The sequence below is a fragment of the Euleptes europaea genome, chromosome 13 (assembly GCF_029931775.1).
Source record: "Euleptes europaea isolate rEulEur1 chromosome 13, rEulEur1.hap1, whole genome shotgun sequence".
Taxonomy (NCBI): Eukaryota; Metazoa; Chordata; class Lepidosauria; order Squamata; family Sphaerodactylidae; genus Euleptes; species Euleptes europaea.
In genome coordinates this window covers 16,014,125-16,158,303 of record NC_079324.1, presented here as the reverse complement: position 1 = coordinate 16,158,303, position 144,179 = coordinate 16,014,125, and the positions used below count along the sequence as shown (strand labels likewise).

The 144,179-nt window shown below is 45.4% G+C and overlaps 3 protein-coding genes across 3 annotated transcripts; all 3 read right to left on the bottom strand.

Annotated features, from left to right (window-relative positions):
- Nucleotides 1-66,766: 66,766 nt before the first annotated feature.
- LOC130486397 (transmembrane protein 182-like) lies at nucleotides 66,767-82,560 on the bottom strand. The gene is made up of 6 exons (XM_056859663.1): nucleotides 82,363-82,560; nucleotides 81,692-81,697; nucleotides 78,207-78,321; nucleotides 75,891-75,989; nucleotides 73,227-73,364; nucleotides 66,767-67,015 (listed from the first exon to the last, which is right to left on the bottom strand). The coding sequence occupies exons 1-6, from the start codon at nucleotides 82,513-82,515 to the stop codon at nucleotides 66,786-66,788; spliced, it is 741 nt and encodes a 246-aa protein (XP_056715641.1). The 5' UTR covers nucleotides 82,516-82,560; the 3' UTR covers nucleotides 66,767-66,785.
- A 19,719-nt stretch (nucleotides 82,561-102,279) lies between these two features.
- LOC130485826 (sodium/hydrogen exchanger 2-like) lies at nucleotides 102,280-124,722 on the bottom strand. The gene is made up of 10 exons (XM_056858972.1): nucleotides 124,476-124,722; nucleotides 118,300-118,763; nucleotides 115,122-115,372; nucleotides 112,681-112,898; nucleotides 111,792-111,988; nucleotides 108,002-108,091; nucleotides 107,398-107,468; nucleotides 105,666-105,830; nucleotides 104,024-104,135; nucleotides 102,280-102,462 (listed from the first exon to the last, which is right to left on the bottom strand). The coding sequence occupies exons 1-10, from the start codon at nucleotides 124,720-124,722 to the stop codon at nucleotides 102,280-102,282; spliced, it is 1,998 nt and encodes a 665-aa protein (XP_056714950.1).
- Nucleotides 124,723-142,706: 17,984 nt separating this feature from the next.
- Nucleotides 142,707-143,594, bottom strand: LOC130485825 (TLR adapter interacting with SLC15A4 on the lysosome-like). Its single transcript, XM_056858970.1, has one exon. The coding sequence runs from the start codon at nucleotides 143,592-143,594 to the stop codon at nucleotides 142,707-142,709; it is 888 nt and encodes a 295-aa protein (XP_056714948.1).
- Nucleotides 143,595-144,179: the final 585 nt, after the last annotated feature.

Here is a 144,179-nt window from a genome sequence, read left to right as displayed (position 1 = left end):
ATGTCTTCCACCGCCATCTCCCTACAGAGGCAGAAAGGCTCCAAAAGGATATTTCTGTATTGGCCATCAAGAATAGTCAGTGGCATTACCTTTGGCCTTTCTAACACTCAATTGAAATCAGTCATCGTTTATTATAAACTCGGGGACCGGGTTCTGTACCACCTTTACAAGAATGGATTCCCAGGATCCAACCCCATGCTTGTTTGTTTGTTTGTTTGTTTGTTGTCATGTGTAAGCCATGGGACAATTTGGGTTAAGTCCCTCAATGGTATTAAACACACACAAATATTTTAAAAATAACTGGTAAATGGATATGAAACTTTATACAGTCCAGTCTTGAGCATCATGGCAGAGACTTCTCTAGGAGGATCAGACTTCTGTGCTAGTAAAGCAGAGTACAATATCGGCAAGCGCCCGCAATGGCATAGCTGGTGCCTATACCCACTAAAGGGCTCAGAAACAGTAGTGAGAGGTACAGAAGGACCAAGAACTTTCAAAAGGCAAGATATAGTGGATTTAAGACGGCTGGTTATTTATTTGAAGCATTGCTATACAGCCTCCTAAACTGTAGCTCTTGGTGCGATGTACATTAATACACAGGAATCATCATCATCATTTATTTATGTATTTACCTAATTTATATCCCAGCATGGTGTAGTGGTTAAGAGTGGTGGTTTGGAGCGGTGGACTTTAATCTGGAGAACCAGGTTTGATTCCCCACTCCTACACATGAGCGATGGAGCTAATCTCTTGCACCGGGTTGGTTTCCCCACTCCTACACATGAAGCCAGCTCGTTGATCTTGGGCTAGTCACAGTCTTAGAGCTCTCTCAGCCTCACCTACCTCACAGGGTGCCTGTTGTGGGGAGGGGAAAGGAAGGTGATTATAAGCCGGTTTGATTCTCCCTTAAGTGGTAGAAAAAAGTCATCATATAAAAACCAACTCTTCTTCTTTTCTCTCCAGTAGGAACCCACAGCAAGTCAGTGGTTCTGCTTTCCTCCATTTTATCCTCACAACAACCCTGTGAGGTAGGTTAGGGAGAGTTGGGTGACCTTGTGACTGGCCCAAGAGCACGCAGCAAGCTTCCATGATAGAGTGGGGATTCAAAGCTGGCTGTCCCAGATCCTAGCTCACCACTCTAATCACTACACCACTCCGGCTCTCAAAGCAGCCAACAACAATAAAAGTAAAGGACAATAATAACAAAAAGAATAAGACACCATCATCTTGCAGAGGGGGGAGAGTTAGCAAAGCAGTAGACACATCAACTTTCCCCTACACGTTGGTTTTACAATAGTGAGGAATTATTTTTAATGAGATTGCAAAGGTGATGACACCGCCAGTTAGATTTAGACCAGGGGTCTCAACTGCTATAAATCCAGCAGGGAAAAATGAAACAGTCTGAAATGAACCTGGGACAGCCCTCGAAACTCTCCCATGAATACATCACAGCTTCCCACTTCCTTTGTCCATCAGCTAGAAGTGAGTCACTCTAGACTATTTCAGAAATAATAGCCGAGGATTCTCTTTTGCTGCGGTCACCAATAAGAAAGGGGTGACACTCAGTAGGACATCCCATCTTTTCTATTCAACGATAAGTTGGCTCAGAAATATCAAGGAGCACAAGTCGTTCGCTGTATTGTGCTCTGTGCTGTTGAATCATTGCAATACTGACTTCATCAGAAGTTAGCAGAATAAAGCAGTTGACTGTCAAGCCGAGAACAGAAACATGAGGGTGGAATGAATGGCTGACCACAATGAGTGATGAATGCCTAATGATAAAACTATCAGCATGTCTGATTCAAAAAGCGCAGAAAACCTCTGGAAATATTGGCCATTAACACATGGATCGGTCCTAGTTGTTTTGTCCCTGTGATGTCACATGTTTGTTGATCCCACTTCCAAAAAATTTAATGCATGGCAAGCCGCCACGGCTCTGCGCTCCTCCACCATGCCGTCCCCCGGGTGGAGGCAAGGGGGGTCTGGCATCAGGTGGCTGGAGGAAGGAGGTAAGGGGAAGCCGGCGGCAGTTGGAGGCACAAAAGAGGGGAGAAAGAAAGAGGCTGCGGGGTCCAGGGACAGAAAGGGGCCACTGCTGCTGCTGCTGCCAAGATCAGGCAGTCTCCCAACGGGGAGTCGACCTGAGCACTAAAATGCACCAGCAAACTGTGAAATGCCACAAATCTTCCTTTTAGGGCTGTCAAAAACAAAAAAATTCGGTACAGTTCGGATTCAGCCGAATTTGACCCTTGTGGGTTCGGTACGTGCCGAAGTCCGAACTCCCCCGCTTCGGATCCCCGGTAATTCGGGGGGATCCGGAGTTCGGGGGGGAATTCGGCCCCAGCGCGCCTTCAGAGGGATTCCCTGAAGGCGCGCAGGGGCCCTTTAAACTGATCTGAGTCTCCCAGCTGGGAGGCACAGATCAGTTTAAAGGGCAGCCCGCCCCCCTTCAGCGGGCTCTGCTGGAGAGGCTCGGGCTGCCCTTTAAACTGATCTGAGCCTCCCAGCTGGGAGGCGCAGGTCAGTTTAAAGGGCAGCCCGCGCCTCTCCAGCGGAGCCCGCTGAAGGGGGGCGGGCTGCCCTTTAAACTCATCTGCGCCTCCCGGCCAGGAGGTGCAGATGAGTTTAAATGACAGCCCGCTCCCCTTCAGCGGGCTCCGCTGGAGAGGCGCGGGCTGCCCTTTAAACTCATCTGCGCCTCCCAGAGGCGCAGATGAGTTTAAAGGGCAGCCCGCCCCCCTTCAGCGGGCTCCGCTGGAGAGGCTCGGGCTGTCCTTTAAACTGATCTGAGCCTCCCAGATGGGAGGCCTCCCGGCCGGGAGGCACAGATGAGTTTAAAGGGCAGCCCGCGCCTCTCCAGCGGAGCCCGCTGAAGGGGGGCGGGCTGCCCTTTAAACTGACTTGCGCCTCCCAGCTGGGAGGCTCAGATCAGTTTAAAGGGCAGCCCGCGCCTTTCAGCGGGCTCCCCTGAAGGGGGGCCGAATTTATTCGCGAACTCCCGAACTCGCTGAATTCGGGGGCCCCGGTTGCCCGCCAGTTTTGAGTTCGGATCCGTCTGAACAGAAAATCACCGAATCAGGGGAAATTCGGTTGATTTTCAGTTCGTACCGAACCGAATTGACAGCCCTACTTCCTTTTATATCGCGGCAATGCAGGACTTGGAAGACCTGGAAAAGTTGCGAAATGAGGTGGGTTGATTACGCGCACGGGAGACTAACATGTGTGATGACTTTAGAGATTCACAACATTTGCTGGAGGATAGCCAGACAAAACAGCCATGTGTTTTCGACCATTGTCTAGGAAAGTCAGTTCTCCACATCCTCTGAAGTTTGGCTTCCAGAAAACCCAAGTGATGTAAGTCAGTGGCTTGTAAATCAGACCAAGCTTGTGTTGGATAGTGGTTAGAATGTCTGTCTCAGACTGAAAAGCCTTGGGAACAGCCATGAGACTCACTGGGCCAGTCACATATTCCCAATCTAGCCTACCCCACAGGGTTGTTGTGAGAATAAAATTAGAGGTGGGAGAACCATGGTTACATATGAGTTCCTTAAAGGAAAGGGGGGATGAAAATGTGGCAGGTCAATGGGGGGAAATGGGTAGGAATGGAATGCTATAGCAAACAAATTTCAGAATTCATCTTAGAAATTCTTCTAGCTAAACTGGAATGCAGAAGGAGTGAAAGGAGAACTTCCAGAATGATTTGGAAACAGAATGAGTGGGAAATCTACTCATCCCTATTTAATACCAAAACAAGGTGAAACTGTAGACCAAAAAAAGTTGGTAGCCAGGTTAGCCCATAGCAAAATGCAAACCACAAATCCATGTAATGCCTTTTGAATAAAAGGTATTACCTGGATTGTTGTTAACATTTAACCATTTGCTCATAAAAAGATGATGTCCATGATCATTTAATAGCTAACATGGTGCAGGGGTTAAGAGCAGTTGACTCTAATTTGGAGATAGATCACGATCTGGAGATAGATCACAATAGCTCTAATCTGGAGAATCAGGTTTGATTCCCCACTCCTCCACATGAGCGGCGGACTCTAATCTTGTGAAGTGGGTTGGTTTCCCCACTCCTACACATGCAGCCTGCTGGGTGACCTCGGGCTAGTCACAGCTCTCTTCAAGCTCTCTCAGCCCCACCTACATCACAATATGTCTGTTGTGGGGAGAGGAAGGAAAGGCAATCGTAAGCCAGTTTGAGACTCCTCAAAGGCAGAGAAAATCGGGGTATAAAATCAACTCCTCCTCCTTCTCCTTCTTCTCTGGCCCTGGCTGCATTGTAAGCTACACCATTGTGGCAACCAGAATTTCACATTAATATCATCCCACTTTTTCAAGCCTCTTTGTTTGACATGCTTCCGATTTATTGGATTTGTAAAGGGTGACCTTAAATATCTCCTTGCTACTAATTCCTTCAAGTGTTTGAATCAGCAAATATGGTATGTCCATATTTTGCATTATATACCGTAGGCTGTTTTAATCTGTGTAGGCCATTTCAACGATATTAACACTGTAGGCAAAACTGGTACGAAAAGTTTAAATGTCAGAGACAGAGTTTTTTTTCCATATGAGATCTAGTGCAAACAAAGCATTTCCATGTTCCCGGAGTACTGAGGCATAAAATGCCCGCCAACATCCAAGGAACCAAATGCCCATGAATCCGAAATAAACAAGAGCAGAATTTATGACAGTATTTCCAAACACACGCCCTATTGCAGGCTAGTTCAGCAGCAGAACACTATGAAATTTAAGCCGGGGGAGGGGCCTCATTGCACAATAAATGTGCTACAGCTGTGTCATCAAATTATATTTCTGCTAATTCAGTTGCATGTGTCATGGGCAGCCCTTTTGTATTTCCTCCACTATCTCCCTCAGCTTTTGACAACATGCCCACACTAAAGCTATGGAACCGAATCCGCAAGACAAATGTAAGTTTAACAAGTTTAAGTCAAAACTCTTATAACATACAGAACAAAACAGCTAAGATGTATATAGTTATCACAGAAACTTGCAATAGGTACAGCCTCTATGCATTTAAGGAAGCAGTTGGTTCTTACTTGAAACAACTCGTGAGCCAAATTATACACATCAAGCTATTTTATACTGAATCGGACCCTTTGTCCATCAAGATTAGTACTGTCTACTCAGACTGGTAGTGGCTCTCCGGTCTTCCACATCGCCTACTGCCTGGTCCTTTTAACTGGCGATGCCAGGGATGGAACCTGGGACCTTCTTTATACAAAGCAGAGGCTCTTCCACTAGGGTTGGCAACCTCCAGGTAGTAGCAGGAGATCTCCTGCTATTACAACTGATCTCTAGCCGATAGAGATTAGTTCACGAGGAGAAAATGGCCACTTTGCTATTTGGACTCTATGGCATTGAAGTCCCTCCCCAAACCCCATCGCCCTCAGGCTCTGCATCAAAAACCTCCCACCTAAGGCAAAGAGGGACCTGGCAACCCTATCTTCCACTGACTTGCAGTCCCTCCCCAAGCCAAGTCCAACTCCTCCAGTCCATGTGCCAGATTCTTCTAAGGGGCTCCTCTTGTGTAAAAAAGGAACAAACTGGACATCACAGAATCCAGGATAGGTCTTCAGTTTGATTATTATCGCCCTGAAATAACAATGTGATTACACATAAAATTCCAGCCATACTAAATTTACCCCTCCTTTTCCAATTAATTTTTCACATATATAATGCCAATTACATTATTCAAGGTGATAATAATCCAGAATTTTATATAGCATCGTAATTATGCCAATAGAGGTTTGTGTTTGTTTGTGTTTGTGTTATATAGCTCCCTAGCTTAAGATTTAAAGACTCTCCCTGTTGTACTAGCCAACATTCGCTTACTCCACCTTGACTGGGCCAAACTAATTTGTTCCTGAGGGTTATGTAGGGTTGCCAACCTCCAGGTACTGGCTGGAGATCTCCTGCTATTACAACTGATCTCCAGCTGATAGAGATCAGTTCACCTGGAGAAAATGGCCACTTTGGCCATTGGATTCTATGGCCTTGAAGTTCCTCCCCTCCCCAAAACCCGCCCTCCTTCACCCCAAAAACCTCCTGCCGGTTGTGAAGAGGGACCTGGCAACCCTAGGGTTACGTGCTCACTTGAAAAATATAACTCGGGACCAGTACCAGGGTACATTTGGGGTTTAAATCAGGCATTCAGATGTACATGAATATAAGCATTACAGGTCCCCCCTCCCCAAAAAATCATGTGTAGACTGTACGCAAATTGTACAAACATTCATTGTAATGTGAATACAGGCTAGTGGAGAGAGAAAACAGCTCTTTGCTTTGGTTACCCCCTCCTCCTCAATTTAGCCCCCCCCTCTCTCTCATATCTATTTGGCTCAATTATGCTTTTAGAATTTGAAGGCAGCATATTTCTTAGATTTAAGTTCATTATTGGTAATAGCTTTATTTCCTTTAATCATCTGGTCCCCACTATGATGGAGTTTTTAAGTCTTGCAAGCAGTGTAAAGGCTGAGTAGAAATGCTTTAAAATCAATCAATCCATGGTGGCTAAGGGCCAAATTACACATTACGTGGAAGATCTATGATCAGGTCTCCCAATACTTTCTTTAACATTAAAAGTAATCATGGCAGGGTGGGGAGGGGAACAGCAATTTGGGCCCCAGCCATAACACTAGGGGAAGATGTTATCCTTTCTTCCCTATGCCATTTCCATAATAACCATCCCCCCCCCTTCAGCTGCTACTAACTTCAGGGGTGGGGACAACACTACCTCCTTTCCAGCTGATTTTTCGAATCTGGCTAAAAAGGAGTGTGAGGAGGCAACTAAAATTAGGGTTGCTAGCTCTAGGGTGGGGAATTCCTAGAGATTTTGGGATGAAGCCTGCAGAGGGGAGGGTTGCCAGCTCTGGGATGGGAATAGAGTTGCCAACCTCCAGGTACTAGCTGGAGATCTCATGCTATTTCAACTGATCTCCAGCTGATAGAGATCAGTTCCCCTTGAGAAAATAGCCAAATTGGACTCTATGGCATTGAAGTCCCTCCCCTCCCCAAACCCCACCCTCCTCAGGCTCCTCACCCTCCTCAACCTTCCGTTGGTGGCAAAGAGGAACCTGGCAACCCTATTCACAACCAAGTGGCAATTTGAATTCAGTTGCCCCCCCAAGGACTCATCTAGCAATCAAGCCACTATTCCACATTGTCTCTCTCATTAAAGACCCCCTACTGTGGGAGTTGCAAGGTGGAACCTCACTCATAAAGCAAGCTCATAAAACTACCCTTTATTTATTCCAATGTGCTAAAACTTGAAAAGTCTGGGAGAAAACTCAAGAATGGCAAGAAGTTAGGGTTGCCAGGTCCCTCTTCGATACCAGTGGGACTTTTTGGGGCAGAGCCTGAGGTGGGCGGGGTTTGGGGAGGGACTTCAACGCCATTGAGTCCAATTGCCAAAGCAGCCATTTTCTCCAGGTGAACTGATCTCTATCGGCTGGAGATCAGTTGTAATAGCAGGAGATCTCCAGCTAGTACCAGGAGGTTGGCAACCCTACTAGAAGTTCAATAATAGGTGCTAACAGTGAGCTGCCACCTCACCCCCCACCCCCAGCTCAATTCAGAGTCACCATTTTACAATCCTTTGCATGGAGCATTCATGGAAAGTTCATCATTTTTCTGACAGGAGGGTCACATACCTGTGGATGGAGTTGCATGCAAATAGATAGCCAGGCAACCCCCACCCCCAGGGAATTGTGGTTTGGCTTGGTACCGCATGTATGATGCCGTTATGGTGAAACTGGAAATCTTCTTCTGCAGTTGATTTTTGCCAGCGGCTTTTCCACGTAAGGATGAGACACGGAACGCTGCTATTCCACATGAAGATAGGCTCCGATCAGCCGGCATGGAGTAGACAGAGATACTCAGGTCTATTTAGCTGGGGCTCAAGAGTTAACATTAGCAAACCATTGCCCTGTGCAGCCGCATTTCAGAACTCGGTCTCTTGAATACCAACCATCATGTGCAAACTCTCGTCCAATCTGGAGACTTGTGGAGGAAATGGCGTTTGATTCATAACACATCCCAGTGTTACAAGCTAGACAAAAATCATATCCCAAACAAGGGGATTCCAATCTTCTGTGCCGTTCCTCCCAGATACATAGGATTGTCAACCTCCAGGTGGTGGCTGGAGATCTCCTGGGATTACCACTGAGCTCCAGGCAATAGAGATCAGTTCATCTGGAGAAAACATAGGGTTTCCAAGTGCCCGGTGGTGGCGGGCAAACCCCCGCCAATCCACCCAGCTGCCCGCCAACCAGCTGAGGGTCAGAGGGCAAATGTGCACGCGTCCCTGCACACCGCGGCATGTCACTTCTGGTTTACACCTGGAAGCGCCACATTGCGAGGGGCCTTTTACCACTCAAACTCCCAGTTTGAATGGTAAAAGGCCCCTTGCAATGCATTTACACCCAGAAGTGCCGCATTGCAAGGGGCCCTTTACTGGGAGTTTGAGTGGTAAAAGGCCTCTCACGATGCAGCACTTCCAAATGTAAACCGGACGTAGCGCACGCGCGTCAGCACAGCCATGTACGCACGATACCCTCAGCTCTGCCCCAAAAGCCTCCCACCAGAGGAGAGGGGGGACCTGGCAACCCTAAGAAAACAGCAACTTTGGAAGGTGGACTCTATGGCAGGGGTGTTGAACTCAATTGTTATGAGGGTCAGATATGTCATAAATGTCATTTGGTTGGGCAGGGCCATGCCTTGCCAGCCCAGATCAACGGGGGGGGGGGCTGCCTTGGTTGGCTCGTGGGCTGGATAAGAGCTCTCAGGGGGCAGGATCTGGCCTGTGGGCCTAATGTTCAACACCTCTGCTCTATTATACCCCATTGTAGTCCGTCCCCTTCCCAAACCCCGCCCTCATCAGGCTCCACCACCAAAACCTCCATGCTGTATCCCAACCCAGAGCTGGCAACCCTACCGATATTGATGATTATATTTCATTGCTGTATAGGGCAAGGCGTACTAGGAGACCTCACCAAGAAATTTCTTAGGGACGTAGATTCCAGGACGACCATATCTTGTTTCCAGCCTGCATTTCGGTCCATTATTAACGATGACCCTACCCCCCACCCCAAAGTCCTATCTAAAACAAGACTTTCTGCTTCAGGTGTGAAAACGTCTACTGCCGGTTGGCACCGCTGCCAGAAGAACCCAGTCCAATCAATCCTTGTTTCCCCATACTGTGGCGGAATACAAACCTTTGCCCACAAACTTGCTAATGGCTGGCTAATGAAGTTTGGGCTGTTAGGATAAACGCCGGCTTCACAATCAGCCACTATTGTGTGGTTTTGCCTCTTCCTCCAGCACTTTGCCAATCACCATTACGCCACTCAAGGCAATTGTTCATCAGAGATTTTTTTTTAAGCCCCTAAAGGACACTTCAAAGCTTAAAGGCCATTTCAATCCAAAATATATGGGGAGAGCGGGGAACAAATGATAGGATTACGGACAAGCAGCCTAAGGACTCCAAAAAATGTTCAAATGGTTTCCGTAAATGGGGGGCGGGGCGAGCATCAAGGATGAACAGAAGGCAAGAGAGAAAACGCCATCAAGTGCTTTGTTTGTGGGTGATAATGGATGTGTGTGTTAACAATAAGGGGGAACAAGGCAGAAGCGGATACAGGAGTGTGTGTGTGTGTTTGTGTAAGTAATAAAGAAGCATTCAAACACATCCCCCCAGCCTGCAGACTCCACAATAAAAACCGAGTAAAAACAGTGCAATCCAATTTTTCAAGATGGTGGATGCATAGCGGTAGAATAGCTGGTCCTGTGCTCTATCGGTTACCTAGTTGGCATTGTGTCTGGTGTAGGGTTGCCAACCTCCAGGTAGTAGCTGGAGATCTCCTGCTATTACAACTTATCTCCAGGCGATAGAGATCCGTTTGCCTGGAGAAAATGGCCGCTTTGACAATTGGACTCTATGGCATTGAAGTCCCGCTCCCAAAGGGGAGGGGAGGGACTTCAATGCCATAGACTTCAATTGCCAAAGTGGCCATTTTCTCTAGGTGAGCTCATCTCTGTCGCCTGGAGATCAGTTGTAATAGCAGGAGAACTCCAGCTAGTACCTGGAGGCTGGCAACCCTAAAGATCCCCAAAGTCTCTTCTGTGTTAAACAAGCCTTCTTCACAGTTAGTTATCACCCCCTTCACAAAGGCTGTTCCTCAGGAATCCTCAAGGGAGAACGTAAGTTGGGGTAGGACGGAGTACTGGTAAGAAATAGGAACCTTCCATCTATTAGTTTGAGGTCCTGCTAGGAAATGTGCCTTCCTTTTACTGGGAGAGAATACCCATTTGCATGTCAGTTTGTGTAAGAGAGCCAGTGTGGTGTAGTGGTTAAGGTGTCAGACTAGGACCTGGAAAACCATGGTTCAAATCCACACTCATGCCATGGAGACCTTGGGCCAGTCACACATGCTCAGCCCTGACCCTGGCTAGTATTTGGATGGGTCCTTAGACCAAGCATAAAATGTTTGCAGTTGCATGGAGTACCCAAACCGGCAGTATAAAACAATACATTTGATTAAAAGACTATACAAAATATTACTCTCTTTAAAAACTGGTCAACAATATAAATTTAAACAATCAATCCCATCTACAACTTTTCATTTCTATTTAGATTTCCAAAAATTAAATACTATTCCATAAAATTTGGCCACCTACTTTGTTACCTGAGAAAATTCATCCTTAAGAAGGATGTTAACTTTAACGGATTCAGAATAACCAGGGCTCTTTCTTAAAAGAGGGCCAAGAAACTTCTCCCTGTCCTCCTTATAGTACCTACACCTGAGAAAGACATATTCCAGAGTTTCTGGTTAACCGGTATTGCAGGGACAGAGCTTTTGGGCATGAGCATTATTCACCACACGTATAAAGAAAAAATCAAGTGAACAGTGTCCACAGATTGTACATGTAACTTGTGAACAGGGCTAAACGGTAAAGTTGGCCATGTAAAGGCACTGTCATGCTCTATTAGCACCATGTGTGCATGTGTGCCTTCAAATCAGAGCTAATTTATGGCGACCCCATGGGGTTTTCAAGGCAAGAGACTTTTGGAGATGGTTTGCCACTGCCCGCCTCTGTGTGGGCTGAGAGAGTCCTGAGAGAACTTTGACTGGCCCAAGGTCACCTAGCAAGCTTCATGTGGAGGAGTGGACAATCGAACCCAGTTCTCCAGATTAGAATATTGTCAAAGGCTTTCACTGTCAGAGTTCATTGGGTCTTGTAGGTTATCTGGGCTGTGTGACCGTGGTCTTGGTATTTTCTTTCCTGACGTTTCGCCAGCAGCTGTGGCAGGCATAGCTGCTGGCGAAACGTCAGGAAAGAAAATACCAAGACCACGCTCACACAGCCCAGATAACCTACAAGAACCAATCTCCAGATTAGAGTCCACTAATCTTAACCACTGCACCATGCTGGCTCTCTATTATTGGTACTATGAGATGCATGAAAAAGGTGCAGTTTTTCCCATACAATGATCCTCCTATCATAGAATCATAGAGATGGAAGACACCACCAGGGTCATCTAGTCCAACCCCCTGCACAATGCAAGAAATTCACAATTACCTCCCCACCACACACACACACCCCAGTGACCCCTACTCCATGGCCAAAAGATAGCAAAGATGCCCTCCCTCGCATCATCTGCCTAAGGTCATAGAATCAGCATTGCTGACAGATGACCATCTAGTCTCTACTTTAAAAGTTCCAGGGAAAGAGAGCTCACCACCTCCCGAGGAAGCCTGTTCCACTGAGGAACCGCTCTAACTCTTAGTAAGTTCTTCCTAATGTTTAGACGGAAACTCTTTTGATCTAATTTCAACCCGCTGGTTCTGGTTCGACCTTCTGGGGCAACAGAAAACAACTCTGCACCATCCTCTATATGACAGCCCTTCAAATACTTGAAGATGTTCATCATATCACCTCTCAGTTGTCTCCTCTCCAGGCTAAACATACCCAACCTTTCTTCATAGGACTTGTCTCCAGACCCCTCACCATCTTTGTTGCCCTCCTCTGGACATGTTCCAGCTTGTCTACATTCTTCTTAAATTGCCCATCAGAATGGAGGATGTGGATAGGGTAAGAAAGACTGCTGTGATTGGCTGTGCCCATGTGGTTCCAGGTTTCCAAATGTCCCCATGACAATGTCTCAAGAGGTAAGGGGAAAGCCAACCCTTCTCCATGCAGGGGCCTCGTCCTCTCACACAAAGCCAAGAGGGAGTGGGGCATGTTATGCAGAAAGGCAGACTCCAAGGGAGCGAAGGATTATTTCCATTTCTGCTGAAGCTGCAAATCTCTCCATCCCTCTGGGGAAATGAAAAACCCTGGATGCTGCAAAACATTCACATCTGGTTCACTGTGGAAGAGTCCCTCCGACTCTGCACAGGCATCAGAGGACAAGGGAGCTGCGAGCGTTCCCTTTTTTAAAAAAAAAAATTCAATTGGACTGACACTCTGAAGATCCAATTTAAATTGCATCATGGCACAATCCCTTGCAGTCAAAACCAATGTACCAGCATTCCTGGCCAAGGATTACCTATGCTGTCAGACTCTGAGAAGGAATAAACAAAGCTCTATCTGCTGGGTTCGGCAAGAGGAACTGCAAATCGAATGCAGTTTGGGGGGATTGTTTCTTGATGGGAAAGTCGCCCAGTCTTGTTTAAAACATATACAAAATAATTTGCAATAATTGCCCTTGCCTAAATAGATGGCAAACCAATAAATGAAGATAACCGTGTATAAAATGATGGATTAAGATAGACTTTAGGGCAATATAAAATAATTGGAGTCTTTATTGCCAGCGCCGCTAACGTGTTTTAATGGGAAGGTACGTGGTACATCCTTGCAACAGTGACGGAAAGGTAAATTAATCTTTATGTATCATCATCAAGCAGTGTAAACATGACCAAGCTTAATTGCAAAATAATAGATTGTTAAGTGCCGGCCCCGAAAGAGGTGCGCTCTCTTTCATGCAAGTGATTACATTCCAGATTATCAACACGGGGAAGAATCCTCCAAAGGCTCTGGGGCTTGAGCAATCAAATGGGATTCTGGTGTTGTGTAGACGGAGAGAAGAGTAACTGTGGAGAGCCAGAGAGGGAGCGGCATTGTGCTCAAGGGGAAATCCAAGGTGCAACAGCATGTTAAATGCGGGGCTGATTAAATGCAAGGACGGGGAGGGAGGCCATTTAACCTCAGAGTTAGACGCTTGTTCACTGTTTGGCATTTGAGAAGTTTTGCAACTTGATTTTATGCTTTTCACTATCAGACTAAAATGTGATACACTTTCTTATCTTAGAGGTGCAAATTGAAGTAAAGAAGAGGTGCAATTTATTAAAACACTTTTTTTGATAACTGGTATAGATTCTGTCACTCTGGGTGCTTTTTTATTAAGAAGAAGGAGGAGGAGGAGGTTTTTATATGCCAGCTTTCTCTACCACTTAAGGAAGAATCACACCGGCTTACAATCACCTTCCCTTCCCCTCCCCACAACAGATACCCTGTGAGGTAGGTGAGGCTGAGAGAGCTCTAAGAGAACTGTGACTAGCCCAAGGTCACCCAGCTGGCTTCATGTGGAGGAGTGAGGAATCAAACCGAGTTCTCTAGATTAGAGTCCACCGTTCCTAACCACCACTCTTAACCACTACACCACGCTGGCTGTCCAGCATGCCCCAAATGCTGGAACTGGCCCAGACTGCTTTGGACCTCTGAGAAGGCTTGGTCAAGTGTCTTGAAGTCTTCAGTGGTGCATTTGGTGGCGGTTTGCTCAGGGAGAACTGAACACACTTCTCAGGAGTCTTTACTGGGATTATCCTATTCCTGTTTCCCCTATCGGGGCAGGCCAATTTGCATACCCTGCAAGTAGTTTGCCAGTCATGAAAATCGAGCACATTCACTGTGGAATTGCCTGCTGGTCACTTTGTATCTGCTCCTGGCAGCTACCCCACAAAGTTGGGGAAGGATGAGAAAATATCTCTTTATACTTGACCCTTTGCTCAGGCCAAGATTCGATCAAACTTTCTTATCAAGGCCAAACTAGATCAGACACTAGGAATTCTGGGTTTGGCATTCTCACTTGTTGGGAACTTTTTTGTAAATATGTGGTAAGCTGCAGTACTGCACTTCAAGCTTTGTTCACAACCTGAGTTCGATCCCGATGGAAGTCAGTTTCAGGTAGCCGGCTCAAGGTTGACTCAACCTTCCATCCTTCTGAGGCCGGTAAAATGAATACCCAGCTTGCTGGGGGTAAAGTGTAGACAACTGGGGAAGGCAATGGCAAACCACCCCATAAACAAAGTCTGCCTAGTAAACATTGTGATGTGACGTCACCCCATGGGTCAGTAATGACCTGGTGCTTGCAGAGGGTACTACCTTTACCTTTAAGGGCTTGACAGGGCATGATAGACCATTTTCTGTTTCTGAAACAGACCCTTGTGCTGCTATTTTCCCCACTGAGGGAAAAATGCAGGTAATGTACAGCGGGAGACAGGAACTCTCTGGGACCAGTTCAAGTCAGGAAAGCACCATAGGAAGGAAGGGTTAAATCCACTCTTTTTCAGTCCAGATTCAAATCAACCTGCACAATCTGGGGAGGAAAATGCTCGGGAGTTCTGAAATCAAAACTCCTAGAGTCTCGTTCGGTTTGATTTCTCAATATATAAAAAACCTTCCCCGTTTCCACCTTTTAATTATTTCTGATTCCTGCAAACAGCATAATGATCCCACAGCTAGAGAGGAAATGAGGTATGACAGAACAATCCCTATGTTAAGACAATATATTCTGAGCATTGCAACAAAGCACATCTCATTAGATTTCAACCAACCATTGTTCTCTTTGGCCACAGGCAGAGATATTGCTTTAATTTATTTTGAAGTCACTGTGCTTCCCCGGCCAGTTTGAATAAGCTGGCTTTGCAAATAACAAATGCTCAGCAAAGCAGTGAGATCTGAACATGCATGTACCCAGCATGTTCTAGCAGGCCCATTCAAGAGAAGGTCAGCAAGGAATAGGACACCCCTAGCTTTTGAAGCTCAGAGACATGGGCAGTTTTAGTCAATGGGCGACAAGGACAGCTGCCTTCGTCCCCACATTTGGGGAGCCCCAACCCCTCACAGCCCCACTCCCAAAGGAAGGGGAAAGAAGAGAGGATTCCCACTTCCCCTTCCATCTGCTCTTTCTGGGACTTGGGCAGTTGTAGGGTTGCCTGGTCCCTCTTGACCACTAGCAGGAGGTTTTTGGATAGGAGCCTGAGGAGGGTGGGATTTGGGGAGGGGAGGGACTTCAATGCCATAGAGTCCAATGGCCAAAGTGGCCATTTTCTCCAGGGGAACGGATCTCTGTCACCTGGAGACCAGTTGTAATAGCAGGAGGTCTCCAGCTAGTACCTGGCGGTTGGCAACCCTAGGCAGCTGGCTTCTGAAGACAGCAGTGACCCCTGCCCACCATGCACAGGGTGAGGGACCCCCACAGCTTGGCCCTGGAGGGGGGAGCCCTGGGCAAAAAGTCTAAGATGGGACCTCAGAATCACTAAGGCTGCCCCTGCTCCAAGCCGTAATAAAAATTTAAAATGACATATATGATGCACATCAAAACAAGTTGTGAAAGTTATTGTACATCAAAAAATTAACAAGTGTCTAAATTTGAGGTCCGCTTTGAACTTGGGTCTGAGGCCAAATGGTCCTTCTTGACCCTTTCTTATTGGCCCTCTGTTCTTATTGGCCCTCCTAGAAAGGGCAAGTACAGAACTCCCAGCTGGATCATGAGTAGGAACTGGAACCTGGGCAAATACAATTATAAAATCTGTAACTGCTAATGTTGTCAAAGAACAACAACAACATCAAGGTAAAAGATGCAAATGAGTCCTACGCAGAGCTACACCCTTCTAAATCCATTGAAGTTAATGGGCTTTTAAGGGTGTAACTCTGTTTAGGATTGCTCTATGGGAGAACTTACCTGAAAATCATACCTTCCAACACCCCCCCCCCAAAAAAAAAAAACCTCAGCTCTGTTGGTTCCCTTGAAATGAACAACTGTATTCCCAGCAAACTTTTACCAGGCCCAATGGCACCTGAAATAGTGTCAGGAAATGGAGGTAGGGAATTGGGGAGCAAGCCAGCATCATCTGGATTTTACTGGAAGTGACATCATGGATTCTCTTGGGTTTTCAAAAACCATAGAGTCTTACCATAGAGTTTTTTTTCTAAATCCTAGAGTGTCCTGTGATCTCATGCCCAATTTTTAACAGAGGTGATATCAGCGTTCCAGAACCTTGATGGGAAACCCTCTTCTGTTTGAAGATGAGCAGTGACTTCATGATACGTTCCCAATAATTATCAGTTTGATTAGGATCAAGTTAGGAAAGTATATATGAAGCTGGGGAGTGCTGATTGTATCATCTACGGAACCCAGTATGTTTCAAGCTATTTGATGCTCTTCCTTGATCTGTTTATTCTTGGAAACAACTCCATGTGGAACAATTAAACTGTGGATGGCCCTCACCCTACAGCAAATGCCCTTCATTCATTGGCTCCTCCTAATGCTAGCAACCCCCAGGAAGAAATAAGCTGTAGCTATCCATCACTTCCTGCTTCTCTATCCCTAGGAGTGGCAATCTCATGCACTTCTCAGGGAGCAGGTTTTGAGGAAGACTTTCCTTTGCCTGAGACCCAGAAGGGATGCTATCAGTCAGAGTAGGCAACACTGAACTAGATGGACCAATGGCTCAGTTGGTGAGAAACATCATTGGTTTTAAAGTTCTGAAACAAACGTTGTTAAGGATCAGGCTACAAAGCTAAAAGTTCCTGGTTTAACAGAAGGAGAACAGCCAGTTTTGACCAGCAGATGCCTTTTTCAAGAATGTGAAATGATACTACTTTGAATTTGTGAATTTACCACAAGTGAGGTTGCTAGCACTGTCTTGACAAATGCTGGGAGATTTTGAGGGTAGTGCCAGCAGAGGGTGAAATTTGGGGTGGACATAACATCACTTTTGGGTAACACTCTAGGAATTTCTCTTAATCTCTGAGGTAAAGACCACAGACACATGGGGATATTCCTAGAACGTCACTGTGGAGGCCATTTTGTGGCTATTTTTTCTCCACTCCTTAGCTTCTCAAGGGCAGGGGATTGGGGCTGAGGCTTTGCCTGCCACGGATGGGCAAATGGCAAAACTAGTTCCAGCTCAGTAGACCCTATCCTCAATTCTAATTGATTTGTCTGGCTACTCATTTCATCAGTGGCTGGACTTTAGAAAGTTCAGAAGAAGCTACAGAGAAAGACTAGAAAGGGTTTGATTTATCTGTGTTGGATACTTCATAGTATCATAAGCCAGACTTGGAAAGACTGAGAAAGAAGTATGAAATGTACCAAAGGACCAATTGTTTAAAATATATTTAAAAGCTCTTTTTTTCCTTTATCTTTGGATTCATTTGTGTGATATCGCCTTTTTACACGAGCCTTACTTTTTTTTTCATCTTCATTTCTTTGAAGAATAACACTTTTTCCCCCTGAGATAAAACTGTTGATTTTAATCAGGAACCAAAATGTCACCATCCACTTTGCAAAAAGATTCTAAAAGGCCAATTAAGGAGAAGCCACTCCATCCATCTCAATCAGCGCACTCATCGTGTATAGATCGGACTTTGATTATAAAGTTATCTCCAGTAATTTCACAACATTAACCTTCTTTACGCCCTATAAGATTGTTCCTGACATGTTATTTTTCATAGCGTGCGATCATTTGTTAGGTTAACTTCTATTGGTCAAGGCATCTGTTGGTTTGCCAAGCTTTTCCCCAGGAAGAATGAGAAATTTTAAAAGAAACATTAAAAAAATTAAAAGCAGGTAAAAATCAGTCTCCAGAGGTGGATCCATTAATTGTTGCAGATTAATCACCTGACCCTGCAAATGGCAGATTAAAGATTGGCTTCAGGGAGGGTGTAAACTCGAGGTGGTCCCATCTGCAATTGTTCAATTGTTTAAAAAACGACCAGGATTTGGCTTCCTAATTGCCTGGGCCTGGTGGGGAATTCCTTGCCCGAATCCTCTGCCCCAAGAAACTATAGAGCAGGTGAAAAAAATGGCCTCCATACCAACACTCTAGAAATTTCCCCTAGCCTCTATGGTATTCACCATAGAGATTAGGGGAAATTCCTACAGCAGCACAAATAAGTGTCATCGCATCCTCCCTAAACTGCAGCTTCCCCTGGCAGTGCCATCCATATCTCCCAGAATTTTCCTACGCATGTCCTGGATGCCAATGATGTTACATATTGATAGGCCAATTCCCTGAATGCTCAAAGAGGCTTAAAATAAACAACACTCAAATAAAACTATGACAAGTTTTGAAATAGCTGCATTGGATGCCCATTTCTTCCTGAGCCCAATTCAGCTTCCTTTTTAGTGGAGTGGGACCAGGTGAAAGTATTCTATTTTTATGGGAATGTGGTAAAATTGCCAGCTCTGGATTGGGAAATTCTTAAGATTTGGGAATGTCGCCTAGGGAGGGTGCAGGTTGGAGAGAGAAGGGACCTCAGCAGGGCATAATTAGGGTTGCCAACCTCCAGGTAGTAGCTAGAGATCTCCTGCTATTACCACTGATCTCAGCTGATAGAGATCAGTTCACCTTGAGAAAATGGCCTCTTTGGCAATTGGACTCTATGACATTGAAGTCCCTCCCCTCCCCAAACCCTGCCCTCCTCAGGCTCCACCCTAAAAATCTCCAGGTATTTCCCAACACAGAGCTGGCAACCCTAGGCATAATGCAATAGAATGTACCCTCAAAAGCAGCCATTTTCTCCAGGAGGACTGATCTTTACAGTCTGGAGATCAGTTACAATTCTGAGAGATCTCCAAGCCGCACCTGGAATCATGTAAATGAAGGGGGGAAGCATCCCTTTACTACTCCGATAGTTCATGGGGAAATATTTACCGACCCTTGCCCCCCCCAATTCTGTTCATAATATCAACAAAGTTTTGCTGCTATTATGTTCGTTGTAAGTTGCCAAGCAGGATAGGAATGAGAAGGAATTTAGACAAAGACTTGAAAATAAAGGGGGCGCACAGAAAATAAGAACGTGGAGAGAGAAAAGAAGGCAGATTGTGAAAGGAAGAGTGCAAAATGAAGGAGGAGAAAAGTGTGGGAAAGCAGAAGAGAAATGAAGGAGAAGAGAAGGAAAGGTGGTGTTGTTACATCGCACTAAGTGGACAACCCCTTTGCGAGATCTGGTTGAGCAGACAAAACGATGGAGCTGGGTGGAAGGAAAGGAAGAAGGAAACAGGCTGCTGGAAACCAACCTTGTTAGGAGGCTGCAGCCTGGCAATGACCATAGCATAGGGTTGCCAGGTCCTTCCGAGCCACTGGCAGGGGATAGGGGTAGGGTTGCCAACCTCCAGGTACTAGCTGGAGATCTCCTGCTAATACAAGTGATCTCCAGCTGATAAAGGTCAGTTCACCTGGAGAAAATGGCTGCTTTGGCAATTGGACTCTATGACATGGAAGTCCCTCTACTTTCCAAGACCTGCCCTCCTCAGACTCTGCCCCCAAAACCTCCTGCCGATGGCAAAGAGGTACCTGGTAACCATAGATGGGGGGGGGGGTAGGGTTACCAGCGCCAGGTTGGAAAACTCTTGGAGATTTGGGGATGGAACCTGGAGAGGACAGGGACCTCAGTGGGGTACAATTAGGGTTGCCAGGTCCCTCTTCACCATTGGAGGGAAGTTTTTTGGGCGGAGCGTGAGGAGGGTGGGGTTTGGGGAGGGACTTCACTGCCATAGAGTCCAATTTGCAAAGGGGCCATTTTCTCCAGGGGAACTGATCTCTATTGGCTGGAGATCAGTTGTAATAGCAGGAGATCTCCAGCTAGTGCCTGGAGGTTGGCAACCCTAGGTACAATACCATACAGCCCCCCCCCCTCCAAAGCCATTTCCTCCAGGTGAACTGATCTCTGTAGGCATCAGATGAGGTGTAATTCCTGGAGATCCCCAGGTCCTAACTGGAGGCTGGCATCCCTATTGTAGCAGCCACCAGCTGCGCTTGATGGTCTTGGCTTGCTCCAATACTAGCTTGGTTGATGGGCTTAGCAGCATCTTGTGAAAGGCGAGAGTTTGCCTCAGCCTCCTTGTGGCAAAGTTTGCAGAAAGGAGTGGTGAGCAAATAGTCAGAGCTGCTGCCGCCTCTCCTGCATCTCTTTCGACTGCAGCGCAGAACTGCATTAAAAGTAAAAGTAAACTGACATGCATTTGCTGAACGCAGCATGATTCTGGCTTCACAGGCCCGTGATCTGACTTGGGGACCCTGAATTTTTTACCCCCTGTCCCCTCCTCTGAGCAGCCCCAGATCTGGCCACAGTGAGCCATGCTCTGATCACATCCGTGCCAGTTTACTGTAATGCGCTCTCGGTGGACCTGGTTGCCTTTGAAAATGGCCCACAAACTTGAATTGGTCCAAAATATGGTGGCTTGGCTATTGTTAGGGATTGTTTACAGGTAGAGTTGACAGCTCCGGGTTGGGAAATACCTACAGATTTTCGGAGTGGATCCTGAGGTGAGTGAGGTTTAGGGAGGGGAGGGACTTCAATGCCATAGAGTCCAATTGCCAAAGTGGCCATTTTCTCCATTTTCAGCTGGAGATCAGTTGTAATAGCAGGAGATCTCCAGCTAGTGCCTGGAGGTTGGCAACTTTAAGCAAATGGTTCGAAAATGGCTGGTTCAGCCAGAGCTCATTGTTTCCAACCAATTTCATTTCACGCCCTCTCTTTGTGCAAGGCCTAGGCTGGTTAGTCTGCAGTGTTCTTTTTTCAGCCCCTCTGTGGCTCAGTGGGAGAGCACCTCCATGGCATACAGAAGGTCTCTGGTTCAGTCCCCAGCATCTCCAGTTAAAAGGATCAGGTTATAAGTAAGGTGAATACGATGTGAAATGGCAAGCTGCGATGCTTCATCAGGTAAGGAACGCAGAGCTGATTCACAAAGAGATACAGGAAAGAGAGAGGAGGGCCAGATCACTTGTGTGGGGGGGGAGGACCAAACCACAGGGCTGTCACTGGGGAGAAAGTCCAAGCGGCTCAGACCCAAAGGGTTGGCAAAAATATGATTGGCAGGAATGCCATAACAAATGGATATCAATCAGCATGAGAGGTAAGAGGATACCAACAGGTCACCTGCTCTCCAAAAGAGCTTTTCTGTTTTTCTCTGGCTGTTTATGCTTGGTCATTAGCAGCGGTTTTCAGGATGAAGTGCCCCGCATATTTTTTTTTATTTCTTCACATTGAACCATCATTCCAGCCGTCACTGCGAAGCCGGCGCATACCCGCTTTGCATTTCTTAAGAGTCCCTTTAGCATGACTTTTTGTATTTGCTCCGCCCCCGCATTGAAGCATTTACTGAAGGAACCATGAAAAATCACAACTGCGGCTTAGCTATGCAAACGACCATTGCTAATGGCTATGCAAACGAAGGAGCAGGCGAGTGGGGGGGTGGAATTTGTTTGACTTTCTCCTTTTGCAACGGGACCAGGAATAGTCATTTTAAAGGGCGGGTTTAAAAAAGCAGCTTTGAGCGAGCATCAAAATTGACCCTGCGTGAATGGCCCAAGTGTTTGAAGAGACACCTGCTCCCTTGGTTCTCCTGGGTTTGGGCAACATTTAGTGCCCCCAATTATGCCTAGCTGCCAAGTTAATGTCTGGTGAGAGTCTGCGTTACACATTGCATTATTAAGTTGCAGTTACCTCTCTCCCCGTTCAGAGATCTGGGGCTGGGGCTTGAACAGTGACAAATGACAACTTGATTAATTATATCCCCCCCCTTCACAAACGTTCCCCCGTTCAGTCCCTGATATCTTTTGTTAAGGAATCTCCAGTAGCAGGCTGTTGGCCAAGACCTGCACTTGAAACCTTGGACAGCGGCTCCTTAGAGGATGTGTGCCATTCCCTCCTCCTTTTGACTGAAGCGGGAATTGACTCCATGGATTTCAGCCCTGAGCACTCCTATGTGCAACAACATGCTGAATCATGGCAAACACGTGGAGAACCCGAGTCAGCAGATGGTCTCAGGGCCAAATATCGCCCTCCCCCCCCAGCCAAACCCACCCCCCGCATCTGACATCTGTTGAAAGATTTCCGTCTTCCCCAGGAAGAGGAAAAGGCCACATTCCCATAATGACGGGTCCAGAAATGCCTGACTGCTTGACACAAAATTGGGCCGAGGCTTCTTCCTCGCGGCTCCTTCCCACAGCTTCATACAATGCTCACCACGGAGGAGAAGCGCAAGCAAACAACTGACGCGTTAGTTAAGAGACCTTCCATTTTTGCGTTGACAGTTCACGATAATGGAATTTAATTGTGGGGGGGGGGGAACCTGAATAATTTGCGCTGAATGTCATTCAGTTCATTCAAACTGGGAATCAGGGACATTTCTAACAAAGGTTTTCAAACTTCTTTTGAAATCAGGAAGCTGTGGTGCGCAGATAAGAGGAGAGGTTTGAGGATTCTCTATCAGAAATTTCAAGGTTTTTTCCCCCTCCATCTGCTTTTTCACATTAACTGGTAATTATCCAGAAAGGCACATAATAGTAGCAAAATGACAGAAGCTGACAAAGGGTTCCCTAAGATATGTAAATTGTCAGTGATAGGCAAGGTGCTACGGAAAGGCTTTCTACGGCACAATCGTTTATGCCAGTTTCATTTGCTTTTAGGTAGCAACGATGGCACGCAGCTCGCCGGCCTCTCTTATCGCATGCGCTGCACATTAGCTACACAGCCATGCGCTAAGGAAAGATGGCAGAAACTTCGCTTTAAGGTTGGTGGTCTCTCCCCCTCCCCAACAATTACACGCATTCAATGCAATATGGGGTGTGTGTGTTGAAGAATCATCTCTGTAATTTCTCCTCTTATTTTTCTCAAAAGGAGCCCAGGATTATTATGAACTCTTGCCCGTATTTATTGCACTGGGCATGTGACCCTGAATGCCTGAAATCTAGATTATTGTGTGAGGGTTGATTCCGTGATGAATTTCCGAGAGGCAAGAGCCTTCTCTTCTTCAGATGTTAAATCCCCAGGGTTTGTCAAAGGTGCTAAACTACCAAACCGTGTCTGCTGTTTGAAGAGCAAAGCTATTAGCCCATAGCTTTAATTTCTGCTTGGTTACTTAAAAAAAATATATCAGCCATTAAAATCATCAAAGCTGGTGTGTTGGGTTTTACTCTCTATTTCTCTGTTACTGCACTGCAAGTTTTACTTGAGGCCGAGGAATGTTTATATCAGATCTTTGTTGTCGAGTGCTCAGAGTTTCTCAGACTTGCAGTTGGTGGTGTATCTTTTATCAGACAGAAATTATTTTATTACTCAACAAGTAGCCAGGTACCTGCTAGCTGTATCAAGGATACGCAAACTGCTTGCACACGCTTCCTAGATCAAGGCCATTTACGCACGGGAGGTTTTGCCTCGGATTTGCCCCTGTCTAGATGCACATTTTCCCCATTCGAATTCTTAAAACTCAACAATAAGCCCCCATGCAGAGGTCTGAGAATTCGGATAGGGAAAATGTGCATCTAGACAGGGGCAAATCCGAGGCAAAACCTTCCGAGCGAAAATGGCCAATGTTACTAACTATGTTATTTTAATGCTTCTATGGCAAACCACCCCGCAAACAAAGTCTGCCTTGGAAACGTCAGGATGTGACGTCACCCCATGGGTCAGGAATGACCCGGTGCTTGCACAGGGGACCTTTACGTTTTTATAGACTATTTGGTTACTCTCTATTTCCATCTATTTCTTTTTGCAGGAATCCCTCGGTGTGGTCCATGTGCAATCACAGTACGGGTTAGGAAGGAGGCAGTGGTACAACACACACCTGGCCTGCAACAGGGGTGAACCGGGAGTCAATAATGGCCATTGTACCCAATTCATATGGGGCTGCCCTGGAGTAGGGGCAGCCCCTGAGGCCAGCAGCTCCTCAGGACTTTCCCTGATGGTCTTGATAACCAATATGCTCATGTTCACCTCGCTTCTTCCAGATACCTTTCAACAGAACTTTCTCCTTGTCAGGCTATTTCCATTGGTTAGAAATTCATACGTTCAGACAAGCTTTCTTGTTGGCGAGATGTAATGCCCTAGACTCAGCCGAGAGACAAGGGCGATACAATAAAATTGTTGCAGAAGAACGAAAATGCCCATTTTGTCTGGATCAAATAGACTCCCTAGCCCACATTGTTTTAGCATGTTCACAAAATAATATTGCACGAAATAAGTATATCACTCCCTGGATAAAACAGCTAAAGACACTTTCTAAGAAGCCTGGGTTCCCACCTAAAGAGGAGCCATTTTGCTGCCCCAGGCTGAGAAGGAAGGCCAGGAGCGGAGGTGGGAGGGAGATCGGGCTGGCCGGCTGACATATGCGTGCACGTCAGGCTCGGGCCTGGCCCGATCTGCCCAGTACAGCCTCCTCATTGGTTGATGCCAGGAGGCTCTGAACCAATGAGGGTGGAGGGCGGGAGCTGGGTTGGGGGCGTGGCTAGCCCCTCCCCAAAATTATATAAAGGGATGTGGGGCCTGCCCACAGCTCATTCCGTTTTTTCTTCCGAACCCACCCACCCACCCTAATTTGGTTTGCGTTATTAATGTCACAACTTGGGGCGGTTTGGCATGGAGATGTGTCACGTTGGGGGAAGCGCATGGATATGGGGTCGCTTCCCAGGTTCGGGAATCCCAGTTTGGGGGTTTGGGAGAGGCTTCCAGGACATGCCCTTGCGGCAGGGCAGGTTGTCCGCCTCTTCCCATGTGGTGGGGGATAACACATAGTGGCGTTCGTCCTAGTGTTTTCCTGGACTGCCATCCCGGTTGCTCACAGCGGGCGTGCTGTGGGCAGTGTCGTGGTGCAGGCGAGGAGCGAGGGCTGTAAGTTGTAAGCGTAGTCTGGGGAACAGTCCAAGGTCATTCACAGTGAAGGCAGAGTCCGAGATATCAATACAGGCAAGGGAAGTCCAAGGTGTTAGTCAGAGCCAGTCCAAGAAGTCAGGGTACCAGGAATCCAAAGGATAGCAGGTAAACAAGGCAGGTACTCAAGGAGGTTGGTGACAAGTTGCTTGCACAACAGCCAAGCCTAACTGATGGCTTAAATCCCTTCCCCTGCTGCTGTAGCAGAGCCAGCTGATGCTGATGAGGCTGAGTTCACAGGTGGTGCTTCAGCCCTGCTCTTCCTCATCACTGCTACTGGGGAGGTTCCTGTGTAAAGCCTTCAGTCTAGCACTCTGCCGTCTCTGCTGCATTGCCAGACGAACCTGTTTCCTTTTCTGCTCCAGTGGCCTTGGCGAGGCCTCTGGAGACACTGCATGTTGCAAGGTGTCAGGTCCAACTGGAGTCCTTGAGCTGGCAGGCTGCAGGCATGGCGAGTCATCTCCTGACTTTGGCTGATCCTCTATTCTGGCCTCTTATTTCCTCTTCGTCAGAGGAGGTCTCTGCAGGCTGACTCTCTGCAGGCTGACTCATGACAGGCAGGTGCTAAGTCAGGGCCTTGGGGTAAAAGGCCTTGGCAACTGACACATCACACATGCTGCGCCACAAGGGGTCGCAGCTGTTTGCCAATTCCAAGTTGTGGCCCAATTTATTCCAATTCATTCCAATTCATTCCAATTATTACAGTTAAATATTAATAATGTTGTTGTTTAATAAAGTTGTGTTTTAATAAAATGTTAACTAAGAAAGTGTCTTCAACTTTGTAAGAGCGCCGGCATTCCTTATCCAATTGGCCCTTGGTCAGCAAGCGGATACTACATTATCTGTTGTCAAATAGATCGGTCAATTGCGTGAGAGTTGTGGCAACTTTTCTCTTTATAGTGTCAAGGAAAAATTAAATTTCATTTCCTCCTTTTTAAGTGTGAAGTGGCTGATTGAACAGCCAGTAGCTGTTCAATCTAGGGAAAAGAATAACCATTCTGCCCCTGGCATGCAGAAAGATGCAGGTTTCATGGCCAGCACCTCCAGCTGAAGAGCCTTAGGCACCAAGGCAGGGAAAGAAAGCCTTCTGAAATGAAAGCCGCCAAACAGGATTCACAACACTAGACCAGGCAGAGAGGAGAGATCTATGTCAAAACACTGAAAGTTCAATGGGGATCATGATGGGTAGCCGTGTTAGTCTGTCACTAGCAGTAGAAAAGAGCAAGAATCTAGTAGCACCTTAAAGACTAACAAAATTTCTGGCAGGGAATGAGCTTTTGTGAGCAACAGCTCACTTCTTCAGATACAGCTAGAATATGAGCCCATCTATCCTTAAGTAGAGAAGAATTAATTAGACACACAATGGCAATGTAAATGTCAAAAGCAAGTAAATGACATCAGCAGGCGCGATTGGATTAGGTGTGATATGCAGAGGGGTTGTAGACGTGGAGAAATTAGCATTGGTAATGAGACAGGAATCCCAGATCTCTATTCAATCCAGGAGAATGCATTATCTTCAGCTTCAGGTTCAATGGTAGAGCACATAATCTGCATGCAGAGGGTGTGCAGCTCAGACTCCAGTTAGAGGATTTTCAGTAATGAGACTGGGCAAAACTGTAGAGAGTGACAGCCACCCAAGTAGATAATGTTGGGCAGGATGGGCTAAGGTTCTTCCTCTGAATGAGGAGCTCAGTGTAAGGCAATCACTTACATCATGCATATTATATATAGTTTAATGAGGATATATATTGTGATATTCAATAAACAAGAAGTCTGCATTAATGAGACTTTTGCAGTAGATGTTTACATTGCATTTTTATTGGTAAAGGCAAAATTAGGTAGTCAGTAGTTTGCAACTCAGTCTTCCATGGCTTATTCACATGCTTCCAACTGGGGATATGCATGGGGAAGCAAGCAGAAACTGTTCTTTCACAGCATGTATGAGGGACCATATGATGTGCTAACATGCACTATGCATAGGCTCAACCTTTGCAGTCCCTTTGAGGAAACACAAATCAGGCCTCTGAGCTTGTGGTACACATGTACAGTTCCAAATGATATGGGGTTATTTCCAAAACAGAATAAATGGATTAAGAATCCCCTATTTTATTTTTTGAACACACATGGAGCTGCCTTATATATTGAGTCAGACCACTGATCTATCAAGGTCAGCATTCTTCACTCTGACTGGCACCAGCTCTCCAGAGGTCAGCAAGGTGTAGTGGTTAGGAGAAGTTAAGAGCAGTGGACTCTAGTCTGGAGAACTGGGTTTGATTCTCCACTCCTCTACATGAGTGGCAGGCTCTAATCTGGTGAACCAGGTTGGTTTCTCCACTCCTACACATGAAGCCTGCTGGGTGACCCTTGGGTAGTCACAGTTCTCTCAGAATTCTCTCAGCCCCACCTACCTCACAAGGTGTTTGTTATGGGGAGAGGAAGTGAAAGAGCCGGTTTGATTCTCCTTAAAAGGTAGAGAAGTCGGCAAATAAAAACCAACTCTTTTTCTTCTGATTCTGGGATTTCACATCAGTTATTACCTCTTCCTTTTAACTGGAGAAGCTGGGGAATTGAACCTGGGACCTTCTGCACGTGAAGCAGAGGCTCTACCACTGAGCTATAACCCCTCCCCAAACTGTTGAAATATATTGCTTCAAACAGTTTTACTGAGCACCTCCACAACTTTCGGCTTGCTCTTTTCTCTGTTCTACCAATGCCAACAAACGCTTGGTTAAAAAAACTGCAAAGGGGTTATCTCAGGGATGAGCGAATCCTCTCCATTTTCTATGCTTTTATATTCATTTATAGCTTTCATTCTCCACAGGGTTTTTTGAAATGGTTGGTTTTATTGGTTTTTCAGATTTGTTTGTGTTGTGTACACATGTTGTGCAGTTTTTATATGCAATTTAGATGATATTTATATATACAGGGTATGCCATTTACATGTGTAACAGAACTTTAAAGCATTACAGATTTGATGCACACATAATATTGTAAAATGAATATAAATAGCAGACGAAAAAGAAATCATGGATAAGATTCACACAAGAAAAAGTTAAATTGAAATGAGGTCAAAAAAAGAAGAAGAAGAAGAGTTGGTTTTTATATGCCAACTTTCTCTCCCACTTAAGGGAGACTCAAACCGGCTTACAAGCACCTTCCCTTCCCCTCGTCACAACAGACACCCTGTGAGATAGGTGGGGCTGAGAGAGCTCTAGCAGAGCTGTGACTAGCCCAAGGTCACCCAGCTGGATTTGTGTGTAGGAGTGCGGAAACAAATCCAATTCACCAGATTAGCCTCTGCCACTCATGTGGAGGAGCGGGGAATCGAACCTGGTTCTCCAGATCAGACTCCACTGCTCCAAATGACTGCTCTTAACCACAACACCACACAAACAGCAAGGATGAGAAATTCAAAGGCATCCCTAGTTGTGATGTGATTTGGTACACATTCGTGAAATATCGAGATTCTTTTTGTGTAATATTTTACCAATGTAAAAGAGCACATGTGCAGATGGGTGAAACGCCCCATTAAAAGAGTCTTGATGCAATTGTATTTGCCATTATATCAAGATTGCTTTTTTACAGTGTTTCATCAGTGTGCAAGTGTCCATCTGTATTACAGAGGGGAAACAATCCACATGAGCTGAAGGAGCTGGAGGTTGTGACAAAATTGTGTATGCTCCCATATGGGGAATTCATTTTAGAAATTCACCTAGTTAAACTGGAAATGAAGAAAAGAGAAACAGCATAGAGAGAAATTCTGGGAGAATAAAATAATCGAAATGGAAGTTTCTGTCATTCCTGCATAGCTCTGCAATCACACATTACCCAATAATTGACACGGACAGAGCCTGGAGTATCTGAAGACATAAAAAATTGTAAGCAAGCCATTATCCATTTATCCTAGGGATGAGCAAATATTTCCTGTTCCATTACTTTTTTACGTGAATTTATATTTTTGAAAGCCATTTCTATCTATCTTGTATATGTTTATCCTTCCCAAACTCCAGAGAGCTCAGGGCAGAGTAAATAGTTTTCCTTGCCCATTTTATCCTCACAACAACCCTGTGAGGTAGGTTAGGCCAAGAGAGAATTACTTGGACAAGGTCTCCCAGAAAGTTTTTGTGTGCCTTTGAACTCAGAGTTTCCAGATCTTCAGCTCAAACGCTAACTACTACACCACTCTTGCTGACTTTGGTTCTCTGTTTTTCACAGTTGGCTTTATGAATTCATTTGCAGGTTTATGGTTTTGTACGCTATTACACATACAATGTGCATAATTTATCAGTTTAGATAGATAGTGTAATACTTTTATTAGTGCACACATAACCCTGAAAATGCATATATTCTGCAGGAAAAAATTGTGCAAGGAAACAGAAAATGATTCGGGGAAATTACAGGTTTGATTTACACACAGGAGAAATGAAATCTCCTTTTCAATTTCTGAGTCAAAACAAGAAGGGTGAGAAATTCTAAATCACTCCCACCCCAAAGACTCCTGTGGCTTGAAAAATCCTACCCTCTGGACTGTGTATAGTAAAAAAAAAAAAAATCTCCAAATTGTCAGTAAGAATCTGTGTTAAAAATGCTTGACAATCTGTTAATGAATTTGGGGGTTTATTTGAAGCACTCCACCTGTAGTTAATTACTCAAATAGCCCAAAATGTTTAGCGCTCTGATCTGAAATGCTATCTAATATTCTCCAAATGCCCAATCAAGGAACTGAGCATAGTTTTTACAGACTGAAGGAAAACAACTTTTTGGCTGGACCCTCTTTTTTTGGGGGGGGTAAAGTTTTCCATTTCAAAATTTCTTTGGAGCTGTCAACAAAATCCATCATCACTTTCCTTTTCCTACCCAGGTGGAAAGGTGTCCAATAGCTCAGAGGTCCCTGGAAAAGTCACAGAAACAACAAGCCAAACTTCAGTCTTTGCAACACCGGTGGCAGAATTTCAAGGCTTGGGTTCTATTATTTATTGACATTCATTTGAAATTTTTATACCTGGCCTTATTTGCAGCAAGGCTCACATGAATCTAATGAATCAATAAACTTTTTCACTCTCAACCATGTCCCTTTTTCACACTCAACCCATGTCCCAGCATGGTGTAGTGGTTAAGAGCGGTGGTTTGCAGCAGCGGACTGATCTGGAGAACCGGGTTTGATTCCCCACTCCTCCAAATGAGCGGTGGAGGCGAATCTGGTGAACTGGATTTGTTTCCCCACTCCTATGCATGAAACCTGCTGGGTGCCCGTGGGCTAGTCACAGCTCTTAGAGCTCTCTCAGCCCCACCTACCTTAAAAGGTGTCTGTTGTGGGGAGGGGAAGGGAAGGTGATTGTAAGCCAGTTTGATTCTTCCTTAAGTGGTAAGAGAAAGTCAGCATAAACAAACCAACTCTTCTTCTTCTTCTTTTTCTAAAATGTTTAAAGATATTTAAAAGAACATTAATTCTCCCATATCATAAAAAGGCCTCATACCTTTTCCTGAAGAATTGTAATGCTAGAATCACATCATGAAAATCAATTAGCATATTAATAGCATTAAACCATTTTATACCCACAAATATTTGTTCTGCTTGTATTATTTCTAGACGACACCTGTGACATGAGTTGGGTCCATTTCAACTTGAGATAATGGAGTGGAATGGAAGGGTGAAGCCCCTCTCCACACACACACACACACTGTGCTAATGAGCCGAATCCGGCCACACCGGACTTGGGACAAAGATTTCCCCAATGTTACATGTGACATGAGTTGGGCTGGAGGATCCCCAACCCAGTTCTTGTCATACACATCATCTAGTCGAGCCCTTAGCTTCAAAGCCCAAGAGCACCCACCAAAGCAGCTATTTTCTCCAGGGGGAACTGATCTCTGTCACTTGAACCTGGCCAGACCAGGCCCTAGTCCAACACTCTAATCACACTGGGCCAATTTGGAAATAGATGCTTTTGTCATAGGAGGATGTTTGGCTTGGAACTCCCCGATATTTTGTGATTGGCTCCAGACTTCATGGCACTCATTTTACGGTTTGATCCACCCCTTGTCATGAGCCAGCCTGCAGAGACCTCCTCTGACGAAGGGGAATTGGAAGCCAGAACAGAGGGACATCCTCAGGCAGAAGTCCCACAGGAACAACCACAGGGACTACAGCCTGCCAGAATAGAGGATCAGCCAAAGTCAGGAGATGACTCACCATGCCTGCAGCCTGCCAGCTCAAGGACTCCAGTTGGACCTGACACCTTGCAACATGCAGTGTCTCCAGAGGCCTCGCCAGGGCCACTGGAGCAGAGAAGAAAACAGGTCCGTCTGGCAATGCAGCAGAGACGGCAGAGTGCTAGACTGAAGGCTTTACAGAGGAACCTCCTCAGTAGCAGTGATGAGGAAGAGCAGGGCTGAAGCACCACCTGTGAACTCAGCCGCATCAGCATCAGCTGGCTCTGCTACAGTAGCAGGGGAAGGGATTTAAGCCATCAGTTGGGCTTGGCTGTTATGCAAGCAACTTGTCACCAACCTCCTGGTGTACCGGCCTTGTTTCCCTGCTATCTTTTGGATTCCTGGTATCCTGACTTCTTGGACTGGCTTTGACTAACGCCTTGGACTTCCCTTGCTGGTATTGAGATCTTGGACTTTGCCTGAACTGTGAATAACCTTGGACTTTTCCCCAGACTACGCTTCCAGCCCTCGCTCCTTATTTGCACCACGATCGATTGCTTGCACCCCAAAAAACCAAAACAAACTCACCCTCCCTCGCTGGCAAGATGGAAGGGACCGACGTCTCAGAGATGGTGGTGATTCAGCTCCAGCTGTTAAAGGCACAGATAACGCAGCTCACTCAAGCCTTGGCTGTGCTCCAAGGCAGCCGGTACCAACTGGCCCATCAGCCTTCCAGACCCCTCCTCATAGCCATTTTGTGATGCGGCCACAACATGTACTCAAGATTTGAAACTGCCCATAGGCTCAACGCAGTTGGGAACTCTGGGCCTTTAAATACTATCAGCATGCGACTGTAGTGAACAACATGTTACTTTGGTTGCCAATCTCCAGATGGTGGCTGGAGATCTCCCACTATTACAACTGATCTCCAGCTGATAGAGATCAGTTCCCCTGGAGAAAATGGCAGCTTTGGCGATTGGACTCTATGGCATTGAAGTCACTCCCCTCTCCAAACCCCACCCTCCTCAGGCTCTGTCCCCAAATCTCCAGGTGTTTCCCAACCCAAAGCTGGCAACCCTACCAACACCCTCTTGTGAAAGGAGGTGCTGCCCAGGAAGTTAGAGGTAAAGGGGGCTCTCCCCAAGTTATAGGAAAATCCCTAAAACAGATTGGTGGCAGCAAGTACCCGTCTACTCAGGGTTACTAGGTCTTTCTTCCCCACCAGCAGGAGGTTTTTGGGGCGGAGCCTGAGGAGGGCGGGATTTAGGGATGGAAGGAACTTCAATGCCATAGAGTCCAATTGCCAAAGTGGCCATTTTCTCCAAGGGAACCGATCTCTATCGGCTAGAGACAGTGCCAGATTTACGTATAAGCTAAACAAGCTATAGCTTAGGGCCCCACTCTCTTGGGGCCCCCCAAAAATTTAACGGAAAAAAATGGATGTACGTTTCCAAAATATAAGATAAAAAACAAATAAAATAAAGCCTACATACAGCAACAGTGTGTTGTGTAGGCTCCTATGATGTAAGTAATGGGCCCCGCCTGCATATTTTGTTATGTGCAAATGGCTTTAGATACCTATTAGGTCCATAAATTACCATATAGCATATATTCAACACACAAAAAACAGCGACAATTTGTTGTTGACAAAGGACAGATGGACATATAAAGAGCCCCATTACCTTCAATAGCTTAGGGCCTCATCAAACCTAAATCCAGCCCTGGCTAGAGATCAGTTGTAATAGCAGGAGATCTCCAGCTAGTACCTGGAGGTTGGCAACCCTAGGCCTACCCTAAGGGCTAATGGGGTGCTCCTCCCATTTCCATCATAAACAGATGGCCATTTGACCTAATACACTGCTTGATGTATCCACATCCTTAAGAGTCCGGCATACAACAGAAGGTGAGACAATGAAGCCAGGTTTTAACATATAAGAAGTAAAGAAATTTACAGGGAGCTTCACTGTACTAGAAGGGCTTTTAGATATTTCTTACTGCCCATTATGACATTATTAGGATGTGTGATAAGTTATAATTTTATACTGACCACTGAGGAAGGACTTTCCAGGCCGAAACGCGTCTGGTCCCTTTTAACATCTGGATATGGCCAGATTCTGATCAACAAACCAGGATTCAAGACAATTGAAGTGATCTAAAACTGATATATCTAGTTAGTGAAAATAAGCATAAAATAAAATTAAAACTTAGTTACCCTGGCAGCCATTACTGTCACTTTGAGCCGGGGACTGAATAGGAGACTATCTTAGGGGATGACATTTTCTTCTATTACAGATTTGATTTCTAAAGCTTGACCTTACAATAATCTATAATAGCCATTCACTTTCCTGCTTGTCTTTTGTGGCAAGACTCCTTGGTAGCGAAACTTCACTCCCTGGTAGCGAAAGATGATGGCAGGCGGGTGACATTTTTCCATGTTGTAATGAGCTCATCTATCTTCTGACTGAGGGGGGGGGGACAATGGATGGGTTTGGAAACTGCTTTGATTTAAGAATAAAAGACATGGAGAGAAAGCTGTTTCTAAAGACAATTTTTCAGCACTGATTTAGCACTCCAGAGGCAAAGGAGGGTAGTGAGCCTCTAAAATCCCTGCCATCTGCATAGTTACACTTCAAGTAATAGGGATTCTGCATTATACAAAAGCAGCTAATGGCGCTGTAATGACCCAGGAAACCAGCTAGTTAAGAAGATAAATATGGAACTCTTTCACTTAAGAAAGGCCTTAGAAATTAAAATTGCTTCTGCTATGAGTCACCAGTCGGTCGAGGCAATGGGGTTGGGTTTAAACTGATTCAGGCTCTTCTGTTTTCCAGAGAACCACATCTGTGTACATCCTTGGGGGCATCAGTGGCTTTTAAATCCAGGCCGCTTGGTACATTACGCAGTGGCAAACCAGTGCATGCTAACTAGGGTTGCCAGGTGGTGGTTTTAGTGGGCAATTGCCTGCCAATCCACTAGGGTTGCCAGGTCCCTCTTCGCCACCGGCGGGAGATTTTGGGGGCGGAGCCTGAGGAGGGCGGGGTTTGGGGAGGGGCGGGACTTCAATGCCATAGAGTTCAATTGCCAAAGCGGCCATTTTTCTCCAGGTGATCTGATCTCTATCGGCTGGAGATCAGTTGAATTGGCCGGAGATATCCTGCTACTACCTGGCAGTTGGCAACCCTACAATCCACCCAGCCGCTCCGGAGCGGTAACCGTGTGTGCTTGCAAGCATGCACATGCGATGACGTCACTTCCGGTTTTATTTCCTGAAGTGCCGCATCGCAGCAGTTGCTTTAGCACTCAAACCCCCAACATTTGGGGGGTTGAGCATTAAAATTGAGGGGGGTGTTAAATCGGCCACCGCAACATGTCACTTCTGTAAGTAAAACTGGAAGTGACATCATCGCGTGCACATGCGCGCGGCCGCTCCAGCCCCGCCCTCTAAAACCCCCTGCCGATCGGGAGGGGGTACCTGGCAACCCTAATGCTAACATGTTCATTCATAGAGGAACCCCAGCCAGTCAGGGCTCCCTGGCAAGTATTGGAAATGAGGCAAACACCAGGGCTGGCTCAAGCCATTCAGCTGCCCCAAGGTTACCACCTCCTGTACCACTCTGGTAAGGGGCAGGGTAGGGGTGGGGAGAGAGTGTTCTCCAATCCTTGACATCCCTATAAGGTAGGATTGCCAACCTCCAGGTGGTAAAAACCAAATAACAGCAGTAACAACCAATACCACATTATGCAAAAGTTGAGCGTTGTTCAGGTGGAAATGTACATAAAGCACATACAATATACGTGACAAATACAAAAATCTTCCCGCCATCTTGGGCCGGAGTTGTTGCGCCCTGCTGGGGGAAAGAGTCCCTGCTTATTCTCAGCTTCCCTAGAGTTCCTTTCTATCTTGGGCCTGAGCAGAGATTCAGGAAGAGGAAGTAGATAGAAGCACAAAAAAACCCCACTAAATAAATAGTCCTTGATAGTTCTAATCATGGAAATAGGTATGGGGAAGGAATTGATCTACTCCCTACTGAAATCACTAAGGCCTGCATCCCAGTGATGGAACTACACATTACCTGTACACACCTGGAAGAAGAGCTCCATCATTGTTTTTCCCTAGTATGGGGGGGGTGGAGAGGGAGAGAGAGACTGTAGACCCCAGCAGACCCTCAAATACTAGAACATGTACAATTGAAATTTTCTGCAAACCGGGCTCTGTCTAGTTTTGCATCTAATCACCCTTGAATCTGCATCCTTCCTGCAGCGTAGCCAGTGACGTCAAATGTATGTCTGTATCACTTCTGTTCTGTGTAGTCAAACAGGCTGTCAGCATAGGGAAAGAGGAGAGAATTTTCAATTACACCGACCCCTTTCAACTCGACACAATGGTATATCAAGCGTTTTTTTCTCTCTTTGTCCTTGAGTGCTTTGGAAATAAATGTGCAGATATGTGTTGTTGCAGTTGACAAAACCAGCAGCGCACAGCTTTTAAATGCTCCCGTCTACCTAAGCACCAGAGACATCTCCTAACAGAGGCTGGATTTTACAGCAAATTTGATTCGTGATCCCAGCCGATGTTTATGAGGAGCGTGCTTCCCTCCCATTCGCTTACCCATTGAGATTGAATTCATTTGGCAATTGCTTTATTTATTTATGTGCTTCTTAACTTGTGCAGGATCACAAGCTGAAATTGAGGAACAATTTAACCAAAGTGTCCCAAAAGCAGAGAAACAAAATGCTTTAATGATCACTGACTACAAACAAGTCTCGTACCCCTTCTAGCTAGGGTTGCCAGCTCCAGGTTGGGAAATACCTGGAGATTTTGGGGGTGGAGCCTGAGGAGGGTGGGGTTTGGGGAGGGGAGGGGCTTCAGTGGGATATAAGGCCATAGACTCCACCTTCCAAAGCAGCCATTTTTTCTAGGTTGACAGATCTCTGTCACCTGGAGATAGGGTTGCCAGCTCCAAGTTGGGAAATACCTGGAGATTTGGGGGGCAGGGCCTGAGGAGGGCAGAGTTTAAGGAGGGGAGGGACTTCAATGTCATAGAGTCCAATTGCCAAGGCGGCCATTTTCTCCTGGTGAACTGATCTCTATCGGCTGGCAATCAGTTGTAATAGCAGGAGATCTCCAGCTACCATCTGGAGGCTGGCAACCTTACCTGGAGATCAGTTGTAATCCCAGGAGATCATCACCCGTCACCTGGTGGTTGGCAATGCAGCTTCTAGCAGTAGCAAACTGTGATTGCGGAAATGATAACAACACCTACCTGCCCCCCTCAGCTTCTTCACCAACTGTCAATTTGCATCTGTCTATATATCAGTGACCCCCAATGTGGGACCCTTGGGCATCATGGTGCCCACCAATGTGCTTTCCAACAACCAATTCCTTCTCCCCCAAAGCATTTCACCCCACCCCCAAAGTCAATCCTAGCCTTTCTTCCCTTCACTGGAGCTGGAGGTAGTTCTGCAGAATAACAGAATAAATACTAATGGGTTACATATGTTACATATGTTGTGTTTTGTATTTGGGATAATTTGGTGTGTATTTTAATAATTTGTACCACTGAGCAAGGCCTTGTGGTTGAAGCATGTTTGGTTTTAATGGAATTTTTTACTATTTGTTATGCATTAAAGCTTCGTTTATTTAACATATGTAACCCATTAGTATTTATTCTGTTATTAGGTCGACCTTCTTGGTTACCTGGTTTTTCTGGGTTGAAGTTTTTTGTTCCCCTTTCTGTTTTGGTTTTGGTACTTCAGCAGAACCCAGGGGACATCATCTGTATTGTCTGCAAGTAACACCCATTTGGCTAGTGCTGTTTTCACCCTAGGTAGGGTTGCCAACCTCCAGGTGATGGCTGGAGATCTCCCACTATTACAACTGGTTTCCAGGCAACAGAGGTCAACTCACTTGGAGAAAATGGCTGCTTTGGAAGATGGACTCTATGGCATTATACCCCATTGAAGTCCCTCCCCTCTCCAAACTCTACCCTCCTCAGGCTCCACCCCTAAATGTCCAGGTATTTCCCAACCCGCAGTTGGCAACCCTAACCCTAGGAAGAGCACTTGGCTTGGGCGCACCCAATTATCTGTGATCAGTCCTAGTCCCAGTGACAGCTGTTGTGAATCAGAATGAGATAACCTTTATTGGCATAATAATATTGATGGTCACAAGGTCAGAGATAAACAGATAATACATATCTAGATTAAAATTGAGTTTGAATCCTAACCTTAACAACTTCTGCCAAAAACTCCGCCACCTTCACCATAACATCAGTTGTAATGTCGTTCAGCAAGAATTGGCAAGTGGATGTTCTATAAGGGGCCATCCACTTGCAGATTAAGGGTAATATAAATTTTTTAGGTGGTTCTTCATGTAAACGACAATCTAAGATAATGTGATGTAGGGCGTCTGGCTGGCCTGTTCCGCATGGACATACCCTCTTGTTAAAGGGAGTCTTAGTAAATCTCCCGTATAAAACCTTAGATGGAAAGGAATTGAGTCGAGCTAGCATAAATGCTCTCCGTTGAAGAGGTTCCTCAAGTGTACTCAGCTGTTGTGCTGTCCCCAAACCCTGCCCTCCTCAGGCTCTGCCCCAAAAACCTGCTGGTGTCAAAGAGGGACCTGGCAACCCTACTTCTCTCTCTTGGATTCCATCAGCATCCAGGCATCCTACAGAAGAAAGGAAGAGAGGAAAACATGTTTGCCCAAGAAGTTGTATGGCTTGGAGCAGTTGTGATTTTGGTGAGGCCCACGTGTGTATATAGGGTTGCCAATTTCCAGGTTCTAGCTGGTGATCTCCTGCTATTACAACTGATCTCCAGCCAATAGAGACCAGTTTATCTGGAGAAAATGGCCACTTCAGCAACTGGGCTGTATGGCATTGAAGTCCCTCCCCTCCCCAACCCCACCTTCCTCAGGCTCCACCCCAAAAATCTCCAGGTATTTCCCAACCCGGATCTGGCAAGCCTATGTGTATATGAAGCTGGGGGAACGCATATCTGAGAATTCTGGTATGCGCAGACTTTTTCTGTGATGCCACTCAGATTTTACATTATCATGTTGGGAAAACACTTTCTATGTGAAAATGTGTGTGGGGAGGATTAACATACATTTTTTAAAATTCTAGCCTTGGGCTTCCTGTCTTCCTGCAGTCAGACCTTGCACTTACATTAGCAAAGCAAAGCCAGGATTTAATGCACTCCTCGGTACTATGAATTATCAGTCACATGGCTAGCATGGTACAGCAGATAAAGGCAACCCAAGCTAGATTTTTATGTATGCATTTTTCAAGTGATCCCAGAGCCTGTTTATGAGAAATATGCACTCTCTCCTCCCCATCCCCTTCTCCGTTGCCCATAGATATTTCTTACGATAATTTTGCAGTTTTGCTTCTTTACAGCCAATGTGCTTTGCGGCAAGGGGGAGGGATATGATGGGGAAACCACCACTTGAAATTTGGGGACGCTCTTTTTCTTGCACTGTGTCACAACAAAAGCTTAAAAATGTAAAAACGTTACTGTAACAATGAATCCAAAGACCCTCCTTTTTAATGCCATTAAACATGTAGGAAGAACTTCCTGACGGTGCGGTCATTCGATGGTGGAATGTGCTGCCTCGGAGGGTGGTGGAGTCCCCGTCTTTGGAGATCTTTAAGCAGAGGCTAGATGACCATCTGTCGGGAGTGCTTTGATTGTGGGATCCTGCATGGTGGGGGGAGGGTTGGGGTCACTGGGGATATGGGGGGGAGGTAGTTGTTAATTTCCTGCATTGGGCAGGGGGTTGGGCTAGATCACCCTGGGGGTCCCTTCCAACTCTATGATTCTATGTACAAACCTCTTTTTGGAGGATTAAAGTGCTCCGTTTGTGGCTGGATGAAGCCCATTTGTAACCGATGAAGCATCCTCTGGCATAGGGTTGCCAACCTCCAGGTACCAGCTGGCGATCTCCTGCCATTTCAACTAATCTCCAGCCGATAAAGATCAGTTCACCTGCAGAAAATGGCTGCTTTGGCAATTGGACTCTATGGCATTGAAGTCCTTCCCCTCCCCAAACCCTGTCATTTTCAGGTTCTGCCCCAAAAATCTCCAGGTATTTCCCAACCTGGAGCTGGCAACCCTACTCTGGCTTCATTGCAACTTATTGTATTTAGAATGATTCATATATTTTATTTGCTTGCTGAAGGAATGAAATGTAATTTGATTCCCCACTCCTCCACATGAGCGGCGGATGCTAATCTGGTGAACCGGGTTGGTTTCCCCACTCCTCCACATGAGGCCAGCTGGGTGACCTTGGGCTAGTCACAGCTCTCTTCGAGCTCTCTCAACCCCACCTACCTCTCAGGGTGTATGTTGTGGGGAGGGGAAGGGAAGGAGATTGTAAGCCGGTTTGATTCTCCCTTAAGTGGTAGAGAGAGTCGACATAGGAAAACCAACTCTTCTTCTTCTTCTAAATGTAAGTCAAAAAATAAGGTATAGAATGGAGAGGTAATTCATAAGCTCCCTTGTTGTGAAACCAGTTGCTCCCATCCCTGTATCTCCTTGGTAATAAATGGATGTTGTTTTGAACACACCTATCTCTGCTGTGTGAACGAACCTGTACCAGAAACCCAATTCCTAATTTGCAAGCAAAAGGGAACCTCACAAGGGAGAAGGCTTTATCCTCTCTCCCTAACCGTGCAGTTGTCAGAAGAGGTACAGCCCAGATTCACGTTTACCATTTCAGTGAGTATTAACACTGCACTCTGTCAGCCGCTCCAACTTTTCACAGATGAAAACAGGTGGATAGTTCTGTGTTTCTGACACCTTTTTCTCACGTACCACTCACTGTCTAAGCCATATTCTCTGCTCTGAAGGCTAATTTTTCTACCTGCCATATTCATATGCTTGGCAAGAGCTTGTTCTATGCTGCTAGTGAATGCTGCTAGTGAAACAGATGTCCTAGCAAAATGACCAGAACCAAATTATTCTTTCTTTCTTTCTTTCTTTCTTTCTTTCTTTCTTTCTTTCTTTCTTTCTTTCTTTCTTTCTTTCTTTCTTTCTTTCTTTCTTTCTTTCTTTCTTTCTGTCCTCAGAGTTTAGATTTCTTTTAAAAGACAATCTTAGGGATATTCCACAGACTCTCACAATAAGTCTAGTTGTGGTCATTTACTTATTTAAAACATTTATATCCCACCGTATGTCCTCAGACTCTTGGCAGTTGCAAGGATGGAAAACAACGCAGTCTTATTAACAAGATTTTTTTTAATTGCACAGATTAAAAACACAGTCTGCAGATCATAAAGTGCACAGATTTTTAAAAATGAAAATCTCTCACAAATAAAATCCCATAGAACTTCAAATACACAGAATTAAAAGGAATGCAGTCAAATCAGTTTACCCTCCACCAAGTGCTCTCTGGAATAAAACTGTATTATACTGTTTCCTCAATGCACCCTCTCTGGTATGCCATTCCACAGTGGGACACATGAAGCTGCCTTCTACTGAATCACAGAATCATAGAGTTGGAAGGAGCCATACTGTCCAACCCCCTGCTTAATGCAGGATCAGCCTAGAGCATCCATGAAAAGTGTTTGCCCAGCCTCTGCTTAAAGACCGCCAGTGAGGGGGAGCTCACCACCTCCTTAGGAAGCTGATTCCACTGTTGAACAACTCTTAATGCAAAAAAATTCTTCCTAATGTTCAGCTGCAGATTTAAACCCATTATTGCAAGTCCTATCTTCTGCTGCCAACAGGAACAGCTCCCTGCCCTCCTCTAAGTGACAGCCCTTCAAATACTCCCTCAGCCTTTCCTCGTAGGGCTCGGTCTCCAGGCCCCTGATCATCCTCGTCGCTCTCCTCTGCACCCACTCGATTCTGTCCACATCCTTTTTGAAGTGAGACCTACGGAACTGCACACAATACTCACAATCAGACCCTTGGTCCATCAAAGTCAGTATTGTCTACACAGACTGGCAGCAGCTCTCCAGGGTTTCAGGTAAAGGTCTTTCACATCTCCTACCGCCTGGTCCTTTTTAATTGGAGATGAGGGGTTTGAACCTGGGACCTTCTGCTTGCAAAGCAGATACTCTACCACTGAGCCATAGCCCCTCCTCTTGAAAAAGGGAGAAAAGCCTGTAACCTGGCTGTTGCCAAATGGGCAGTCCTAAAGGAGGACACCATAAGGAGGAGGCAGTCTGAAAAATATTCCTACACATGGGAATATCCCATTTACAGGTACATTGAGGCAGTACATGCTATAGGCACAAATAACAATCACATGCCACTGGGCAGTTTCTTTATGAACAGCCCTGCCACATCGGCTGTAGCACCCCTTGAGAATAGGTTTGCCACCAGTGGCTTCAGATGATGAAGAAGAAGAGTTGGTTTTTATATGCCGACTTTCTCTACCTTTTCAGGAGAATCAAACCGGTTTACAATCTCCTTCCCTTCCTCTCCCCACAACAGACACCTTGTGAGGTAGGTGGGGCTGAGAGAGTTCAGAGAACTGTGACCAGCTCAAGGTCACCCAGCAGGCTTCATGTGGAGGAGTGGGGAATCAAACCCGGTTCTCCAGATTAGACTCCACAGCTCTTAACCACTACACCACGCTGGTGTGTCTTAGGAGTTGTCTTAGAAGCCTGAAGCTTCTTGTGCAGTTTTGAAACCATTAAGCCTACTTCAGAATCACTGAATCGAGCCCTGATTCAGCTACAGTTTTTAAAGAATATTTCAAACGAAATGAGCACCTCTTCTTTGTAGCTGGAAGGTGTGTGTGTGTGTGTGTGTGTGTGTGTTAAGTGCCGTCAAGTCGCTTCCAACTCATGGCGACCCTATGAATCAAAGTCCTCAAAAATGTCCTGTCTTTGACAGCCTTGCTCAGGTCTTGCAAACTGAGGGCTGTGGCTTCCTTTATTGAGTCCATCCATCTCTTGCTGGGTCTTCCTCTTTTCCTGCTGCCCTCAACATTTCCTAGCATGACTGACTTTTCTAGTGACTCTTGCCTTCTCATAATGTGACTAAAAAGCTTGTGTACTTTCAAATAATAATATTTAGATGAGCAAAAAAAATCCCGGCCCTTCTCCCCACCCCCATTGCTGCTCTCTTAGTTATCTGCTCCTGTGGCAAAGGAAACGAAGAATCCCCAGTGTGTTCCCTGATAGGTTTGCTCTGATAAGAAATGTAGGCACACAAGCGCCCCCTAGTGGTAGAAGCAAGTATGTCATCATGAGCCTGGGCGAAGATTGCAAACAAGGCATGTCTCAGCCACACCTAATATTTAGACCCAATGAGGAATGTAGGGTGATGTGTGTGTTTTTTTTAATGCTTCTCAAAGCATGCCGAGAGCATAAATGCTACCCAGCATTTTGCACGATTTGTGGCAAATGCAATTATAATTAACATTATGATAAAATATTAAGTCAAGATCATAAAGTGTTGATTGGTCCTGATTAGCTGTATTATCCGTAATTAGAAATCACACCATCCTTCAACAGTTACTGGCATGTTTTGCTTAGGATGGTTCAGCATGAAAAAAAGGAGGGGAGGCATGAGTCAGCGTTTGTGTCGAGCTTTATTTACGCATCCAGAGGAAGGCAAGACAGCCGCAAATTCAGGCAGGGCTGGACGATGCAGGGATCATACCGTGCCGCAGGCAAATATGCGTTCGGGGTTTGTTCGGCTTACTGATTTGTGGATTGGGTAGCTGAATTCCTCTGTGCCCCACTGCCTCTCGTCAGGTTCTGTGAGGTCCAGTCAATGTCCAAAGGGCAGCACCGTCTTCACTTGCTGGGATTCCTTGCAGCCCTGCTTCCCAAACCGGGTGCCCTCCTCCGAAACAAAAAGATGCATCTTTAACCAATTAAATTGTTAGATGAGGCAACAGCCTACAGGGAGAAACATATGCCCCAGTGGGCACTACATAAGCATTTTCTCAGGCTGAAAAATCCAGTCTTGAGAGCTGCAGTAGGGTTGCCAGGTCCCTCCTTGCCACCAGTGGGAGGTTTTTGGGGTGGAGCCTGAGGAGGGCGGGGTTTGGGTAGGGGAAGAACTTCAATGCCATAGAGTCCAATTGCCAAAGCGGCCATTTTCTCCAGGTGAACTGATCTCTATTGGCTGGCGATCAGTTGTAATAGCAGGAGAGCTCCAGGGTGGACTATATGGGATTGTGCCCCACTGAGATCCCTGTCCTCCCCAGGCTCCAACCTGGATCTGGCAACTCTACCCTATCCCATCCCTTTGATGGTCCCATCGCTGGCATTTAGGGGCCAGGGAGCTTTCAAAAGGAGCTCAGTCCAGGCAGAATGGAAGGTGGTTGGCTGCTTCCTGTCCCTTTCTCTAACAGCAGCTGGAAACCTGTCATGAACACGCCCTGTCGAGCTCAGTGAAGCAAGCGCACAATATTTTATTTACTTGTTTACTTAGAAAATGTACATGCTGCCTCTCCAGAGACCTGCCCGAGGCAGTTCACAAGTAAAAATCATACCATGAATTAAAAAAAAAAAAGCAATGTATCTGATCAATATGAGAAACAAGCCATTAAAAACAAGCCAAGGGCATAAAAATAGCATAAGACAGACCCTGAGCAGATGAACAATTATGCATAAAACCGGGTAGCCGTGTGTACGGATTTTGGCCAGTTGGAAGGGGGTACGACGCTTTGCATTGATTAATCTTTGGGGCAATTGTAATCAAATGGGTTGCGGGTCAAGTCTAAACAAAATTAAGAGGCTGATTGAGCCAAATTTAAGAATGCAAAATCCTATCAATTATAACAGGAGAATATGAGAAATGCTCATTTGTTCCCACTGAACAGGGGGATATCAAAAGACGTTTATGCATGGGAGTTTTACCTGAGGTTTGTTGCTGGCTAGACCCACACTGTCCAGTTGGGAATCTCTGCACCAGCAGTCTCCAAATTCAAATCAAGTCCCACCCCTTTAAATGCTGCTTTGTAATTGGTTTACTTCACAGTGCTCACTGTGAAAGAAGATTCCCCCCCCCCAAAAAAAAACCCAATTGCCGCATAAAAAAGCATTTTAAGAACAGAAAACAATCTGAAAGAAGGGGGGGGGGAATCCAAGCCTCAGTTTTAAAAAGTCTTTCTTTTGCTCAGAAAGAGCCCCGAGGAAGCAAGAAGCATTTGAATCCCAACCTCTGTACACACTGCTTTGTGATTGGCTGTGAGAGAGGCCATTCTTCCTGTGGCCCATGCTTTGCCTTCTGCACAGAGATTTCAGCTGGGCTGAGCTCAGGGGAGAGGGGAGAGTCGGGTTAACAGAGGAATGGGAAGACCCGGACATTGCAAGGCCTGGCAGCGAGGTCATTTCTAATGGATGGAAAACATGTGCAGAACTCCAACTAACAACCGAGTCAGACAGGTGGCAAACTTGAGTTCATGTACCTGTGCATAAATGACCAAAGACAAAAAAAAAATTAAAGCAATGAATGGTAGCTTTTACTAAATTGGAAGCTGACTTCTTCCTTCAGTACATCAGAAAGGCAATGGAATGGCATTTCGGAGATATACAGTTTGCCTGAGAGATAAAAGGCAGGTTGTTCAACAGTCCTGGTATATGGATCTGAGTTGGCACTATTTTGCGCAACCCTCTGACTCAATCTTACCAGCAGAAAGAGATGTTCCTGTAATAAGTTTACTGACTCTAGTGGCAATTAACTGAATTAGTTAGCAAGAATTGGTTGATCTCGTATCTAATTAAGGATGTGTGCCAATAGGAACAGACGTCCAGATTTTCTTTCTTTTTAGTGTTTACAGACACTGGTAATGCAGACTCACTAATAGCTGACCTTGGCAATTTCTACTAATTAGAAGGTCCATTTTTAAAAAATATGTTATTTTTGAGTCTGCCATCACACTGTGGGCAAACACTGCAGCACACCCTCCCTTGCCATAAAGACTTGGAATAAAGATTGTGTCTTTGGCATTTCTGTTCTGGTGAATCTAGAATCAAGTTGGCTGTTAAGAACATAAGAACGTATGAAAAGCCATGCTGGATCAGACCAAGGTCTATCAAGTCCAGCAGTCTGTTCACACAGGGGCCAACCAGGTGCCTCTAGGAAGCCCACAAGCAAGACGACTGCAGCAGCATTATCCTGCCTGTGTTCCAAAGCACCTAATGTAATAGACATGCTCCTCTGAGACTGGAGAGAATAGGTATGCATCATGATCTCCAGCTAGTACCTGGAGGTTGGAAAACCTAACAATAAATACCTGCCTCCCCCAACTCCCTGGCCTGGCAACCCTAACTATTCACTTTATCACTACTGAGTGAAGAAGCATTTCCTTTGGAACATAGCTAGGTGGCTTCATTTCTTCTCCAAGAGAAACAAAAAGAAAATGGTGATATTAGAACTGAAACGGGCAGGTTTGGTCTCCATCCCACCTTGCTTTCTCAACAATATTTCAGCTACATCACTGCCTTTGATTCTTTGATTCTGCACATTCTTTGTCATAACTGACAGGTATGCGATCAGGGTTGGGAGGGGAAGGGGGGAACAGATAAGGGTTACGGTGTGAGTCTAAGAAAAAAAGCGGAAGTTCGAGAAGTACAGTTTGAAATCTGCAGGAGCCACCCTGAGTTTAATCCAGCATTCTCTCTGGCAGCAAGGGATGGCCCGGCCAGTCTGTGTGGCCCATTGTTCCGCACATAATGGATGCGCCGTCGGCTCACAGAGTTACTGAACTAACCAGGTTTTGCTCTTTTATTTGAAAAAGAACATTGAGATACTCCATGAATGAAAGGCCTCTCTTGCAAAATCCAAACCTATTGCATTCAGTACAATACAGAGGAAACCAGCTGGGCCCAAGTGAACTCGGCTGGTTTTCCTCTTTGCTCAGAGCGTATGGCAAATCTGAAGGAATTCTGATCCTTGTGTTCAGAGGCTCGTAGTAAAAGAACTGGTAGAATCACCAAAGCATAGGGCTGTTTAAAAAAAAAAATCGGTATAGTTCAGATTCGGCAGAATTCAGCCCATTTCAATTTGGGATATGCTGAAGTCCGAACTCCCCCGATTCAGATCCATGGACTTCGGCGCCTAGTTCGAGTTCGGGGGGAAATTCGGCCGAATAAAGTCATTAAAAACTCATTCACGCCTTTCCACGGCTCCAGGGGGCATTTTTGGGGGTAGAGGTCTCAAACTTTCAGGGTAGCTTGAGGGGACGCTTCTTGCAAGAACCCCCAAGTTTTGTAAAGATTGGGTCAGGGGGTCCCGAGATATGGGGCCCGGAAGAGGTTGCCCACCCAAAAAATCGCCCACAGTGACAGGAATAAAGCCACTTAAAGCACATTGGTGCTTTTCCGTGGCTCCGGGGGGGCATTTTTGGGAGTAGAGGTCTCAAACTTTCAGGGTAGCTTCAGATGAGCCTTCTTGCAAGAACCCCCAAGTTTCGTAAAGATTGAGTCAGGGGGTCTCGAGATATGAGGCCCGAAAGGGGTCCCCCCTTAATGTGCATTTTTATTCCATTTACAGCACACATTTGAGCCACTCCGTGGCTGCAGGGGGCGCATTTTTGGGGGTGCAGCCCCCAAACGTTCAGCGTAGCTTCAGATGAGGCTTCTTGCAAGAACCCCCAAGTTTTGTAAAGATGGTATCAGGGGGTCCAGAGATATGGGTTCCCCCCCTTTTCCCTATTGAGATGAATGGGATCAGCTGATCCTATGCATCTAGAGAGCGGCAAATCCAAGGCAAAACCATATTTCGGGACCCCCTGACCCAATCTTTACAAAACTTGGGGGTTGTTGCAAGAAGCCTCATCTGAAGCTACGCTGAAAGTTTGGGGGCTGTACCCCCAAAAATGCACCCCCTGCAGACATGGAAAGGAGCAAATGTGCACACGCACCCCCCCCCCAACGGGGATTTCTCTCTCACACAAACAGATACTCTCTTTCTCTCCCCGGGCCATGCAGCAGCTGGGCTCACATGCTCAATCGCAACTGATTGGCCAGAAGAAGACCCTGCTTGGCCACCAATTGGCCGCGGGAGAATGCTTACTAACTGACGGTTATGCTGCTGTGCCGAACCCCGAATTTGCTGAATTTATTCGCCGAACACCCCGAACTCGCCAAATTCGGCTCCCTGTTTTCCAGCCTTTTTTGAGTTCAGTTCCATCCGAACTAAAAACCGCCGAATCGGGGGAAATTCAGCTGTTTTTCGGTTCGGGACGAACCAAATCGACAGCCCTACCAAAACAGTCATTTTATCCCGGGGAACGAATCTCTGTTGCCTGGAGATCAGTCATAATTCTGAGAAATCTCCAGGTAGGGTTGCCAGGTCCCTCTTCGCCACCGGCGGGAGATTTTTAGGGTGCAGCCTAAGTAGGGTTGTCTCCTGCTACTACCTGGTAGTTAAGGGGGGGAAAACCAGCACAAAATATATTAAACAATTCATTAACAACATGCTAACAGTGAAAAACAACCACAAGGTGTACAAATATATACAATTATTTACAATTGATTATCACAAGCCTAATAGCAAAGTCCAAAAGTCTATCCGAGGCAAATTTTCTTCTAATCCAAATGTGGTGGACAATGTCAAAAATTAGTTGGCATGAAGTCCAATCCAAAGAAGGAGGAAACGCTATTCCGGATACTCTCCGGAATAGCGTTTCCTCCTTCTTTGGATCGGACTTCGTGCCAACTAATTTTTGACATTGTCGACCACATTTGGATTCGGATAGACTTTTGGACTTTGCTATTAGGCTTGTGATAATCAATTGTAAATAATTGTATATATTTGTACACCTTGTGGTTGTTTTTCACGGTTAGCATGTTGTTAATGAATTGTTTAATATATTGAGTTGTGCTGGGTTTTTTCCCCTTAGCTTTTGGTTACCAGTATTGTGAGTATTTTTTACACTACCTGGTAGTTGGCAACCCTAAGCCTAAGGAGGGCAGGGTTTGGGGAGGGGAGGGACTTCAATGCCATAGAGTTAGACTGCCAAAGCAGCCATTTTCAGTCATAATTCTGGGAGATCTCCTGCAAGTACCTGGCAGTCGGCATCCCTATCTCCAGGCCCCACCTGGAGGTTGGCTATCCTACATGGAAGCACTGTTGGTGACCTTGGCCCAGTCATACACCCTCAGACTAACCTACACCACAAGGCTATTGTTGCAAGGATAAAATAGAGGAAGGGAAGACAGTGCTGGAAGCCATTTTGGATTCCAGCTGGTGAGAAAAACAGGGTATAAATAAATAAAATAAATAAGACACAAATGCTTTGGCAATACAAACTTGTACAGGACATGCCTGTGTGGTGTAGTGGTTAAGAGCAGCGGTTTGGAGCAGTGGACTCTGATATGGAGAACCGGGTTTGATTCCCCACTCCTCCACATGAGAGGCGGAGGCTAATCTGGGGAACTGGATTTGTTTCCCCGCTCCTCCTCATGAAGCCAGCTGGGTGACCTTGGGCTAGTCACAGCTGTCTTAGAGCTCTCTCAGCCCCAGCTACCTCACAGCGTGTCTGTGGTGGGGAGAGGAAGGGAAGGTGATTGTAAACCGGTTTGATTTTTCCTCAAGTGGCAGAGAAAGTCAGCAAATAAAAACCAACTCTTCTTCTTATGAGATGCCCCCATATGATCCCATGAGAGCGCTAAAAATATGATAAATTATCCATTCGTTAATATCCTAGCCTTAATCCAAAAAGCACATAGGAGGCAGGGTGAGTTTGGCTTGCCAGCTCCGGATTGGGAAATACCTGGAGATTTTAGGGGTAGAGCCTGAGTAGGGTAGGGTTTGAACAGGGGAAGAACTTGCCATAGAGCCCAATTCCCAAGCAGCTGTTTTCTCCAGGGGAATTGATCTCAGTAGCCTAGAGATAAGTTGTAATAGCGGGAGATCTCCAGCCACCACCTGGAGGCTGTAGAAATAAAACAGGGCAGGCTCACAGTATCAAAAAGCTATATTCGATTAATATACACGATCCTACAGGTGCAAAACTCAAGCTAATGAAACATACAAATATACAACGATGTACAACGGCTGTTGTATATCGTTGTATATTTGTATGTTTCATTAGCTTGAGTTTTGCACCTGTAGAATCATGTATGTTAATTGAATATAGCTTTTTCATACTGTGAGCCTGCCCTGTTTTATTTCTACATTCTTGTATTAACAGTGGTTTTGAGTCCTTGTTGTTGTTTACCACCTGGAGGCTGGCAACCTTAGGCGAGGTATAAATCTAGTAAAATAAATAAAAATAAAATAAATATAGGAGATTTTCACTTCACAACAACCCTGTAAGGCAAATTAGGCTAGGAGATTTTTAGGGTTGCCAACCACCAGGTAGTAGCTGCAGGTCTCCTGCTATTACAACTGATCTCCAACCGATAGAGATCAGTTCACCTGGAGAAAATGGCCGCTTTGGCAATTGGACTCTATGGCATTGAAATTCTTCCCCTGCCCAAACCCCGCCCTCCTCAGGATCCGCCCTGAAAGCCTCCCTCCAGTGACGAGGAAGGACCTGGCAACCCTAGAGATAGTTGGCCACTGTATCAATGACTAAAAGATTTTTTTTAATGATGTCTGTTGCATTTGTCATCCCTGTTAAGACTCTGAATATTTTTCATCTTTAAAAAATATATATATATATATATATATATTTAATCAGGTTTATAACCTCCAATTGGCATTTCCAAGGGGGGGGGGAGAACATCCAAGAAAAGGAATCTTCAACTCTCTCTCCTTCAGTGTTCTCCCGCTTTAATTAATTTAAAATGAATGAAAGGCACTTCATGCTCTAAGATCCTGAAACCACCAGCCTCAACCCACACTGCCGCTTTCAGCCAATCTGGTTGCCCGAGCGACGAGCAGCTCTCGCCTTTGATGTCCTTTGAAGTGCCCGTGGCATCGGCAGAGGCAGGGCCAGATCTACATTTTTTTTGAAGGGGGGGCAAAAGTAAAAAAAAATGACACGCCCCTATATTTTATATATATATATATAAACACACACACACATACATACATGGATATAATCAATGACTATAGCAGTGTTGGCGAACCTATGGCACGGGTGCCACTTCCGGCACGCGTAGCCCTTTCTGCCGGCACTCACGGTTCCTCCAATCCGCTGGCCTTTCCGGCTCTGCCCCACCCCGGATGGGGGAGGCTGTAGCCCAGGGGTGGGGAACCTCCGACATCATTGGCGGTGGCCCCCGGACTCTCCCACAGAAGCTGCCGCCATTGCTGCCGCTGGAGCGTGCGCGGCCAGCCAGGCGGGTGGGAGAGCGGGGAACAGAAGCCGAGTGCCCACACTCGGCATGACTGGCGGCTTCTCCGGCGCCCTCTGGGCCTGTGCGGGCGGAGGGGCATGGCTGGTCGGTGGGTGCGAAGGAGGCACCCTCTGCCCCACCCTGCTCGCCTCTCACAAGCCTGCCGCCGCGCCCCACCGAGTGGCAAATCCAAGGCAAAACCTCCCATGCATAAATGGCCTCTTTCTTTTTCTGTCTCCCTCTGTCCTTTTCTTTCTCTCCCTTGCTCGATTTCTTTCTCCCTTTCTCTCTCTTTTTCTTTCTTTCTCTTCCTCCCTTCCTTCCCTTTCTCCCTCCCTTCCCTTCTTTCCTTCCTTCCTTCTTTCCCTCCAGCGGCTTCTCCAGCACCCTCTGGGTCTGTGCGGGCGGAGGGACGTGCAGTCCTATTCCACCTTTGAAGTGCCCACAAGCTATCCTCCAAACACCTTTCCATTTGTCTTGATATGTAGAGAGAAAACACTAAGGAACTAGTTGCCAATCTCCAGGTACTAGCTGGAGATCTGCTATTACAGGTGATCTCCAACCAATAGAGATCAGTTCCCCTGGAAAAAATTGCCACTTTGGCAATTGGACTCTATGGCACTGAAGTCCTTCCCCAAACCCTGCCCTCCTCAGGCGCCACCCCAAAAACCTCCCACTCATGGCGAAGAGGAACTTGGCAACCCTAGCCTCTCCATCTGGGCCCCCTCTGGGGGTGGTATTCAGGTTAAATTGCCGCATTGGCACTCGGCAATAAATAAGTGGGTTTTTGGTTGCAGTTTGGGCACTCGGTCTCTAAAAGGTTCGCCATCACTGGACTATAGTATACATATATAATCGACAGCTCTTTTAAATGATAAAATAAATTGTGCTGACTTCAATGAACTGTTAATGAATAATTACACTTTTACACGATCTTATTCATCTATTTTCTATGAATTCCTCCAAGGATTCCTATTGTTGTCAGGAGCCAAGGGAGTTCATCACCAGACCTGTACGTTAGATGTTAGGAAGACAAGCTTTAATGAACGCAGAGGCAAGATGAGCGTCATTCCATGGCAAGAATGCTGGAAGAGAAAGGAGCAAGTGCCCAGGGGCCGTGGCTCAGTGATAGAGCATCTGCTTGGCATACAGAAGTCCCAGGTTCAATCCCCGGCATCTCCAGTTAAAGGGACTAGGGAAGTAAATGATGTGAAAGACCTCTGCCTGAGACCCTGGAGAGCCGCTGCTGGTCTGAGTAGACAATACTGCCTTTGATGGACCAAGGGTCTGATTCAGTATAAGTCCGCTTCATGTGTTCATGTGTTCAAGTGGGCTCTCCTAAAACCAGAGCTCTTGCAAGCTCAAGCCGGCAGTATTCCCGTAAGACGGAAATGTGGTAGAGAATTCATGATGATGGGGAGAATTTAAACTCAATGAAGGGAGCCCACTACCCAAATAAAGAGAATAGATTCAAAATCTTTAATGTTGGGGAAAATTTAAACTCAATGAAGGGAGCCCACTACCCAAATAAAGAGAATAGATTCAAAATCTTTATTCTCAGCCAGTGTGCTATGTTGTTGGACTTCCAGAGGGAATGTTTGGCCACTGTGTGACACAGAATGCTGGACTAGATGGACCACTGGTCTGATCCAGCAGGGCTCTTCTTATGTTCGTATTTCTTGTATAAATAAAAATGGTATGTTGACTCAGCTTTTTCCATTTCCTAATTGTCTTCCAAAATAGTGTAGTGGCAGAATACTGGAACTGGATCTGGAAGGCACAGGTTCAAATCCCCACTTTGCCATGGAAGCTTGCTGGGTAACCTTGGGCCAGTCGCATATTCTCAGCCTAACCTACTTCACAAGATAGAATGGAGAAGGGAAGAATGAAGAATGCCACCCTGAGTTCCTTGGAGGAAAGGCAGTATTTTAAAAGTACTATATTGATAAAGAATTATAAGGTGTTTCAACTCTAAGCTGGTGATTAAAACAAACAACGCTAGTTTTAGCACAATGAGCAAGAAAAGCAAATCCACTCCTATAGCTTAGATATCAATTAGACAGTATGATGAACCAGGAATAGGGTGGAGAAAATACATCCCATCCTGTAAAAGTTGGGTTGCCACGTCCCTCTTCGCAACCGGTGAGAGGTTTTTGGGATGGAGCCTGAGGAGGGTGAGGTTTGGGGAGGGATTTCAATGTCATAGAGTCCAATTGCCAAAGCAGCCATTTTCTCCAGGTGAACTCCAGGTGAATCTCTATTGGCTGGAGAGCAGCTGTAATAGCGAGAGATCTCCGGCTAGTACCTGGAGGTTGGCAACCCTATGCAAAAGTGTTCATGTCTCACCATTCTGCTGAAGGTATGAAGGCTGAATGAAAAAAAGGTCTTCTGCAGATCTGGCCTGAACAAATCACCCCTTTCTCTTTCTCCCACAACAATGCCCAAAATTTCTGGTTTGTGGCTGGGGTGCCTGAGGCAGATATCAAGGTGCGTGAATAAACCCCACCTAATCTTACCCTTATCCCTCCCTTTCCTCCCTTCCTCGCTCAGACTCCATGGCAAATCTGTGATGAAACTCTAATAGGTGAGATCTTCAGGTAAGTTTACTTCTGAAATATGCTAGAAAAGACAACAATGCAAGGGAAAGTAGAAGGCAGCAGTCAAAGAGGAAGACCCAACATGAGATGGATTGACTCCATCAAGGAAGCCACAGCCTTCCATTCACAACCACAAGACCCAAGCAAGGCTGTTAACAACAGGAGGTCATTGATTCATAAGTCTGCCATACGTTGGAAGTAACTTGACTACACATAATGCACACACAGATATCAAATCAAGCCTGAACACTCCCTAGAAGCTAAAATGACCAAGCTGAGGCTATTGTACTTTGGTCACATTATGAGAAGACAAGAGTCACTGAAAAAGAGTAATGCTAGGAAAAGTGGAAGGCAGCAGGCAAAGAGATGGATTGACTTCATTAAGGAAGCCATGGCCTGACCCTCCATTCTCAAGACCTGAGCAAGGCTGTTAACAACAGGACATTTGGGAGGTCATTAATTCATAGGGATGGATTGACTCTATAAAGGAAGCCAGGATCACCTCTTCTTCTAGTGTTGCCAACCTCCAGGCAGTGGCTGGAGATCTCCTGCTATTACAACTGATCTCCAGCTGATAGAGATCAGTTCACCTGGAGAAAATGGCCGCTTTGGCAATTGGACTCTACGGCAATGAAGTCCCTCCCCTCCCCAAACCCCGCCCTCCTCAGGCTCAGCCCCAAAAACCACCCACCGGTGGCAAAGAGGGACCTGGCAACCCTATCTTCTTCCCTCCCCCACCCCGTCATCAAGTCACAGCTGACTTATGGCAACCCCATATGGTTTCCAAGGCAAGAGACATTCAGAGGTGGTTTGCCATTGCCTGCCTCTGCATAGTGACCCCAGACTTCCTTGGTGGTCTCCCGTCCAAATACTAACCATGCAGAAGGTCCCAGGTTCAATCCCCAGCATCTCCAGTTAAAGGGACTAGGCAAGCAGGTGATGTGAAAGACCTCTGCCAGAGACCCTGGAGAGCCGCTGCTGGTCTGAGAAGACAAATCTGACTTTGATGGATCAAGGGCATCAGTATAAGGCAGCTTCAGGTGTTCAGCTGGTCTCTCAGTCTGAATCTTTTTTGCTGCATGGCTATTTCGGAAAGAAACTAGGCTCGGTAGACATCCAGAACAAACTTGGCAAATGCAAAGCATAGGTTTCCCCCTATTTCATTGACTCCCTCCAAGTCGTATTATACATCCCATGTACAACACATTACATGTAAATGCCCAAATCTGTTTTTCAGATATTAGACAGTAATCAGGTTCAAGGCGCCTCATATTCTGCAGGCCTGTATCCTGCTTAGAGTATAAATTATGCAAATTGGAAAAAAATAATGCATAAGTGTGTTTCATTTGCATGATTAATTTTGATTGCCCTATTTAGGTTTTCACAAAAAGTCAAAAAGACTTTGGCGAAGACTTTGCAGGTAATGCAGGAAGAAGGAACTGGGATGGGAGCGGAGATAGCAAAAAGATGGGAAGGATGCCATTTTTTTATTCAGCTTGCCACCCCATGTATTGGGAAGCTTGCACTATATATTTCAATGCAACTTCTTTTTTAGGTAAATGTGTTCAAGGCCACAATGAAAAACCAGAATAGGACACAGTTTCCATTGATTCAAGCCAATGAATGAGCAGAAGTCTGCAGTGAATTTCTTAGGGATGCTAAGAATTCTCATCTGAATATCTCCCTGGATTTTTGAAGTGCCAAGTTCCCTGGTCTTGTTTTCCAAGTGGCATTGATAAGTCAGTGATACGCCATTGTTCCATTTACTGTTTCCAACTTTTGTACAGCACGTGGCAGGGTTCAGTGCACAGGAGCACCTATGCACATCAGTAAAACACTGCACACAAAAGAATCTCGTAGTGATCGTACGTACAACCACATCAAGACGGTTATGCTTTTCTTTGTTTGTGGTGTTTTATCAGTGCCCATCCGCACATTGGTGACAGATACAAACAAACAGAAGGAAGTGAAAAGTGTAGCAAATTGGGCATGACCCAACTGCAGAATAAACATTAGAAGTTCTTGTAATGGAAACAACATTAGGGAGGAATGGACTGCAATACAGGTAGATATTGCGGGGGGGGGAGTTAAAAAAATCAAACCAGAGAAATGCTCTAATCCCTAGAATCTCTGGACTATTTATTTACATGACTGCTTTCCAGGAGAAATCATTGTAATCGGATCACATAACAGAGGGAAAGTGTTTTATATTTGAGCAACTGAAGCATCAGCATTATAAAAATAAAGCTGCAATCACATACGAAATTTACTGGCAGACAAATTAGCATCTAATTGCCAATTTCCCATCTGATTTACAAACTCCATTAATTCCAAGGGCTTTGCTTGTATCTGATTTGATTCCAAAGGTACTGAGAGAACTTACCTAGCTAAGTAGTCCAATTTAAGTGGCTTGGAGATTATTCTTTTGGTGACATTATATTTTTTTCAGGACATGCTGGCAGACCTATCCCATATACTTACCAATATTTATCAAATATGTTATTATATTTAAAAAGAACTGGTGCAGCAGTAACTACACCAGTAACAGTAACTAAGAAATTGAGCAAAGTCCCAAGTTCAAATGTCACTTCTGCCATGAACTCCCTACTTGCGCCGCCCAGGGTGGCACAGACGCTGGTGGGGAAGGCGGATGCAGCACCACCCAGGGATGCCGGCACAACCTCGCACTGGCATCCGGACGGCACACTTCCATGCTCTGTCCTCCCAGGGGCATGCCCAGGGCATTCCCGCGCCAGGCCAGGGGAGGAGCCGCCTTTAGGCGGCCTCCTAAGCCCTTTCAGGCTGGGAATGCCCCCTTTACCCCTACCTGGAGATATACCACTTTTTCAGGTGGCATATCCCCAAGAAACCCTATGGAGCGGTTCCATGGGATTTCAAGATAAGAGCAAAGGTTTTTGCTTCAGTGGGGGGCAGCAAATCCTCCAGCCACCAGCGCAGCCCCTTCCCTCAGGAATGGGCTGTAATTTTTCCTCTAAATTGGCATTGGCGGCCACAGGCTGGATCTGTGTCCACCATAACATGTAGTTATGGCAGAGACTCTGGTTTAGCCATTTAGCAATTTGCAAATCCAGGTTCTCCTCTTCACCCATACTATTGCTTTCCAGAAGCTTTTCAAGTTGCCTTTACACAAATGCTCTCCCTTGAAACTATGCAAACAATCAAGTTTTTACCTTGGCTCTAGCCTATCATCAAGTGGGTGTGTATTTTTTTTTAACACTCTGGGCATATTAGCATTTCTTGCAGACTTTTGAGTGGGTAGCAAATAAAGCAAGAAGTGTCCCAGATGTTGGCGAGAAAAATGGAATTATTCATTGCTTACTAATGTCAAATGCTAATGGGAGGAAAGGTATCCTTGAAGAGAACCTTGACTAAAATTCATTACAGGGAGATCAAATCAACATTTTAATTATGCATGTTTGGAAAGGATATTTATTAGACCCAATCCTGACCTGCCTTGCACCAGCTGTGCTGAAACTCCACTGGTATGTGTAAAAGATTCTAGCACCAAAGGTGTAAACGCTGGAGCCAGTGAAAGCAATAATCCATCTTGTCACTTACCTGTTCCTCCCTTTCTTGAGGACAACTAAGATCTGAGTATACAAACTTCATTTTCATGCCTTGTAACTTAACGTCGGGAGCTTGCTACTTCCATTGGTAACTCACCTAGGTATGCAGCTGAGTCAGGTCAAGCGATTCCGCTAGATGTCAGTGGCAAAGGTGAGACAATGGTCGTGGTTAGGGTTGCCAACCTCCAGGTTATTATAAAAGAGTAATTATAAAATTATAAAATTATAAAAAATTATAAAATTATAAAAAAATTATAAAAGAAGCAGATAAGGGCAGTGCAATTGTTCTACTAAACAGGGAAGACTACATAAAAGAAAATTTAAGACAACTTTCAGATGCAACCACATACAAAAAATTATCCAGTGACCCCTCAGAGAAAATCATGCTTAGTGTCAGGACGACCATTAATGAGGGCTTGGCTTTGGATTATATTTGCAAGCAGGAAGCAGATTTTTTAATCAATAAGTTTCCTAAAATACCAGTTTTTTATACTTTACCAAAAATCCATAAAGGATTTCCCCCTCCAGGCCGTCCAATAATAGCTGGCATAAATTCTATCACAGATCCCATTGCTCAATTTTTAGAATACCATCTTCATAAATTCAGCACAATAACTCCATCTTATATTACAGACACTAAGCACTTTATCAATCTTACTGAAAATTTCCCTATCTCAGAGAATGCCTTATTGGTGACCCTAGATGTAACAGCACTTTACACGAGCATACCATTGAATAACGCCAGAGACATTATTGAAAACATTTTATTAGCTAGAGATAATGACACTCCACCCACTCATTTCATTTTAAATTTGTTAGATTTAGTGTTAGAGAATAATGTTTTTAGATTTCAAGAACAACTTTACATTCAACAACGTGGCGTTGCAATGGGTTGTGCCTGTGCTCCCACTATTGCTAATATTTATATGTCCCATTTTGAAAAAGTCCATATTTATAATAATAATCCCTTTGCTTCCTGCATAAAACTTTTCAAACGTTTTATTGATGACATCTTTTTGATTTTTCAACCGGCTAGTAAATTTACAGAATTCTTAATTTGGCTTAATGATAGAGATCCTGCTATTAAATTCACAGGCACTTCAGACCCGAGATTGGTTAATTTTTTAGATATTACAGTTTACAAAACCCAGGACTTTACCCTGTCTGTTAAACCCTTTAAAAAACCAACAGACAGAGGAGCATTACTGCATTTTAATTCATTCCACCCTGGGCATATCAAAAGAAACTTGCCATATGGCCAATTATTGCGTCTTAAACGTAATGCTACCAATGAAAACGACTATCAGGATGCTGCCAAAGGTTTAAACAATATTTTACTACAAAGAAATTTCCCAAATTCCGTTATACAACAATGTAAAAATCGTGCAGACAGAATAGACAGGAAAGATTTACTTACTCATAAGCCAAATTTTAATAATAACAACTCAGGAACAGGAATCACTGCAGCATTACAATATAGTCACAAAACTAAGGAAATCCAAAAAATTATAAACAAGCACTGGCATTTGGTCAGGGACATCCCGGGTTGCTCCTTCCCTCCCCGTTTTGGGCTTCGTAGAACAGGCTCTTTAAGGGACAAATTAACTACCTCTGACTGCACCATCACACAGCCTCCTGCATCCACCATCGGCCATTTTAAATGCGGTGATTGCAACGCTTGTGCGCAGGCGCTGCAAGTCAAAGAATTCAGGGACGAACAAACAGGCTTCAAGTTTACATTACGAAATTTTACCAACTGTAATAGTAAATATGTTATTTATATCGTTAGATGCCCGTGTGGTCTCCCCTATGTGGGCAAAACAAAGAGACCCATTAAAGTTCGAATCCAAGAGCACAGGTCCAGAATTCGGAACCGCAATTTAGAAGCGCCATTAACCGCCCATTATCTAGAAAAAAGGCACCTAGATTCGGAGATGCAATTCTTTGTTGTATGGCAATACAAGGGCAGGTCCTTTTCCACCGTTGATATTGATCGTCTGATGTCTCAACAAGAGTCCCGATTTATATTTATGTTTAACTCTCTCATCCCCAATGGATTAAATACATTTATGGATTTATCCAGCTATTTATAACTATCAAATTGTTTTTTGCACGTGGCACTTTAAATAACTGGGCTACACTTTTAAGGGCATTACGGTAATGAGTTCGCTTGCTCTGAGACCCTATTTAATGACGTGGCTCACTGAATGAATTAGGCGTCTTACTTTTGTCGTCCCAAGAAAGAAGAAAAGGCACACTCCTTCAAATTCTGAATGGTATCCTATTTTAACTATTTATTGCGATGTATTTATTGCGATGTATTTATTGCGATGTATTTATTTATTTATTGGTGCTCTACAACGGATGGGCTGTTATGGAATTATGCATCTCTTCACAGAATATTGCACGGAACTTTCAAAAGGCTTGAGAAAGTCTATACGAAATGGAATTTTACCGGATATCCATTGCTACTCTACTCTTGGTTCCTGGTGCTGCATGAAGTGACTGTTTAGCACACTACAGATTACGAACTGAATCTCGCCGAGCGTTGCCGGCATATCCTTAGAAATTATATTAGTAATTGTTTTGGAACTCTGCTCTAACTGTATTTGTTGTGTTAGAAGTGGCTTTGTTTCTAATGTTCTAATACATTGCTTTAACTGCAAGTTTTGCATTGTGACTGTCCTGATTTGGATATTTTTGTTTAAGTGCCATATTTTGAATTCTAACCTCCAGGTACCAACTGGAGATCTCCTGCTATTACAACTGATCTCCAGCCAATAGAGATGAGTTTCCCTGGAGAAAGTGGCCACTTTGGAAATTGGACTCTATGGCATTGAAGTCCCTCCCCAAACCTTGCCTTCCTCAGGCCTCCCCAAAACCTCCCACCAGTGGTGAAGAGAGGTCCAGTCAGCTGGTGAGGGATCTGTATGCACAGCCAAAGGAGGGCAAAGAAACCAGGCTGAAGTAGTTCTTGGCAGTGAGAATCCAATGATTTCCGACACTTGGGTTAGCAGGGAGACAACTGAATATCCAGAACCAGTTGCTTGCCCTGAGGCAGGGGATTTAGAAGAAGAAGAGTTGGTTTTTTATACCCTGGTTTTCTCTACCTTTTAAGGAGTTTCAAACCTTCCCTTCCTCTCCCCACAACAGACACCTTGGGAGGTAGGTGGGGCCAAGAGAGCTCTGAGAGAAGAACTGTGACTGGCCCAAGGTCACCCAGCAGGCTTCATGTGAAGAAGTGGGTAATCAAACCCGGTCCTCCAAATTAGAGTCCACCTCTCTTAGCCACTACATCATGTTTCCAGCCAATCAGGAAGCCAAGCCAAAAGCCAATCAGAACAAGAGTCATACCAAAAAAATGATATGTGAAAGTTGGAAATGTTCAAGGGTTTTTCATAGAACGAGCAAGTGTTGAAAAGTTCCTGCCCAGGTTTGGCAACAGGGTACAGCTGCCAGAGTTTCAAGGCCATGAGTGGGTCTGTCATTGACTAGGCTGGGAGCTTACTGGCAGCCCCTGATGCTGAAAACTTACTTGGCTCCAGAATTTTGGCAGTGGGGAGGGCGTTCTAGAGTCAAGGCACCACAACAGAGAAGGCCATGCAGCATCGGAAGATGAGGGCACACAGAGCCAGGCCTTTCTCAATAAGACTGGCGGGTCTCTAGGCTTGCCATTTGCCCACTGCGCAAACAGATACCCGGCTGTAAGAAAGAAGAAGAAGAAGAAAAAAGAAGAAGAGTTGGTTTTTATATGCCGACTTTCTCTACCCCTTAAGGAAGAATCAAACCAGCTTACAATCACCTTCACTTCCCCTCCCCACAACAGACACCCTGTGGGGCTGAGAGAGTGCGACTAGCCCAAGGTCACCCAGCAGGCTTCATGTGGAGGAGTGGGGAAACAAATCCAGTTCTCCAGATTAGAGTCTGCCACTCAGGTGGAGGAGTGGGGAATCAAACCCGGCTCTCCAGATCAGAGGCCACTGCTCCAAACCACCCCCCCTAACCACTACACTATGCTGGCTCTCAGAATGGCTCCCCTAGCTGGCTCCCCTAGCAAGGGCGACATAAAACTTAAGGCATGGAAGAGAAGTATATAGGACGGGGAGGGGTCAATGCAAATATATTCCATGCAAAAACGGCTTCATGGAGAATCATCTGCCATTTTTCATTTCCTTCTCTTTGATTCCCATTTGGCCTTTCCAGCTTATTTGGTTCTGTTTTGTGTAAATGGCGGTACGGAGTATGTCCGAGGCAATAAATTTTAATGGGGAGGAACTTTTCTAGAGGAAATGACAAAGGACGATGATGAATGCCTCTTCTAGGACAGCCCAGCCAGCCATGGAAGATCCTCTTCTCCTCTCTGTTCCTCCACGTAACAGAAGTGAGAGAGAAGGCAACCAGATATGGGGGGGGGGGTTTCAGTGCTGGCGCTGGCTGATCTCCCACCTAGAATCATAGAATCATAGAGTTGGAAGGGACCACCAGGGCCATCAAGTCCAATCCCCTGCACAATGCAGGAATTTCACAACTACCTCCCCCCTCCACACCCCTAGTGACCAGAAGCTGACCAAGATGCCCTCCCTCTCATGATCTGCCTAAGGTCACAGAATCAGCATTGCTGACAGATGGCCATCTAACCTCTTCTTAAAAACCTCCAGGGAAGGAGAACTTACCACCTCCCGCGGAAGCCTGATCCATTGAGGAACCGCTCTAACTGTTAGAAAATTCTTCCTAATGTCTAGACGGAAACTCTCTTGATTTAATTTCAACCCATTGGTTCTGGTCCGACCTTCTTGAGCAACAGAAAACAACTTGGCGCCCTCCTCTATATGACAGCCCTTCAAGTACTTGAAGATGGTTATCATGGTTATCACCTAAGGCTTGCCTGATGGCTACCCTACTCTTCTTTAGAGAGTGGGCTAAAACATTTCTTTGTAGGGTTGCCAACCTCCAGGTGGTGGCTGGCGATTTCCTGCTATTACGATCCTGCTATTACGATTATAATCTGCTGGCAACAGAGATCATTTCAGCTGGAGCAAATGGCTGCTTTGGAAGGCGGGCCCATGGCATTATACCTTGCTGAAGTCCCTCCCCAAAACCCTGCCCTTCTCAGGCTCCATGCTGCAAAATCTCCAGGCATTTCCCAACCCAAGGCTGGTAATCCTATTTCTTCGTAGTCAGGCTTTTAACTGAGGGGTGTAGGAGAGCCAGCGTGGTGTAGTGGTTAAGAGCGGGGGTTAGGCGCAGGGGACTCTAATCTGGAGAACTGGGTTTGATTCCCCACTCCTCCACATGAGCGGCGGAGGCTAATCTGGCGAACCGGGTTGTTTTCCCCACTCCTACATATGAAGCCTGCTGGGTGGCCTTGGGCTAGTCTCAGCTCTCTCAGAGCTCTCTCAGCCCCACCTACCTCACAGGGTGTCTGTTGTGGAGAGGGGAAGGGAAGGTGATTGTAAGCCGGTTTGATTCTTCCTTAAGTGGTAAAGTCGGCAAATAAAATCAACTCCTCTTCCTCCTCCTTTGTTGTTTTTATTGTCCGCTTTTAGCCTGAATGCCTTATATGGTTACTAGGGAAGAGGGCCTTCATGAGGTTACTTTAAGGGGACTGAGCCACTGTTGCTCACAACCACTGATCAGTGCTGAACAGGGGAGGGAATGCAAAACCAGCCTTTTTTGATTTACCGTAAGCCACTGCTAGCTAGTTATAGAACAGATTCCCCAAGTCTCCAAGGAACATATTTACCACCAGGCGTGAATGCATGATTAAATGAAATGTATTCCATAAATGACTTGATGACATGAAACTAATTTTTTTTAAAAGAACAGATGGAGAATGTTAATAAATATTTTATTCTCTAATATAAAATTCTCTTCCATATTCACAACTTCGGGGATCCTTGGCTTTGTAGGTATGAGTAAGTCTGATGGATTCTTCGTTCTGTTCTCGCACTCCTGCCAGGGCGACTCTTACAAGATCATCATTTGTACATGCTTGGGTTGTTTTATGGGATCGATGAAAGGCACAGGACTGTAAATCTTGCTCTGCTCCTGGATTATCATCTTTTATTCACTGTGACCCATAAGTGTCCAGCTTGACATCAAACAGATTATTAAACGACGAAAGTTATCCAACGAGAGAATTTATAAAGCCAAGTTATTACTTGGGGATCTGAGGAGGTACAAGCATAACCCTAGGGGTTATAATTAAAAGATACTTCAAATGGAAAAAAGGGGGAAATACTGTTGCATTTAAAAATGGCAGATAACATTTCTCTGTGCAAGGGAGGGAATAAGATATGTCATTTCTAAAAGCTCTTCTTCGAGTTAATGTTTCATCAAAAAGAAGTGGAAATCGGACAGTTATTCATCTGAACAGCCACCATATAAAGTGGGTGCCCCATTCATTTTGATGGAAGACCAACACCCAATCAGCGGAGTGTGTGCACAGAGCCATCCATTTAGTTGGACTGAATCTTTCTCCCCATAAAGATAGTTTGGTTGCTGTGGAAAACCTGTTCTTTTGTCATACTTCCATTGTAATGCATTCGCCCTGTCGTTCATTCTCATTTTAGGTAGAAAAAAATTCTCAAATAAATTCCAGGATTGGAGCACTATGGCGATTTGCCATAGTGTTCAACTTGATAACATTTTCCCCTGCCTCTATATTAGATGCACACGTATGCACTGATAAAAATGTTGGGCGGGGGGAAAGTAGAAATGTTAAACTGTGCACATTTTATAGAGGGAAATCAACGCAAGGGCAACAGTGGTGTAAAACAAGAATCAAGCACACAGTACTTGAGAAGCAAAAGTGAAATGGGGAAAAGTTAAATGGACCTCCGTTCAGGTCCAAACGGACATTTACTAGACAGACTATGTTTACGGGGTGGTTTGCCAGTGCCTTCCCCAGTCGTCTTCCCTTTACCCCCAGCAAGCTTTTACCGACCTCGGAAGGATGGAAGGCTGAGTCAACCTTGAGCCGGCTACCTGAAACCCACTTCGGTTGGGATCGAACTCAGGTCGTGAGCAGAGCTTGGACTGCAGTACTGCAGCTTACCACTCTGTGCCACAGGGCTCTTCTGTACCTTCTGTACAGTGTTAAAAATTCGCAGGTGCTGACAGAGCCAAAGCTACACTTCAACTGGAAAACCAGCAACTTTATTTCACAGAATGCACCACTTCTAAATTGCACTGTGGCAGGTAACTCTGGTTTGGTTTCATCTGAAATCAGGGGGGTCTCCTTCAGTTTAGGATTCCGTGCTGGCAGTTCGCGTTTGCAAAGCTCAAAGCGTCATTTTGCCAAAACATATAAATACAAAGTGCATCTTAAAAAAGCAAAAAATGTTGTCTTCTTCCCAGTATAACATGATGCTTGAAATATTTAAAAGACATGTTAACAGCCACTCTTTCATGTAAGTTACAGTATTTTTTTAAAAAGATCTTTAATTAGCCTTTACAAATAAAGCTGATAAGTACGCATCATCCCTGTCAGATTTTATTGCGTTTAGCAAGCTACAAGGTCAACAGGGACTTCATCCTTAATGCTGAATATTTATAACATGTGCTTAATATAAATACTGCTGATCTGAGTGGCTTTGGGGTAGGTTTTGCCATTAGTACAAGCTATTAGTCCATGCAACCTCCCCTCCCCCACCCAGCCCAATCTCAATTTAAGTTATTTATTTATACACCCACCCATGCGTATGACTTGTACACTTCAGTCCAACAGAATATAAACCTTGACTTGTAACATTTTAATGTATCCTATTAAAAATACTCCATTCATAACTGATCATAGCCTGGGTAAGAAGTTTAGTTGGGTCAAACATCCTGTTCCCATGACACAGCACAAGCACACCATTCCCAGTTATGTTCCTAATCGACCCCTCGCATTTGCATCTTCTCCTCACTGAAAGAAGCTCAGCATAAAATACATGTTTCTTCCACTCCTCCTTTTCATGCTCACAACAGCCCTGTGAGGTAGATTAGACAGGCAGAGAGGCCCAAGCCCGTGCAGCCAGCTTGGTGGCAGAGTGGAGATTTGAACCCAGATCTTTCTACTATGCAATTCATTGCTATGTTACACTGGCTGTCAATAATGTAATTTGTAACATGGGTGATCTTTGTGTGCGCAAGACCAAAGCACAAGATGTTTCTTCACCCTGGCCCTCTGCGCATAGAAGCATACACAGGCAGTACCAATGTCACACGTTATGGTATGGCTGTGAAGGAGCACCTGTTTCTCTGCCATCAGGACAAGAACTTCAGCCTAAATAAGGCTGGAACTGGACTTCCATCATCTGACGCCAAAGCTCTCTAGTGCTTATGCAGAGATCTAGTACATGGGGTTCCCTGTTTATTTCAGTGGGGACCACCCCAATGTGAAAAGAAGGAGGAGGAGGAGGAGGACGAGAAGACTTGGTTTTTATATGTCGATTTTCTGTACCTTTGTTAAGGAGAATCAAACCAGCTTACAATCAACTTCCCTTCCCCTCCCCACAACAGACAACTTGTGAGGTAGGTGGGGCTGAGAGAGTTCAGAGAGAACTGTGACTAGCCCAAGGTCACCCAGCTGGCTTCCTGTGGAGGAGTGGGAAATCAAACCCAGTTGTCCAGATTAGAGTCCACCACTCTTAACCACAGCACCACGCTGGCTCTCCAACGCATGGATGGACTACCTCAGCCCTCAGCAAGCCATTATGGTGGCATTCTGTTCATGCATTGTGGGAGCTTGCCAGCTGCGCACTTCAGGAGCACGTGGGTCCCTGCAGTGTTCCCAGATACACACAATCCTGTAATGTGAATTAGGAAACACATAGAGTGGTAAGCTGCAGTACTGCAGTCCAAGCTCTGCTCACGAGCTGAGTTCGATCCCGACGGAAGTTGGTTTCAGGTAGCTGGCTCAAGGTTGACTCAGCCTTCCATCCTTCCGAGGTCGGAAAAATGAGTACCCAGCTTGCTGGGGGTAAAGGGAAGATGACTGGGGAAGGCACTGGCAAACCACCCCGCAAATAAAGTCTGCCCAGGAAACGTCAGGATGTGATGTCACCCCATGGGTCAAGAATGACCCAGTGCTTGCACAGGGGACCTTTACCTTTATGGCAAACCAGAACGCTTTGGAAAATCCATGTGTTGTCCAATTCACATGTTACAGGATTGCATATATCGGGTACACTGTGGAGACTCAGGCACTCCTGATATGCACGACAGTCAAGTTACATAAATTACACCACCATAATGTCTGCAGAGGGTTCTCCATCGAAATGAATGGAGATGCCATTTTACATGGAAAAGTTCCACACACTCCGTGATTGAGATGCAAACGCACGTAGGTCTGTTGAGCAAGCACATGAACTAGTAGGTGAGGCAGAGTTATATAACGCCCCCCCCCAAAAAAAAAAAACAGTTTATTGAATTGCAAGTTTCTAAGTCTTTTGAACACGGGGATAAGCCATAAGTGAACATTGCCTGCTGAAACACCTGGAGCAGTTGACGAAGATCCTGCAAGAATCCCCGGGAAATCTGAAATTCCAGTAGAGGGACAGTAGAAAGCTCTACCAATTTCAAGACTATTTTAAGAAGAAGAGTTGGTTTTTATATGCCGACTTTTCTACCACTTAAAGGAGACTCAAACAGGCTTACAATCACCTTCCCTTCCCCTCCCCACAACAGACACCCTGTGAGGTAGGTGAGGCTGAGAGAGCTCTAACAGAGCTGAAACTTGCCCAAGGTCACCCAGTTGGCTTCGTATGGAGGAGTGGGGAAACAAATCCAGTTTACCAGATTAGCCCCCGCCACGCCGCTCATGTGGAGGAGAGGGGAATCAAACCCGGTTCTCCACCGCTCCAAACCACCACTCTTAACCACTCCACTCCACTGGCTCCCCAGCTCACTGTGCTCTCTACCAACAAAACTGGAGTTCTGCGAAAGAGTTTGGAATCTCTAATGAATCCTAAATGTCTTCACAAATCAGTTGATCCCAGGTTCTTCATGGGAGACAATGGCCATTTCAAACCAGTTTAGAGTATGCAGTCTCCTATGCCCCCTGTACCCAAATTGGGTAATGTGGCCAGGTGTGCAAAATTACAATTCCCAGGATTCCTTGGGTGAAACATTTTCCACTATAGTAATTCCCCCACCTTGATATGACCATTCCTTTTGTCATTAATTTAATTTTACCAACATTTCTATAAATAGGGTTTGCGTTAGCAAGATTTCCCCCACATTTCCAGATGATACCCATGTTCCCTTCATTGACTTTTGGAAGAGGTCCTCTTCTCTTACTCCAGCTCCTTGAGAATACTATAACCAACCAGGTAAAAGAGAAGTCCAGAAAGTAACACTAAGGGGACCCCGGCGGCTGCAAAGATGAATGACCATCCATAATAAACTTTTACAGGAATCTCATCTTCACATCGATCACTTCTTTCGAGAAGTATGTATTTGGCGAGATCGGCAGCAAATTCTTTCCACATCACAAACAGAAAAATCAACAGGGCAAATAAAATTCCTGTGTGTGAGAGAGAGAAAGGGAATGTGTTATGATAACATAACATAAAACATAACATAACACAGAGTGATAGTATCAATTTACTCTGCTCAAGTTAGACCTCGCCCTGACCTGGATGGCCCAGGCTAGCCTGATCTCGTCAGATCTCAGAAGCTAAGCAGGGTCAGCCCTGGTTAGTATTTGGATGGGAGACCTCCAAGGAAGACCAGGGTTGCTGTGCAGAGGAAGGCACTGGCAAACCACCTCTGCTAGTCTCTTGCCATGAAAACCCCAAAAAGGGGTTGCCATAAGTCGGCTGCGACTTGACGGCACTTTACACACACACAGTTAGACCTCACCTAGAGTATTGTGTTCAGTTTTGGGCACCACAATTTAAGAAGGATGTAGACAAGATGGAACATGTCCAGAGGAGGGCAACGAAGATGGTGAGGGGTCTGGAGACCAAGTCCTATTAGGAAAGGCGGAAGGATCTGGGCATGTTTAGCCCAGAGCCTTTTTTGCTGGCGCAGCGCCACTTTGTGCTATGGGCCATTTTCCCTGCTCCCGGTCACCACGGATCAACCCCCACCTCCCTTCAGGATTGTGCTCTTAGCCTAACCAACTCACAGGGCTGCTGTGAGGATAAAATGGAAGAAAGGAGAATGGTTTAAGCTGCTTTGGGTCCCCCATGAGGGGGGTATATATGAGCAGGGTATATATGTAGTAAATAAATAAATGAGGCCAAGAGCATCCCCCTCGTTTCGGTCCCCAGCATTTGAAATTCAAAGGTATACTGCCTTTGAACAAGGAAAGTCCACTTTTGCTGTCATGGCTGATAGAAGAGGCTTGCATGAGCACAGCAGATATGAGTGGAGGTAGGTGGAGCTCAGGGAAGAAGTAATGGGACTCTGCAAGCAGCTTAGGGTTGCCAGGTCCCTTTTTGCCACCAGCGAGAGATTTTGGGGGTGGAGCCTAAGGAGGGCGGGGTTTGGGGAGGGGAGGAACTTCAATGCCATAGAGTCCAATTGCCAAAGCGACCATTTTCTCCAGGGGAACTGATCTCTATCAGCTGGCGATCAGTTGTAATAGCGGGAGATCTCCAGCCACCACATGGAGGTTGGTTACCCTAAAGCAGCTACATGTTTCCAGCTACAGGGCCTGGAGATCTCTCACAATTACAGCTGATCTCCAGATTACCAAGATCAGTTCGCCTGGAGAAGATGGCTTCTTTGGAGGGTGGACTCTAGGGCATTATACCCCACAGAGTTTCCTCCCATCCCCAAGCCCTTCCCTTACCTGGCTGCACTCCCAAATAACTAGGAAAGTCCTAACCCCAAGTTGGCAATGCTATATTCCACAGCTGGTACCCAGACTGGCTTCTGAGTCTCAGAGCAACAACCCTGGATATGGAATAGACCCAACCATTTAATTTGTAGTGTTGCTCCTTAGCAATATTTCTCATTAATCTGACTTTGCTCAGCGGGGTCAGCTGGTTGAATAAATTGACAACACGGATCCATTAAAAAAATATATCTACTCTCTGCCTCCATTCATTAAGGCCTGAGATTAACTCTGAGCTCCAGTTTCAATGTTGATTTAGGTCAATGGCGTCTTCTGGGGAGGGGCTAATTGCAAGGAAATTGAACAGTGCCTGGGAACCTTTTTCTCCTTCGGAGTCCAGTGGCAATTAGGACAGGCAGGCTTTTGACTCCATCTTCTCACTCAAAGGAATGCAACACCTTAATTTGGAGAAAATTGATCACTAAACTCCAGATCTTTCTTTCTCACTTTGTCACCTGGTGCAACCTGGTTGGCTAATTGTGGGGACAAGTGGGTGAACTCCCCATTCTCTCTCCAAGTGATGCAGCTTCCCTGTAATTTCCTAATTACCGGAAAACGTGAACTCTCCGCCTACCTTTTCCTCACCTTCTTGCCTGGCAGAAGCTTCAAGATACTAATGAAAAATAATGAGAGGCTGCAATCGTTCTTGGCATTTCCTAAATGCAAATGCGTATGATGTAAGAACAGATGAGAACGGCCACAACAGAGAACTCTCATTTCAGAGAATCACTTTCAAGTGTACCTTATTTTTGCTTTTTGCTTCTTCTTCTTTTTTCCTTTTGGCAATGGAAAGAAATTGGGGAGCCCCCTTTAAAGACCCGCAAACCTCTCAGTAACCAGTGCCTTGGGGCAGGCTGGTAAGGCTGCCTCTGAGCAAGTACAAAGAGCAGAGCTTTAGGGCTGCCAGGTTCCTCTCCGCCACAGGCAGGAGGTTTTGGGAGCGGAGCCTGAGGAGGGTGGGGTTTGGAGAGGGGAGGGGCTTCAATGCCATAGAGTCCAATTGCCAAAGCGGCCATTTTCTCCAGTGAACTGATCTCTGTCATCTGGAGATCTGTTGTAATAGCAGGAGATCTCCAGCCACCACGTGGAGGTTGGTAGAAGATAGACACTTCTGTGTATATAGTAGTTGAACCAAAATTCACACAGAAACCATATATTCAATATCTGCAATTATATTTCAATAAGTCATCCCCTAACAAACACAAAAAACAACCACAATAGTTGTATAATACAATTTCACCAAATATGATTAACAGGTAAGTATATAAATTTTTCCATCTAATATTATTTCTTTCTTTTACAGCAATATGCTCATTCATCAGATGTCAAACAATACTTTCAATCCTCAGGAGGTTGTTGAAGACAGTTTTATTTAGGGCTGCATTTGACTAATTTAGTTTTTATTTATTAGCAGTCCTAAATGCTGGTTTTTAATTGTGGTCTTTTGTTTCTTATCATCGTTATTTTATATATTGTAAGTTGCCCTGAGTTCTGCAAGGTAGAAAAAAGGAGAATAAACGTTTTAAATAAATAAATAAATGTAGCCCTTGTGGCCAACAGGTGGCCCCCCCTCCAACCTGAGAAAACCTGGCATCACATGAAACAAAAAAAATAAAGAATCACAGATTCGGTTCACATAAGGGAGAAAGGGAATTGAAATGAGGATTTCAGGATCAGAACAAGAAGAACAAGAAATTCACCCCTAGTTACAAATCCTACTTGTCTCTCATGCACTGACATGAAAACTAAGCCTACCTAGGTGCTTTTCAAAGGCAGAAACCCAGTTAAATAAATTGAAGTCCCACACCTAAAGGTCAGTTCGTGAGGGTTGCTGTAAAAATCTCACACGGGGACAGCTGGGTATGGGGTGGGGGGCTAGAAATCTCACTCACAGGGAAGAAAGAGCAGTGGCCGCCGCATATTGGGATAAACTGGCAAAAACGGATTTTAAAGGTATGCTTTACAAATTATAGACTAATTTGATTTTTAATCAAGGAATAGATTAACAGGTCATTTATTTACTGTCATAACACTTCGCCGGAAGTCCAATGGTGAAGGGCACTTTGGTGGGTGGTAGGGTATGGCGCACTATGGGCCAAAAAACCCCCAAAAGAATAGATAGCAAATATTATGTACTAGGTTTGGTCGTAATAGCGTGCTATACATATCTTTTTGTATTGTTTATTTTTCCTTTTTCATTATTGTTGTTATATATTTAAAAAAAATTCTTTTGTTTTCTTTTTTGTATCCTTTATTAAAAAATCAATAAAAAAATTTATATTAAAAAAAAGGAAGAAAGAGCAGCCAGTAGATTTCTCTGTGTGCCGCTTGTCTCTCAAATAGCAACTAATTTTCCCTAAGAATTAGAAGGGGTATAGGGAAATTAGCTGCTAAGAGATAGTTTTAAAATGGGAGCTCAGTTCTCAATGGAAATTTCAGAGTTTTTTTCTGGGGCTTTGGTGCAGTTTAGTGCGCAGAGATTTGAGAGAGAGGTGAAAATGTCAACCACCAGATCAACCACATCTGGTCAAAATGACAACAAAATGCAATGAAAGACCTATATGCTACCCTCATGAAGATCAGGTATTCTTCTAGCTTAGAGTTGCCAGCTCCAGGTTGGGAAATACCTGGAGATTTTTGGGGTGGAGCCTGAGGAAGGCGGGGTTTGGGGAGGGGAGGGACTTCAATGCCATAGAGCCCAATTGCCAAAGCGGCCATTTTCTCCAGGTGAACTGATCTCTATCGGTTGGAGATCAGTTGTAATAGCAGGAGATCTCCAGCCACCACCTGGAGGTTACAACCAAATTGACACAGAAACAAGCTCTTATATCAATATTACAAATTCTATATTATACCACAACAAATCTAACATTATACAAGCTTACAGTAATACAAAATACACAATACAAAATACAATTTTTCCAATATCCAATATGGTATACAACCAACACATGCAATTTTCCTATATCCAAAAAGGTATGTTTTTTTTTTCTTCAAGTACAACAGGTATGAATCATCTGTATATTGCATAAAATTCTTTTTTATAATTTTTCTTTTCTTTCATAGGTGTCTGGTAGAAAAGGAACATGGCTGTTTCAGTTCTTTCATCAGTTCCTTCTCAAACCCTATCATCAACAATAAAATATTATCAATCCTCTGACTATTGATCCCAGGAGGGAACCCAGGAGTATATGGAAGTATACTAGCCACTTGCTGGCAGATAATATGTGAGTATGTGTTAAGAATAATATAATATAGTAGGTAGATGTTTGTATTGTTATGTAATAGGCTAGAAAATAATATTTTGTTAACCTTTTATAGGAAATTAATGCTACCCATGGGAGCTATGTGAAAATATTGGAGAGGATATACCAACTTGCAGTTTAAGGTAGAAACCTTATTTGGAAAAGTTAATATAAGGTATAAAAAGAAAGATCAATAGTGATGTCACTCTACCACCGATGGCTGCCCACCATGTCCCGACTCCTCCAGTCTCCCACTGGAGACTGGCAACCCTAACTGGAGTGGGGAACCTTCACAGTAAGTAGGGTTGCCAGGTCCCTCTTCACAACCGGCGGGAGGTTTTTGGGGCAGAGCCTGAGGAGGGCAGGATTTGGGGAGGGGAGGGACTTCCATGCCATAGAGTCCAATTGCCAAAGGGGCCATTTTCTCCAGGTGAACTGACCTCTATTGGCTGGAGATCAGTTGTAATAGCAGGAGATCTCCTGCTAGTACCTGGAGGTTGGCCACCCTACTCCCATAACAGTAGAACTCTACAATGAAACCGACTGGTAGGTAGGATTGCCAGATACCAGGTAATAGCAGGCAATTGCCGGCCAATTAAGGGGGCTGCCTGCCACTCCTCAGCTGGCCAGCAGGCCGGCTGAAGCTGGGGTGGGGGATTAACATCACTTCCAGGTTTACCCCAGAAATGATGGCGATGCTCTAGCACATTCCTCCAAAAACTCCATGGAAACCATACAGTTTTTGGAGGAATGTGCTAGAAGTGCCGATCACACCCCAGCCCAGCTCCCACCGGGACCAGGCAACCCTACTGGTAGAACACATCAGAGGCGCTTTAGACAATGCATTCATTAGGCTGTGGGATTCACTGCCGCTAGCTAAGAGGTCTTTAACAGAGGATCAGATAAACTGAAGGAGATTTCAATAGAGAAACAAACTCTCTGTGGTTCAGAGGCAACTTACCTCTGGAAGGCTTTCACTTTCCTGCCCTGTCTGTCAGCTTCCCAGAAGCACTGAACAAGCTGTGTTTGAAGCAGAATGAGGGTCTAGAGCATGCCACGAAGCCGATACTTTTCAAATTGTAAATGCTTCTGGGGTTGTTTTTAACGAATTGGGAAAATAATTTTGCCTGTGTCTTTCACCGTGCAGAGGCGGGTATGAATTTCAGTAGCAGTTTTGCGGACTACCAGGGACAGAGGAACGATCTCAGCTTTGCAGAAAAGAAAAACAGATGTCCCCTTAGGTCACCGGTCCTCTAAGGATCTATCCCTTATGTAAGAAAGAGTGAGTTGCTCCCTGAGTATTCAGTGAGTGGCCTGTCTGAGCCAGGACTGAGCCTAAGGATCTGGAGTCCAAGTCCAGCCCTTGATCTACCATACCAGAAATGAAGAAAAAGCCAAGGGGGGGGGGACTTACCTTTGCCTAAAGTTTTATCTTTCTTTTTCTTATGCAATATTGTACAGTTTATTATTGGAACTCCTTTCTCTTTTCCTGCATGCATCCATCCATTCATTCAAATTCATTCGCTCTCTCTCACACACACACACACATATACACACATATACACACAGAGATACACAAAGAGGGACTTAGCCTCTGCATTCCCGGCACCCCCCGTATATCCAATTATCATGAACTGGCAGCTTACCAGCCGTGAGGAGGAATCCGCCTCCTACTTTATAGAAGCGCGCGTTGACAAAGGGCACGCCGCACACCAACAGAAATCCTCCAACAAGACTGGCGGCGACAGCCAGCACAATGAACGCCGTCCAGAAGCCGCGGTACACTGCAGGAGTGGGAAAGAAGAAAGTTGGAGGGAGGATGGAGTAAACCCACCTCATTGGATCTACTTTCCGGGGTTCACCAGAAACAGATTTCTGAGGCTGGGATTTCACTGACAATCGTTTGAAAAGTCCGTATACAGAGCAATCGTGCAAAGTTCCTCCAGTGTAAGCCCACTTATTTCAATTGGCTCAGGCTGGAGTAACTCTGCATAGGATTGTTCCTGAACACACGAAGCTGCCTTATACTGAATCAGACCTGTGGTCCATCGAAGTCAGTATTGTCTACTCAGACCAGCAGCAGCTCTCTAGGGTCTCAGGCAGAGGCCTTTCACATCACCTACTTGCCTAGTCCCTTTAACTGGAGATGCCAGGGATTGAACCTGGGACCTTCTGCATGCCAAGCAGATGCTCTACCACTGAGCCAGGGCCCTTCCCCTCATATTGGGTTTGATCAGATTTATGACAGTGCTACAACACAGCAGGAATCTGCCAGCATCTCTGGTTACACCGCCCCTGACCTGGATGGCCCAGGGTAGATCAATCTCGTCAGATCTTGGAAGCTAAGCAGGGTCGGCCCTAGTTAGTACTTGGATGGGAGACCACCAAGGAATTTCAGGGTTGCTACACAGAGGCAAGCAATGGCAAACCACCTCTGAAAATCTCTTGCCTTGAAAACCACATGAGGGGTCGCCATAAATCAGATGGAACTCGGCAGCAGGGAAAAAAATGGTTACACCAACCAGTACTGGCCCGTTTCAGGTGCATAGCATGGTGGCCACGGCTTGTGAATAATGAATTAGAATTGGACAGCGATCCCACAAGGCTCAGAACTAGCCACATTCACTTAGAAATAAGCCCACCTTTCCTCAACGAGACTTACACTCAAGTCAAGTTAGCGTAGGATCGCAAGCTTCATGAACGCGCCAGGAAAACCAATCCTCCTAGTACTTACTTTGTTAATCACACCATGTTTTTATAGTGCCCTTCCTGCAAGGAGCTTGGGGCAGTGTACATTGTTGCTCTTCCACATTATCCTCCAGGCACAACCCTGTGAGGCAGGACAGGCTAAGAGCGTGTGAATCGCCCAAAGGCACCCAGCATGGCTTCCATAGCAGAATAAGTTGCGGGAGATTCAATGGCAGACATAAATCTCGTCAGCATTAGTATGAAGCTGATTATTGGGGCGGGGGGAGTATGTTAATATAACCGTAAAGGTAAAGGTAGTCCCCTGTGCAAGCAGCGGGTCATTACTGACCCATGGGGTGACATCACATCCCGACGTTTCTTAGGCAGACTATGTTTACAGGGTGGTTTGCCATTGCCTTCCCCAAGCGTCTACACTTTACCCCCAGCAGCAAGCTGGGTACTCGTTTTAGCGACCTCAGAAGGATGGGAGGCTGAGTCAACCTCAAGCCGGCTACCTGAAACTGACTTCCGTCGGGGTCGAACTCCAGTCATGAGCAGAGCTTTTGACTGTGGTACTGCAGCTTACCACTCTGCGCCACAGGGCATTCATAACATAACCTTCAGCCCTTATGAAAATATGCATACAGTGAGCAACTAGTGGTACAAGTTAACAAAACAGGTCAAACGCATCCTACACGCTCCAGCCCAACAGAAAACACAACAGGCAAGACCTTAAGAGCCCCGCTGGATCATGCAGAATGTACATAGAGACCAGCATCTTGTTTCCAGCTGGGGTTGCCAACTCCGAGTAGAAAAATTCCTGGAGATTTGGGGGCGGAGCCTGGGGAGGGCAAGTTTTGGGAATGGGAGGGACTGTATAACGCCGTAGAGTCCACCCTCCAAAGCAGCTCTTTTCTCCAGGGGAAATTATCTGTGTTGTTTAGAGACCAGTTTTAATTTCAGGAGAACTCCAGTCCCCATCTGGAGGATAGCAACCCTGTTTTCAGATGTGGGGCCGGTCACACAGTGAGGGAGTTGCCAAGTCTTCCCCTGCTGTTTACCGCCCAGTGACTGGGCTGTTTTAGCACTTAAAAATTGCGAGGGGCGGGGGGGGGGGACAAGATCCCCTGCTCCCACCGTGCTGTGAGTCAGACCAGGATCAGGCCCAAACAGCACTTTATAAATGGCCACATTCAATTGCCTGTTTCTGTCGGACTGGAAAAGCCACAGCATCCATCGCACATGAATTCTATTTACCATACTCCAATATGGGCCCCGTGGTGCAGAGTGGTAAGCTGCAGTACTGCAGTCAAAAGCTGTGCTCACGACCTGAGTTTGAGCCCAAGGGAAGTCGGTTCCAGGTAGCCGGCTCAAGGTTAACTCAGCCTTCCATCCTTCTGAGGTCGGTAAAATGAGTACCCAGCTTGCTGGGGGTAAAGGGAAGATGACTGGGGAAGGCACTGGCAAACCACCCCGTAAACATAGTCTGCCTAGTAAACGTCGGGATGTGACGTCAACCCATGAACCAGTAATGACCCGGTGCTTGCACAGGGGATTACCTTTTACCTTTTTACATCCCAATATGAAGCAAAGGTTATCTGTCACTATTAATATGCACTTACCTGCAGTCGCATCATAGGAAGGGTGTGGATAAGGTCCAAGAGCGATGGGCATAGGGAATAGGTAACCATTCATGCAGTATTTTGGACGCCCTTGGCTAGCTGGGGAAAAGAAATGGACGAGAACTAGTCTTTTAGATCTGCAAAACGATAGCCACAAGAATCTTGTACAAGAACTGTAACAGTGCGCGCCTGGATTCAAATGCTTCCTGCTTCCTGGGAGCTCTTTCTGAACAGAAGAAAGGCTTTTAAAAACTGCTTGGATTTCCCACCCCCCTTTCAGATTGCTTCATTTTTTGTTCTTAAAATGCCTTTTTATGCAGCAATTGGGTTTGGGGGGATTTTCTCTCAGAGTAAGCTTTACAAAGTAAGCCAATTACAAAACAGCATTTAAAGAGGTGAGGACTTGATTTGAGCTTGGAGACTGCTGATGCATAGATTCGCAACAGAAAAGTGTGGGTCCAGAGAGCAACAAACCTCAGGTAAAACTCCCATGCATAAATGACCTATGACATCTCGTGACTTGGCTAGTGTGCTTCTGTCAACGCAACCTAAAACTGTATTTGCCTTGTTTGCAGCCACCTCACACTGCAAGAACTTTCTTCTTCAACTTCATTAAGGTTATGAGAGTGGGAGAACATAAGAACAGCCATGCTAGACCAGGCCTAAGGCCCATCAAGTCCAGCATTCTGTTCACACAGGGACCAACCAGCTGCCAACCACTTGCTCCACAGTAGGCGCAATTCGATAAACCTCGAACACATCTCCCCCTTTTAATAATTTTCTTCCAAATCACCTGGGATAATGGCAACTCTTACGAATGGCAGTGGCCAACAATGTCCTCCCTAGGAAGTGGAAGGACTAGAACGGCAGAGGTGTCCCATCAATATTAATACCAGTCAGGCTTATCACGATGAACGGGTAATAGGATGAATGTTAAACAAATTAATTAATGATTATCCACTTTACTTAAAAATGTTTCTCACAGAATGGGGGCACTTTATAATAAATGGACATTCGTTCGCACTAAATGACTAATGAAATTTCGACTGCATTAATTATTATATCCGCAAAAGCGGCAAAATGAATTTGCCGTGATCGGTCTCATTAATGCAGACACCAAAAGTAATAAAAGATCTGCCGGTTATCAAGAATATCTCATGTTATGGGAATGGTTTCAAGTGATGTTTAATTTGATCATTTGACTTAAGGTAATATCCGAGGTATTATAATAATTAGGCTTGGAAGACCTCTGTTATTGCATTACGGCTTCAGAACCAGAATTATCTATATTTTATCAACAAATACTGAAATGCAAGACCATTTTAAGGCCTGGGTTCCTCATTACATTCACTCTCTACTAGGGAGTCAGTCCTTCGAAGTCCTCATTCAGTTCCATGCTTTACTTCCAAGTAAACATGCATAGGATGAGGCTGTAAATGAAATCAGGTGCTTGACGAAATTTTAGAACTCGAAATTCAGAAATTCGTATATCTTCAGCTCATTTTCATTAAGCTTGACCAGCTAGAAAACACAATCCCAACTGATAGGATGGTGGTCTCTGGAACCAGTTCACCTAGGCATATTTCCTCTGAAATACTCGAACATCACTCCTGTTCAGGGGAAATAGCTGCCCCATATAGTCCCTAGAAAATAATGCCCACTAGTATATTTAGGATTATACAGTACAGTACAGTATCTGTGAGTTTTAGAACAGTGCTGGAAAAAGACACATAATGGCACATGTTGCTCAGACCATTGGTCTATCAAGGTCAGTGTTGTCTGTTCCGATTGGCGGTAGCTCTCCAGGGTCTCAGGTAGAGGTCTTTCACCTTAGCTATTAACTGATCCTTTCTTACTGGAGGCCCTAGGGATTGAGCTTGGTACCTTCTATATTCAAAGGAGATGGTCTACCACTGACCCACAGGCTCTTAGCTGAATGTCAGCCAAGGGTCTTCTTTGCTATGCAATAGCACCTCCAATGGCAAGCTTCTCCATTTCACAATTAATGAATGAATGATTTAGAATGTATTCAAAATGGCCACCATGCTCCCCAGCTGAGACATCCTTCACATGCATGCATTCCTTTGTAAAGAGGATTGCACCCACTCCCACCCTGTTGGTTGCACATGTGAAAGAACTTGGCAACATGCCAAATCACAGTCTGGCGGTTTTCTTTCTTTCTTTCTTTCTTTCTTTCTTTCTTTCTTTCTTTCTTTCTTTCTTTCTTTGTCTTGCCTAAAACACCACCATCTTTCTCAGACCAAACCTGTAAACCATGTAAAAAGGTAAGCTGTTCAAGAGGTCCTTAATACTCACTGAACCAGAAGGTCCATATGGTCTCCTTATAATCTCCAAAAAACCAACACCTCCAAAAGAACCCTTCATGGTGAAAGGTGAGAACTTCTTGGCTGTCATTCTTCCACTCTCTGTCCTAGAAATTAAGAGCAAAAATTAGCCAGGAGGGCTATGGAAATCCCTATGTTTTGTTATCCTTCAAAAGAAACTGTGTTTTTTAATGTAAGTGGATATTAAAATTCAACTTGAAACCTTCATATCTCCATCTTGTACAAACAGCTACAACTAACATGTTAAGTTGCCTTCTGCTGGATCAGACCATTGGTCTATCTAGCACAGCTTTCTCTACTCCAGTCAGTAGCAGTTCCTCAGGGTCATGGGTAGAGAAAGGTCTTTTCCAGCATCTACTGTCTAAGGCCCTTTGAACTCAAGATGCCAGGGATGAAACCTGGGGCCACCTGCATTCAGAGCATCTCTTCTCCCACTGAGTAGGACCTTCTAACTGAAAAATCTCCAAGGCACAAATCTCCCTTCCCTCTTCTTGACCCAAGCTGGAGGACTTGTTTGCAGAAACCATAGCACCAGTTAGCCTACAGTTGCTTCCAAACTTAAATGGGAATTCTGGAAACCAGGCGAAGGAGGATTTTTGTTAACTGCACCACCACCCACTCCAACATTGCAAACAACTTTTCAATGTTCCCTCGGTTTTAAAAGAGGATAGCCACGGGGAACTTGTGCAAGGAACACAACACAGGATCTGTGTCCTGGTCTGTAGAACTAATCAGTGCAATTAAATGGCTTGGAAGTTGGGCAAACGAAGCTTTTTTTTTTTCTATGATCTTCTTGCTGTTAAGATCATGATTGACTAGGAGTAGCCAGATTGTCCCCGATCCTGGAGAAATGAGATCAATAGATCATGATCAACTGTCAAATGCCGCTGTCAAATCTAACAAGAGCAGCGCTGACTTGCCTCGATCCAGGTGGTTCCAGAGCTCTTCTGTGAGGGCAACTAGCACGGTCTCCGTCCCATGGCCAGGTCAGAAGCCAGACTAAAATGGGTCCAAGACGGATGCATCCTCCAGGAAAGTCTGCAGCTGTTCTGCCACAGCTGTCTCAGCTACCTTACCCAGAAATGAAAGATTCGGCACTGGGTGATAGTTGGCTAAATCCAAAGGGTTTAGAGATGTTTTTTTCAAGAGCGGTCTCACCACTGACTCCTTCAGTTTACCCAGGAAAACATCTGAGTTCAGGGACAGATAGATAATGTCCCGTAGTGGGGGGGGGCCCTCCCCGCAGTGGCTTTAACCAGCCAGGATGGGCACAGGTCTAGAAGGCAAGTGGTTGGCTTTACAGCAGATAGATTCCTGTCAACATCAATTTGAGCAAGTAGGCTGAATTGGTCAATTTCAATTGATTAATCAATTGATTAATCAGTTGAACCAGCCCAAATCTATGCATGAACCAAACAGCAGTTCTGGGGAGGGGGGAAAAACCCTCATTCTTTCTTTCTTCATACATGGTGGCCATGGGTGTTCCCCTGCAGATACCATCCTAGGTCCAAACTAGATACAATGCTGAGGAGATAGCAGAGTGCAGTGGTTAGAGTGGCAGGCCGGGATGTAAGAGACCTGAGTCCGAATCGCCACATCCGCCAGGAAGCTCACTGGGTGACCTGGGGCCAGTCCCATTTCCTCAGCCTAATCTACCTTACAGGGTTGTTATGACCATAAAATGGGGAATGTCTACAATCTGGCCTTGTTTTGATATTCTGCATTAGCTCTATTTGGCATTTTTAACAGAAGGAAATATCAAGACATGTTAATATTTAAGGAATATTAAGGAAATATTAAGACATTCCACAGACAAGCCTAAACATACTTCACTAACAATCTATTTTTGTAGGCACAAAGTCCATTTGGAATGTAAGTAGCCCAAAATCCTTGTTTTTCAATAATAACATTATATATAGCCAAACTGCTTTTGTCTTATATCTTTATTCTTAATTTTTTCAGACATTTTAGCATACATACCCGGGCTGGCACAAGATTCGAACCGTTCTAATTGCTTAATTTATGTGTATGTGTGCTTAATATGTTGTAACTAGACCACCGAAGAAGGCCTGGGGGCCGTACGCACTTGGCATGTGGTTTTAGATCATCAACCCAGTATTTGCTGCCATAAGGGCTTGTTTTTAATATATGTATGCATATGTGCTTTGTAATAAATATATTTCTTTGTTCAATTGGATTTTATTTAACCCAACTGTTTGGGTACTCAACTTTATTTCAAGGTTGGGTCATTTGTCATCATCATCCCCCCCCCCCGTCCCCCCCACCCATCCCATTCTGTCTGCCGCCTATTTGACACTGCTGCCCTCCGCTGGGCAAAAGCTTTTTTAACCGGCATGCTTGGTTAATCGGCAACCCCCATTTCCCCGGGGACTGCCGCTTAACAAGGCTTTTAGTGTATAAGGCATCTTCCTAGGGTCAGCTGTGTGCAGGCAAAGGCCTAAAACGCACAACCACTTACCACGGTTTGCCCAGGCTCCTCCCCGTTCCAGCCAGGATTAAATGAACCCGGGCCAGGGGAGTATCTGTACGCATGACCCATGGCGAAACTGTGTGCTGCTCCATCCGTGCAAACAGAAAACGCTGGAGCAACGAACTTCCTGGTTGTCCAGCAACGCCCCCTCCCCCTGGTGATTGGTTGATTCACTCTCACTGACCAACCACAGCCTCTGGTGTCCACGCCCCGCTTCTGGGTAAGTTGAACAAGCCAGGGATAACGTTTTGGATCCTCGAGAGCAAATCCGGGTTTGTTTTGGGTCGACACATCGCTCGGCCAGCAGCAAATCAGGTGCCGTTCGTTTGCGAGGATTTGATCCTGGGTGAAATTGGGAATAAACAGGGAGGAGCCTGGGCAGAAACCGTGGTAAGTGGCCGTGCGTTTTAGGCCAAAGAGGCATTCCACACAAAGTATCAGCATTGCCAGAAACAAAAGATGCAGCTCTAACTACGCCATCCAGGTTTACAGGAAGGTTATGTGCCTGCAATTGGGAACATATGTTCTGATTGAATCAGCTTCTGGGGACTGCCAATGATGAGAAAGCGGCCTGCGAAATAGGACATTTACCGGAGACCTATTTTGGCTTTCACCTACGCAGCTTACAGGACTCAGAGTCTTATGCACCTTTAAGGACCTAGAGTCTCACGAACGAGTTGATGCATTTCCAAATGGATTCTACACATGTATTGCATGTCATTGCATCAATTGTATTTTGTACAGATTAATGTATGTGCACTTGTTTTCTTGAATATATTTAACAGCATATTTTTGTCTGAAATTGTTTTGTTTTTTTTTTTTGCCATAAGTGCTTGAAATCTCCAGGTGGTGGCAGGAGATCTCCTGCTATTACAACTGATTTCCAGCTGATAGAGATCAGTTCACCTGGAGAAAAGGGCCACTTTGGCAATTGGACTCTATGGCGTTGAAGTCCCTCCCCAAACCCCACCCTCCTCAGGCTCCAACCCAAAATCCACCCACCGGTGGCGAAGAGGGACCTGGCAACCCTAGAGTTATGTTGGGATGGAATCCAGTTTCTTTCTCCCACAATGGGGATTGCTGCTTTCGAGCCTGTATGCACTAATCATTTTTAGGTGGGGAAGAGATTGGATGCAGAAATTTCCGGGAGATTTGGGGGTGGAGCCTGGGGAGGGGAGGGAAGAGAGTTGCAACCTCAGTGAGTTGCAACACCATAGAGTCCATCCCCTGTTGTTAGGCTGAGTGTGACCGCCTCAAGGCTACCCAGAAAAGTTTCCTGGCAGAGTAGAGATTCGAACCCGAGGCTCCCAAATCCTTCTCTCGCCTGCTCAACAAGCCTTCAGGCCAACTGCAGATACCGCAGCTTCAATCCTCCCAGTGCGCCATGTGCCTTGAGCCGAGGCAAATGCGTGAATGACATGAATTGCCGTCCAGCTTCTTAAAGAATTAATTGCATCTGAATACATCAGTGGGCCAACCGAAATGACTTCTCCTTTAACTTTAAAACTCCAAAGCTCCAAACTTCCAGCTTAGGTGCATTTTTCAAAGAGTATTTTTCCCCCAAACAATGGTATTTTTAAACTTACAGCTCTGCAAACTGTTTCTCTGGTAGGGTTTTTTTTTTTTTTCCGGTTACCTCCTTGGTGTGAAGTGTGTTGTTCTCAGGTTCAAATCCTCCGCATGCCTCTGTCGCTAGGAGCCAATAATCGGTCCCGAAGGCTATCAGGAAGAGAAGAACACCCAAAACCCCAAGGATCCCGGCGATAAAGGCCGCTATTTTGATCTTCATGGCAGAAAGAGGAGGAACCGGGCCTTAAAACTGAGGAAAGGAGGGGAGCGGCCTGGCTGTTAGGAGACAGGGGGGAGTCTGAGGATAAGGAGGGGGTTCTATTTTAAGACACGGCCCAGCACCGTTTCACAAGCGGTGTTCATTTCACAGGGCGGCGAGGAGAGAACTATGAAAAGCAGATGACCTGGGCCGCCAGAACAGCTGAAGCATTAGCGCAAAGGCTCCGCATGCACAGCATTTTTAAAGGTGGGGGGAGGTTGGGTGGGGGATGCACGCAGGGCACTGAAGTGCCATCTTCTGTCCAGTTTCACCAGCTCTTGAAATCAAATCTTCTGTTATCTCAGGGTGCAATTCAAGCCTAATGTAGGGGCGGAGCCAGGGGCAAGGTCTAGTGGGTTTTAGAAGGTCTGGCGGATGTCTGGAGGCCCCTTTGCAGGCCCATAAAATTGGACCACCGGTCCCAACGTTCACCAGGCTTCGGTGTCTTTCTAAGGAGAGTCCCTTGCAGCTACTCTGCAAATTTGGCGACTCTGCCTCCAAAAATGCCCCCATAGGAGCTTCGAAAAAAATCCCCCTAAACTATAACGGACCCTAATTTTTTTGGTAGACCCGGAAATAAAGCCGAAATACCCCTTTACTGGTATGGGTATTCAGCTTATTCTGGGTTTACCCAAAACAAATCGGGCCCAATAAACCCAAACCGAAAGTTTACCGATTTTTTTTTTGCATGACCCTACTTACAACAAGCATACCTGCATGATGCCCATGTTCCTGAATGTGTGTTGCATTCACAGGTTACATTACAGAGCTATACTAAAACACTTGTAGGTGTACCCCTAAAAAGATACATCCGAAAGTTCGGGGAGGGAAGCGGGAGAAAGAATTTCTGAACTGCCAAAGAATCAAATGGCTATAATTTATTTCCACAAAGCCATGAAGTATTCAATGACACAGTGCATTTGAACACTTTTTAGAAGCCTAAAATGCTGCAAAGAATTAATTGGCCACGCATTGAGATCCTGGCCTTGGACTATTTTCCACTTAACTGCAAGATTTTGAGACCAGCACTGGAAATTAAAGGAGATGGCTGGATAGCAGAATTACCAATGGATGGGACTTGTGTTCTTTGCACGGTTAGAGGCATAGAGCAACAGCAAAATGACTCCGTGAAACTTTTGATGGGTCTTGTATTTTTGGAATCAATATGGCTCCGTGCATGGGATTCCCCTGCTGCCAATTCCTCCCTTTCCCCAACCCCCCCATGTACAGAAATCAAGGCTTGTGCTATGGCTGAGCATGTGCCCTTGTCACAGAAAGGACACAAGTAGGGTTGCCAGGTCCCTCTTCACCATCAGCGGGAGGTTTTTGGGGCGGAGCCTGAGGAGGGCAGGGTTTGGGGAGGGGAGGGACTTCAAGGCCATAGAGTCCAATTGCCAAAGCGGCCATTTTCTCCAGGGGAACTGAACTCTATCGGCTGGAGATAGAGATAGAGATAAACATAGATTTGCAGCCCGTCTTTCTTGGGAGCATAAAACTTTATCAAGAAAATAAAATAAAAATAGTAAAATAGAACTGAAGACGTCCAGTCAAACGTATTTGCTGAAATATGACTATCATGATTCTCCCAGGCAAATTGTGAACATTTCCTCTTTTGGAGGCTGATGAAGCTTTATTAGGTGAAAGCGCCTCAACTACCTGGGAAAGCGTTTCCTCCTCGTTGCGCCGCTTTGCTTGGTTTTCGGCAGCGGCAAGATTGTGGTTCTCACCTTTGGACTTTACATCTGACCATCTTCCAATTGTCGGACTTGCTTCCCGTCCACCTTCGGAGACAGCCATTGGGCTCTTGCTGTAATTGCTGTTACCTTGAACAGCTGTTGTAATTTGTTGTATATTATTGTACAATTGGTTGTCACGTTTGTTTGAGCTTTGCACTTGTTAACCTTGAAGATAGCTTTTGTTACTTTGATAATTTGAGCCTACCCTGTTTTGTTTTGTTCTTACACTCTTGGATTAACACAGTACCTAGAGGTTGGCAACCCTAGACACAAGCTAGATACTGCCCTAAATTTAGGTGAAATATTCTCCCCTTTTCAGATATAGGATTGTTAGAGGGTGGCCTATGTGTCTACAACTCAACAAAAATATGACACACACACACACAATATAAAGTCAACATGTCACATTCTTGCCTTCCAAGTGAGCCAAGAACTTTCAGGGTTTTTTTGTTTTGTGTTGTTTTGAAGTGGCATATTTAGAAAATGCCCTTTCCCTATCATCAAGCATCCTGTGCTAGATATGAGCAACGGGGCATTCCAGGAAGCCTAGGGTAGCCAATTCGGCTGGCTTCAACTGTGTGCATGCCAACATCATAAAATGAAATCACCCTCTCAGCTTGGCAGGCCCTGTTCTGTCCACTGTCTGCTCTCAGCTCAACTAGATTCTGCTTTCACACTTCCCAGCTCTTGGACGCATTTAAGAAACAAGAGGCAAACATCAATATTTATGTATTTATTTATAGTATTTAGATACCCTCAACCTGTCCCCAGATACAGTCAGGACCCAAGATGGGTGAGAAAAAGAAATACAAAACAAAAATAATCTATGAAAATCATTACAGCACATCATTAAACAGAACAATTAAAGCATACAGTTAAAATAAATAAGGTCGCAACTGTATGCCTGCCTCACCCCTTCTGCGAGACTGTTCCATAGCAATGGGGAAACAACAGAAGAAGCCCTGGGCCATAACAGATCATGCCCTCAAGTGTGGAGGGACCGCTAGAAGAAGAAGAGTTGGTTTTTATATGCCAATTTTCTCTACCTTTTAAGGAGAATCAAACTGGCTTACAATCGCCTTCCCTTCCTCTCCCCACAAGAGACACCTTGTGAGGTAGGTGGGGCTGAGAGAGCTCTAAGAGAGCTGTGACTAAACAAAATTCACCCAGCTGGCTTCATTTGCAGGAGTGGGGACACCAACCCGGTTTACCAGATTAGAATCCGCTGCTCATGTGGAGGAGTGGAGAATAAAACCCGGTTCTCCTTTCCTTTTCCTTTTATCCCTTAGAAGCTCCTTGATCAATTGATCTTGAGCAGCATATATCTAGTGTTGGAGGGATATAAGGACTGAAACAAATCTTGCCAATGACAATGCAGCCTTGGGGTCCCTATCGCTTAGTAAAAAAGGCATTATATCAGTCACAGAGGCATTGGATTTGTATATTAAAAGGGGGGAAATATAGTGCGATCGAAGTTCCTCGTAAAAGCGGCATTTCAAAAGGGCATGGGAAAACCCGGTTCTACAGATTAGAGTCCATCGCTCTTAACCACTAAACCATGCTGGCTCTGTTCTGAAAAGAGCAATTGCTGCCCAGATTTACATCAAGAGAGATGGTCTTTCATACATGTAGACCCCAGGCCATGAAGGACTTCAACGTTGAACAGGACCCAGAAACAAATACTTCAGGACTGGTGTAATGTGTTTCCACACAGATCCTGATAACAAACACGCCCCTGCATTTTGCACCAGCTGACGTTTCCAAATCATCTTCAAGGGCAGTCCCATGTACAGCATGTTACAGTAATCTAGCCTACAGGTTTTCCAAGTAGGAAGAGTAGTTATTCTTTTCTTAGCTAGGTACTGGGATTCAAATTACCTGTCTCTTCAGTGTATGTTTATTTATTTTACTTATTTTACTTTATTTATTGACTCGTTGAAGGAAGCCATGGCCTTCAGTTGGCAAGACCTGAGCAAGGCTTTTAATGATTGGAAGCTGAGGAAGTCATTAATTTATAGGGTTGCCATAAGTCAGAAGTAACTTGACAGCGCATAACATGCACACACATACATTATTTATAGCCCACTTTTCTCCCCAACAGAGATCCAGAGCAGTTTACAACATTCACCCCTTCGCTATTTTATCCTCCCAGCTCTGTGAGGTAGTTTAGGATGTGAGAGAAAATGGCCGCTTTAGCAATTGGACTCTACGGCATTGAAGTCCCTCCCCTCCTTAAACCCCACCTTCCTCAGGCTCCACCCCAAAAACCTCCCGCCAGTGGCAGAGTGGTAATTTGAACTAGGGTTGCCAGCTCCGGGTTAGGATATACCTGGAGATTTTGGGGGTGGAGCCTGAAGAGGGCAGGGTTTGGAGAATGGAGGGACTTCGATGCCATAGAGTCCACGTTTCAAAGCGGCCATTTTCTCCAGGGGAGCTGATCTCCGTCGCCTGGAGATCAGTTGTAATAGCGGGAGATCTCCAGCCACCACCTGGAGGCTGGCAACCCTAATTTGCACCCATGTCTAACTTGCTAATCACCGCACCTCTCTGTCTTTATTTAGTTTTCCCCAGCACATCAGCAAGATTAGGTTTTGTGGTCTTTGTAAGCCATGAATCCATGCCTATTCATTCGACTATACTATAGTTGGAGCCTATCAGCTTTCTCATAGGTGACAGGGAAAACAAGAGCCCCTTTTGACCTCCAAAAAGGCTATGTCAGGGATTGTGGAACCCGCATGGACAAAAGCTATCCAGGACTGGAGCGACAGTCAGGAGGCGAGGTGAGTGAGATTGAACAGAAGCACTGGCAGGATCCAACCTATAATGAATCATTTGCATTGATTTAAGATGAACAGTTCCCCCAAAATGCACACAAGTTTACGCAATACTGGAAGAATTTGGAACAGTACTGTAATCAGAAGGAATAACAGGGATGAGAGTCATACTAGTAACAGAGTTGTAACCAAACATTACCGTGTTCTCCATATAGACATATATGTGGCCACACTCAGTAAAATTTGTAAGTAATGCACATTGCGCACACACAAAATACAATAAAAGCATATATTATCATTTAAGGCAAAATGTCAGTTTCAGTTAAGTACTACACTGCTGAAGCTCATTGCTTTACATCAGAAATCCCCAACCTTTTTGAGCCTGCGGGTACATTTGGAATTCTGACGCAGAGGGGTGTAAGTAAGTAAGTTTATTGATCCTGTCTGTTTGACCTGCCAAACGTTAGGCATAAAATTGACTTACTAAAACTGCAAAATTAATATAAATTACAAAATTAGATAAAAGTCTAATGCTATTAAAATGTAAGATTTTAACACAAATCACAAGAATTAACTTAGCATCTTAATATTTCTAAAATATAGCTAAGCAATTTTTTCCATTCTATTTTTGCGAGTTTTGATTGCAATGGCACAGAATTTGGCGGCTGGGAGCAAAAAGTGTGGAGTATCACCCATCAGGAGCCTCTTAGTCAGGAATTCTACTGGCATATCAGGGAATTCACTGATCAGGGGAGAAATAAATTTGATACGGGCCTCATGATAGAATGAACAGCTGAACAATACATGTTCGGTGGTTTCGATGTCTCCTGACCTGCAAGGGCATAGCGGAGTAGAGGCGACCACAAAACGGCTGCCACGAGAGGCAGAGCCAACCACATAATGTCAGGGCGTGAGGTCATGCATAATTCTATCAGAAACCTCAAAATTTCAGACAGAAGCTCTGTTTAATAAGATGCCTTTTAAAATGAACATAATACTTTCTGGTATTCACACAGCTTACCATCAGTCATACAGCTAAGGTCCTTGTGCTGTGGCGGTAGGGATGCCAGGTCCCTCTTCGCCATCGGTGGGAGGTTTTGGGGGCGGAGGCTGAGGAGGGCTGGGTTTGGGGCAGGGAGGGAATTCATTGCCATAGAGTCCAATTGCCAAAGTGGCCATTTTCTCCAGGTGAACTGATCTCTATCAGCCGGAGACCAGTTGTAATAGCAGGAGATCTTCTGCTGTTACCTGGAGGTTGGCAACCCTATGTGGTGGTAGCTGCCGCTAAAGGAACTTTTAAAAAATCTGCACAGCCAATCAAATCTCCAATGGCCAATCAGAAGCCTTGCTGGGCAAGTGCCACACCTGGTCATGCCCACTTTCTAGAAACACTTGCTGGGCGCCAAGAAAAGTGTAAGTGGGCACTATGCCCCCCATGTGCACCACTCTGGGGACCCCCGCTTTAGATAGTCTTTTGAGTGCCAATCCATCACATGACACAGAAGAAGAGTTGATTTTTATATGCTGACTTTCTCTACCACTTAACGAAGAATCAAACTGACTTACAATCACCTTTCCTTCCCCTCCCCACAACAGGCACCCTGTGAGGTAGGTAGAGCTTAGAGAGCTCTAAGAAAGCTGTGACTAGCCCAGCTGGCTTCATGTGGAGGAGTGGGGAAACAAATCCAGTTCACCAGATTCGAGTCCACCGCTCATGTGGAGGAGTGGGGAATCAAACCTGGTTCTTCAGATCAGAGTCCACCGCTCCAAACCACCGCTCTTAACTACTACACCTCGCTGGCTCCTTTCAGGAGTTCAGCACTTCAGAAAGCAATTAGGGGGGATCATTAATGTGAATGCTCCCTCTCACAGAAAACTCCCTGTGTGTGTGTGTGTTAAGTGCCGTCAAGTCGCTTCCGACTCATGGCGACCCTATGAATGAAAGTCCTCCAAAATGTCCTATCTTTGACAGCCTTGCTCAGATCTTGCAAATTGAAGGCTGTGGCTTCCTTTATTGAGTCAATCCATCTCTTGTTGGGTCTTCCTCTTTTCCTGCTGCCCTCAACTTTTCCTATCATGACGGTCTTTTCCAGTGACTCTTGTCGTCTTATGACGACAGCTTCAGTTTAGTCATCTTAGCTTCTAGGGTCAGTTCAGGCTTGATTTGATCTATAACCCACTGGTTGGTTTTTTTGGCAGTCCACGGAATCCGTAACACTCTTCTCCAACACCACATTTCAAAGGAATCTACTTTCTTCCTATCAGCTTTCTTCACTGTCCAGCTTTCACACCCATACATAGTAATAGGGAATATGATGGCATGAATTAATCTAGTCTTGGTGGCCAGAGTCACATCCTCCCTACCTTTAGAAAACTAGCATATCAGTGAAAAGGCTACAGTAAAATCTTTCTGACTTGCCTGCTAACCAGAGATTTGTTTTAAAGGAGGGCGAATTCAGTCATAGGCTCCCCCACCTGCATCCAGAACGTGTGTGACCCTAGGAGGGCGGTACCCATATGATTTTTCTGAATGTGTCTCAAGTGATCAAGAACTTACTGTTGATGAACCACACATTCATGATGAAACCTAGTGCATTTAAAAGGATTTCGAGACCTCTGTGTGAAACTTGAAAGACTCAAACAAATGTTCACAGGAAATAATTTCAATTTGCATGGACCCAGAATATTAATTTTTTAAAACAGCAAGTAAGAACTATCCAAATGTGTCTGGTGTTCTCTATGGAATCGAGAATGAAATGTAGAACCAAAAGAAGACAAGCCATGCTGTAGCCTCTCTATTCCATGGAGCTCGGCCTTTTGGTAGTATTTTCTTCGGAAACCCACTGGGTGCTTCCCGGTTGTCCAGGAATAAGAAGGCCAACTGATTTGGATCGGAGGGATTTCGCACCCAGAGTTTTTCGGGAATCCCCAACTGTAGAAAGAAGCAAAACGAAACAAGTGACGAGAAACTTTCCCATCTATGAATCAAAGATGAACATCTATCTCAGACCTTTGCTGGTTGTGTGTGTGTTAAATGCCGTCAAGTCGCTTCTGACTCATGGCGACCCTATAAATGAAAGTCCTCCAAAATGTCCTATCTTTGACAGCCTTGCTCAGATCTTGCAAACTGAAGACTGTGGCTTCCTTTATTTGCTGGTTAGCCATACCAATTGCCGTCTACCACCAGCTGGTGAAGACATTTTTGTTTTGTTCAGCATTCCCTCAATGGTCCCTCCTTCCTAACCAGTGTTTTAATTGCGGTCTTTCTTATTTTTGGTATGTGTTTTAACTCTTTTTAAAAATTGTCTTAATGATATGTGTGGGGGGGTTATTGTAATGGTCTTAACATGTAATTTCAGCACCTACGTTTTAAAGGGTTAGCTGCTGCCTTGGTGGCCCTTGTAAGGGCAGAAAAGCAGGAAACAAATTTTGTTAATAACAACAATAAATAACAACGATAATAATTCTGCTTAATTCTGTGTGTGAACCAACAGTTCCACAACAAAAGCATAGTTATATGATGCTGGGCAGAAAAAAGAGTTAATCTTTGAGAGAAGTTCAGAGAAAGGGAGTGAGTGGAGCTAAGGAACTCTCTCTGGCCTGAAGAAAGGAATCGGATTCTGACTTTGGTAACCTGCGTGTTCAGAAGTTGTGTTTGACTCTGGGATCCTGAGGATTCAGGTTTGCCTAAACTGGTGTAAAACAAATCCTGTGGTGTGACAGGCAGAGAGGAAAAGGGCCCTTTCTCAGGTCCCTGGGAGGGAATAGGCTCTGGGAAGCAGATATTCCAAATACAGGGTGTTGTTAAGGGATTACTGCCACAGATGCACTCACGTGCATAGAAGGCATCATCTTACAAGAGGTGTTCCCTGCATGGGGAGAGGGGGAAAGCCTCTTTCAAGGCAGTAATTGCCATCTGCAGCTTTTAGAAGCATTTGTGTTAAAAATAATACATTTTAGCAAATCCCCTTCCAGATTAACTGGGGACCAACTCCCAGCCACACATCGCCGATCCGCCACTTGTTGCCATGTGGGAATAATTAGAATGGCCAAGCTTACATGGTTGGTGGAAGGATTATTAAGTGAAGGTGTGTAAAGCAGTTTGCGTTCTTAGGAAAAGCACTACAGAAGGAAATCAATGCCACAATCCAGGACCGAGTTAAGCACTCCTAAACCAGAAGAACTGAATGGCCTAGATCTGATTCACTCTGTGCTGGACCCATGGCCTAGGCATTTTTTGGGATCTTCCTGGTATCATGTAAATATAAGTAGAAGAGATGTCAGTCAGTCATTTATTGATATGGCACATAGCCAGACATATACAAAAAATGTTAAAGCATTAAACGTTAAAACCAGGAGTTCCAAGTATAAAATTCACTGGAAACTATGTAAAATCCTAAAAGGACACTACTATATACTAAGGACACTATATAATAAGGCAGGTCATCCCAACAATTTGCGCCTAATTTTGGATGTGGCGGCACAAAATTTAGCAGTGTCAACAGAAGCCCTTGGATTTTCATCTGAGAGGAACTCCCCTGCCCTCTCCGACTCTGGGTTATCTGACAGCCTGTTAGTCCAAGGCTGAATAAATTTACCACCAATCTCTTCATGTTAAGGGCAGTGGATGAGAATATGCTCCCTGGTTTCTATGTCCCCTATACCACACTGGCATAATCTCTCTGAGATGTTTTTTTTATATATATATCTACCCTCTAGGAGTGCTGAGGGGTAGACGGAGTATCTGGCTTGTGAGAAGGCCCTCCAATGACTATTTATTTCCAGAGTGAAAAGATATGCAGGAGGGGCAACAATGAATCTGGATTTATCCGAGGTTAAGAAGGTGGGAAATACTGAAAGTCAATTATTAAAAGCAAAATGCAAAAACATTCAACATTCAAAAATCTTGGTTTAAGTTCCGGGGGGTGGGGGTGGGGATGTTCCACCTGAATCTCAAATAATGTAAATATTCATTTCAACTCTACACAGCTGAGCCCTGGAGAATTACGGTGATTTTTATTTTAATGAGTTCATTTACAAATGTATTTCCTGAAAAGGAGTAACAGGGGGGTAAGACGGAGCCTAGCAACACTGGCCCACTCATTGCATTGTTTGGTGGTCAGGGGTACAGTCCAGGAAGCCCAAAGCACGCCCAGCAAACACCAAATGCAGGCATAGTGGCACCATGTTGCCAGCCACCCCATCTATCAACTACAGGCTGACATCCATTGGCATCCAACCAAGGCATCCATTTCAGGTAGGACTGCCAACTCCTGGTTCGGAAATATCGAGAGATTTTGGGGATGGAGCCTGAGGAAGGTGGGGTTTGAGGAAGGGAAGGACCTCAGAGAGGTATAATGATATGGAGTCCATCCTCCAAAGCAGCCATTTTCTCCGGGGGAACTGATATCTCTCATCTGGAGATCAGTTGTAATTCCAGAGATCTCGAGAAACCACCTGGAGGAAAGGCGGGAGATAAGGGGTTCTTGCTGCAGGGTTCCCCCCCCCCCCCGCTTTAAATTATTTTAATTTGATCTTGATCAACATTGTGCCTAAATCAAGTAGTTGAAGCGAAGGACTGGCTGGGACAGGTCCCAGGGGAGCCCACCCCACCCCTATCACCATGCCATCTTTTCTCACTAGGGTTGCTAACTTCCAGGTTGGGGGAGAAGTTGGAGATCTTCCATAACTACAACTGACCTCCAGGCAACGGAGATCAGTTCCCTTGGAGAAAATGGCTGCTTTGGAGGGTGGAGTGTCTGGCATGACGTCCCTGCTGAGCTCCCTCCCCAAACTCCACCCTCCCCAGGCTCCGCCTCCAGATCTCTAGGAATATCCCAACCTGGAGTTGGGAACCCTGATTCTCATCATCCTCTTCTCACTGCCCTCTCCATATTCTAGACTGAGGAGGGAGGTGGGGGGAGGTGAAAGGTTGCACTAGAAGCCTCAGACATAGGATCTGGATATGCTTAGAATTATGGGGAACGTAGTTCAAAATGACTTCTAGTTGCCCACAGGAGCATTATTTCTTTAACATACCACCTTTCTCCCCAATGGGGTCCCAAAGCAGCTTACATCATCTCCTTCTCTTTGTCTTTCTTTGTGTTTTAATTTGGCACTAAAATGTAAACGTAAACATACATTGTTACATGATTTTATAGTGATTTTAGTTCCATTTTTGTAACGGCCTTTGGCCACAAGCAATAAACCTGAACCTTGAACCTCATTCTCCTTCTCATTTGATACATTCACATTTCTCATACTGCCGGATATGAATGGATGCTCGAGAGTGCATCCAGGTGTTCATCCTCAAACTTCCCCTCCATCTCCATCCTGTCTTGCAACATTAAGATTAGGAGCTGTTGAGGGGACTGCTGGCATGGAAAACTATTAGTACAGGTTTAATGGTCATGAATCAAGTCCCTTCTTAGGCCTTTTGTGAATGGTCTGTTTCCACTGGATCTTCTACTCTCTAACTGCACAGTATTTGCAGTCAAATTCTCAAAATACTATGCACAGGGGCTTTCCCCTCAAAGAAATTCCAGGAGTAACTTGTGATCAATTATTCATCCCCAGAGAAAATATGGAGCTTCTGAACCATGTGTGAGTCCCTCCCCTTGAAAGTGCTGCTTTGTAATTGGCTATAGTGTATTTTTTTTAAAAAAATACATCACCAGCCCCCGCCAGCTGGATTCTTTCATTTGATCTGAACCAAGTGGCCATTTTACTGCCAAAGCAGAGAAGGGTCCAAACAACTCCCTCCAACCAATTTGTTTCTGGCTATCTCAATGCAGGGGTCATAAGAACATTAAAAACACTTTCGCAGTCATTTGTGACCATTTCATCATTCCATCAGTAGTCTTGCACTCGCAAACAAACAAAAAAGGCTTTCATGCCTATAAGAGGACACCTATAAGGGGAGGGTGGCAAATCAGCCCAGCTCTCTTCCATCCTGCCAAGAACTGAAACTGACCCACACTCACTGTGAAACTGACCAAATAAGCAGCCAGATAGGTTGTTTGTGATTATTTCAGCATTTTCTCAAGTTTTCAATCTGAAACTGACCCACACTCACTGTGCAACTGACAAATAGGCAGCCTGATGGTATTCCAGCATTATTCTCTCGCTAGTGCACTCACAAATGGCTTCGAGGGGAGAGGTTGAATGAGGGGGACAGACACATGGGAGGGATAAGCGAAAAAGGGTGTGGAGAGGAAAACCCGCAGTGACAAATAGTCACTTTCGAATTGGGATCAAGGCAGACTTCAAACTCGGGGTAAAACAGCATCCTGAAAACACAAGGAAAATATGATGGGAGAGCAAAGCAACTTCTGAAGGTCAGAAAATACATGCATAAAACGAAGCCCCGAACTAGTCACAGGGTGACCACGACGGGAACAACCTGTGCATAAAAGGACTTAATCAGGCCTGGTCTTTGCAAGAGTCTCTGTAAATGAGCTGTGAAGGGGTGAGGCCAAACACAGAGCTCACCTTTCTGAACCCTCTTCTGAGACTTGGCACTATCCTTACTTAAAGTATAATTGGTGCAATCAAGGCCAAACACACTATTGACTATGGACAGCAGCTTCCAAAAATTCCATTTTTCTGCTTCTAATCTCTAAAAATCTGTACCTTTGAGGGTCATTAAAAAAAATAAGCTCTGATTCAGAGGAAGAGGAAGAAGGGGAGGAGGAAGAAGAAGAGCTGGGTTTTATATGCCAACTTTCTCTGTTTTTCAAGGAGAATCAAACCGGCTTGCAATCTCCTTCCCTTCCTATCCTCACAACAGACACCTTGTAAGGTAGGTGGGGCTGAGAGAGTTCAGAGAGAACATGTGACTGGCCCAAGGTCACCCAGCTGGCTTCATGTGTAGGAGTGGGGAAACCTACCCAGTTCACCAGATTAGAGTCCGTCACTCCTAACCACTACACCACGCTGGCTCTTTGACTTCTCACTTTAGGTTCAAGTGAAAATGCCTGGAACCACAATGGGGTGCAAGCAACCAAGTGCCATTCATGTGTAAGCATCATTGGGGGGTGGGAGCCACAGGGAATCCCAACAGGAGTGATGGCGGGCTGAGTCTGCCCAACATTCTCCAGCTTACCAGTAAGGGACCGGAACAACTTGGGGTTACGGTTAGTTCCACCATCTGTTGAATAGGAGTCATCCTTCTGCAATGAACAAAGGACATCATTAACCACAGAGAAATAAAGGACTCAAGATGCAGATGGAGGGACTTACTATACTTCGATACTGCTTTTCCTCACTTTGGTTTACAATAAACAAGAAAATTATATCTCCCCTCTCTCCTCCACTTCCCAATATTAGCCCCAGTTTGAGTGACTACATTAGTCCCTCCTTTGGGATAAGAGGTCTTTAATGTAAGAACATAAGAAAAACATAATAAAAGACATTCTGGAGCCAACCAAGGCCCATCAAGTCCAGTAGTCTATTCACACAGTTGCTAACCAGGTGTCTCGCAAACAAGACGACTGCAGCAGCATCCTGCCTGTGTTCCACAGCACCTAATATAATAGATATGATCCTCAGATACTGGAGAGGATAGGTATGCATCATGACTAGTATCCATTTTGACTAGTAGCCATGGATAGCCCTATCCTCCATGAGCATGTCCACTCTACTCTTAAAGCCTTCCAAGTTGGCAGCCATAAGAGCCATGCAGGATCAGAGCAAAGGTCCATCATGTCCAGCAGTCTGTTCACACAGTGGCCAACCAGGTGCCTCTAAGAAGCCCACAAAAAGATGTTCCACAGCACCTAATATAATAGGCATGCTCCTCTGATAATGGAGAGAATAGGTATCATCATGACTAGTAGCCATTTTGACTAGTAGCCATGGATAGCCCTCTCCTCCACAAGCATGTCCATCCCCCCTCTTAAAGCCTACCAAGTTGGCAACCATCATCACATCCAGAGGCAGGGAGTTCTCCAATGTCCCAAGAGCCAAGGAAGATACCTCATACTGTGCCACACCATTGCTCCGCCTTTCTCAGCATTGTCTAATCTGACTAGGGTTTTCACGGCAAGTGATGAACAGAGGTGGTTTGCCATAGCCTGCCTCTGCATAGCAACCCTGGACTTCCTTGGTGGTATCTCATCCAAGTATGAACCGGGGCCAAGTACTAACCTGCTACGACTGGGCTAGACTGGTCCATCCAGGTCAGGGCACAAGGTCATCTACCAGACCCTAAAAGGCAGACATCTAGCGTATCTTTGCCCCCCCACAATCTCAAAAATCAACTAGGAATACTATGTCATGTACATCATCCATGTCCCAGGACTGCAAGGGCACACACAGCCGTTGTTAGTGACAGTCCTTTAACTCTGGCAATCCCTTGGCCTGGAGGCACTGTAAAGCCCAAATCTGGGTGCCTTCCAGATGCATCGTATGGTCCCTACCAAATGCCAATTGGTGGTCAAAGCGAAAAGAAGACAAGAGGTTTCAATCTATGTCCTTGGGAATGTTGTGGTTAAAATTTTATTACTGTCCTGAGCTCTTGGATGGGGCAGGTTATTAAATCAAATAAATACAAATCAATAAATATACTTAAAGGTAGTCATCCTTGGAAATCAGGATACTTTGTCAAAGAGAACCTCAGTTAGGATTTCTGCTTCTGGCCAGGAGCCAAATCAGATTTTAAGGCCTTTCAGCAAGCAAAGCTTGTCTTCAGCTGACACAAGGAACAGTCCACACATTTTTGAAGTTTTCTGTTAAGTTCATTGTATAAATAGTCATTTGTAATTCTCCCATCTGTCTTGTTTTCCATTTATTATCAGTTTCACCAAATACAAGAGATTAGGTTTCTAAAAAGACACCCGTGTCAGATTGGGTGGGGAGGGGGAGTTTCAGTGACTTTGTGACAAGTTACAATTTCTTTTCTTGCATGTGTTTTAGGCTGGAAAACAGAAGATCCTCTCTACCTGGGGCCCGGCAGGCCAAGCTAATCTAAAAAGAGCAGGTCGACTGGCCAGGTAGTACAACAGAAACTTGGTGAGCCCTTGCAGACTATTCCTTGGCTGGATGCTGAGATACCAGCGGGCTTGCTGGGCCTAGGCTCATGCTAATGAGTCCTCTGTCCTTTTCCTAATGCACTAATCTCTACTCCTCAAGAACGCCTGTTTAGCGCAGTGAATGCCCGAATATGTCTGTTCTGTTTCTACGAGGAGAGTAAGTCTCCGATGGATGCGTGATCTGGCAACGGAGCCCTCCAAGTCCAGGCTGCCAAAAAAGCTCTGGCCACCTCCCAGCTCCCAATTTCCATTTTGCTTTGTTTCTTTTCTCCTTTAACAAGAGACCCTGTGCTCTTTTTCCTTTGTTTCCTGACGTCTCTGCCATTGTAACAACAACAGGGTTCGCGAGTGTACAGACACTGTGTACCTCCCGAGAAGGTCGTCCAAAAACAGTCCTTAAAAGGATGCTCCAAGCGTAGCCCATTGAGAATACAAATTCTAAACTCGCTGAACTGCACCAGGGGGAACACTCTCTCCAAAACTGATGATTCTGGCTCCTCACCAGCAAACAGCTAGCTGCTGTCCAGGCAGTTAACATATCCCACCCACACCTTTTCTGGACAAGAAAGGTGGAAAAGGTTATCAAGGGTGTTCCAGAGCTGCATTTCTGTGGACAAATGCCGCTAGGTGCCAAATGGAAAAAGAATCAACTCTGAAGTTTATGGGGAAATTTATGTTACTCGTTGGACAATTTAAAAGTGGTTGCCATTTCTGGGATCTTTTCCCATACTGAATCAGATAAAAGGGAGTATTTCTTCACACAACGCATAGTTAAATTGTGGAACTCCCTGCCCCAGGATGTGGTGATGGCTGCCAACTTGGAAGGCTTGAAGAGGGGAGTGGACATGCTCATGGAGGAGAAGGGTATCCATGGCTTCTAGCAAAAATGGATACTAGTTATGATGCATACCTGTTCTCTCCAGGATCAAAGGAGCATGCCTATTCTATTAGGTGCTTTGGAACACAGGCAGGATAATGCTGCTGCAGTTGTCTTGTTTGTGGGCTTCCTAGAGGGATCTGATTGTCCACTGTGTGAACAGACTGCTGGACTTGATGGACCTTGGTCTGATCCAGCATGGCCTTTCTTATGTTCTTATGTTTAATCTAATGTCTGAAAGTCAAATCAACCGTTTGCCCACATGTGGACATTTTTCAATAAAATGGGTGCTGTGTTCTTTCAAGATCCCAAAGGCATGAGCTGGCCAAAGATCAGCCCTTGAAGGGAACTTTTTTCCTGAAGGATGAATGACAGGCTGTTCTTGGTGGTCGCACTATGGTGGGAAGCTCCACTTCTACGGAAAGCCCATCTCAGCTTAAGGCTGCTGACTTTTGCAAAACTGGCTCATTGTTGACTATCGGTTAGCCAACAAGAGACAGTACATATGTGTGTGTAACAAGCCATCAAGTCGCAGCCAACTTATGGTGACCCTTAATGCGGTTTTCAAGGCAAGAGACTAACAGAGGTGGTTTGCCGTTGCCTTCCTCTGCACAGCAACCCTGGACTTCCTTGGCGGTCTCCCATCCAAATATTAACCAGGACTGACCCTGCTTAGCTTCTGAGATCTGACAAGATCGGGCTATACCATGCTGCCTTCTCTAAAGTACAAAGGCATCCTTCAAAAAAATCCTCAACAAAAAATGCCCTTACTGCAGCTAAAATACTTGTATTACAGCAGTGGAGAGATAGATGCCCACTCCTGTACATTGCTGGATCGAGGACCTTACAACTTTATCAGTATTTGAACACATGGCATATAGACGACAATTGCATATGGACTTATTTTTAGATGTTTGGAAACCTCTTATGGACACTTATCTGTAGATCAGCCACCACTGTTGTTATATATTTTTTTCTATATATTCCCCCCTTTTTTGTTAATTGCTGAGTTTTGAGTTTTTGCCCCTTGCTCTTTTTTCTGTTTGTTTGTTTGTATGTTTGGTTGTTTTGAAGGAAAGAAATGTTAAAAAAAAAAACTGGCTCACTGCATCAAATTCTTTGGAGTTTTAAGCTATCCCAGCTTTGGTGAAAGTGTCTGTAATCGTGATTGCATCTGTACTGTTTAATGTCACCCTTAATTTTTAATGTTCAAAGATTTTTTAAATTGCTTCTCTTTTTCTCTTTGATTTGCCTCTAGAACACAGTGAGAAAAAAAGAAATAGTAATAAATAAGCAAATTATTTCTGAATACCAATAAAATATAGTCTTGCAACTTGTACTTCCTTGCTTTTTTACCCATACATATCCCTCCTGTCAGTTTATTACTGTAAATTTCCACATTTGTTTTACTCTTGTAAATGTAATTGTAATGGCTCCATCTTGTGGAGAAACATAGAATAGAATTTTGCATGGGAAATTGCCTGGCATCTCAGCTGTATCAATCCCATTCACACATTACAGAGTACACAGGTTGGGTCTAGGTTGTTAGTCAGACATGACTTGCAGATTCTCCTGCATTCCCACATGCATGGTGCCTGATTCAGATCAGGACCACATAGAATTGCCACTGGCGGGAGATTTCTGAGGTGGAGCCTGAGGAGGATGGGGTTTGGGGAGGGGAGGGACTTCAATGCCATAGAGTCCAATTGCCAAAGCAGCCATTTTCTCCAGGGAAACTGATCTCTATCGGCTGGAGATCAGTTGGAATAGCAGGAGATCTCCAGCTATTACCTGGAGGTTGGCAACCCTAGAACCACAGTGTACATGGAGAAAGGACTTCACTCCCCCAGGTGCCATTTTCCCAACCTGAAATAGTCCAAGGTAGGGGGGAATGCATCTTAGAGAAACCCATTTGTTCCCCAGGATACAGATAGGTTTTCCCAACAGGCCAAATGCCACAGCCATAATTAATTCCTCTATGTAGAAAAGAAGCATAAGGGAGATAAGTCACGATGGGTAGCCATGTTAGTAGCAGTGGAAAAGAGCAAGAGTCCAGTAGCACCTTAAAGACTAACAAAATTTCTGGCAGGTTATGAGCTTTTGTGAGTCTCAGAAAAGCTCATACCCTGCCAGAAATTTTGTTAGTTTTTAAGGTGCTACTGGACGCTTGCTCTTTTCTAAAACATAAGGGAGGAAGGTTTAAACCTAGGGCTTCTATGACATGCTAGTTTGCGAGACAGAAAGAATTTTTTATTGGAGGAGTGATCAATCACGGGAACTAAAGTGGTGTAGCCCCAACACTGGTTGGCTCAAGAAAACATACTACAATGGTCTCAAGCAAATTCTTATTAAGGTGGCCAGCTCCAGGATGGGAAATTCCTGGAGATTTGAGGGTGGAGTCTGGGGAGGGACCTCAGCGCTGTATAGTACTATACAGTCCACTATCAAAAGCAGACATTTTCTCCAGGGGAACTGATCTCTGTAGTCTGCAGATGAGTTCTAATTCCAGGAGATTTCCAGCCCCCATCTGGAGGTTGGTAACCCTAGTCAAGCATTCAAACACAGATGGTTGCACAGCGGGCAGACACACGGGCATGGGGTGTCTGCTTCACTTGGCTCACTAAAAAGCTTTCTGCCACATTCAAACACAGCATGGATTGTGTACTTTATTAGGTGCCTGTTTTCACACCTACAGAGTTGGTGACCAGTAGGGTTGCCAACCTCCAGGTAATAGCAGATCTCCTGCTATTAGAACTGATCTCCAGCTGATAGAGATCAGATCACCTGGAGAAAATGGCCACTTTGGCAATTGGACTCTATGAAGACTGAGGAGGGCTGGGTTTGGGGAGGGGAGGGACTTCAATGACATAAAGTCCCTCCCTTCCCCAAACCCCACCCTCCTCAGTCTGCTCCAAAAACCTCTCGCCGGTGGAAAAGAGGAACCTGGGAAACCTAACTACCAGCCAAGAGATGTTCTGATGGCTGGCAAAGGGCCGTCTTGCCCAAATAGATTTGCCAGGGTCTTGCAGGATAGAGGGGGAAAGTGTGTAGATACCACGGAAAAGCATGGTGAAGCTGGGACCCCCAACCCTGACAGTTAGCTAAGAGCCAGTGTGGTTAAGAGTGGCAGACTCTAATCTGGAGAACCAGTTTTGATTCCTAAGGTTGCCAGCACCAGGTTGAGAAATACCTGGAGATTTTCTGGGTGGAGCCTGAGGAGGGTGGGGTTTGGGGAGGGGAGGGACTTCAATGTCATAGACTCCTTACAGTAACCCCTACAACACTCTGACCTGGATGGCCCAGGCTAGCCTGATCTGGTCAGATCTCAGAGCCTAAGCAGGGTCGACCCTGGTTAGTACTTGGATGGGAAACCACCAAGGAGTACCAAGGTTGCTATGCAGAGGAAGGCAATGGCAAACCAACTCTGTTAGTCTCTTGCCTTGAAAACCCTATGGGGCTGCCATAAGTCTGCTGCAACTTGACTGCACTTAACAGACACAATCCATATGACAGTCCTGTAAAGTTGCCCTGTATTTTTATCCCCATATCACCAATGAAGAGAGCTAAGGCAAAGAGAATATGGCTTGCCTAAGGCTGATCCAGTGAGTTTGAGGCTAAGGCAAGAATTTAGCTTGTTCTCTTCGACACTATGCTACACCTTCCCATGGGAAAGAAATCATTCCAAAACGGCACCCCCCAGGATCAGAGGAGCACGCATATTACATTAGGTGCTCTGGAACACAGGAGAATGCTGCTGCAGTCGTCTTGTTTGTGGGCTTCCTAGAGGCACCTAGTTGGCCACTGTGTGAACAGACTGCTGGACTTGATGGACCTTGGTCTGATCCAGCATGGCCTTTCTTATGTTCTTATGAGCTTGGAATCTTCCAGACCTCTCTTCCTTCTCAGCAGTCTATCGACTCTTTCAGTTCCACTTGGAGCAGATCAGGAGACAGACTTGAGCAGTTACCATATAAGGTAAAGGTAAAGGTCCCCTGTGCAAGCACCGGGTCATTCCTGACCCATGGGATGATGTCCCATCCCGACGTTTCCTAGGCAGACTTTGTTTGCAGGGTGGTTTGCCAGTGCCTTCCCCAGTCGTCTTCCCTTTACCCCCAGCAAGCTGGGTCCTCATTTTACCGACCTCGGAAGGATGGAAGGCTGAGTCAACCTTGAGCCGGATACCTGAAACCGACTTCCACTGGGATCGAACTCAGGTCATGAGCAGAACTTGGACTGCAGTACTGCAGTTTACCACTCTGTGCCACGGGACTCCGTATAGCCTGGCATAAAAGCGGACTTTCCACACTCTAAATCCGAAAGCTCCTCTGGGCCCACCCATCCTCTGGACTTTGTACCTCCTTGCTCAAATGATCGGAGTCACTACTGGTCATGTGGATCTGCCAGCTCTTATGTCTGAGGATCAAGAGCTCCTTGGCTTGCTCGGCTGGTTCCGTTTCTCCTGGAAGAGTATGCCTGTTGTACGCTGGCACCTATGCAAGCAAAAACAGAACAGATGTTAACTATCTTTTGTACACAACAGGTTCGATTCATCGATCTGTTAACAGCAAGCAGCACCCCCACATGGAATAGAGTCCCACCTAGGGTTGCCAGCCTCCAGGTACTAGCTGGAGATCTCCCGCTATTACAACTGATCTCCAGCTGATAGAGATCAGTTCACCTGGAGAAAATGGCCGCTTTGGCAATTGGACTCTTTGGCATTGAAGTCCCTCTCCAGGTATTTCCCAACCCGGGGCTGGCAACCCTAGTCCCACCTCCCCAGTGCCCTCTTCACATGCAGTTAAGTTGAATTAAACAGTGTGGGGGGGGGGAGAAGGCCCTATAATATCTGTGGTATTGATACTGATGTAGTGTTGCAACGATAGTTTAAACAGGTTCTCTGAATCCCCAGCTTTCATTTTAATAAAGCCTCTAGCCCCTTTCCTTGCAGAGATATAAGAAAAAAGGTGGTGACTGGAGATCTACCGCTATTACGACTGATCTCCAGGTGACAGAGATCAGTTCCCCTGGAGAAAAATGGCCATTTTGGAAGGTGGACTCTGTGGCATTATACCGCATTGAAGGCCCTCCTCCCATCCCCAAACCTCACATGCTCCACCTCAAAAATCTCCAGGTATTTCCCAACCTGGAGCTGGCAACCCTAGTCCCATGTCCCCAGTGCCCCCTTCACACACAGTTAAGTTGAAGCAGTGGGGTGGGGAGAGAGACAAGGCCCTAGAATATCTGTGGTGTACAGCCTGACTTAGGACCAAGTGTAGCATCCAGGTCACTTTTCCAGACACCTGGCAATTCTGAATTCATATTATATTTTCATCCAATATTTCTGCTTGAAATTGGTTCCCAAAGCTGCTCTCAGAAATCCAATAAGAACATTCTCAAGAAGGGGAGTCTCAACTGGCTGCTTCCTGTCCTCCTTCTGATGGCCCAGCCCATGAAAGTTGAAGATTGGAGGGACGAGAACTCTCAGATCAGGTGGAGGAGCATCCAGGCACTGTGTGTTGAGGTAGGGTTGCCAACTCCAGGTCAGGAAATTCCTGGAGATTTGGGGGTGGAACCTGTGGAAGGCAGGGTTTGGGGAGAGGAGGGACCTCAGCAGGGTATAATGCCACACAGTCCACCCTCCAAAGTAGTCATTTTCTTCAGGGGAACTGATCTCATTTGTCTGGAGATCACTTGTAATTCCAGGAGATCTCCAGGCCTAGGGTTGCCAACCTCCAGGTACTAGCTGGACATCTCCTGCTATTACAACTGATCTCCAGCCAATAGAGATCAGTTCACCTGGAGAAAATGGCCGCTTTGGCAATTGAACTCTATGGCATTAAAGTCCCTCCCCTCCCCAAACCCCGCCCTCCTCAAGCTCAACCCAAAAACCTCCTGCCGGTGGCAAAGAGGGACCTGGCAACCCTATCCAGGCCCCACCAGTAGGTTGGCAACCCTATGGCAATTCTACCCTTTACTACATAAAGTTGCGTTGAAACCAGATGGCTAACATTTTACCATATGGTCCACTCATTAGACGGAAGAAAATCTTACTGTTCTCCTTGTTTTGTACAGGTTCCTTTCCAAAATCTTTTGGATGTCATCCACTCCATCTAGATTGAGACTGTCCAAGTCGTTGCCAGTTGCAGAAGGTTTGTCGTTGGTGCTACCGGGGGAGAAGGGATAGAAGACACAGAAGTTTCTTTTTAAGGCCTTGCATGAGACAGAAAGGTCTTGGTCATCATTAGTAATCTTTTGACTATCGTCTGGACATTGAACTTCAAATGGACACCAAAGCAATTGTCTTGAAGAAAGAGGTCAAAAAAATCATGTCCCTTGGGGTACATGCAAATTTATTTTGTCCCACGGTGGCCTCTTGGCCAAACAGACTTGGCAGGTTTTTGAGTGAGCTCGCATTATTCTCTGTTCATGCCGAATGGCTCAACATGCACAACCAATGGGGAAGCAATGACTATGTTTCCGGCTTGAGTAAGATGCAGAGTACACTTATGCAGCTGCTATATGGCAGAAGATGTTAACACTATAGCAGAGTAAGGTAAACGGGAGTGAAGGAGAGAGGTATCCTTGATGCTGTGAACATGCTGCTTTGATTGGAAAGTCCCGGTTTCTGACATGAGTTCTTCCCACTCAGGAAGAACTATCCCTTTTCTTTTTCTCCAGCTATTCCAATGAAATTCGATAGAATTATTAAAATTGATGCCCATCTTTGTGTCAATTGTATTTAACTGGTGTAAAATAAAATGAGCAAACCACAAACAGCAGCAACAGAAATGACATTAAAACAGAAAGAAACGGAAATGGAAGAGTATGAAAATGGGAGATCCCAATTTGTGAGCTGGTTCCGAACTCAATTTTCCGCTAATGGAAGGAGACGTGTAATTTCCGCCAATTCCCTTTTCCTGCAGCAGACCTCCCCCAATTTGTACCTCATGCCGTTCCTGAGGGGCCTCCTCTCCCCCAGAAGTGGCACTTCAGGCAGATCAATGAACTGGAGGAGGATGCAGGAAAGTTCAACCGGGTTGGTTTCCCCACTCCTACCCATGAAGCCAGCTGGGTGACCTTGGGCTAGTCACAGTTCTCTTAGAGCTCTCTCAGCCCCACCTACCTCCCAGGGTGCCTGTTGTGGGGAGGGGAAGGGAAGGTGATTGTGAGCCGGTTTTATTCTTCCTTAAGTGGAAGAGAAAGTCAGCATATAAAAGCTAATTCTTCTTCTTCTTCTTTTCGGGAATTGCCTATATGGCTTCGGGCAGATTCCCAGGTTTTAGTATTCGGCCAAAAATAAACCCGAATATTGCCAAAACGGCTAATTTCAGGATTATTTTCATTTGGAGTTTACCAACATGCATAGCCCTAGCTGGAAGGGCTGAGCTTGACTCTCATGTCTGCTGTGAGCTCTCTAGCTGGTTTCACGTATGCCGTGCTCTCTTTCAGGCTCTGGTCTGCAATATGGGGATAACAGTACTAACCTACCTTGCAGGGTTATGGTAAGGATTCCATCAAAATATAAGGTATGGAAGGACTCTGAACGTTGAAAAAGCATTGAATGCTGCTATGATTATTAAAAGAGATTCTGGACGTGAGGCCTCCTTCCCTTTAAGCCCTGCTTCCAGTCCTCTCTAAGCAGTTGATGCAGAACACAATACAATATATATATATATATATATACCCCACTTACAGCAACGAGGAATGGGTCGGCCCATAAATGAGCTGTCCAGCTTCAGCTAACTCAATGGCATGCTTCCTCTCCAGTTTCTCGTACAAGAGCACAATGCTTGATTTGGGTTGCATGTATTCCCGCAGCAAAAACTTCTGGAGGTATTTGCTATTTAAATATTCAAGTCTGTTCAGGAAATCAAAGAGAATTAGACTATACCAGCCTGGGGCTAGCAAGGAATCACAGAAGGGGGAAACAATTTGGACAGCCTAAGAACATAAGAAGATTCCTGCTAGATCATTGGGTAAAGCATCTTATTACACAAAGTGGCCAACCTACTGGTCTGGAGGGTCAACAAACATGGAATAGGAGCCATGGCCTCCCTCGATGTTGCCTCCTAGTGATGGTAATGAGGTTTGCTGTCTCTGGCCATGGAGGTTCCCTTTTTGTCATCATGGCTAACAACTGTATTTGGAACACCATGTTGGCCACCCTTATCTTGACAGCTAATTGGAGAGGGAAATAATTTCTCTCATTTAAATGGAGGGGGGAGGCAGGGCAATATGAGTTTTCAAATGTACATGCACAGCCTAACCCTATGCAAGTTTCCTTAGAAATGAGCCCCATTGATTTTCATAGGGGCTTCTGCAAAATAAGTATACATAGGATTGCAGCCCCGGTATTTGAGTTTTTAAAAAATGTTTTTCACATAAATATTGAGAATATTACCACTGAGGTACATTCATATCTACAGAACCAAGGCCCACACTGAAAAGGAGTTGGATACCTGAATAAAACATCCAGTGACAAGTCCAAAAATGTTATGTAATCACAGCGTGATAGAAACTCAACAACTGTAGCCATCCAGTTTGGGGTTTGAGAAATAAGCTTTGTAGACTTTTTGAAAAGTGACCTCTTTCTGGATCCATTATTTTGATCCTTTTTACAGGGAGGGAGTTCAGCTCTTTAGTAAAAATGTTCCTCTTCTATGCACAAAAGGTCCCAGGTTTGTTCCCTAATATCACCAGTGAAAGGATCTCAGATAGCAGGTGTTCAGAAAGACTCTCTTTGCTTGAGAACATGGAAAGCAGCTACCAGTTAGAGGAGACAATACTGAGATAGATAGGCCAAGGGTCATGTTGGGTATGAGGCAGCCTTGAGATATTTTATTTTTATTTATTTATTAAAACCTTTATATCCTGCCTTTCCTCGTGGTTCAAGGTGGATGGGTTGCTGCTTAGCAGTAGGACAACTGCTTTGAATGGAGAAGGAGGAAGAACACCTGATTTGAATGCTGAAGGTCCCAGGTTCAATCCCTGACATCGCCAGTGAAAGGATCTCAGGTAGCAGGAGCTGAGAAAGACCCTCCTTTGCCTGAGACCCCAGAGATTAGCCACTGCTAGTCCAAGTAGAGTGGGGAAAGTAGATTGAGTGATCTTGTGTAAAGCAACTCTACATGTTCCTGAATGGGCCACTACGAACAATACAGACTATGCGTCAGAGGGCTTTCTTCACCTAAGAATGGTGACAATCTTCTTTCATTTAGCTTCCAAACAATCCGGTCCTACCCTTTTGTGTTTAACGAAAATGAAAAGAAAGGGGAAAGCTTTTTTGTATGCAACAGTTATCTGCTTTGTGACACAAAGATGAATGGTACCGAGCTGTCCCTGGTGAGAAACAGAAATCCCACTCCCGGGTGTCATTTCCCCTCCCTCTACACATGTAAAGTCTTGTATTTTTGGCAAATCCTTACTTGTCTTTCCAGTAATACTGTCCCCAGTGTCCTGATATATCTTCTATGCCAGCCAACAGATGATCCAAGAACTAAACAGAGAGAGAGAATTTTGCTTTAAACAGATGCATTGCTATTGCAGAAAGGATGAACTCAGAAGGATAGCATCAGAAGCCCACCATTGAAATAACAGCACATTTTGGGCTGAGGTGCACCTCAACTGCCATTTTCAGTGGTAGTAATATCTAGGGCTGCTTCCACATGGGGATTTTGCACAAGGCTCCCGACTTAAATGTTAATACACCGGCAGGAGGTTTTTGGGGCAGAACCTGAGGAGAGGGGGTTTTGGAGAGGGGAGGGTCTTCAATGCCATAAAGTCAAATTGCCAAAACAGCTGTTTTCTCCAGGTGAACTGATCTCTATTGGCTGGAGATCAGTTGTAATAGCAAGAGATCTCCAGCTAGTACCTGGAGGTTGGCAACCCTACCCTAGATGCATGGATCAATATCTAGGGGCCAGCAAAAAAAGATTCTCCCACACCTATTCCAAGGAGGTCATCTAGAGTTTTACACTTCTAATATTTATAGGCCTTTTTCCTATGCCCCTTCATTGTATGAGCACTTACACGGATATGAATTTGTTCTCCCACAGTGGGGGCACTTTCTTGTTGTCTGGTGACAGCTAACAAGTCAACAAGAGGACGAATAGTTATTCCCTGTGGTGCAAGAGGGGAAAAAATGAAAGAAATCACTGCAAAGAATGTACACGTTTCATTCAAAACGCAAATTAATTGCAAGGTTAACTACTCTGTTTGCATCTTGAATTTTCCCCATGCAAGGAAATCATCAAGATCAACAGAAAACAAAACACCAAAACTGAGGAGAACCAAACAAGACGAACGGGTCAACGCAGAAGCAGAAGGATTTAAAAATAGAACAAGCTGACCTTGTGTTGGTTTGGGGTACAAAATTAGCTCTGGACTGTCAAAAGAAAGAGAAAGACCTAAGGTGCATTGCAAAGCGGTGGGTTTTTTAAAAAACTGCTTCTCCATTTCATGTATTAGATTGTTATTCCTTCCTCCAAGGAGCTCAGGGCCTCCTGGTGGACCTCTATTTTCCCCTCACAACAACCTTGTAAGGTAGGTTAGGCTAAGAAGAGGTGACTGAATGAGATGATCCCGTAAGCAGAGTGAGGATTTCATCAGAGGTCCCGGATTCTAATCAGACCCTCTAACTACACCACCATTCTGGCTCTAGTGTTATTATTTTAAGAATAACACCTATTTATTTGATACATTTCCTGTCATACAAAGTAAAACCATAGCTATATACAGCACAGAACTTTATTTATTTATTTATTTATTTGTTTATTTCACTTATACCCTGCCTTTATTTATTTATTTCACTTATACCCAGATTCTAGTCTGACTCTCTTGACTACTATATACCTGTCGAGCTCTCGATATGTAACAAAATCAGAAATTCAGTAGTCGGCCAAAAAAAAACACCCTCAAGATAGGCCTATTATCTGCTTTGAAAAGCAGTCCCAAATAAATATACTGCGCTGCACTTTTGAAAAGCCACAGTGGAGGAATTGGGTGTGACCTCCACAGGAATACATGAAGCTGCCTTATACTGAATCAGACCATCGGTCCATCCAGCCTAGTCTTGTCTACTCTGGCCGGCAGCAGCTCTCCAGGGTCTCAAACTGAAGCCTTTCACATCACCTACCACCTGATGCTTTTAGATGGAGATGCCAGGGATTGAACCTGGGACATTCTGCATGCCAAGCAGATGCTCTACCACCGAGCCACGGTCACTCATGGCAGAACGGCAGAGCCACTGCAGTAAAGGCCCTGCTCATAGCTGTTAACAATTGCACTTCATGTAATGAGGATAAATTAAGCAGTGCCTGATCAAACAAACATATCAAGCACAAGGCAGCATAGAGAAAGAAGAAGAGTTGGTTTTTATATGCTGATTTTCTCTGCATTTTAAGGAGAATCAAACTGGCTTACAATTGCCTTGCCTTCCTCTCCCCACAACAGACACTTTGTGATGTAGATGGGGCTGAGAGAGGTCTGAGAGAACAGTGACTAGCCCAAGGTCACCCAGCAGGCTTCATGCGGAGGAATGGGGAATCAAACCCAGTTCTCCAGATCAGAGTCCGCCACTTGAGGAGGAGTGGGGAATTAAACCCAGTTCTCCAGATTAGAGTCCACCGCTCTTAACCACTCCACCATGCTGGCTCTTCCTAAGCTATGTTGGACCCAAGCCATTAGAGGCTTTTGAGATATGTGTTAGCATTTTGAACTGGACCTAGAGGCTCCCAGAAAATCATGACAGTTGTTAAAACTGGCTGGATACATTTTTTTCCTCCCCACGTTCATCTGGAGTTTAGCCGTGGGATCTTCAAGAGCAGGTCTGCACAAAGACCCTTGCGGTCCTCGGTCCTCAAGGTTGTTAATGCATAGATAAGCATGACAAGATCTCTCTGCACAAGAAAAGATGTCATTGCCACAACCTCATAAGGCAGGATCTAGAAAAATGCTCCAGGGTCCAACTGGCTCAATATACCTACCACAAATTCCTAAAAACACTTGCTGGGTGACAGAAAAGGTATCAGTGGATGCCTGATCTACACTATTATTGGGGAGGGGACTATTTTCTCTGGCAACTGCCAGACACATATCATACACCAGGGCTACTAAAACCTTTTCAAGCCCTTAACCACACTGTAATTCAGATCTGGGAGAACCAGCATGAAATCCCTGCTCTCCCTTGTAAGTTTGCTGGGTGACCTTGAGTTAGTCACACATTCTTTGCGTAACCTACCCCAGAGTTGTTGTGAGGATAAAATGGAGGATGGAGAGAACAACATTGTAAGCCCCTTTGGGTTCCCATTTGGAAGAAAATCAGGCTATAAATATCTAAAAAAAATCATCATTGTCTCAAGTGGAAGCGTATGGAATTTCATTGCTATCACAGATTCAGCTCCTTTTAACCACCAGATGGCACACGAATGCAAAGAAACAGTATGTTTCATGCCTTCTTTCTTCAAAGCGCATCCTGAAATCCACAAATATGATCACCACTGGCAACCTGAAATCTATTTCTGGCAACCAGTCTTGAAAGCCTCCCGTATATTTCATCACAGGATCAGGTTTTCTTACTTTGCTGGCAAAACAAAGAAACAGAAAGTGCCGCTTTCAAACTGAGATGACGTATAGCACATTAAGCCATTTAGGAACTTTAGTAAATGAGCACCTGATGAAACCACCTATAAACGTTTTCTTTAGCACCCCTTGAAGAATGCTTCTTTGCTTGTGAGCCTGCAGACTGGTGCTGAACCCCCCACTTTTTTGCTCCACTTTTTACCTCCACTCCACCCATACTGTGAAGGTTCCCCCACCACCACCACTTAGGGTTGCCAGGTCCAGCCTGGCATCCAGTGGGAGACTGGAGGAGTCGGGACATGGTGGGCAGCCATCAGTGGTAGCGTGACATCACTTCCAGGAAAGCCCAGTAGTGATGCCATGCCTCTCTAGAAACCGCCAGAAACGCTATGGTTTTACTCTACAGAAGTCACATCATACCATCGACCCGACAGCTGTTTCTTAATTTTATTTTTTTTCTCCTGCCACTGCTCTGAGCAGCAGCAAGAAAGGGGAGCTGGAGGCAGAGGATCCCCTGCCCTGACCATGGGGCTGGTAACCCTGCACCCCGTAGCCCCACAGCAGCGGCAAGTGTTTCTCACCTAAGGCTGGCTCACCCGCCAAGCAACCCATGTCGCCTTTTGGACACCACAATCAGCAGAGAACAGCAACCTGGTAGGAGCTGATGGGCCCGGTCTGTGCCTGCTGTCCCATCCCAGATCTAGGGTTGGATCCAGACTACATTTTCCACTCATGGAAAATGTCAGCAAAATACCTTGACACCTCCTGGTTTCCATCAGATCTCCAGTTCTCCAGCCACTGTTTCTCACCAAATGTGACTCTGGGAGTTAATTTTCAACTAATAGGAGATTTGTGGTATTTATGGGTATGGTTGTTGTTTTTTTACAGAGATTCATTCTGTAGCTCATGGATGGGATGGAGTATAAGGAGGCAAATCTGTAACATCTGCACCTTTTCCAAAAACTGGGTGTACTTCTACTTCACAAAGTCTGCACATTGGGTTGTCTCAAGGGGATCTCTTGGGGATCTCTTGGGGATCTCAAGGGGATCTCTTGAAGCATCCAAAATGGCTATGCTGGGAATCACGGGACCCGCATGGATGAAAGCCATGGGCGATGAGGGATTTAGTCTTGAAGGGAACTCAGTGAGATTGAGTGAAAAAGCTGGCTGGATTCAACCCTTTTAAAAAAATAATAAAACTTCTATCCAAAGGAGGCAAACAATGATCACCTGGGTTTACCTGTATGAACACTGTGAAGAGGATGACCACGGTCGTGGCCGCAATAAAGAGCTTCTTTCTTGGCAAGTTTGGGAGCAGGAAAACCAGTGAGAAGCAGATGGCACCTCTAAGTCCCCCATAGGCAATAATGAACTGGTCCTTCGAGGTCACAGTATTCACGTGTGATCTGTTTATGATGAAAGTCAGCACAAGAACTCCTAAAAGAAATGAAGGGGAGTGGCAAATCATGGGGAATGAAGAGAAATTAAATCAGAAGGTTTAAAGACAAAATAACCCCCACCGTGGAATGCTCTCCTATATAGGAATATTCATTTACTATTTATTGTTATCACATCACATCAAAAACCTAACCTAGTGCATCGTCTGGTTATGTCCTCATGAAACAGATGGGATAATACTTTAATGAAAAACCTGGGTAAATGAGATTGTTTTAGCCTGGAGCCTAAAAAGGGGGGGTGAACCTCAAGAGGGAGTGCATTCAAAAGATGGGGTGCTACCACCAAGAAACCCTGTCCTAGGGTTGGTGTCACTTCTGAACACTCAACAGCAGCCCCATTTATTGACCTGCATTAACACAGGTAAAAAGAGACCTAGAGGTAGCCCTGAGACTATAAATCTTTTTTTCCCCCAAGAAAGGATGCAGCTGTTGTATCAGGCAAACTGGGCATGCTCCCTCATGACCCAAATGCTAGTCATTCAATAATGCATTCTACGAATGTGTGCCATTGCCAGTGTAACCCATCTCACAATAGAAAATAGTGTTTCTAAAAAGCACAATAACATAATTAGAATCTGCATTATGCAGGTCTGCTGGCCTTCAGCTTGGAAGGTGACCTATTTTGTTGTTGCACATCGCCCAAAGGAGATCTTTTTTTTTAGTTCTCAGTACCTAGCGCCCTCCAAAGGAGGCAGAAAATGACAGTGAAGCAAATGTACGGCCAGCTCCATTCATGGTTGTCGCCGATGGTGGAGACGCCAAGGAAGATAAAGATGAGGGTGTCGCTGACGCTACTCCACATTTTCATGAAGTATTTAATGGTTGTGTGGGACTTCAGAGAGATGTTGGCCTCCACATAACGCTTCATGCCCATTGCACATGCAATGATTCTGAAAAGAGAAAATAAGGTCCCACAGTGCAGTACTTTGGGATTTGGGTTTCTTGAAAATAACACAGGAAGATGTTAGGCAAAATTACATTTAGGCTGAATCCTCAGTTACGACAATGTGAGCATCACATCTGAGCACAAGAGAGTTACAGCCCATTCCTAAAGGGGGAGTAGATCCACAGTGTCTAGGAGCAGCGGAGCCACATGACCTCCTCCGAGGCTTCTCCTCCGCCACTGCTTGGGGGAAGTGGGTTCCCAGGGCAAAAGGGGTTAGGAAGCTGCCCAAAGGAATGCCCCGGGAATGCCTCCCCCACACTGGCATGGCCGTTCTCTTCTGGGATTTAGTTCCCGGAGTGGCTGCGCTGGTGGAGGGGGGGAGGCAACGGAGCCCTGTGACTCCTGGACGCTGGCATGTTTACCCCTGCGCCGGCATGTTTGCCATTTTATCCCATGACAAAGGGGCACCTACGCCAGCGTGGGGTCACACTGGCTCCTAAAGAGATTTGCCCCCCCACACACACACAGGAGTGCAGCCAAATTAACAGAATTCCTACATGGAAATTATATGGAAGAATTCAAAAAAACTTGGGCAAAGGCCATCACATATTGGGATAAACTGGCAAAAATAGGTGTTACTATTTTAGTTAGTGAGTTATAGAAACAAGTTTATTAACTTTTCTATTATTATTATCAATAACTTTCAAAACTGTTTAGACACTTCTGCGGAAGTCAGGTGATGGGTCACTTTTTAAGGTGGGTGGAGGGTCAAAAGAGTATTTTTGCTTTGTTGAATTTTGTTGAAGTTTATAACTTTGTATAATTATAATTGATACTCCTTTGTATTTTTTATGTATTTTTGTTATTATTGTATTTGTTTGTTTTGTTTCATATTATAAAAATTAAAAAAATATTTAAAAAAGAGATTTGCCCCCCCCCCCAGGAGTGCAGCCTTAGAAACTCAGTCGGGATTTTGATTTCAGTGTCTGACCAAGTTATTCAAGACACTGGAGTTCCATAACTAACCCTCCACATGTGTAACTGGACCCTTAAAAATGGCTCGAGGCATCCCATAATCTTGTGACGTTGTTCCTGGCCACATTGTCATAAATTAAGTCACAGCATTGCAGGGTGCTCTAGGATTTCCCTGAAACTCTATGGTTAGAGTGAAGGTCTCCAACCTCTTTTGAGTCTTTGCAAATCTGACACAGGCTGGTGGGCACAATCAGACAATGGCTGCCGCAGAGGAAGCACAGCCAACCACAAAATGTCAGGGAGTAAGGATATGCGTAACTCATGGTAACTTCAATATTTCAGGAAGAAACCTTGCTTAACAGAATGCCTTTTAAAATGAGCATATTGTCAAAAAACACTTTCTTGTTTATGCATAGCTTGCACAGCCACACAGTGAACATCCTTGTGCTGGGGTGGCAAAAACTGTTGAGGCCATTTTTAAAAAATCTGCCCACACAATCAGATCTCCAACAGCTCAACAGAAGCTCTGTTATGCAAAAGCACCACCTGGCCCTGCTCACATTCTCAAAATACTTGGCAGGCACCAGGAAAGGTGACGGTAGGCACCATCGGTACCACGTTGGGGACCCCTGCCGTAGAGTTTCAAGGGATCCTAGAGAATCTCACAATCTGGTGACATCCCTTCCAGTTACGCAGCTAGAAATGATGTCGTGATATTGCAGGACACTGTTCCAGCCCCCGCATTTCTCCCCACCGCTTGCTGGAGCAAGAGTGGACAACTGGGGTGGGGGGGCTATGACATTCCTGGGCATTAAGCATGGAAGCACAGACTGGAATCACCGGATATGCATTGGATGGATGGATCACAAATCTCCTGCAATCAATTGTCCTTTGGCCCACACAGACTAACTGGTCCTTAGCAACTCACGACTAAAAATGAGCAATCTTACGAAAGGCAAAAAGTCTTGCATCTCTAAATCCTATTTCTTTGTCTTTCCAAGGCTCACATTATTATTTGATAGTGATTGTACTTGAACCAATGTATGTCCTCATTTCTGCCTAATTATACAGATGTAAGGAATGTGATTTTTTTGGTCCCGGAGCTAATTTTCCAAAGCTTTTATACTTTCAGTTTGCCTCAGTAAACAGCATTTTTTGGTCTCCTTCATAATCTTAACAACAGTGCAGATGCCTTCTCAGTGCTTGTGGCTTAGGCCCAGATCTGTTGAGCATGATGCTCCAAGTTACTTACGCCACGATACCCGAGAGATGGAACATTTCAGCTGTGAGGTAAGACAGGTAGCTGTAGAGGAAGACGAACAGGGGCTCGATCACGCGGATGTTATTGGTGAAGCGAGTGGTGAAGGCGGCTATCGTGCCGAAGAGGAGGCCAACCAAGACCCCCCCTATCCCGACTACAAAAAATTTCCCAATTCCTGCAAACACATCCGCCGTTTTGATTGACGGCATTTCAGCATACGATCGAAACAGCTTGTACAAGACCTGGAACGCAAACAGCAAGGAAAATGGTTTCAGGCCAGGAAAGAAGTTAGGGTTGCCAACCTCCAGGTGGCGCCTGGGGATCTCCTGAGATTACAACTGATCTCCAGATGACAGAGACCTGTTCCCCTGGTGAAAATGGCTGCTTTAGAAGGTGGACTCCACTGAGGGTTTTTCCTTTCCCAGACCCCACCTTTCCTAGGCTCCACTCTTACATCTCCAGTCCACCCTCCAAAGCTGCCAATTCCTCCAGGATAACTGATATCTGTAGTCTGGAGAGAAGATATGATTTCCAGAGATCTCCAGGCCTCACCTGGAGGTTGGCAACCCTGTCATTATGAGGCATAACCCCCCCCCAAATCTGTGGCCAACTGGGCTTCTCTTTTGTATATTAGTCTTATTCATGCCGTTTATCAATGAGTTAACAGCCAGTACGGTATAGCAACTAAGAGAATAATAGGCAAACTACACAATTTAAATCTCGCCACAGTCTCGCTGGGTGGTCATACCCCTCCCCCCCCCCACAATACAAAGAATGTACTACCCAGCCTCACACAGCTGGTCTAAGGATAACTGAAATAGTCTATGTGAAGCACTTTGAACATCTCCAAGAATGCTACACACATACCAAGTCAATGTGGGCTAGTACTTAGTCTAGGTCTTAGTCTGGGATTTGAAACCCAAATTCAAAACCTCACCTGGCCATAAAGCTTACTGAATGGCCCTGGCCTAGTTACTCACTCTCAGCCTCACCTACGGCACAAGATCGTTATAAGGATCAGAAAACTTTGCCTGCTTCCCTGAACTCCTTGTTGACACATTTAAAAAACTGATGTGTTTTATGTGCCACCAAGTCGCTTCCGACTTATGGCAACCCTATGAATTAATGAGCCTTGACTTGGATAGCCCAGGCTAGCCTGATCTTGTCAGATCTCAGAAGCTAAGCAGGGTCGACCCTGACAAGTATTTGGATGGGAGACCTCCAAGTCAGACCAGGATCGTGACACAGAGACAGGCAATGGCAAACCACCTCTCAATGCCTCTTGCCTTGAAAGTCCCATCGGGGTCACCACAAGTCAGGTATGACTTCAGGGCAAAAAAAAAAAAAAGGATTAATGTCTCCAAAACATTATATATTAACAGCCTTGCTCAGGTCTTGCAAACTGAAGGCTGCTGCTTCCTTGATTGAGTAAATCCATCTCATGTTGGGTGTTCCTCTTTTCCTGCTGCCTTCAACTTTTTCTAGCACTATTGTCTTTTCCGGTGAGTCTTGTCTTCTCATCATGTGACCAAAGTATGATAGCCTCGGTTTGGTCATTTTAACTTCTAGGGAGAGTTCAGGCTTGATTTGATCTAGAACCCACTTATTTTTCTTTGTGACTGTCCATGGTATCCATAAAACTGATAGCTTGATATTAATTTATAACAGGCAGTCAATGAAGAAAACTGATAGGAAGAAAGTAGATTCCTTTGAAATGTGGTGTTGGAGGAGAGTGTTATGGATACCCTGGACTGCCACAAAAACAAATCAGTGGGTTATAGATCAAATGAAGCCTGAACTGACCCTAGAAACTAAAATGACTAAACTGAGGCTATAGTACTTTGGTCGCATTATGAGAAGGCAAGAGTCACTGGAAAAGACAATTATGCTGGGAAAAGTGGAAGGCAGCAGGAAAAGAGGAAGACCCAACAAGAGATAGATTGACTCTAAAAGGAAGCCAGGGCCTTCAGTTTGCAAGACCTGATAAAGGCTGTTAACAATAGGATGTTTGGGATGACATTGATTCATAGGTCGCCATGAGTCGGAAGTGACTTGACGGCACTTAACATACACACAGACATTTCCCCCCTTTAATACATCTCCATGTCATGTTCAATTTCTACATATTGTGTAGCTATTAAGATTTTAGGTGCCCAGCCAGGGGGGAAAGGGGAATATGCCTTGTTAGAGAAGCATACCTCATCCTACATTTATTGTTATATCACAGTCATATCCTACTGTTCCCCTTGTGTGATTCACACAGCTTTACTCTATTGTTTTCTCACAACAACCCAGAAAAATAAGGTAAGTTGCATGGGGGAGGGGGGTGAAGCCAGACCTTAGAAAAGGTGAAGTAAGTCCATCTTGCTCTGAGGTTTACAGGGCAGATGTTAGTGTGGCCATCCCACCAGGCCACTATGCTTCAGATGAGTCAGTGACATCACTGAAGTTAGCCAAGTAGCACCTACTGCAGGGAGATGTCCCTTCATCTGTGGGTTGAGCTAAGCTACCTATGGGATCCAAGACTGCCCTAAGTTATAGAAAAGAGTCTTTAAGGTGCTACTGGATTCTTGCTCTTTTCTACTGTAATTGACAGACTGACATGTCTACCCATCGTGATCGATCTCCATGGAAGGCACAACATTCTGCCCTAAGTTATGTGTGTGTTATGTGCCGTCAAATCGCTACTGACTTATGGCAACCCTATGAATTAATAACCTCCAAAATATCCTATCGTTAACTGAATAGCCTTGAATAGCCTGATCTCATCAGAGCTTGGAAGCTATGCAGGGTCGACCACAGTTAGTACTTGTATGGGAAACCACCAAGGAAGACGGGGGTTGCATTGTGGAGGAAGGCAATGGCAAGCCCCATAGGGTGTAACTTCATGGGTCAGCTGCAACTTGACAGCCCTAAGTTATTGTCCAAGATATGTGTTTTGTTTCAACTGTATTTGTTTGTAGTAAGCCACTTATGTTTCCTTTAGTGAGAAAAGTGGAGACTAAATATTTAGGTCCCTTGGTAGAAAGGCAAGGATAAATAAACAGACTGGTAGCTATAAGTGGTAGCTATAAGTGTTAGGAATGGACTTTCTCTGCCTGAGACCTTAGATGTGGTCTGATTCAGTATCCATCAGCATCCTAAATCCAAGCCCTCAAGTCATACTTACAACTGTTACGGCATCATTGAGGAGAGATTCTCCAAAAACCAGAATGTGAAGCTTTTCGTTGACGTGGATCTCTTCAAACACCGACAGCACGGCAACAGGGTCCACGGCAGCAATCAAGCTACTAAACCAGAGATTATGGAGCAACGATATATCACGCAGCTGGAAGGTTTCCACTTGGCATATCCCATACAGCGAGAAGCCAATGCCAAAGACATTCCATATGGTCCCCACCACAGCGTACAAGAGGATCGTCCCGATGTTCTCGAAGAAAGGGCGACTGGGCATGAAATAGCCCGCGTCCAGGACAATAGGCGGCAGGAGGTAGAGGAAGAAAATATCACTGTCCATGACCGGAGGGGACTTGTCGTTTAGACCATAGATGATCCCTCCCATGATGAGGCCCACAAAGATCAATAAGCAGCTTTCGGGTACCACCGAGGGTAGTTTTTCAAACAGATGGAAACCTGCCAAGGCCCAAAGGCAACACAGTTATAAGAGTGCCCTCCTGGATCGGATCAGAAGTCCATCTAATCCAGCATGCTGTTCTACACAGTGGCCAACCGGTTGCCTTGGAGAGCCAACAGGGTATAGAGGCTTCCACTGATGTTGCCTCCTGGTACAGGTATTAAGAATCAGCCCTCCTATTTATTATGATCTTGGAGCATTGTTTAACTTTTCAAAACTTGTGCTAAATTCTTTGTGTGAGAGCCCCGTGGCACAGAGCGGTGAGCTGCAGTACTGCAGTCTAAGCTCTGCTCGCAACCCGAGTTCGATCCCAATGGAAGTCCATTTCAGGTAGCCGGCTCAAGGTTGACTCAGCCTTCCATCCTTCCGAGGTCAGTAAAATGAGCACCCAGCTTGCTGGGGGTAAAGTGTAGAAATGACTGGGGAAGGCACTGGCAAACCACCCTGCAAACAAAGTCTGCCCAGTAAACTTCGGAATGGGACGTCACCCCATGGGTCAGTAATGACCCGGTGCTTGCACAGAGAACTACCTTTACCTTTTTAAGTTCTTTGTATTTAACCTTTTTCTTTTGTTAGGTTAATAGAAAACCACGGAAATGTTTAGACTTAAACGTTAGCATTTTAATGAAACAATTATTGATTGGTGTTTGTGGTATATTGTACTAGTCTGGATTGATAGTTGCTGTTTTGCAGCATCGGGGGGGGGGGGGCTATCTTTTCCTTGAATCACAATTCTGCCTCTGCATGAAGGGAGGGCCTGCTGCTTTAAAAAAAATAACACACACCAGAATAGGGTTGCCATATTTGACTATTTGTACAGTAATCTGATGCTCCTAACTCGTTTTAGATTAGGGTTGCCAGGTCCCCCCGGCCACCAGTGGGGGGATGGGGGTTACGGTTGCCACATCCAGGCCGGGAAACTCTTGGAGATTTTGGGGGGGAGCCTGGAGAGGACAGGGACCTCAGTGGGGTACAATGTCGTACAGTCCACCCTCCAAAGCATCCATTTCCTCCAGGGGAACTGATCTCTGTAGTCTGAAGATGTGCTGTAATTCTGGGAGATCCTCAGGTCCCACCTGGAGGCTGGCCTCCCTACTTTGGGTCCTTGTTAGGGAGAAAAGCAGGGTATAAACATCAAAATAAATAAAGTTTTAGAATCTAAGCAAGTGCCGTTTTCGTTATCATTTATCTGCTTGCCAGGGAAATCTTCATTTGCCGAATGTATATGACTCAGGTTGATGGTAAAGATAGAAGGGCTGATCCAGTGAAATATGTGGCAACCCCATCTGAGCACACCCAAGGTCTTTGGATCCCAGCCTATGTGTCTGAAAAGCTACCAGAATTTACATTTTCATATCTGCTCATTAAATACCGCGAAGGCAATGTGATCAGCTCAGCAGCATCTTTTCAGGGTCTGAGATATTTTAGTGACTTAAAAAAAACTCTGTTGATTGCCTATGTTTCCAACAAGCTTTCAAGGGCTCATAATCAAAGAAAGACTTATTAATTATAAAAGATTCCATTTTGAACACATGCTGATCGCCCATATCTCAAATGAGTGGAAAATGTCAATACAGCCTTCTGAAACCCACCCTTGATACATCTGGCCGAGGCGGACAGCTAATTTGGGCCTCTGAATAATGCATGAGAAACATCTTTGCAGCCTCATTGGCATGATGTGGCTATTTGATGACTCTGGAAGGGAAGACATGGAGGTCGGGGAGGATGACTTTTGAGTGATTAGGGCCCACTGTGCACTTCTTCATAGAGCAGCAGCTCTGTGCTAGGTAATGCTCATATCTACCCACTTGCTCATATCTACTCAAGCTAGGGTTGCCAACATCCAGGTACTAGCTGGAGATCTCCTGCTATTACAACTAATCTCCAGCCTATAGAGATCAGTTCCCCTGGAGAAAATGGCCATTGGACTCTATGGCATTGAAGCCCCTCCCCAAGCCCCGCCCTCTTCAGTCTCCACACCAAAAACTTCCCGCCAGTGGCTAAGAGAGACCTGGCAACCCTAACCCAAGTGTTCCTTTTTACCAGGGTCTTTTGTCTGGTTAAGGATGTGCACCCTTTTTGTTCGTATTTCTTGAAATGCCTTTTAAAAATGTTGTTAAATATGAGCTAGCAGAGATCTTCCGGGCGCAGCTGAATAGGAAACTGATGCATCTTGGCTAACGGCAGCATGGGGCAGAGTCTGCTATTGTAATAAATGCAGCTGTGATCTTAAGCAAGCCTTGGCTAGGTCAATATTGAGAATGGAGAGCCCTGGGTTGCATAGAAATGAGTAAGCATTTTGAACCGGTTGTTGGACAGCTAGGATTTTCTTATGTCATCTTTAACCCAAAGCACAAACGTCATCTTGGCTTTTAAATCAACAATCAGATATTTTTTCACTTGCTTGGGGGATTCATAGGACGTTGGACTTTCTCAGCAGTGGAAGTAGAATGGGTCCTTTCACAATGGCAGCGTTGTTTGCAGTTGTAAACCAACACACAATATTTGCAAAATCCCTAGGATGTCATACAGCCAGCACAGTATACTGGTTAAGAGCAGTGGTTTGGAGCAGTGAACTCTGATCTGGAGAACCGGGTTTGATTCCCCACTTCTCCACAGGAGCGGCGGAGGCTAATCTGATGAACTGGATTTTGTTTCCCCATTCCTCCACATGAAGCCAGCTGGGTGACCTTGGGCTAGGCACAGCTCTGAGCTCTCTCAGCCCCACCTACTTCACAGGGTGTCTGTTGTGGGGAGGCGAAGGGAAGGTGATTGTAAGCCGGTTTGATTCTCCCTTAAGTGGTAGAGAAAGTCGGCATATAAAAACCAACTCTTCTCTTCTTCTTCGGAGCGGTGGACTCTAATCTTGAGAACCAGGTTGGTTTCTTCACCCCTCCACATGAAGCCACCTGGGTGACCTTGGGCTAGTCACAGCTCTCTTAGAGCTCTCTCAGCCCCACCTACCTCACAGGGTGTCTGTTGCATGGAGGAATAGGGAAGGTGATTGTAAACTGGTTTGATTCCTCCTTAAGTGGCAGAGAAAGTCGACATATAAAAACCAACTCTTCTCTTCTTCTTCGGAGTGGTGGACTCTAATCTTGAGAACCAGGTTGGTTTCTTCACTCCTCCACATGAAGCCAGCTGGGTGACTTTGGGCTAGCCCAGGGGTCGGCAAACTCATTAGTCAAAAGAGCCAAATATCAACAGTACAACGATTGAGATTTCTTTAGAGAGCCAAATTTCTTAAACTTAAACTATATAGGTAGGTACACTGTTTATTAACTTAATAAACTGTAATTAAAGTTTTAAATCTTAATTTAACTATAGGTACACTGAATAAAACTTGATATCATACTTAATAGTGATCTTATTTATTGATAAACATTAAATTGTAAGTCCCTGCCATTTCCCCCTCCCCCTCTGGAGTCCTCGTCTGGAGGCCTGGTCTACCGACATAAAAGCCTATTGGTAGACCTGGCCTCCGGCTGAGTCCCATTGGGAGGCCAGGTCTACCCATTGGCTTTCTTGGCAGTAGACCTGGCATCTGGAGGCCCATAGAAGCCAATTGGTAGACCTGGCCTCTGAAGGGGGACTTCCCCCCTCCCTCCTCAGAGTCCAGGTCTACCGCCAACAAAGCCAGTGGGTAGACATGGCCTCCCAATGGGACTCAGCCAGAGGCCAGGTCTACCAAAGGAAGCCCGCCCCCCCCCAACAGCTGATAGGCGGGCAGGGGGGGCAGGAACCGCCAAGCCGCCCGCCCAGCAATCGCACGGCTAGAGGGGAGGGGAGGCTTTAGCCTCCCAACCATTGAGGGCAAGGGAAAGGGGGACCTGGCCATTCTCCACGGCGGGGGGGGAGAGACAGCGCGCCCACTCGCCTGCTCTCTCTCTCTCTCTCTCTCTCTCTCTCTCTCTCTCTCTCTCTCTCTCTCTCTCTCAGGCGTGCCAGCTCCGCAGCCCGGCTGCCGGTGCGAGCAGGCGCGAGAGCAGGGGCTCCGAACCAAGTTCGGAGAGCCGCACTCAATGGGCCAAAGAGCCGCATGGGCTCGGGAGCCGCAGTTTGCAGACCCCTAGTCACAGCTCTCTTAGAGCTCTCTCAGTCCCACCTACCTCACAGGGTATCTGTTGCATGGAGGGGTAGGGAAAGTGATTGTAAACTGGTTTGATTCTTCCTTAAGTGGTAGAGAAAGTCGGCATATAAAAAACAACTCTTCTTCTTCTACTCCTCCCTTAGCGTCCCCAACACCCTAACATGCCAGCTTTTGGCAAGGATTATGGAGAAAATATATGTCAAATGCTCTGAGCATTTAACAAAATACGCTATGTAAACAGTTATTTTTTAGATTATAACCTGCCCTTTGATTCAAAAGATCTTTAAGATGGCCCACATGTAGCAGCTGGGGTTGTCAGCTTCCAGGGTGGAGCTTGAAGTTCTGGAACAACAACCTGATCTCCAGACTACACAGAACAGTCCCCATGGAGGAAATGGCAGCTTCAGAGGACAACCTCTATGGTATACCATAGATTTGTGGTGAAATCTCTCCCCAAATCCCCCTCAACAGGCAACAGCCCCAAATCTCCAGAATGTCTCAGGCCAGAATTCTCAATCCTAGTCAATGGATCCATATTAGTATAACGGCCAACACACACACAATTTAAAGCAGCAGCTGAGATACTATTATATGATTATGTTGGACAATAATTCACATAATATAGGGATACAGCCTAGTTTTGAAAACAGCTTCCAAAATTAAGCCTGGCTCATCTAGAGAGAGAAGAGAGGATATCCAGCCATTCACGTAACAGAATATTTTCTTTAGACCAACCCAGCCATCCAGCCAGAAAGTCCACAAGGACAGAAGAAGGGTGTTCTGGATCAGACCAAAAGTCCCTCACAGTCCAGCTTTCTCCTTCCAATAGAGAAAGATGTCTATAGAAAGCACTGAAACATGGCATGAATTGTCTCCAGCATTTAGTGGTATAATTTATTAGATCATGGAGGTTCCATTTAGCCATTATGGCTTTTATTTAAGCCAGCGTAATGTAGTGGTTAGGAGCGGCGGACTCTAATCTGGAGAATCGGGTTTGAATCCCCAGTCCTCCAAATGAGCGGCAGACTCTAATCTGGTGAACCGGGTTTGATTCCCCACTCCTCCACATGAAGCCTGCTGGGTGACCCTGGGCTAGTCACAGTTCTCTCTGAACTCTCTCAGCCTCACCTATCTCACAAGGTGCCTGTTGTGGGGAGGGGAAGAGAAGGAGATTGTAAACCACTTTGAGACTCCTTAAAGGAAGAGAAAAGTGGGGTATAAAAAATCACCTCTTCGTCTTCTATTGTACAGTTCTTTGCTTTGCAAGTGCTTTAGAAATAATCATAGTAATCATAAACACAATTTTTATTTTTAGACCTATCCTCCGCAAATGTAGGCATTTATTTATTTAAAATATATTGGCCCACCCCTCCATGAAAAATGCTCAAGGTGGTTACAGCTCCCATCCTTCTAAACAAGATCTAAAAAAACTAAAATATAGCCAGAGACAACCGTAAAACCCCGTGAGATAAAAAGAGAAATTAAACAAAGAAGCTGATGAGGACTCATTGCAAATGGAAGGCATATTGCCCCAAGCCACCCTTCAGAAGTTGCACCGTCTACTGGGGTACTTTCCCTGCTCAAAGAGCCCCTGTGCAGAGCGGCAAAGATCGGAGCATACCTATCTTAGCCAAAGAAGCCAGCATGATCCACAAGGTTATTTCAAAGGGAACCTGGACGTGCTGGTAGTCCAGGGAGAAGAAGAGTGGGTGGGCCGCTGACTCGTTCCCCTGGCTCTCCTCCAGGTCGAAATCCTCAAGAGGCTCCAGCATCATCAAGTCCTGGAAAGAAGCCACTACTGGCAGAGCGAGGAGAAGGGAAGCGGCAGGTCCTCCAGCAGCCTGCCTGCCGAGGCTCAGCCTCTCCATCTGCCTGTTGCGGCCGCCTCTCTGCCTGGGGAAGTTTGTGGCTGGCCGCTGCCCGGCTTTTAGCTGCTTCTGCCGTGTCCCTCTGTGTGTGCCAGGAGGCTGTGGTGGCTAATGCACCCTGCCGCCTGCCTGCTCTAAGGGATGCTTTCAATTATGTGAGTGGGTGTACACACACACACACAAAAAAAAAAAGCTACTGCAAGGGATAGAGGATTGACTCCCCACTGGATTTAAAACACATCCCCTATTCAGCCCCAAAACCTGCCTTCTAAATATCCTCAGTCCTAACAATCTAGGCTTTTGTTCCAGGGATTAATTCCCATCATCTGGCACCATTATTCTCATTTTCAGTGAAACATCCTAACCTTAGAGTAGGGTCTTTTATGCACGGCTGTTTCATTCGCCGGCACCCCTCCGATGACTTTTTCCCGTGCCTTCAAAATCAGGATGAAACAGGTCCCTCCAAACAAGTTGAAAAACATGGGGAGAGCGAGGCAACTTCTGACGGTCGGAAACGGCAGGCATAATCAGAACAAAGACCCGAAGTCATCGGAGGGTTTACAACAAGGGAAACAGCAAGAAGAAGAAGAAGAAGAAGAAGAAGAAGAAGAAGAAGAAGAAGAAGAAGAAGAAGAAGAAGAAGAAGAAGAAGAAGAAGAAGAAGAAGAAGAAGAGTTGGTTTTTATATGCCAACTTTCTCTACCACTTAAGGAAGGATCAAACCAGCTTACAATCACCTTCCCTTCCACTCTTCACAACAGACACCCTGTGAGGTAGGTGGGGCTGAGAGAGCTCTGAGAGAACTGTGACTAGCCCAAGGTCATCCAGCTGGCTTCATGTGAAGGAGTGGGGAAACCAACCCAGTTCACCAGATTAGCATCCGCCACTCATGTGGAGGAGTGGGGAATCAAACCCGGTTCTCCAGATTAGAGTCCACTGCTCCAAACCACCACTCTTAACCACTACACCATTCTGGCTCTCTAAAAGACCTGGGAGGCCAGTCAAGGTGGGTGCTCCTTGCCGGCTCCATCTCAAATTCCTCCAAAGTAGTTCAAGTGGTTACAATGCTCCACTTCAGACCCAAATGCTTATTCAAGGTGTTCCGACTGGCCAGTTCACGCCTGTGTGGCCAACAACACCTGGTGACTGCAGCCGCATGGAGGCACAACTTGCCTGGGTGAATGCAGACGCCTTCCAGGATACAATATCAATAGCCCCTTGTATCATTTCAAATGCAATGCTTTCTCGTTCAGACACTGAGCACCAGCCATCAAGGCAGAGCAAATGGATTACCGCAGCAGTGTTGGAAATATCTGCTCATGGCCTGTTCCTATGATACTCTAACAACAACGCATGTCCAAACCGGTTCATAGATCCCATGTTATCATATACATGGTGTATGTTCGGTTGAAAGTAGGGTTGCCAGGTCCCTGTTCACCACCAGTGGGAGGTTTTTGGGGCGGAGCATGAGAAGGGCAGGGTTTGGAGAGGGACTTCAATGCCATAGAGTCCAATGGTCAAAGCGGCCATTTTCTCCAGGTGAACTAGTCTCTATCGTCTGGAGATCAGTTGTAATAGCGGGAGATTTCCAGCTAATACCTGGAGGTTGGCAACCTTAACCACCAAGCTGAATGTCATCTGCACCAATTATGCTTCCCAAATGTTGACTGGAAAAGGCCCATCAGAGAATGACAAAGCTTTGGTGAAGCTAAGCAGGTCTAGGCCTGGCCAGGAAAGGTGATGGGATCCCTAACCTTTTATTCCATGATGAATGAGAAGCAGGGAATGAGTGGAAGCTCGCCTCTGAATGGGTAGTTTCTAACATGGTTTACAAAGAGCTTGACTCCATCAAGCCACCGAAAGTTTTGAATTTGCTGATATGAAATCATGCACCGTGTCATCCACTTTTCGGAAGGCAGAGACTAGCGGATGCACTAGCGGATGCATCCATGAAATGGAGACCTAATGCCCAGCACCAGTCTCCTCTGTGAAGTCATAAGAACATAAGAAGAGCCATGCTGGATCAGACCAAGGTCCTTCAAGCCCAGCAGTCTGTTCACACCACGGCCAACCAGGTGCTTCTAGGAAGCCCACAAATGAGACGACTGCAGCAGCATCGTCCGGCCTGTGTTCCAAATCACCTAATATAATAGGTATGTTCCTCTGATCCTGGGGAGAACAGGTATGCTAACTGGTATTCATTTTGACTAGTAGCCGTGGATAGCTCTATCCTCCATGAACATTTCTACTCCCCTATTAAAACCTTCCAGGCTGGCAGCCATCACCACATCCTGGGGCAGGGAGTTCCACAATTTAACTATGCATTGTGTAAACAAATACTTCCTTTTATCTGGTTTGAATCTCTCACTCTCCAGCTTCAGAAGATGACCCCGCGTTCTAGTATTATGAGAGAGGGAGAAAAGCTTCTCCCTGTCCACTCTCTCCATACCATGCATAATTGTATAGACCTCTATCATGTCTCCCCTTAACAGCATTATTTCCAAGCCAAACGGCCCTAAGCGTTTTAACCACTCCTCATGGGGCAGTTGCTCTAGCCCCGTGAGCATTTTTGTTGTTCGTTTCTGCACCTTCTCAAGCTCTGCAATATCCTTTTTTTAGGTATGGTGACCAGAACTGTACACAGTATTCCAAGTGTGGTCTCACCATAGATTTGTACAAGGGCAGTGTGATAGCAGCAGTTTTATTCTCTACTCCTTGTCTAATTATGGCCAGCATGGAATTTGCCTTTGGTTAGGCCAGAGATTCCATAAGGCACAGCTAATGAAAATATGGCCCCCCCAGGCTGCAGCTGGACCACACACAAAAAAATCAATGGCCTGCTTTTGCTCAGGCTTCCTATATGACGACAAACATGAGTGAAGGGCAAACTGGTAATCTATTTTTCTTCTCTAGATCAAACGAAGACTCCAAACCAGCCCTTGTTCATCACCAGCAAAGACATAACTGCTTTCTAATTTTAGCATCCAGCACATCAAAAACCAGAAACCCTTATTAAGGAACACCCTTCCTGTCCGGTTTCTTTTCTGCCCACCTTTTACAATGCTAATACCTAAAGATATTTCTTGGATGGGCACTGACAGCTGGAATATACTTCACTGAATAAGCATTTATGGCCAGTGACTACAAGCCAGTAACCAGACACACACAACAGTGTGGGGTAGCAGTTGAGCGGTGGTTTGGAGCAGTGGACTCAGATCTGGAGAACAGGGTTTGATTCTCCAGTCCTCCACATGAGTGGTGGAGGCTAATCTGGTGAACTAGGTTGGTTTCCCCATTCCTCCACATGAAGCCAGCTGGGTGACCTTGTGCTAGTCACACTCTCTCTGCCCCACCTACCTTACAGGGTGTCTGTTGTGGGAAGGAGAAGGGAAGGCAATTGTAAGCCAGTTTGATTCTTCCTTAAGTGGGAGAGAAAGTCAGCAAATAAAAACCAATTCTTCTTCTTCTTCTTCTACCTGCTTGAGTAGTAGATTAAGTGAAACAGATGGGTAGTTTAAATGGTACCAGCAGTGACAAAGAGGCCATGGCTTGAGGCGGGGCCGTGGCTCCGTGGGAGAGCATCTGCTTGGCTTGCAGAAGGTCCCAGGTTCAATCCCCAGCATCTCCAGTGGAAAGGACCAGGTAACATTTTATAATTAAAGACTATATCAAACTTAGAGCAAGAGAGCAACAAAGAGCTGGTTTAAGAAAAGCCCATTTGCATAACGGAAACTGTACAGTTTAACATTACTGTTAATAGACATGTTGATTAATAATCCATAAAGTTTCTGCAGCCCAAACTCTGCTTGTTGCCGGTCCTTTATTAGGAGGCGAGTGCCTGCTTCCTCGAGGAGACACGAGGTTCATGTATGCATGGTCGCTTTAACCTCCTTTATTCCCCATTTCAGCCAGGATCAAAGTAACCCAGGCTGGGGGGAATTGTATGCGTTGGCTGGAATGATCAGGGACAAAACTGTGTGCTAATGGAGGCATGAATACAGAAAAGCAGTCTCCCAAGTTCAAATCAAGTCCCACCACTTTAAATGATGCTCTGTAATTGGCTGACTTGCAGTATTCACCCGGAGAGAAGATTTCCTTCCCCCCAGACCCAACTGCCACATAAAAAAGCATTTTAAGAACAAAAAACAAAAAACTGAGCAATCTGAAAGAAGGGTGGGGGGAGAAATCCAAGCCTCATTCTGAAAAAGCCTTTCTTTTGCTCAGAAAGAGCTCCGAGGAAGCAGGAAACACTTGAATCCCTGCCACTTTACACACTGCTTCGTGACTGGATGTGAGAGAAGCCAATCTTCTGTGCTTCCCCTGTTTGGCTATCTGCATGCTGCCTTGAAGAGGGGTTTGGAAAAGGGTAGGGCGAAGCTCAACCCGAGAACAGAGTATGCATGCTCTGTGACTCAGGAATTAGCCAGGAAGAACGGTTTAATTCGGGCCAGAAGAGGAATGGAAAAAGCCAGGTTTGTTTTGCGTTGAAACAGCGTTGAGCTTCCAAGGAATGAGGTAACGTGCATACTGAAAAATTCGATCCTGGCTGAAACAGGGGATAAAGGAGGGTAAAGCGACCATGCATAAATGACCGAGGTCTCACAATAACACATAAATATTCACTGGAGCACCCTGGACGATTGTTATAGCATGCTGTCATAAATCTGCACATGGTTCGGCTTGGGTTTCTGGCATCTGTTCACCGCTAACATTTCACTTTTCTAAGAAGCCCTTTAGTGCTGGGGTTGCCAATCTTTGCGTGGGGCCTGGAGATCTCCCAGAATTACAACTGTTCCCCAGATGATAAGCAATCAGTTCCCTTGGAGAAAATGGCTGCTTGGGAGGGTGAACTGTACGGCCCTATACCCTGCTGAAGTCCCTCTCCTCCCCAAACCCTGCCCTCCCCAGGCTCCACTCCCAAAATCTCCAGGTATTTCCCAACCTGGAGATGGTAACCCTACTTAGTCCTGCTGTTCCCTTCACAACCTGCCTAGTCTAGCATCCCACTGCCTCTATACCTTAACTTAAAGAGTTGTTTTTCTTTTTTAAACAGCCCTATTTATTTCCATCCTGAGCCACATTTGGCCCTAGAGCCGTAGGTTGCAGAACCATGAGCCAGAGGTACCTAGGAATGAACCAAGACCTTCTGCAGATGAAGCAGGTGCTCTCCCATTCAGCCAGAGACTACAGTTGCCAACCCCCAGGTACTAGCTGGAGATCTATCGCTATTACAACTGATCTCCAGCTGATAGAGATCAGTTCACCTGGAGAAAATGGCAGCTTTGCCAATTGGACTCTATGGCATTGGAGTCCCTCCCCTCCCCAAACCCCACCCTCCTCAGGCTCCGTCCCAAAAATCTCCAGGTATTTTCCAACCCAAAGCTGGCAACCCTACCAGCATTCTGACTTTGAGGTTCAAACCCCCTGAAAGAGCCCTTCAGCCACTAGAATTAAAGCATGTTATTTCAGAGGAAGAAAGGCAGTATGGTATAGCCTGATCTCGTCAGATCTTGGAAGCTAAGCAGAGTTGGTACTTGGAAGGAAGACCACCAAGGATAACTCTGCAGAGGAAGGCAATGGCAAACCACCTCTGCTTTTCACTTGCCTTGAAAGCCCCTTGCCAGGGTCACTATAAGTCAGTTGGGACTTGGATGGCACCTAAATATACACACGTTTTAGACTGAATAAGTAAAACAAATAGATCAGGATGCAATTTTCACTTCTTCACTTATGGACTTCCCTTCCTATCTGGGCTACATTTGGATTTTTAATAGAACAGAGAGCTGCAGAGAGAGGAGACAAAGCACAGATAACGCTTCGTGATGATTTGTTTTGAACAGTTCAATCAATACCTTCTGGATCAATGAGGTACATCAAAAAATAGACCCATGAAACAGTACAGAGACATGCTACTAGCAGCAGTTTAACATGGATTCTTGACCCCGGTGCTATTTTATCAACAATGCCCATAAAGGGAAGCCACCTTAAAGGGAAGTCTATAAGTGAAGAAATGAAAATTGCATCCTGGATTCCAAATTAATTTTAAAGGGGGAAGCACAGGGGAAGCAACTCTGTAGATGCTTCCCCCTTTAAAATTAATTTGGCATCCAGGATGCTATTTTCATTTCTTCACTTATAGACTTCCCTTTAAGGTGGTCTCCCTTTAAAATTAATTTGGAATTTGCTTCTCCCTTTAAAATTAATTTGGAATCATAGGTTTGGAAAGTCTCAAAATCCCATCTAAGAACTGCTTTGAAGGAACAGACCCCAAAGGTCAAAATCTCATGCGCCTTTCTGTTTCTGTTGATGGCCACCCAAAAGCTTCTGGGATTGGCCAGCAGAGTACGAAGATAATAAGTACCCCTGCGTTTGCCACTGGCAACTGGCAATTCAAGATAGACCATACCTGAATATGGGTGCTCTATATTCAGCCACCGCCATGCTCACCCAAAAAAATCACCTGCCTAACCCCTGAATATGGTGCAGGAGAGAGTGAAATAGAGAAGTTTTTCTTTCTTTCCTGAGCCCCTGAACGTTTGCCTTCACCCTGCAGGCTCTGCATGTTGTTTTCCTGTTTTGGTTTTTCCTTTCCAGGTCTTATTTTGGGCTGTCAGACGGAGTCTAATGAAACCTCCTGCCTCGACACACCATAATAAGCAACGCGAGAAGCCTGATTTGCATCCGCTCTTCCAAGCTGTTCTCCACAAACATATACATAGACTCCGAAAATGTAAACATTCCATACCGCACCATGTAATTTTAATCAGATTGCTCGTTTTCTGCATTGTTTGCTGACGCTCGTGCACTCAATCGGTCTGTTTAACATAAATATCATTATATATGCAAATGAGGCTGTCACTTTCCTCTCACCATCTATTTTATTGCGCTGCTGTGGCGGCACAGCCATGGGCAGGATTAACCGGCTGAGTCCCAGTGCTGGCAGGGCAGTGGGAGTTGGGGTGTGTGTGTTGCACTACACATAATTAACATGTAGAATTGGCTGCCCTGAGATCTGAAGATGGCCACTTGGGTTTAGACCGCATTAAAAGGAGATTAGGGAAATCCATGGAGGATAGATCCCAACAAAGGCCATTAGCCATGATCGCTAAATAGAACCTCCATGCCCAGAGGCAGTGTAACACTGAATGCTATCTGCTGGTAGGCAAACAGGCTGGAAGGGCTTCACGATGCCCAGATAGCTTGAGGGTTGCCCCTCGAGCCTACAAGAAGTTCTGGGCACAGTCCATGGTTCTCCCTAGGGCTGTCGATTTGGTTCCATCCGACAAGAAAAACAGCCGAATTTTCTCTGATTCGGCGGTTTCTACTTTGGATAGAACCGAAGTCAAAAAAGGCAGGAAAACGATTAACCAAACTTGGAGAGTTCGGGCGAACGCCAGATAAATTCGTACAAGTTCGGCGCCCCCAAAACAGCATTCTCCTGCGGCCAATCGGTGGCCAAGCTGGGTCTTCTTCTGGCCAATCAGTCATGGATGAGTGTGTGAGCCCAGCTGCTGGGCGGCCCAGGAGAGAGAGAGAGTGTGTCTGTTTGTGTGTGAGAGAGATTCCCGTGGGTGGGTGGGAGGTGCGTGTGCACATCCGCGGCTTTCCGTGGCTCCAGGGGGGCATTTTTTGAGGTAGAGGTCCCAATTTTTCAGTGTAGCTTGAGGGGACCCTTCTTGCAAGACCCCCCAACCTTTGTAAAGATTGGGTCAGGGGGTCCTGAGATATGGTGCCCGGAAAGGGTCCCCCCCAAAATCGCCAATTGGAATGAAGCCATTAAAAACACATTCGCTGCTTTCCACGGCTCCGGGGGGGCATTTTTGAGGTATAGGTCCCAAACCTTTGGAGTAGCTTGGAGGGACCCTACTTGCAAGAACCCCCAAGTTTTGTAAAGATTGGGTCAGGGGCCCTCGAGTTATGCGCTCCCCCCCACACAATTGGAATAAAGCCATTAAAAACACATTCGCGGCTTTCCACTGCTCCGGGGGGGGGAGCATTTTTGGAGGTAGAGGTCCCAAACTTTCAGTGTAGCTTGAGGGGACTCTTTTTGCAAGAACCCCCAAGTTTTGTAAAGATTGGGTCAGGGGGCACCAAGATATGTGATCCCCCCCCCCAATTGGAATAAAAGCATTAAAAACACATTCGCGGCTTTCCACGGCTCCGGGGGGGAGCATTTTTGGAGGTAGAAGTCCCAAACTTTCAGTGTAGCTTGAGGGGACCCTTCTTGCAAGAACCCCCAAGCTACACTGAATTTTTGGGACCTCTACCTCCAAAAATGCCCCCCCCCGGAGCCGTGGAAAGCCACGAATGTGTTTTTAATGCCTTTATTCCAATTGGCAATTTTTGGGGGACCCCTTCCGGGGCCCATATCTTGGGTCCCCCTGACCCAATCTTTACAAAACTTGGGGGTTCTTGCAAGAAGGGTCCCCTCAAGCTACACTGAAAGTTTGGGATCTCTACCTCCAAAAATGCCCCCCCTGGAGCCGTGGAAAGCTGCAAATGTGTTTTTAATGGCTTTATTCCAATTGGCGATTTTGGGGGGGACCCCTTCTGGGCCCCATATCTCTGGACCCCCTGACCCAATATTTACAAAACTTGGGGTTTCTTGCAAGAAGGGTCCCCTCAAGCTACACTGAAGGTTTGGGACCTCTATCTCCAAAAATGTTCCCCAGAGCCGTGGAAAGCTGCGAATGTGTTTTTAATGGCTTTAAATAGCCGAATTTATTCGCGAACTCCGAACTTAGTGTCGAATTCCATGGATCCGAATCGGGGAAGTTCGGACTTTGGCATTTCCCAAATAAAAATGGGCCGAATTTTGCCGAATCTGAATTTTACCAATTTTTTTTTCAACAGCCCTACCCTACAGCATTTTATTCTCAGAACAGCCTTGTGAGGTAGGTTAGGCTAGGAGTGTGTTTGGGGGGAAGAAGAAAGAAGGAAGAAGGAAGAAGAAGAAGAAGAAGATTTGATCCAGCAGGCTTTTCCTTTTCTTCTAATGGGAGTTCAGAGAGGGACCACTGGTTGTCCACTGTATGAACAGACTGCTGGATTTGATGGGCCTTGGTCTGATCCAACAGGGCTTTTCTTACGTTGGTATGTTCTTATGACCTTTTACCCACCAACATCCCACAGATTTAAAAAAGGAATAGTCTTTCTCTTACTGAGGATCACTTCCCCTATTGTGACACATGGCTGAATGCTCTGCTCCTTCTGTTGAAAGCTATAGATGTTTTCTCTGCAAAAGCCTAGGCTCTCTAGATTGAAAGGTTTGATGGTATTTGGCCATGGGGAGTAAAACTATCAAGGATCAGTATGGCCGAGCACCTGTCAAGACCCATCACCTGGCAGATACTCCACCCATGATTGGAAATGCTGTTTCCCCAATGAAAGACAATAAGGACAGCTATAGGATCCGAATGCAAGAGAATCTTGCTCTGCTGTCTTCTCCATAGGGTTGCCAACCTCCAAGGTAATTACACCTGCTCTCCAGGGAGGGACCATGGCTCAGTGATAGAGAATCTGCTTGGCATGCAGAAGGTCCCAGGTTCAGTCCCCAGCATCTCCAGTCAAACAGACTAGGCAAGTAGGTGATGTGAAAGACCCCTACCTGAGACCCTGGAGAGCCACTGCCGGTCTGAGTAGACAATACGGACTTTGATGGACCGATGTCTGATTCAGTATAAGGCAGCTTCATGTGTTCATGTGTTCAGACCATGGCGATCAGTTCCCGTAGGGGAAATGGCTGCATTGCATGGTGGACTCTATGGCATTATACCCCACTGAGGTCCCTTCCCTCCCTAAACTCTGCCCTTCCACCCCCAAATCTCAGGAATTTCCCAACCTGGAGTTGGCAAACCTACTTCTCCAGGGGACACACACACACACCAACAATCAATCCACAGGCCCATGCAAAATTACAATGAGTCTTTGTTGGGGATTCAATGCAAGTTCCATTTCTGTCAAGATAGTTAAAGGGTTAATTTGTTTGTATCAAGGAGATGATGTAATGACAGATGTCAGTATTATATTGGTTGGCAGATCGCCATGGGTTACATGCCAAAAGTCATGTACCTGTAATTGAGTCTGATTGCTGTCCTTTTGTTTAGAAGAGACAGCAGTTACTCACTCTCGTTTTGGATCTTACACCGACCAGATGCAAGGCCTCTCTGCTCTTAGGAGCCAAGATGGATTCTAAGCCTGTAGTTACCTGTTAGTGCAAACTAACGAGTTTTGTAGGGAACTAGTAATGTAGAAAGAAAGAGTTATTTGTTTTACTTCAAGTGTACCCCACCCTATCTAGGAAAGTAAAGGATTTTGTTTGATTAAGACAAAAGTCTTTGTCTCTGATTTTGTTGTGTGCTGCGATCTGACTCTTCTGTAACCACAATCACGACTCATCTGCTCTGATTCATAACAGTCTTTCTTGCCTCTGACAGTTCCAGAAATCCCTCCTATGTAACCACAGTTAAGGGTGACAGCCATGACTGGGGGCAGGGGAGATTAAAACCACCAGGGAGAAGGAAGTTTGAGGGGCCTTGAGATCCCCCACAATTACAACTAATCTATGGACCAAGATCAGTTTGCTGCTTCGGAGGGTGGACTCTAGGGCATTTGACCCCACTGAGGTCCCTCCCCTCTCCAAACTGTACACTCCCCAGGCTTCACCCCCAAAATCTCCAGGAATTTTCCAACCCAGAGATGGCAACCATAGCTGCAATTCCGGGGCGTTTTGGATGCTCGGTGCCCTCATCCAAAACTACAAGCAGCCCTGAAGGATAGACTTTGGGGGGAAAAAACATTGCTGGGCCTCACTGTTATGAACTGTTCAAATACTGTCCCTGGAAAATAGAGACAGTTAGAGAGGAAGTGTTCAGTGCATGTTTGTCTGCGCTGTACTCACAATGCAATAGTGTTTGTGCAAGACTGGAAGGGGAACTTTAAAAACGGAAATTAGTGTAGCATTAGGGTAGCGCTTGGATCGCCCTCCCTCACTGCCCTCGAAGTCAGCGGTGGCGGGAAAGAACGATGTCCTCGCCAGGCTCCAGCCCAGCACTTGGATCCCTACCCTGCCACCCTAAGTCAGGGGGTGGCTGGGGAGGACTATGTACGTGCTGGGCTCCAGCCGAGACAGACACACACACACACCAGTCCTGATTTGGGCTTGCAAGTCATAAGAACCTAAGAAAAGCCCTGCCGGATCAGACCGAGGCCCATCAAGTCCAGCAGTCTGTTCACACAGTGGCCAACTAGGCCACTGTGGACTCATCAGCTGAGGCAGACACCCCCCAGGCCTGACTTGAGCTGGTGAGCCCACTGCGGGCTGGTATACATGGTCCCTCTGGGCTGGTACACATGGCCCGGCCAAATGACATTTATGTCATATCCGGACCTTGTATCAACACCCCTGATCGATGCCGAGATTGTGCATTTGAGCAAAAAACAGTGTTTTAAGTGGTGCGCGTGCGTTTGTGCATGTGTGTGTGAGAGAGCGAAGCCTTCCATAACAGATTATAAGGGAGAAAACGCATGATCACTTTATCCTCCTTTAATTCCTGTTTCAGCCAGGATTCAGCCAGGATCGAACGCACGCGTTTCGCCTAATGTGCGTTCGATCCTGGCTAAAACAGGGATTGAAGGAGGATAAAGCTGCCCTCTTGTGGTTCAAAGCTGTAATAACGACGTGCAAGTAACAACACGCCATCACAGTAGTAAGCCTGCTGACCTTATTGCCGAACCACTGATATAAAGCAGTGAAAAATGTATGCGATTTAACTTGCTGCAGGCACAGGCAGGAGACGGAAGCCAAAGCTCTCCCTTGTCCTTAATCGCCCCCCTCCCAAAAAATAAGATCTGTACACTGAAAATAAGATCTGTACACTGAAGCTGCTAAAATTCATGCAATTAATGTTTTGTGGATGCAATTTGGAAAAGAAACTTAATATTTGGGGGCCATGATTTTCTTGTATCCTTAATTGACCTTAAATAAGATCTCCATAATCTTAATAAGTTCTTTAGTATAATGGTTTGAGTGTTAGCCTAGGTTTCAAGAGACCCAGGTTCAAATCCCCACTCTACCATGAAGCTCACTGGGTGACCTTAGGCCAGCCTTCCCCCGTCTTAACCTACCTCACAAGGTTGTTGTGAAGATAAAACTGAGGAGGGAGAATAATATGTACTGCTCTGAGCTCCTTGGAGGATGGGCGGGGAAAACCTTCCTAAATAAATATTCTTAGGAACAGTTAGTATCTTTCATAACCATGCAAAGTTAAGGTTCTTATTCCAACCCAAAACAGCAGAAATTTTTCTGCTTTGCAGCTCAGCACTGGTTGTTGTTTAAGTCTGTTTAACTTTTTATGGTAACTTTGCCCTTAGTAGATTTTTGACACAGTTGAAAGCATAAGGGCAAGGAGGGATTTCCCCCACATATGGACCTGAGGGTTGGACACACAGGATGAGTCTCCGGTTTTTTTGTCCATGACCATTAGAATACAAGAACATCCCTGTTGGATAAGACCAAAGGTCCAGCATCCTGTTTCTCAGAGTGCCCAAGCAGATGTAATAGGATTGTCACATTGCCATAGAGAGACAGTGTGGTGTAGTGGTTAAGAGCAGTGGACTCTAATCTGGAGAACTGGATTTGTTTCCCCACTCCTCCACATGAGCAGTGGACTCTAATCTGGTGTACCAGGCTTGTTTCCCCATTCCTCCAAATGAAGCCAGCTGGCTAACCTTAGGCTAGTCACAGTTCTCTCTGAACTCTCCCAGCCCCACCTACCTCACAAGGTTTCTGTTGTGGGGAAAGGAAGGGACGGAGATTGTAAGCAAGTTTGATCCTCCTTAAAAGGTAGCGAAAATTGGCATATCAAAACCAACTCTTCATCTTCTTCTTCTAGTTGTTTCTTAGCTACTGGTGTTCAGAGGTCCAAATAGCCATATCCAAATATATGGATTTATCTAAGAAAAAAAAAAAACCTTAAAAGCCATTTAACTACATGATGGCTACATCTTGTGGCTGTGAATTCCATAAGCTACAAAAAAAAATGTGAAGCAGTGCTTCCTTTTGTCTGTTCTGAATCTACTACCTGTCAGCTTCATCCACCTAGGTTAGGCAATGGCTAGAGAGAAAAACTCTTTGCACTGTAGCATTTTAGAGAGCAGAAGAGGTGTGTAATAACTTAATCGCGGGTGACAACGTTCAGCAGTGTCAAAACCACCAAAAAAAACCAAAGAGACTGGTTTGTTTCTGTTCCCTTTTTTTTGGCCTCGAGACATCATCACAGGCTCTATAATTATCCTATTGCGTAAAAATATATTTTAAATTTGTGGCAAATGGGGATTCAAAAACACTCTTTGAATGTACATCTAGCGTTCTTAGCAATGATCCATGATGAGCTTCCATAGAAGAAATGAAACCAAAATGGGTACAGGCAATGCTCAAAGCAAACCTAGGACCACTCCGTTGAACACTGTTAGGGTAACGTAGTGGTGTCCAGCTAGGCTTGCCATCCGCCAGGTGGGGCCTGGAGATCTCCCAGAATTACTACTGCTCTCCAGACAAGACAGGGCACTTCTCCTGGAGAAAATGGCTGCTTTGGAGAGTGCAATCTATGACATTATACCCGGTTGAGCTCCCTCCTCAAACCCTACCTTCCCTCGGCTCCACTTCCAAAACCTCCAGGAATTTCCCCAGCCAGAGTTGACAACCCTATGTCCAGTGTAGTGGTGGTTGTGGTGGTGGAAACTGTCATCAAGTTACAGCTGACTTATGGAGACCCTCATAGGGTTTTCAAGGCAAAAGACTGTCTCTGCATAGCAACCCTGGACTTCCTTGGTGGTCTCCCATCCAAATACTAACCAGCGCTGACCCTGCTGAGCTTCCAAGATCAAGTGAGATTGCACTAGCCTGGGCCATCCAGGTCAGGGCGGCCACAGGGATATCTCTGTTGTATCTCCTCATGCCTGCCATTTCTCCCTCTCCTTGCTGCTGGAGTGCTTTTCAGTAGCTTTTTCAAAAAATCAACAGAAATTATATCCCTGTAGTGCAGGCAGGACTCACAAATTTCAGTCTTAAGTTCCAAATTGTTCCTCCTATATGGGAGTCACTGCTTCTTATTTCTCAGCCTAGGCATTCAGAAATGTGCTCTCAGCTCCTCTATGCCTGTACGAAAATGTGATCGAATCCTGAGGTGTTAGAGAAGACCATACAAACAAGTTTGGCCAAGAAGATAGTTTCAGAGGCTAGCAGTGTTGGTCTGCATTAGAGGAGCTCCAAGAGCACATTAGAGACTAGGGTTGCGAACCGCCTGGTGGGGGCTGGAGATGTCCCGCTATTAAACTTGACCTCCAGGTGACAGAGATCAGTTCCCCTGGAGAAAATAGCTGCTTTGGAGGGTAGACTCTATGGCATTGTATCCTGCTGAGGTCCCTTCCCCAAACCCCACCCTCCAAAGGATCCACCCCCAAAATATTCAGGTATTTCCCAACCCAGAGCTGGTAACCCTGTTAGAGACCAACAAGATTTGGGGTGGGGGTATAAGCTTTCGAGAGTCAACATTCCCTTCATCAGGCACCTCTTAAGACTCTGAAGTCCATTCCGGTATCTGAGCTTTGATTCTTGAAGGCTTATACCCCATCCACCCACCCCCAAAAAATCTTGTGGGTCTCTAAGGTGTTAATGGACTTGAATCGAGCTCAGCCAAAGCTCTCCCTTCAAGCAAAAATGTGACACATCACTGTGAAAGGTCCTAAGGCAACTCATTCCCTGCAGCGCTGACTCTAATCTGGAGAACCGGGCTGGTCCCCCCACTTCTACACATGAAGCCATCTGGGTGACCTTGGGCTAGTCACAGCTCTCTCTGAACTCTCTCAGCCCCACCCACCTCACAAGGTGCCTGCTGTGGGGAGGGGAAGGGAAGGTGATTGTAAGCCACTTTGAGGCTCCTTAAAGGTAGAGAAACGTGGGGTATAAAAAACCAACTCTTCTGGTTTTCTACCCTCCGTGGGGTATAAAAAACCAACTCTTCTGGTTTTCTACCCTCCGTGGGGTATAAAAAACCAACTCTTCTGGTTTTCTACCCTCCGTGGGGTATAAAAAACCAACTCTTCTGGTTTTCTACCTGAAGGGTGGTTGTGGTTGTGGGGGAGCAGATATGGGAAGCCTTCAAAAATACCATTCCCTCAGCCACACTCTGTTGTCCAGTCTACCACCTCAGGACTCTACTGCCTCATTCCCACTTTTCTCTGCTGCATGTTCAGGTCAGGCTTTAACATCCATCTGGCCTGAGTAGGGTTGCTTGCCAGCTCCAGGTTGGGAAATACCTGGAGATTTTGGGGGTGGAACCTGAGAAGGGCGGGGTTTGGGGAGGGGAGGGACTTCAATGGGGTATAATGCCATAGAGTCTACCTTCCAAAGCTGCCATTTCCTCCAGGTGATCTCTGTCACCTGGAGACCAGTTGTAATAGCAGGAGATCTACAGCCACCACCGGGAGGTTGGCAACCCTCACCCCTGAGTGAGCCTACCGGCTCATTTGATCAGATGTTTCATTTCTCTGCCTTGCTCTCCTGAGATCAATCCTCTGTTGCTTGTTATTTTTAGTCAGAAGATAAATGCTTTCCGTTATAAAAAGTTAATTTAGCATAGAAATAAGGGCCTATTTTTCCAACATTGCTGTTAATGATGGCTTTCGTCTTCCCACAGTTGCGCCAGTGCCTGTTTCTCCTTTTTGAAAAGCTTTCCTTTTCCATATATAGATATAAATCAGAGATGTCATTTCCTTATTCTTATCTAGTCTACAAGGCTACCTAGAAAAGGTACTATGATGCAGAACGTTTCCGCCCCAGTATGCTCCATTAAGCTGTCAGGAATGGACAGGAAGTCCTTGCAGAAGTCGAATCTGTCCTGATATAAAGTTGAACAAGGTCATTGTATAAAAATACCTCTAGGCTGTCATTTCCTGGCCTCTTACTCTAGAGTAGCCACATTGGTCTTTTATGCATGCCTGTTTCCCTCGCGGTCACCCCTCCAATGACTTCAGGTCTTTATTGGGATTATGCGTGCCGTTTCTGACCATTAGAGGTTGCCTCGCTCTCCCCCTGTATTTCCACGTGTTTTGCCCACATTTGGAGGGAGCTCCTTTATCTCAAATTTGAAAAAAAGGGCAAAATGCAGGGGAAATCAGTGAGGGGGGAGAGAGGCAACCTCTGACATTTGGAAATGGCATGCATAATCCAAACAAAGACCCAAAGTTGTCAGAGGGATGACCACAAGTGAAACAGCCATGCATAAAAGACCATAGATTCCCACTGGATTCCAACAAATTACTTTAGAGTCACCTAAGTCAGCCTTATATTGAGTCAGATCATTGGTTTATCAAGGTGGGTACTGCCTACCCCAGTGATCCCCAGCATAGCAGGAACTAGGGTAGCCAGCTCCAGGTTGGGAAATACTTAGAGATTTTGGGAGTGGAGCCTGAGGAGGGTGGGGTTTGGAGAGGGGAGGGACTTCAATGCCATAAAGCCCAAGTGGCCATTTTCTGCAGGGGAACTGATCTCTGTCTCCTGGAGATCAGTTGTAATAGCGGGAGATCTCCAGCCACCACCTGGAGGGTGGAAACCCTAGCAGGCATCATGGTACCTGCCTCTCAATGGGACTCAGCCGGAGGCCAGGTCTACCAATAGACTTTTATGGCGGTAGACCAGGCCTCCAGACGAGGACTCCAACCGGGGAGGGGAAATGGCAGGGACTTACAATTTAATTTTTATCAATAAAAAAGATCACTATTAAGTATGATATCAAGTTTTATTCAGTGTACCTATAGTTTAATTAAGACTTAAAACTTTAATTAAAGTTTATTAAGTTAATAAACAGTGTACCTACCTATATAGTTTAAGTTTAAGAAATTTGGCTCTCAAAAGAAATCTCAATCGTTGTACTGTTGATATTTGGCTCTTTTGACTAATGAGTTTGCCGACCCCTGTGCTAGACTGTTCATAAGATATATGAAACTTGATCTGAAGATGATCGGCTTCCACTGGACCTTTGCATGAGAGCTTGCAAATGTTTGCAGAATAGCAATAGCAGCTATTTTTCTCCACTCCGTTATTTTATTGTTTTTGTTTTTTTTTAATTCAACATAATGGTAGATTCAGTCCCCTTTATAACATTTCATCTGGTTTGCCATGAGGAACTATTTCCATTGGATAAGATAAATTATAATTCAGATGTTTACTATTACCCAAACTCTGTACAGCCCAAAAACAACCACGTTTTGTAGTCTAAGCAAAATTTTAATGCCTTCACTCTGAAATCACTAGTAGCAGCTTAGTATCTATATAGATCAGAAACAGATTTTGCATGACCCAGTTACAATGTCTGGATATTCATAGCCAAATACTAGAAGGGCAGCTATGTTAATCCACCACTGGTTTTGCTGAACATCTTCCACCACCTTTAAGTCAAATGAATATCGTGTCCAAACAAAATGTATCAAATGTTTACCCCACTCTTCATCGGAGCTATAGGATACTGTGCATAATGTACTCTCCCACAAATGCCAGCCTCCAGGTGGAGCCTGGGGATCCCCCGGAATTACAGCTCATCGCCAGAAATGGCTGCTTTGGAGGGTGGACTCCATGGCATTGTACCCCACTGAGGTCCCTGTCCTCCCCAGGCTCCATCCCCAAATCTCCAGGAGTTTCCCAACCTGGATCTGGCAACCCGACCCCCTCATCCCCTGCCAGTGGCAAAGGGGGACCTGGCAAACCTATGGTATCCTCAGTACAGTCCTGCAGGGTAGGCTAAGCTGAGAGATAGAGGCTGGTCCACAGCCACTGAGTTCCATGGGTCAGTAGAGATTTGAACATAGGACTTCCAGGGCCCAGTCTGGTACCCTTTAACAATTACACTAAGCACTGAGTCGTTTTAGTCTTTGTATAAGCTGGTATTTCAGTACTGGTGTATGCTGTATCACAGAGCGATTGGTTTTCAAGGCAGTCCTGAGATTTGTAAATTTGGAGTGCTACATTCACAGCTGTTGCCATTGCTGGTGTCTTGCAAGCCAAGCCAAGCTAGAGAATGGAAGAGAGTTTTTCTGGCATTCGTTGCTTCCCCCCGTTGTTCATAGGGGAGCTGGTGGCTCACCTCACCAATGTGACTTAGCAAATGGGATGTCAGGACGTGTGTGATAGAATTGCACCTGGTCAGCTTCTCGTCCAGAAACTGTTTGTAGAGTTCCTGGACCTTTTTTTCCATGTAGTTGTTGATCGTGGAGTTGGAAAGGGGCTGTCTGTGGAGAGTTATGCTTCGCTCCCCAACTTCGTCTCCAGTCCAGAGGTTGACAGCCTTGCATTTCTGTAAAGACTCCCTGAGAGGCAATTGACCTAACGGGATGTCTTCTGAGAACAAGATAGGACCGTCCATCAGTTCATCATCGGTTTGGTCCATGATACAACCTGAATCGCACATATGGTCAGCAATATGATCTCCTCCAATATACAGATCTGGATACTGCTGATAAAGACTTTGATTCGACCAAGACCTGTACAAATCCAACTCTTTTTCACAGTGCGACTCCCTTCTGGGTATACACAGAGGGGCCGACTGAGAAACGAAAAGAGAATTATTGCCATATCCTTTTGCTGGTGGCTTGTGTGCAGAACTCCCCAGGAGAACTTCTTTATCAAGGTCCATTTCACAGGTTTCCTGAATCTCCTTAGCCACGTGCTTCTCACATTTGGTGTGGGTGTTGGTATTTGCACCTGTGAGGTGGTTTTGCCAGCCATCCTCTCCAACTCCTTTCAGTACCTGGCGTTTGTGGGATTTATCAATTTCATCTTTGTATGCAATGCAAGTCAGGAGACATTCGGCCAGCATCGTGACTGGGGGGACGGAGACTGTCTACCTGGTACCGTAGAGGATAGTCCTGGAAAACATTCCAATGAAATCATGAAAAGTCCTTTCAGAAAAGGAAGGAAAAAGGAAATAAAACCCTTATTTCCAGAGTTGTACCTGGTGTTCCAAACAGTAGTGATTTACTTCTGTACTCAAAACCTTTCAAATGGTCACTTCAGGGAGGGTGAGACTACAGCTTCTTTATTTAATATTTTATATTTACTATATTTATAGTCTACCTCTCTCACTGAAACTCAAGGGAGATTATGCAGTTAGGAGGATGAGCCATCTAATAAGCAATATAATAGGCCAAGGAAACAGAAATCTGATACAAAGCAGAATGTATTAGACATGGTACGTTAACCAATGAATAAAATCATATTACATCAGTAGAAAACAATGCATTGACCGCAGGAGAGTACATAAGAGCAAACAGATATTATACACAGTGGTATTAGTCAACAGCAGAGGAAAAGTGGCGTGGTATAGCCCGATCTCATCAGATCTCGGAAGCCTTGCAGGGTCAATATTTGGAAGTGCGGTTGCCAAGGAGGTTTTTGGGGCAGA

Coding starts and splice junctions, on each gene's coding strand:
- LOC130486397 (XM_056859663.1), bottom strand. CDS start 82,515: ATGAAGATCAAAATAGCGGCCTTTATCGCCGGGATCCTTGGGGTTTTG. Junction 73,365..75,890: donor TTCCTATGATGCGACTGCAG/GTAAGTGCATAT, acceptor CCACTCCTGCAG/TGTACCGCGGCTTCTGGACG. Junction 67,016..73,226: donor CGGATTCCTCCTCACGGCTG/GTAAGCTGCCAG, acceptor TCTCACACACAG/GAATTTTATTTGCCCTGTTG.
- LOC130485826 (XM_056858972.1), bottom strand. CDS start 124,722: ATGGAGAGGCTGAGCCTCGGCAGGCAGGCTGCTGGAGGACCTGCCGCT. Junction 118,764..124,475: donor GGCTTCTTTGGCTAAGATAG/GTATGCTCCGAT, acceptor GGGCCTTGGCAG/GTTTCCATCTGTTTGAAAAA. Junction 112,899..115,121: donor CATCTCTCGGGTATCGTGGC/GTAAGTAACTTG, acceptor TTCTCTTTTCAG/AATCATTGCATGTGCAATGG.
- LOC130485825 (XM_056858970.1), bottom strand. CDS start 143,594: ATGCTGGCCGAATGTCTCCTGACTTGCATTGCATACAAAGATGAAATT.